The sequence below is a fragment of the Strix aluco genome, chromosome 8, assembly GCF_031877795.1.
Source record: "Strix aluco isolate bStrAlu1 chromosome 8, bStrAlu1.hap1, whole genome shotgun sequence".
Lineage (NCBI taxonomy): Eukaryota > Metazoa > Chordata > Aves > Strigiformes > Strigidae > Strix > Strix aluco.
Window position 1 is genome coordinate 14,311,362 of NC_133938.1, and position 144,179 is coordinate 14,455,540.

The 144,179-nt window shown below is 37.8% G+C and overlaps 1 protein-coding gene across 2 annotated transcripts; it reads right to left on the minus strand.

The window, feature by feature from the left end:
* Positions 1–1,943: 1,943 nt before the first annotated feature.
* Positions 1,944–77,329, minus strand: ADGRL4 (adhesion G protein-coupled receptor L4). 2 transcript variants are annotated; one of them, XM_074832348.1, is made up of 16 exons: positions 77,172–77,328; positions 75,531–75,680; positions 38,226–38,378; positions 31,860–32,015; positions 31,268–31,338; positions 29,372–29,545; positions 29,096–29,279; positions 26,750–26,866; positions 25,442–25,635; positions 23,996–24,166; positions 22,290–22,493; positions 21,034–21,254; positions 20,873–20,939; positions 5,866–5,957; positions 4,117–4,285; positions 1,944–3,588 (listed from the first exon to the last, which is right to left on the minus strand). In XM_074832348.1, the coding sequence occupies exons 1-16, from the start codon at positions 77,191–77,193 to the stop codon at positions 3,526–3,528; spliced, it is 2,208 nt and encodes a 735-aa protein (XP_074688449.1). In that variant the 5' UTR covers positions 77,194–77,328; the 3' UTR covers positions 1,944–3,525. The 2 variants fall into 2 exon arrangements, with proteins under 2 accessions (XP_074688449.1, XP_074688450.1); XM_074832349.1 differs by lacking the exon at positions 31,860–32,015 and having other exon boundaries at positions 77,172–77,329.
* Between the last annotated feature and the right edge of the window lie 66,850 nt (positions 77,330–144,179).

A 144,179-nucleotide genomic window follows, 5' to 3' on the forward strand; every position in this document is an offset into this window, starting at 1 on the left:
AGGCTGGAGCAGGTTGTTGGCCAGCAGCCCTCCTCCCACTAGCTCTTTTCTCAAAGGAAGGAAAGTTTCAACTTTCTTCATGGGTTAAGTTTTGGCTTTTTTACCTCATCTATACAGGTTTCAAAGAAGGAGGTAGGACTTCTGTGACTAACTGGCATCTGGCAAGGGTGTGATTCTAAACTGGGCTTTAAGGGACTATCATGACAAAGATATGAAAAGCGGTATTATTGGTGAGAAAAGTTATGCTGGAGGTGTGCCAACTGGAGGAATCAGCCCCGCAAATATTTGTTTGTTCTGCCTAATGTCACCATGTGCAATGTTGCTTTATATGGCTGGTCAATAAGATGCACAAATTTGCAAATTCCTGGCTTCAGAGTACCACCATGTTCTGAGTTGAAGGACTGTGACAACTACAGAGTAGAGGAAAGTCTGAAATAAATTTGAACAGTATTTATGGTGTTTTCAATGCCTACCTGCTTCATGCCAGTAGGTAAAGAGCACAGGCGATCTGTTCATCGACACAGCTCTAGCAGACTGAACCTCCCAAAGGCTGTGATGATAATTAACTCCTAAATGTTGCAGTTTCTTTGAAATACACTTCCAATTCTTTACGGAAATAATTATTTCAGAATAAACCAGTCTTTCTTAATCCAGACCTTATTTATTATGTTCTGAAGCACACCTTGAAATGCAACGCTGAACACAAATTTCTCTTTGATTGGTTTAATGGAAACAATTTCTCTCTTCAGCAAGCACTTGCTTTCAGAGTGAAACCTTAACATTTTACTTTTTATCTGTCTTGTCAATCATTGATTTTTTTTTTTTTTCCTGTTGGACCCACCTGGAGATGTCATAGACCTCTCAAAAGCATGTAATCTGAAAAGATGCTGAACAAAGTTTTTATTTTTCAAACCAGTCAACTAGTTACTAGTTGATCTGACAAATGTGTCACACATTTATTTTTGGAAAAACAGTTTGTTCAGCTGGTGCATGGCACTTGAGTGCAAGTTTGCTTAACAAAATCATAACTAATGCCCAACTGTTATTTTTCTGATTTGATAGTTCATAGCATAGACTCATAGAACAATTCAGACTGGAAGGGACCTCAGAGGGTCATCTCATCCACCTTCCTGCTCAAAGCAGGGTCAGGTATGAGATCAGGTTGCTGGGGGCATTATCCAGTCTTAAAAACCTCCAAAGATTTTAACACAACTGCACAACCTCTCTGGGCAACTGTTTCCAATGCTTGACTATCCTCACGGTGAAAAGGTTTTTCCTCATATCTTGCTGAAACCTCTCTTTTTTCAGTTTATGTCCATTGTCTCTTCTCCTCTCTCTACTGGGTTGGGGTTTGTGTTACTAAGGGCTGTGACAAATAAACCCTTTTATTTCTTGTCAGTATTTCTGCATTCATTAGGGAGAACAATTACAATATCCTTCAGGCTCTAAGGCAATGAATTTAAAGAAAATTTTTCTGCTCCTTATGTGCAATATTAAAAGATGAAAACTCATCCTTGCATGTAAGGAAAACAGAGTTTCAATGAAGATCTGACCCAGAGACTGGAGAGCACAGTTTTCCTATAAAAGATATTCTTTCATTAAAAAGACTATTGTAACCTAAACACTTTATGATATATTTTCTTTCCAAGGAACTTTTTCAATCTCACTGAGCATGCTGAAGTCATTATGTAGTTACTAGAAATGCTTCTTTGTCCAGACAGACTTACTATAGGTTACATTTCTACAGAAGATTAAAAATGATGTATTAGTAGGTATCCTTTTAAAAATATACTCTTTTAAGTAATATGTATCTGCATCTTCCCAAACCTGGAAGAAGACATACAACAGTAAATAAAATACAGCAAATATTTCTGGGCAAATAATATACAGCCATGAGAACTTTTACCACTGTATTTACTTAAATGAAGGAAAATGTTGAAATGTGAAAGCTAAGCACTTCAGTTTATTCACATATTTTACATTCAAATGATCAACAGAATTATTTTTTTTTTTTAAAAAAAAGACTCCTCTTGTGGTTTCCAAAATTTTAACAGAGACATGGAATATACTTAATGAAGCATGGCACTGCAATGCATACAATGAAAACTTTGTGTATATGGAAAAAAAGATAAAAACCAAACAAATTTGACCATTATCAAAAATGGTTTCCTTTAATATAAATAAAATTCAGAGTAGTGCTTTATTTTAACAGACAACACAACAGTGGGATTTATTAACTACATATTTACAGTGCCTCACTGGTAAAAATACTGAGCTTCACCTGAGATCTTAGACACTTCCTGAGAAGGCAACGTGGACTGAGGATTGCTCAGCACTTCACATAATCTAGGTGCTAAAAGGGTGAAATTAAAGCATACTTTTAAAATGAGTATGATGGCAAAGGTGGAACTACTGATGCATCATGTTTATGCCCTGACCTAGCAAAACTTGCACCTCAAGTACTCCCCTTTGATTTCAGTAGATCTATGTATGCTCCTAAGGTTAAACGCAGGATAAGTGTTTCAAAACCAGGAGCCTCAGAGGAAGACAACTGCTTCACTCAAAGATGCTATGCGTAGAGAAAATGACCTTGAATTTCAATCTGTATTCTTCTGCATGGGTGATTTCTACCACTTACTTTTAATTAGATCCTACAAGGTCTGGATTCCAAATATCTCTATCAAGTGACAAACTTGTGAAAGCATCTTCTTCCCACAGCCTCCAAAATCATAGTGCCAGTTTAGCAGATCTCAGTCTTTTTGGCAATTAAATAAAACAAGAACCAGATCTTTTTCAAAGTATTCACAAAATAATCTTTCACTTATAAAATGGCTGCCCCACCATTCTTGTATCAGATCTGACCTCAGCTCTTTAGATCTAAACAGTTCTTTTAAAGTTATAAAAATAAAGAATTGATTAATATACAAATATATATTTCAGAGTGATAAGAGAATAATATTAAACAAATTCCTTTTTTAATCTACTTTAAATTAAAAGAAATGTTTTCAAAAGTCTGGGCTGAAGCAGATCTTTATCTACTGACTCTTTAATGGAACCCATTCCCTGCAGATGGCCACATACAATTTGTTATAAGAAGCTCATTGCTACAAAAAGACAGTGAACATGTTTCCACTAGCAAAGCAATTAATAAAATCTGCTGTGCCAGTTGGGTTTTGGTATCTTGCTTTCAAGAACTGCAGATATGTCTAATATTAGAAACAAAACCTAAGTCATGAAAAGTCCTAGGCTTCTTTAGAAATTTGCTTTTTTTCCTGGTCTTCATTAATATTTGTTTTACAATAATCCAGTTTGTTTTGTATACTGTTTGTATACAGCATAATATAAATGTTCTGCGTGAGTGCACACGTATGTACAAAACCAGTCAGAAATTCAGTTAAGAGATATGCCTGCTCATTGGGTCATGTCATACTTTCACAATACCATATTTTTCTGTAATGTCCATAACAACATCATCTAGGTCGCTCCCTTCTTCCACTGAGATGCTCATGCATGTTTTCTTTCCATTTATCTCAAGCAGCCGAAACAGCAAGGAACATTTTTGAACAACCTATAGTACTCTTCCTGAATCTGAAATAAAAATATTGAATTCAAATATGAAACAGATTTATTAATAGTTCTATATGGTTTTAAACTCATTTTGTACTGCTCCTGTCCCTAGATGTTTAAAGTGGGGCTGCTTTTGACTTTACAACAGATTACTGAAGAAAGTATCATCTCTGGATAGTGTGGGTGAATCTTGCTGCTAACTGGAATGAGTGGAAGTGAGTCTTATCATACACATTGCATTATTTCATCAGGATAATGGCACTATGACCAATTTTACAATTTAAAAAAACATTTTTCCATGTTTCATACACTCGTTTTAAAACTGGGAGAAAATATGTGGAAGATAAAAATTGGAGTGAGGTTCTGTCTCCACTGAAGGCAATAGCAAAATTTTCCCTCTTCCCTCCTCTCCCCCACCAATAGCACAAGGATTTCCTCCCTTGCTCTGATAAAACATTTACACCACAACTCCACTTCAGGGCTGGGCACCTGCCTGTGTAGGTACCTGAAGCTGCCTGAGTCACTTCCCACAGGGAATGGGACACTTACCTTCCGGGACAACACACAAAGAAATATGAAGATGAACATCCCCTGGAATGCGTTGAAGATTGTAAAAAGATATGCAGTAACCACGGATCCCTGGACAACATGGAGGACCCCAAAGATCCAGGTAGCCCCAAGGAGGAACAGGAGAGCAAGAGCACCTCGGGCACAGGATCTAGAGAGGAAGGAAACATTGCGAACAAGATGTGGGCACATGCTATTTTCCTTCCTTCACCACTTTGGATGGTGAACGCTGCCTAGGAAATTTTTTCACAGCTGCAAAGGCCTGAGAAGTGCAAATGCATGGGCTGCTCTTTAGGGTGTGCTGTAGCACTGTGGCACATATAAGCTCATATATTCACTGCAGAAGAGCAAAGGAGTAAAACTGGAAGGGACTTAAAACACTGGCTTCTTTAATCTTCAGATATGTTTTCTCTGGTGTACTGCAGCACCATATGATTTGATTTAAATCTACTGTTAGTGTAATTCCCCAAGGAAAAACATATGTCTGTTATGAAGCATTCCCCCACTTTTCCTCCTCCCCCTTATCTTCCTCAAAAAATAACCCAGAAAAATATATAGTATGCTCTTGGGTCAGTACATGTGCATGACATCAAAGGGTTCCCAGGCTGCCTCTCAGGTTCACTGCAGAAGATGGTGCCAGTTGTAAAACTAGACTTTCTTTCATTCTTTCTCTTTCAAAAAAAAATATTTTTGTTTTTAGAACACAAATACTCTCAAATAGTTCCTGGGTCAGCATATTGATGCTTTAAAATTATAGGAACTGATTGGCTATGATTTTTTTTTTTCAACATGCTGTAGAGCTCTGCTCACAGACTTGAGCAAATTACAGCATGTTGTCTCAGAAATGAAACCACTGATTACTTTCTTATTCATTCTCAGCCCAGTCATTGCAGGACTTCCTTTGAACAACAGACATTTTTAGCACTGTTCCTCTGAAAATGCATAATTTTCAACTTCATTAAAACCAGCTCACCACATGAAACTATGAAGGGTGAGGAATAAGAGAAAGTAATCAATCAAACAATTGCTAAATCCTAACTATAAATCTAGTGCAATGCATTGAAACTGCAGGAGTGTTCCTAAGCAACACAAACAGTAAGTTGTTTTCAATGTTCCCTGTAGTACACTTCAGCTTTTCCTGCACAAACGGTTTTCAAGGTCCCTATAAATCAGTTTTAAAGAGAGTGAGTTGATGGAAAAATCATAGCAGCATGCAAAGTAAAAATCCTGGAGAGAATCCTCCCCCTTCCCCCCCAATGCCACAGAAGCACAATGTCCTACTGTAGACTTTTTACAAATAACATGAATGGCTTGATTCTCTTATCACTGAATTACTTGTTACTTCAAGGTAAATATTTTGGTCCCAATTCAGGCATAAGTTTTGAAATCTGGTTTGTCTTGCACAGAGGCTGTGGAAAGTACGTAAGAAAAAAGGACAATTACTTCTTTAACCTTGCCATCAGCCTTTACCCTCTAGTTGATATGGGCCACTCGTATTCCTCGTACACCTCTCACACAATCCCTGTGTTACTCTAGGGGGTACTGCTCAGTGGGAATAAAGATTGCACAGTCTGCCTCCAAATCTATGTGAGTGGATAATAGACAAAAAAACCCCTTTCTTTTTCTACAAACTGTCCAGAAGATTAAACTGTTATTTTTGAATACTCACTTTCATCTGTGATTGTATTTAAGCTTACAGAAAGTAGAATTTGTATTAAATGGCAAACTTACCTTATATTTTCATAACAACTAACTTCTGGCTTCAACATTGCAGTGTGTCGAAATACTTTATAAATAATCACTCCAAAAGCCAACAAATTAACCTGGGGGAGTGAAGAAAGGAACTTTTAGTTCAAACCAGGATACATTTGAATTTTAGTAACTGTTACACATTTAAATGAAACAAGTCAGATGATAAAGTTTCTGTGTATTTGAAACGTACAGAATCCAGTGCCAGGAGGGGAAAAAAACCCACCCTTTTCTGATCCACTTCTATTAAAAAAATATGAGCCTGTAATAAATGTTGATCAAACAGAGCTGTAACTCTACCTTATCTCAACAGTATCACTACCAACAGTCTGCAAACGTTTATTGATTTTATTGGTAAATCTCTTTGATTTCCTGCTGAGATATTTTCTCTATGTAGAGATAAAAAGAGAAAAGAGAAAAAAAAAGAGAAAAAAGAGAAAAAAAAGAGAAAAGAGAAAAGAGAAAAGAAGAAAAAGAAAAGAAAAGAAAAAGAGAGAAAAGGAAAAGAAGGGAAATGCAGAAAACTAAAAAAGCTCCTTCCCCCCATGGATTTTCTATTGTATAGTATCGCGTAGATCTTGACAAAATGTATGTCTTTTGTTGCTGAATAACATTAATAATATCATATGTTCTAAGGTTTTGGGGTGTGAAATCTTTCAAGGAGCACAAAAAAACTTTGAGGTTTACACAAAGAATTTTTAAAAAACTAACTTTTGTTGAAAGGCTCCTTGCTGCGTGTTCTCTCTTATATTTTATGTCTGTTTCATAGGTGAATAATTTCAGTATGTTTTTTTTTTCTTGCCTTCTTTATAATGGCATTGCTTTATTTGAGTTTGAAACAAAAAAACAACTAAAAGAAGCAGTTTTGTAAATGATGCTCAATTCTGGTTCTGAACCTCTGCTCGGCTAGGCTTCACTGATCTTTCATTTAAATTTATACTGCATTCCTTTAATAATGTGGATGGGTTTGCTTTCTTGCTTTTTTAAAAAAATCTTATTTTGCTTTGTGGCATTTAACATCAGAATATATTCAAAATGTTAATAAATGAACCAAATTTTAGATGGATGTCATCCAGATATTATTTGTAGATCCTTGGTTGTAATCCCTTGGTTGGTTTCTGTGGACTTCTAGCTGTAGACTGAATAGAATTAATGTCTTCCCCACTTGTTTCTCCAGAAAGACTGTGGTTTTCCTCCCTCCTTTTTCTTAAAAAAAAGAAAAATACTCTGAAATGAAAACAAAAGGCTGCTGTAGGAGCACAGCATCACTTTAAAAAGAATCACTTTCATTTGTTAACACTTGTTATGTATGACCTTAGAACACTTTTGTTGTGTCGGAGGGGAGTATCTGATATTAAATGCAGGCTCTACTTTAATTAGCTGCACGCTCATACTTTAATACAGCATAATGTATTTACAATTTGATATGACAGGAGATAGAGCTGATTAGCAGTTTAGGGAATTAATCCTTCACTGAATACCTTGTACTTGCACTGATCGTGAGAGCTATTCTGAAGCTCCTTATATTTAAAATTGTAATCTATAATATCTCCTAAACCAGCAATTTTTCAAAGTTAATTATAAGTCAGTCAGCAGTTGTGGGTAATTATATGCAGACTTACTTTTTATCTTATATTTGTGGTGAATAATATATCAAATAACTTAGTGCGCACACTGTAATCTGCATAACCCACCTAATGTATTTATTAATCTTTTCTGAAAAAGGTAGGGTAAAATGTGATCAAAGTACCACGAGCATGGAGAATACACACCACTACTTCTTTGGAAACTGCTATCAAGATTGCAGCACAAACCACGCAACCAACCTTCCCCTCTGCCAGCTGTCACCAAGATCACTAGTGTCAACGAGAGCCTTCCTATTGCCATTAATTGGCTCTGTAGGAAGCTCTATGGTCCAAAACCACTTGTGCTTCGGCCACATACACCAGCTGCAGAACAGAAGAAGTTTTGCTGAGCAAGAATGGGGCAGGCAATGGGCAGATGTGGGGCCTCGCGGCAGCAGACTCCATTTCTCTTTGTCCCAGCAGGGCTCCTTTACACAAACACTATTTATACTGTCCGTTGCACAGGATAATAGGATTTGGCCCTCTGCATTAAGGTAATACCCGTTAACTATGATCTTTTCATTCATCAATCCATTCTAATGGGAATAATCTGTACGTATCAGGGGAATGGGAGAGGTTAACACCGGCATGTCGGAGTCAGCTGCCAGAACACAATTATTGTACAATATGTCTCAGGTAGCCTCACAGGAAGTAGTGTTACAGGGTAATGAGGGTGAGCTTAACTTCTGAAATACCCAGTCATTTCCAAGATTTATTAAAGTCTTAAGTCAGTTTTTGCCCCATTTTGAAGCACTCCATTAATAAAAAATAACTAAAGTGCATAGACTGCCTTTACACAATGTTCAGTGTCTCAGAAGAGTAGCTTTTAGGCAACATACTGTTTTTGTTTTTTCTTTTCAACCTAAGTTAGAGGCGTCTGGAACTGCATCTTGTCTTTAGGGTGACAAAATAGGTAACAACAAAGTAGCTGTAACTATCCTGTGACACAGAAATGCAGAAAAGCTTGAGGGAAAACAGTAACATGAGCTCATGAGTAAATCCAGGAGAAAAAAGTAGCTAATGTTAATAGTGTGTCAAGCATGGCCTTTGGAGAAAGCTGGTAATCCAACAGGTATCCTAAATTTGACATATTCTGCTTCTACCTGATACTCTGCATGTTTTTTGCTATGAACATACCAGTAGCCTCAGCTATTTCTGGGAAATGCAAAGTAAAATGTTCATGTTGGACAGTTGGACTGAGTAGGACTAAAGGGAAAATTGCCTTTATATAACTGATAGTCCCAAAGAGCCATACATATTTCAGCAAATGGGGTGGGAAGTCAAATCACCCAAAATGCCTGGCCAAAGATACAACCACTTCAGACATTTGAATTTATATCTAAAACTGAGCTTCGAATAAGCAGAAATGAAAGTAGTAGGCTGTAAAAGTAAACCAAAAAAGGAATCCTGTATCCCCAAATCTTCCAGCTGGGAAGAACTGAGGGACTTCTGTATGAGACACACTGAAACATCTAAAAAGGCTTCAGCTGCTACTTATAGCCAAATATTACTTTGGTTGTAATCGCGTGTTTTCAATTTTGTAATTAAAGCACAATCCTCAGATCTTGTTGAATAAACCTTCGATGGCATTATAATTAAGCCTGCCTTAAGGTGACATGCAAGGTGAATGAAAATGAAATGGCAAACATAAGGCACACTGTCTTTGGAGAGGCAGCAAGCTGGAGTAGATCAAGATGTGCAGGCAACTGTGAAACCAGGCTCAGGACAGGATTTGCACAGGCCTGGAAAGGGCCAGCCTGGAGGCTGCTGCTGCCACACGCCAGCTTTAGGGAGAAGTTACCTGTATAATGAGCAGAGATACTCCCACAGCTTTGGACAAACCCAAAGTGTGAAATGCTGGGACATGGCTGAAGTTTTATCAAGTGAATAACGACATTACAGCGTGACACGGCAAGTTCTTGTGCCTTTGTTTTCAGTGTTATTACGTGGTTGAGCAGTCAGAGAAACAGCTGCATGTCCTGAGAGGGGCTTCTCGGCAAGTCTAATAGGCTAAAGGAGAGTTGCAATGATTCCAAGCCCAAAACAGAATTTTTTTTTTTTAAATTTTTATTTAACAAACCACTTCAAACTGCTATTGGACAAACAGTGCACTCAGTCACTCTGTTTCACAAAGGAAACCCCCGACTTCCTTGCTGCAAGCCCAATTCTGTGAGGTGCTGAGGATACTCAGCCCTCCCTCCCCCCAAGATTGAGTGGGAATCAGGTTTCACTCAGCATGCTCAGGTGCACTACAGGACTAATTTTAATAATTAATCTATTCCTTTTTTTTTTTTTTTTTCTCTAAGTGGTTAATCAAAGACAAGGACTGATATAGGAACAGCCTCTGCTCATAGCATCTTCAGGGAATCACTTCTCCTTAAAGATATTTGTAAAAGTATTTTAGCTTTCTTAAATTCTTGAAATGTGGTATATTTAAGAACAAAGGTAGGAAACTTACATTTATGTGAAATGGACATGAAATAAGGGCAGTTATTAGGATCCCATGGAATCAAGATTCTGTAGATATGAGCAAGTACATTCATGTATCTGTATAACCCAGGATAATCTCCAAGAAACCACAAATCTGTATGAGCTAGGTTTTATTATACACCTGTGACTGAGTTTAAAGGGAGGATGGTAAGTGTTTGGCACATCTCTCTTGGGGAGAGTACCTGCGTGAAGGGTCATGAGAATTTAGGACTTTGGTTTAATGGGGTCAGAAGTCACTCCAATGGCAGAACTCCTGTTGAATGGTAAAACTCCCATTGCCTCCAGCATTGTCAAGGCTTTACCTCTACACATACATCATAGATAGTGCCAGTCTCAAGGCACTCAAGTCTCAAGTCCATGGGCAACTATGGACACTACTGTGGGTTTCACCCTGCTTATTAGCACTTGCATGTATCATGGATGCACACTGTGAAATTTTCCTGCAGCTGTGTTTTGGGGATGTCCATGGTACAGTTCCCATGTTCACAGCTGTGATGCTGGTGGATAAGATATAGCAGGCACACAAGGAAGAGTTCAGAGCTGTCTGGCGTGGTACAACTCCTAGCATCAGATCTGACCCACAGCCACAGATCAGTCTGGATAATTTCCTATTGTAAAGAAATTCACAGGAGAGAAAAAGCAATTGCAAATTCAAAGAAATTTCCTGGTGCTTTCTTAATCATCTTGTCAACAATAAGGTTTTGTCAAAGGAATTTAGCCTAGGGAGCTCTGTTCAATCAATCACACATATTTTAGGACAGGATGGGAAAAACTGTGTGTGGTGTTAACCTACCTCCAACTAGAGCTAGGATGGCTCTGTAAATCTGTTTGCAGATTTGCATCCCTACTTCTGTCTCAATACTACGACGACTAACTGAACAGAGTACTTCTGCACAGTCTTCTGTAATGAAGGAAAACTGCTCAGTGGTGGGCATGGGTAGAGCAAGATACTGCTGCTTTGGCTTCTACTCCTAGCGGTTCTGGGACCATCGCAGAAGAATTTCACCCATCTGCAGTTTGTAGAAGAAAATAATAGTCGTATGCATATCAAGACATAATATTATTTTCCTAAGATGAGGATCCAGAAGAGCACTGAGAAACAATCTCATCTATTGTCTAAGCAAATTAAAAACTTCTCTGTTGATTGGTAACTGTATTTTGCAAACTAAGTGATAACATAAAAATGAGCACGTAGGTCCTAAAATGCTAAATGTTCCAAGCTGTTGGAGTTCTGCTAATAGCACATTGCTTAGCAACTGCTATATTTAAAATAGGTCCTTAATTCCACTGTTAAATGTACGTATTTTACATACTGGAAGAATAACATAATGTTCTATCCTCAAGTAAATATGATATTAGAGCTTCACACTGCATGAAACACTCTCTGTGTAGGTACAGAATGATAGTTATTTTTAGTTGAGCACTGAATGGTATGAAATACACAAAATTTAATAAAGCATGCAAAACATCTGCCTGCAAATAAAAATATTTGCACTCATGTTGAAGAGTTGTAGTTTCTTTCATAATTAATTACAATTAAATTGTAAGATACCGAGTGAAGTGATATATCATCATTTTGCCCCATCAAGGTAGCTGACAGCTGTCAAATTTGGCAACTAAGAAATCTTTTTTTCCTTCCTCCCCCCTCCCTTTTTTTTAAACAAGACAAAAGAGCACTTGAAAGCTCAGAGGGAAATGGTCCATCTTTCATGGCGGTAGCTCAGTTAGCACCTGGACATCTGGTAAAATGAAACAGATAAGGAGGAGAGGTATTCAGGAAAATTTGAATGTCAGTTCATTAGCACTAAAAGACATTTAGTGTTTTAGACTATACTTTCACCAGGAAAGGCTTCCTGACTAGGATAGCTTTTCTGATTAAAACCAGAAAGGACACCCCTGAACAATGAAAATCCCTGTGGATGGGGCATTTATCCAGGATGTTGGAGACATGGGCACAATTTTCTGTTATATTTAATATTCAGACTAGGCTATGACCCATAGTTTCTCCATCCTCTGTAGCAGCTATTCACTGCTATTGCTCTGTCAGCCCTACTGGATCTATTCCATGCCATATAAATAATTAAATATTCACTGGAGCAGGGAGACCTGGATCTCCCTCATCCCCCAGTTCCTCATCCAGAACTATCTAAAGACAGTTCTTTTTTTAACAGTGGAGTAATTGTTTAATACAAGACTGAGTTTTTGAGGCTATTTCCAATACACATGTATTTATAGAATGAAAAAGGAATTGGTAATTTTATATGATATTCTTGTGTAAAAGATACACTCCAGCCTTTGAAAAGTTATTAAAACACTTCGAATACCAGCCTTTTAAGGCTCTCTAGAGTTACAAAGAAGAGAAGGTATAAGAAAGAGGCAGCTAATTCTAAAGATTCAGACATACTAGTTCTGATTCAGTCTGAGCACTTTACATTCAAACTTCAAAAACGAAACCCCCAAATCATTCCCTTTTCCTTTCTTAGTCTCTGTCTCAATAATTGATGAAACCATCTATATGCTGATGTCAGATCTCACAAAAAAGAATGAGAAAATTTCTCCTGCTGCTCTCTTAGGCATATACTTGAATTTTTTACATATATCATATTGAATTTGGCTCTTTCAAAAAATGTCTGAAGTTCAGAGCAGCTGTATCTGTATCAGTCTTTACAATGACCCTCATTATGAGTGTTTGAATTAATGAGCTTGTGATGGTCTGAAGTCTGCCATAAGAGAGCAATACATTTCTGTCTTTCTGGCTGTATGGTTAATGGCTGGGTAAAATGACAACATTCAGTGGGTCATCGTTATTTTAGTCAGGGGAGAAGAGAAATAAGCTATTAACAATACAACAGTTTAAGCTTCAGAATGAAAATGTATGCTATATTAATTGCATAAAATTGGACACAAGCTGGCAGTCAAACAGTCTGGGTTTGTCTCCTGACTGATTTATCTCATTATCATGTCCCCAGTGAATATACCTTCTCAAATTCTTTAGGTATACAACAGTAGTCTTATCTGGGAGTGGAAAATGTAACAACATTAACAAACCCCCTTTAAGGCTATATTTTGGGGAAATATTTTCAATAATACAGGATTTCGTGATTCTAAGATTTTAATGTTTTCACTTGTTTTAAAAGTTAAACCATAGCTAAATCTTGTCTCAGGAAATACATAATTTTCACATAGGGTTGTTCTTTATATATGAATACTTCAAAGTTGTTCTTTTACATACCTCAGGCTGTAGATTTAGACTCAATTAAATGTTGCCTTTATATTTTTAGAATACTTATATCAAGCTGTAAATAAATATATAAATAAATAAATGGGGTTTCTATATTTTTCATCAGAGTAAACAGCTTTTCCAACTTCTGGATTCGATGTTGTTTCTTATTGGATTGCAAAGCTAATCACATATTAACCTAAATGTTTTTATTTAGCCTCAGTTCTACAGCCAAGGGCAGGAGGGATGAACCAATAGAGCTGTATCTGACCTCAGCTGTAAATGTTAGCCCAACTTGATCTAGTGGTAGGACTAGAGTCTATCTTGCTTGCACTGTAATTAAGTACTAGATTTACTCTTCTCCTCTTCCAAGAAGCTTTTGAGAAGATGTATTTAAGTGGGAGTTGGTAATGACATAAATCAGGCTGTTTAATGAACTGATTCCAGGTGCATCAAAGACTTCAGACTACATGTTACACCTCTCCTATGGTTTCTTTGCATAAATGGAAACCTGTCTTAGGTTGCATCGGGAGCCTTATGCAGGAGACCTGCAGAAGTATTTTTACCTGTCAAAGAGGAGTGAAAAAGTTACATATTATCTTTTAGCACAACTAGCTTGAGTGAACGGATGAGCTACCAGGAGGGAGGCAGCATCAGGAGCATGACTGAGATGTTGAGTCTGACAACAGGCTATATTTGCTATTTTGGACACATGAATAATTGACAGAAAGCTGTCCATGCCTTCCACACTGCCAGATCCTCTAAAGGATTTGACCCTTTGTTTTTTAGAAATGTTCATGTTTCTGCTGTGGATGTGGTCACAAAATCCCATGCTGTGGCTTAGCGGTCTTACTCAAAGCCACAAAAAGCTCTTTCAGTGACCAAGTGAGATTTCCAAACAGAGTATTCACATGCAATTACTACTGGGACTTTAAATTTGTTTTGCTAAATGCCTGTGAGTGATGAATGAGAGGGCAGTAGAATAGCAGAAGAAAGCATGATTTGAGTGACAAAATATGTAGTGTGGATGTAGTCATTATGTAATTACTAAGAAAGTCCAAAAGACATCATCAGTCTATATAACTAAAGCAAACCTATGGTGTCCTTTCAATTAACAATTTAGGGTAGAGATATGTGTTTATAGTAAATGTGCTTATAACAAGGCAATGCAAAGAATCACCAAGACAATAATAAACAATCAGGAAAAAAAAAAAAAAAGAGACTGATTCAGACAGTTGTGTGACTTTCCTGAAAAAAAAAGTTCACTAAGGCTTAACATACATGGATCCATTCAAATAGTGGGCACAGTTTATCTTGTTAGAAAAGAAGGAAGATGCCTGGGACATTAACAGGCACCAAGCTGTGGAATGTTTCAGGAAATCTGCACAGCCAGTTGGCACCTGCGGGTGCTCTTCCTCTTCCCCCTGACATCCACCTGTACTCCCTCACCTGATATTTCTGCTTGCTTCACTCTTGACAACAGAGGACATGCTTGACTTTTCAAGTCTAATGTCTTTTCAGTACATCTGAGGGAGAACTTCACATGCTTTTTTCTTATAACACTCCTAAGTTGAATTTTTAAAAAAACCTTTTATATAAAATATCCTTCAAGGATCTTTGAGCCCTATGTGATGAATTTGTTCCTGTGTAACAACATAGGAGCAAGAAATTTTCATGCTGTAGACTAATGGCCAGCCTCTTTTTCCAAGTATTTCCAGGGATTTTAGAACAGGGGCTTTAATGACAAAGGGAAGGAAGGGAAAACCTTAATTTCACTTGAAAGCCCTGGTCTTGCTGAGAAACTGCATCCATTGGGTATGACAGTATGGAAGCTGTGGCTTGGAGATTAAAGCTGGTCCTGTCCGCTAAACAGGGCAAGCAAGTACTTTCCAACTCAGTGATTATTTAGCACAGCAGGTATTGTTGTTGCTGAATAACATTGCAGTTTGAACTAATCTGTTTCAACCAAAATTGCAGACTCAGTCTTCAGTGCCACAATATAATTAATTATCTCTGCTTTATCCACAATGGCATAAGAAATGCAATGGAGACACCTTTAACTGAAGTCACAGAGGGACTAATGAAAAGGGGACTATTATTCTTTCATAAAGAATAATAAATCCATTGCTAGTCCCTGTAGGAAATTTATTTCCACTAAAAGGGCAGACTGAGGAACAGGAGTAGATATAAAAACATGTTTAAAACAGCTGTTTTCTGAAAAACACACAGTAAACGGTGCAGAGGATAATTTTCTCATCTATCTAAGGAACATAACTAGACATTTATCACAAATAACCCTTTGGAAAACCCAGAATTTTCCAAAGCATAAATATTCACTGAAAATGTGAGATGGTGGTATGGTTTGTTGTGATGGAGGTCAGAGGTCAAACAGCTTTTTCAATAGTAATCCTTAGAATATCAAGAAATATGAGGAGTAACAAACATGAGCTGCTTCACTGGAGAACAGGAATAATAATGTGAAGAAGCTCGAAAAGGCAGTGTACTTGATTATACCAGTGTGATGTGATTGACCTCAGAGGGGCTTTTTTTTTTTTCAAGTGGGAGCAAAGGACTATCAGATCATGCTCAATATTGAAGTCTGGGAAATGTAAAACTTTAAACTCTTTGAATATTTACTTTTCTACAAGAAAGATGTTCCGTTTGAATGGCCTAGATTAAGTACATGAAATTTGTGAGTATATGAGAAAACAGCAGAGTAATGGATTTGCCAGGAAATTTTTCTGCATTGATTGCAGCAGTATTACTAATCCTGAATCAACCTAAATGTACAGAACTGAATAAGTATTAGAGCTGTCCAATAAGATTTGATGAATGCACTATTCCATTAATTTTACCTTTTTTGTTGAATAAATTATTTGACAAATAATGGTAAAATTCATCAAATAAATTATCTGATGAATATATTTTTTAAGTAATCGACTAGCTCTAATGAATATGCAGGCAGTTCCTTAATGAAAAGCATTACTCTACTGTTAGCCTGCTTTCATCACTCATATGTCACTTTTTTGTATTTTGCAACTGCAATCTGTATATTTTATTCATTTACCCATTCATTTATACATGGGAAGTTCAAAACAGTATGGTTAATCAATCACTGCAATTCTTAGAATATTTTTGCTTTACAGTTGATTATTCATTACATTTATTACATACTGGAATGCTTAATAAAAAGAACTTGGCTTTTCTGAGGACACCTCTCCTAAGAACTATTCTTGGCTTGTATGTTCCAAGTCAAGTTTACAGGAATGCTCTGAAAATTGCAGAGTCCATTTATAAGCCATTCTTATAGTTGCAAACACTACAATTACCAATTGTTTCAAGAAACTGGAGCTTGAAGCCAAGCCAGACACACCTTCAAGGTCCCCAAAACACACATTAGAGGAGTAAAACAGGGAAGAGTGTACAGAATCTATCTCCTCGCTGCACAGCACTAGGATGTTTGGATAAAAGCCACAGAGAGGATTATTTGGATGATGTTCAATTTTGGAAATGTTCCAGCCTCAAAGAGCAAGGCTGTATTTTGTTATTACAGAGGTAATCTTGACAAATGATACTGATAGATTTATACAGTTAAATGGCAAATTGCACCTGTTAATGTTACAACATGTCACACTTCTGCATCCTGTTTCCTCACAGAGGTGTGCCAATTTATTGTGGCAGAGACAGTAGGTACAATGGTCAAGCCTGCATGACTGTCAATACTGCAGAGGTGCAAATCATGTTATCATGGGTGACGTTGAACTTGCTGCACGAAGCTCAACAGAACAGATTTAATGGGAGAAGGTGGTTGGAGAGAGCTATATTAGAAGGGTTGCCTATAGCTGCACTTGGAGTAGCAATAATTCTCTTCCAAATTTTCCTTTTAATGGCTTGTAGACTTTCATAAGAACAGCATTAACAGTCTTTGCCCAACCCTTTCAAACAACATCACTTCTACAGCCAGTTAGACAACTAATATATAGCTGTCCCTCACAACAGGTACAAGTGGAGGGTCTTATACTGTGTCTAGAGGTTAAATGATGAAGTTTCCAAAAATGTCAGCAATGCAGAATAAAATGCTTGCACAGGTCTGGTCCCAGTCAACACAGAGTGAGCTGTCCTGCCGGGGGCGGGGGGAACCATATATAAGTCCTCCACAATGGGAAGGAGTTTGTTATTGGCTGACATTATGTGCTCAAAGCTGCAGCCACATTACCCTGAAGATAAATGGTTATTTCCATTCTACACACTTTTTATTACAGGGGGAATATTATTGTAAGAGTGTATTACAAAAGAAAAGAAAATGTTCTAGGGTTGTTTTTTTTTTTTTTCCTCACTTTCATACCTCTTATCTCTGGAGCTTATATTTGTATTTGCCTCAGTCAGGCATGGGTTGTGGTGTATGTGAATGTTTGTCCCTTAAAGCTTGTGATAAACTCACTTCTCTATTAAAAAGTTTAAATACTTGTTATAAATAATTTCTCCATACTTGTATGCTTTGATCTAATCTACCCCATAGTTTTAACTAAAATGATTGTGGTTCTAAAGATTACAAGCATTAGGAGGAAGAAATAAGTTGTAGAAATTATCTTCAGCTTGCAGCTTGCATTAAAGGTTTAAAATGCCCTTTCTTTGCTAACTGCATCTAAAGAGCTTCTGACATACGCTTTCATGTACAGTCACCAATCTAATAATAATAATATTAATTTTTAGATGGGATCAATAAGACCATTACTTTCCACTTAAGAATTCTAAAAGAACCTTAATATTAATAAGCAAACACCTTCAGAAGTAGTGTTTCTGCTTAAGCAGTCGAAAGAGAGAACTTAGTTTGTACTCCAGATAAACACTTGAGCTCCCTATGCTTCATTATTACTGCAGATTTGAAGCCCAAGGATGTGTTTGAAACGGTGTGCCCTGAGACAGAAGAAGATCTCTTGGTACAGAACTGGTTCTGTTGTTCATCATTTACATGCTGTCTCAAAGTCATGTTACAGTATAATCCAAACCACAAATCTCCTGGGTCCCCATTCATAGAAACTGAAAGCACCATGTGGGTACATGGGCATTTGTGCTAAGAATGACTTTAATGTTTTTGTGCAAGAATCAGATTTGTGGTGAACAGCTCTCCAGAGATTTGGTATCCAAACTCTCCAGGCTATCTTGGAAAACCTGCAAACTCAATGCTATTAATAGATGAAGCTCAGGGTTAAAGATAAAGTTGAAGCTGCCAGATTTTGCAGCTTTCTATATGAGGGTTGTGGTGCCCTATCTTGGTTATCCCAGAATAAAAATAACATTTCCTTCTCAGAGTCCTTAATTAGCATTTTTTTTCTTTAATTAGCTGTGGGCAGAACAGAAATCTTGGAAAGAGATTGGCTTTTGAAATTGAAAGAGTGGTACTACTTTGGAAAGAGTTTAATCTTTGTTACGGTGGTGCTCATGCAGTATGCTTGACAGAAAGACTGAACAATGGAAACAGAATTACCACCAGCAACGTACCTGCCACACAGCAGACACCTAACACCAACTTCATCTTCTAGAGTCAGTGCCTATTTTCATAAGGTTTTCCATATTTTCCTTAGACAATAACCTGGATAGAGTGTGAGCAAATTACCTATCTCCCTGCACTCTTTGAAAACATCCCTCTTGCAGTTCAGGCTTCAATTTGCTATCACCCCATCAAAACAAGCTGTCTAAACACTCAAAAAAAAAAAAAATCACACAGCAGATGAAGCAGCTTGCTGAAAGTGGGTTGCCTTTCCTCCCAGGTCTCGTAGTGCATGATTATGAGAGATAATAATAAAGGTATGTGAATACTGTGAAAACAAGTTATCACAAAATACTTCCATAACACACAAAAAATAACAAAACAACCACAGGGCTATTTGCTGTCCAGCTACAGCTCACTTAGGCTTCACTTAGGCAAAGGAGTGGGAGAAGAAAAACCTGTCTGGCTTCTATCCTCATCCATAGGAGGACTGCATTGGTGCATAGGGCCCATATCAACTTCTATCACCTCACCCTTTTCATTTAATTTTCAGGGGTTGCTGGAAGATCTGGAGTGCTCAAAGAATGGCTAGAGGCCTCATCTTGAAGGATTTGCCTCTTTGACCAGCTAGACTTACATCAAAGCTGCTGCAGACCTGCTCTGCCTCTGTACTGTGTACCTAAGATCCCTCATCAGGCACAGCTCACCCAGAGCTGAAAACAAGGTTACAGATGCATAAATTTGGGGCATATTGTATATTTTGATAATGCAGTTTTCCTGTGCTAACAGTGCAGTGATACACTACTGCTCATAAATCTTCACCTGAAGGCAGATGAGGAACAGGAACGAGAGCAAAAACAACAAAAAAGATCCAACCCTGTTGCCTTCATGGAAGAAAGAAAAAACTTAAACCTAAGAAGTGTAAGAATTTCTTAGTAAAGGATGATCTCTCCCCCTGATTTTGTTTTACCATAGTAACCTGTTAGCTGTCAGGACCATCTGACCCCAGAAGCACTGAGCCAAGGGAAGTTATGGTGCTTTGCCTCTCTGGAATTCTGCTGTGCTCACCAGGAGGGTGAGATAGGGAGGTATCAGCCTGCAGTTGCATCTGTCAGGTTACTCCCTGCCTATGCACAATCTGCGGTAGGAATTTGGGGTGGAACTTCACCAGAATTATACCTGATACTTTATTCAAGCTTTGAAATAGCTAATATATTGAAATAAAACTGGTTTACCATCGTGTGTGTTATGTATTGCCACTTCTTTTTACAAATCCTCTCATTTATCACCAAATAGCTTAAAAAGCAACAAAGGGTTATAACTGACTTGACCGTAGATGTCATGAGGCCTCTCTATTGTAGCTTCTCCTCCTGTTAGCTCCAGCTATTGCCAGATCACTGTCAACCCAGTCATACACAATAATGCCCCATTACAGTTGGAATGGTTTGTTAAACTTTATAGCACTTAGAAATGCTCCCGAGGCACCAAAATGCCTCGATTCAGAATTGAACATATAATACCTGCCAAATTTGCAGGTTTGAAACCACTTCCAATAAGAATTAAAAAGGCCCTCTTCACAGCTGAAATAGGGCTATCAATACTTGACTTGTCTGCCCATGTGAAATAGCAGGTTCTTTTCTCTGACGTCGCAATTTAGTTTAAAATAGCTTTGATGATGACAGGGTACACGCGAGTGATAAAACCATAAAGATGACAGTCTAATCTTACAAAGATGACCGATCACTGATAAGAGATTAAGTCACACAACATTTGAAAAACCAGATTATCTGTCTGCTCGGATAGTGTCTGTGTACACCTCCTGCTGAGCTGTGCTGAGATGCCAACAACATACAAAGATGCTACTTCTTAAAAACCAGAAATGTTTCACAGATTTTCTCAAACCACTGGGATAAAAGCAAGCAAGCAAGAAAAGCGTTCTGATCTTATACTGAGTTTTTTTTGTCAAACATTCATTTTTCAGGCTAGTAAAGTATTTAGATGTACAGCATATAAATAATTTAGAGACACTATAAAAAGGTCTAAATTAGCCAATTCTGCCCTATAATTAGCACTCACAGCTATGCTGGCAATGGGTGGGTGATTATTAAACACCTTTTATTATCATTTTTATGTACTACAATAAAAAATGAAAATTATACTTACAAGAATTATTAGACATGCTGGTCCTATAAAACTCCATATAAAGTTATTCTTTGTGCTGAGCCAACATCTGAAATGTAAACAGCAGAAAATGACTTGAAATGTGCTATTGTGACTATTACATCCTTATGTACGTTGATTTGGACACAGAAACAGTGACTTACACTTCTGTGGTGCCATAATACTTGTAGCCCAGTGCAGCAGAGATTCCAACAACCACGGCTGGACTGACGTAGCCAAAGACATAGAAATTCTTGTGCAAGAAACCCTTGTTGTAGATGACTCCCATAACTATAAGGTAGAGGTGAATACCTTCAATGCACATCCATGCAAAAGCAGCTAGAAGGAAATAATGGAGTAATCCAGCAGTAATTGAACAGAAGAGCTAGAAATGCAATCAGAGAAAGCAAGAGTCATAATTCTATTAATATGCCTCTGTTAATATAACAGCATAAGCACAGCAACCTAGTGACTCTAAAGTGGTGGTCCGTCAGCCCAGGTGTAATGCTGATTGACAAAAACTTGGCCTACACCCACGAGCACACTTGTTCATTAGTGTTTTCTGTAGCAACTGGTAAAATAAAGAGACTACATTAAACTTTTAAAATTGGTGCACGAATTCCCAGAAAAACTGTATAAACAAATTGACAAGGTTGATCCCACAGTTATAGCTGAGTAGTCTATACGCTGTTCTGATCTAGACAAAGTTCATTTTTATGATTTTGATAACAGTGTAATTAGGCATCACAAGGAATTATTTCTGAAATAACGTTTGTTGCTACAAAGTGTTTGCAAAATTATATTTCTCAATCACTCAGTACTGGAGTACTACCTCAGGCATAGCAGCTCATATTTTTTCAAGTAATTTAAAATCCTATTCAGCTACTTATAGTAGGAGTATTCTGATAATTTATGCATAATTTATTTCCTAAAACTAACATGAGGTGCAAAAATCAACAGTCAAACTTGTATGAAAAGCAAGAAGGACAGGTCAAGACTTTACATGCAGAAAGGAAAAGGGTCCTCCAGCCAACAGTGCAATATCTTAAATGCCAGCTTGGAACTGCAGCTCTGGCCTGGCTTCTAGGGAAAACTGTCATCCAGAAAGCCACCAATGCAGTTTTGTACAACATCCAAACAGATGTGAAAAGTGAAAATGCTAAACATATTGAGACCACAGCCTCAGTTAAGGTGACAAAGTTTAAATGAAACCCGTAGAGCAAAGTCAATATACACCAGCTCAGACGAAGGCCCTACTTCTTTAAACGTCCATTTTATATTTTCCGTCACTAGACTGGGAAGTCACTGTCACTAGAATATTCATACTGATACTAGGAAATACTGGAAGTAGATGGAAAAAATCACATCTTATACTGTATATTTACAACACAAAATCAAGATACAACTGAAAACTACCCACCTTATTATTGTTCATATTAATTCCAATCAGAAAAATAAGTTCCGCCAGGAAAAGGCTGCAGCAGAGGTTTTTGTGAATTGTTGTTCTAGTGCTTTGAATTTCACTGAAGAACCAGAATGTAAAAATGCACATGGAGAGGCAAATCAACGAAATAATTATTCCTAGCTGAGTGATTCTTGTAAGAATGTTATAATTTGTAACACCCTGGGGGAAAATTATAATATAATATTTAAAAGAATAGCTTTGTACCTTCTCAAGAAAGACCTCATTCTATAATACATTTCTTCTTTTCTACAAAATATTAATCAAAAATGTTTGTAGAGTTTCACTGCAAATGTACACTTTGGATAATCTAAAAAGTATTGTTTTTTTGTGAGACAGATACAATTCTAGGGGAAATCAGTAATGAACTGTATATATTCCTGCTCTTGCATTTTCTGATATTTTTTAGCAAAACTTTTTATTAACATCAGTATCTCCTATTATGATTTTAAAATCAGATCATTTTAGTGAATGACAAATACACTGACAGTAGGACATATATTAATATGACATGAACATTTTCTAATATAAAAGGACTTATCACAGCAGTGACTTAGATAAGCAAAATTGAATAACTGAATTTGCAACATGATCAAAACAAGACTCTGAAATAACAATCACTTCAGACAAATGCTATTCAGATATGTAACATGAACATTCTCCAGAGAAACACAGGCTATTTTAATATGGGATGTGAATATTTTCTGTATAGGAATACAGTTACATTTGCTGCTTGGTATTTGCACAAAGAATCTCTGAAATACATGACTGTGCATCAGCATAAGGATAGTATTCAGTTGACCATAAAATGTATCCAAGTATTTTTTTTTTCTAAATAAAGGACCAGAGATTATTCTCCTCCCAGCCTTCCTTTTCAAAATAACTATATAAGTACCTGCAGAGGTTTTAAATTTGAACTGAAGACTTAGGATGCTATTTAGCAACCAGGAAACAGCCTCTATCAGCATGAAGTTCACAGTGTGAGAGGACTCTCTCAATACAGTATATTCATGCTGATACTCTGCTTGCTGTCAGTTCTGATACCTTATAAAGCTGCCTCCTGAGGCAGGACCTGAGCTCTTGCAGATCCCCATATAGACCCTGGAAATCTATGGGCCCTCTTAATATAAGAGGCACATAAACTGAGTGGTCATTCTCACAATTTTGTGCTGGTCATGAGTGGCCATGTTTAATAGTCATAAACTTCAAATTGATTATGCTGTTATAAACTCTCAGGAGAGAATTTCAAGCAGATTTTATGATGCCAAGGTTAGACAAATGGGTGGCAAAGTTTTGTGAGAGAGGAATTTAGAGCCATATGGTTACTGACCACCAATGTATGCCAGTTAAATCCCATAGCAGTCTTAAAGTGGGATTTAAAATTAAAAGCAATGCACCAAAAATAAGCACAACAGACTGTGTATTTGGAACAAGATACTTTGCTGCATCATTGCTCTGTAATACTGCAGAAAGGACATAAGGAAATTCAAACACATATGGGAGGAATTTTGTTTGCTCTGTGCACAATAAATTGTGTGTTTGCTGAACAAAAACAAGAGACAACCTAAAGGGGGAAAAGTACATAAGTTGCACTGAAATAAAAACATAAGGAATGAAGACAGGAAAAAGTATCAGGTAAAACACTAAATTAAAATAGCACTTACAACAGAGCCACCTGAGGACATCAAAACAGCAAAATGTGTCAGATGATTACATTTGCATGAGATATGAGTGGAGTTGGAATGTGTCAGCTCACAACCTTCTGTAGCCCAGTTGCCATTCATTGTGTCTACCGAGTAGTTCCAAAACGCACATTTAATATCTTTATCTGCAGTCTGGAACAGAAACAAGATGTTTTACTGATGGCAAAAGGCAGGATATTTCCCATCAAGAGACCTTTCTTACGTTAGCCAACACAATTCATTAAAAATTGCTTGTTACCATTGGAAGGTTAGGAAACAAAAAACACGTTCTGCAAGGCCTATTCCAAGCAATTAAAACATGGCTGGGGATGGAAGCATTTTATTCACACAGCTAACACCCCACCAAACATGTTGGCTAATCAGATTACTGAACCCTTCTGGCACTTGCAAAGGTGTTGGAATTTTTACCTACTGAAAACATTGTTATATATACACCTGCACCTGCTGAACATGGACTAAACCCCAAGGTTACAGCCACATTGCTTGTCCTGCTCATAGTCCCTTCCAAACGAGCAGTTCAAAAAACTGAGACTTATTCTGTGCATTTTACAAAGTAATCTGGGATAAAACCAGGGTCATATCACACCTGCTATATCAGGTGCAATGACAGCGATGAATAAGACCATTAGTATTATTTATTACAGTTAGTACTTAGTAACACTAGTCAAAGGTAAGGTCCCCACTGTACTATAGGCTGTATAAACACATGCAAATTTATATAAAGGTGATCTCTAGCTCAAATATTAGAAGGCAAGTAACAAATTTAAAAGCTGCATAACCAAGGTTAACACCTTGTTCCACTGCCCACCTCCCTACAGTGTCTTTCTTGTTATGTTTCTGATAATTCCTTGTGCCATGTAAGGCAATTCTTCACATACAAATGAAGTCAGCAAAATCTATATATACTGGAAGTAAAACTCTCAATTTTAAATAAATGTGTTCAGATTTCAGAAATAACAACTTGCAGTACTATAGATTCTGCTATTACCTCCTAGCTTCAGGTTAACTTTTTGCATTAACTTTAAAATATTTCTTCACTTTTTTTTAGTATGCATGCTTAACCATCTGATAAACTTTCAGAAAGAAACCCACTTAAATACAGAATAGTCAAGATCCTGTAACAATCTCTGGTTCAGGAATCTACATTTTATTTATACTACAACCCAGCAAAGATGGCATTGTTGTCCTTGCGTTAGTCCCGTAGCAATTTTCAACTGTATCATGTTTAGTATCTTGCACTTAGGATGTCACATTTGAGATTAATCTTATTAGAAAAATAAATGACAAACATCAGCAAACAACAGAATTATGTCTCAATATATCATACACTGCAGGTATGGTTACATCACATAAAATAATTAGCTATTGTTTGTTTTATTTGAAGTTGATAATAAAAAAACCCCTTACCTTGGCATACTTTAAGGTAAATGTTATTTTCTCGAGCTCATAGACCGTAGGTGGATTTGAGCTAATTGCAACAGCTATAACTGATGAGCTTACTGTCTGCCTCTGCTCTGAAGTATCTTTCAAGGAGAGGTTTTTAGGCGATGAAAGCAAAGAACCAATATTGCTATACCGCAGAAAGACAACTGCAACGGTGCCTATCAATCAAACAGACCATGTTTAGTAGTTTGTGGGTTTTTTATAGAAGAACAAAATTGAAGACATTAAGGAAACAATAAACAATAGACATTATTACTGCTATTGCATAAAATATGCAAAACAGATGGAATCTTTGTGGAATACTTATAAAAATGTTTTAGAGACAATGAAATATAGCTTTATTTAAAACAATGTAACTGCCATTAGAAATAAAAATGTGTGTTCACATTGGAAATTCTAATTAGATATATGCATATATATTTTTTCTAGAGTAATATATGCTTGCTGCTGTTCTGCAATTGGCTACACATGTGGTGTCAGGTCTCATAAACTAAAATGGCTCAGACCTGAGGTAAATGCTGGGCCTCTCTGAAGTACCTGGCTTGGTTTGACTTCCATTACAGTGGAGCCAGAATGGAAGACACATAGGGAAATAGAAAGGAAAAAGTATTTTAGGATGCAGTGCCGGTCTGAAAAAATGTTGTAATTTTTCTCTCTTGTATGAAGATAAACCACATTTTTAGGTACTAATAGGTGGTGAGATTCAGATTAGCTGGAAGATTAAGATTTAAAAGATTTTTTCTATGTTTATTAGGTTAGGCGCCTTAATTCCAGAGCTGTTTAAACACATTTATTTATTTTTAGTGATGACAGTAGTTGTAAGCTATTTCTATAGCACTCTGAGGTCCAAGCCAAGATCTGGGCGGCCCTGCTGGTTTTTGTACTGAAGAATACATGTTCTTGCTCCACTGAGCTACTCTCTAAATAGAAAAGATGCACCAATTTTTGGAGGAGTAACACAGAGACTTGAAGGGGGTGGTCCAAAGTCACACAACAGATCTATGGCTGAGAAAAGGATAAAGCTCAGGTCTCTGTTAGCAATATCCAGTGTTAAAACTCACTGGATACTCACTGCACCACTGGAAGTGTTAGAAATATCAGTCTTGAGACAATAAAGGAGTAGGAGAGGATGATAAAAATACCTTGACTCCTCTGTAGTTAGCAGGGCTGAAGTTCAGTCTTGGTAAACTGCACATTTGGTTATATATTAGTGGGTAAAAGTCTATCTAAGAGGTTTATTAAGCCACCTACTTGCTAATCTTTGTTTCTTACCATTAGGATGAGATTTCTCTCTTTTCTTTGGAGAGATCTTTATGTAATCTCCCCCCGTGTATACATGAGGGTGAATGTGCTTCATGTGGTGTGAATCAAAAGCAAAAATCTTGAGTGCTGAAAAAGAAGAAAAATACTGTACAAATCACAGCTCCATTATAGTCAACCATAATTTACAGTTGGGTTAATAAATGTGCTATTGGAGTGCATAATTACTGTAAATTTTAAGAATATATCATTGTGCCAAATATTTCAAGAAAAATGCTATTAATATAGCATGTTTGCTTAAACCTCTGTGCTTTGTTATTTTCATGCATACATTTTGCTCTCATACTTTTTACTCTTTCCATGAAAAATATAGTCTTTTATTTACCTTGCATTAAATTAGGCACTGGAAAGAACAATGTAGGTTACTTTAGGAAGAGCTATTGCTTTATTAAAAATGCGTTTCTGAAAGGGTCCACAAATCACAATTATAAAAAGCAAAGCATAAAATTCTCTACTGAATAGTAACATTTGATAAAAGCCAATTTTTGAAAAGTATATATTTTATAGTTATCTATCCATGCTACCAAATGCACATTGCACTGTGAAATAATGATGTGTCTTGTCAAAAAGCAAACAAACAAGCATCACCCCTCAGGACAAAAACTACATTAGAGGACATTGAGCTCTTTACTTGGTTCATTATAGTGCTGACTTTCAATCACCCAGGATGGGAACAAAAAAAACCTCAATCAGGCCTTTTTAAAAAAACAAAACAAAACAACAACAAACAAATCTAAAACTTGACTGATGGAGGAATATCACTAAGCTAGACCATCTGCATTGCTTATAGCACAGCACACAAAAATAATATGAGCTATTCAATAGACCAGCTGTCAGAAAATGTTTGTCAGGACGTAAGAAATAGTTTTCTGAGGCTGGAGTTTTGAAAAGCTTGTAGTTCGAGAGCTTGCACCATAAAAAGCAGTGGAGAAAGAGGGGTAATGTTGTAGGTCTTGTCCCAGAATAGATGTGTGGGGCACATATGAGCCCTGTGGAAAATATATTCATGCTGAAAAACAATAACAAAAAATTTTAGTTTTTGGGGCCAATTTAGAAAAGAGCTCATACAGTTTCCCATTTTAGAACAAAAGCAAGCCAAAATATCATTGACCTTTCAATATGGAAATTCCTCCCCATTCTCTTTATCAGCTTTTTTTCTGTTGTCTTGGTCTGACTGATGTCTACACTGCCACCAGAGGCTGCAACCGAATCCTCTTGTCTTGACCTTTGTGGCCTTGGCTCTGCTGCTACGAGAGCTTCTGCTTTTGGACAGGGTGGTGGGGGAACAGGGGCTTTACAGCCAGCTCCTGGCACCACTCTGGATCTGCTGCAGACCCAGAGGTGTTCTGCACTACGTAAATCTGCTTCTACAGAGTTCATGTCATGGAACAAATCCTTCCTATTTTTTCATCACTCTCTTGCTAATTTAGTTTCAGAAAGGTGAGGGAAGAACAGGTGGTTTGACCTGCCTCAGGACCGAAGGAGGACTCTTTCTCATCAAGTCATCTTATAAAACAGCAAACAAGTAAGAGACTGCACTGAATCTAAAATAAGAAATCAGATCACATACAGTTTGGCTACATTGAGAAAAATAAAGATGAAAGAGTGGTCACTGCCAAAGGAATCAACATTGCTTTATTAGAATTTTGAAAAGTGGCTGGTATTAGCCTTACTCTGCTTCCACTGAAGGACTGGTAAAACTATTATTACCACAGGAAAATCAGCAGGAGTTGGTGTGAAGACACCAGCATGCAAGAAGAAGGTAGAAGAGCAAAATGGTGAAGTTGAGGCTAACCAATTCTCCTCTGAAACTCTTCTTAAAATGAGAAATTGCTCTGAAAATAAAGCCAGTCAAGATCGGACTCACGAAGTATAATCTTTATTCCAAGCTCATTTACAATACCTTCACTGAACCAAAGAGAGTAAAAAATCTGTACAAAGCAAATCCAAATTTCATTCCACTGATTTTTTTATGCATATAAGGTGCATAGGATAATTTTGTGCATATAAGATGAATTCAGATTCACTGTGACAGTATGACTATAATGAGAGATTGAAAGAGAATCTGAAAGGACAACTTTCCACAGCCTCTCAAGTTTTTTCTGGGCTCTGAGCTCAAATGTTCAAACTTTGAAAATTATACCTACACTGAAAATCAGGCATTAGTTATGAAACTCATACAAATTAACACCTGTGTGTTTCACATAACACCATTTCTAATTTTCATAATTGTGCTGAAAAATTCCTCAGAGTAATCCACATCTAAAGTATACCTTAGATTAATGTTCTTTATCTTACCTATGTCACTTGTATTAGCATCTAGCTGTGTTGTCTTTTTGAAGTTCTGCGACATGAGAAGTGTCACTTGTTCTGCAGTGTGCAGCAGCTTAGTCAGGCTCTGTCTTTGGTTATCTACAGGAAGAGCTTCCCAGACTGTAATTTTGTCTTTTTGTAAAAAATTGTTCACAATGTTAACGAAAACCTGTAAATAAAAGAATATTTTTAAGCAGAAGAGTCATATGCCATTTGTAAAATAAGAAAAAAACCCACGACTTTAAGGTTTGATCCACTCACGTTAATGGTTGTATTACGAAGTGTTTCATTGTCAAAACCAGAGTAATGCATGGTATTCAATGATGAATAAGATAGTGCTTCAACATATGAAATCACATCTACAGGTAAAAGTGGTCCCAAAGTATTTTTATTAATTTCTTGCAGCATCTCTAGGGGTGTTTTTAAATGGCTTATCTGAAAAATACAAGAACTTACATCTTAATGACACAAGTAAAGTCACATTTCTGCAAATGAAAGTAAACCCAATGCAAATGACTGATTTCTGTGAATTAACATACTGGCTTTTAAAATGCTTGTACATAAAGGCACTATTTAAATCAGCAGGCTGACCTATAAAGTAACGGTGTTATACGTGTCTGGTATAACCCTAACAAGCAACTACGGTTAAAAATGTCATGTGCTATCATTACTTTTTTTTTTTTTTTTAATTACTGCAGTTTAGTTTTATTTATCCTAATGCTCCAAAATGAACCAAGATATGTTCTACAAAAATAATTAACTATCAGTTATATGGTTACTCTGTTGACTCTTTTCTGTTAAATTTATCTGAAGAGGTGGGAGCAGATGGACAATATTTGTATATTTTGTGTTTTGTTTTTTTTTTTTCAAATGCAGATTATGAAGCACATAGTTTAGTGAAACTTTACTGCCTATTTCACCTTCACTGCTTCAGTTTATGAACTGCTAAATGCATTTACATAAAACAATTAGTTTAAAAAGTAATAGGCTAGAAAGAGTGAGATGAAGATTACAAGTTTCAGTCTCATGGCTGAATAAGAAAACAATTCTTACTTCACAATACTGAAATCTAATAAGATTTTATCCATTACCTCCCCCACCCCCGCAACACCTGATTTGTAAGATCTGTAGTCTCTGCTGCTGAACAGCTTTTATGAGGCTTGCTTTGTCTTTGACTGCAGCTGAGTAGAACTAGAACACAGGCTAAAAACCAGGCTAAAATCTGACACATTGTTATTTACATACAATTGAAGTATTTAATTTAAGTTTAGTTTGACTATGTATTAAAAAAACCCTCACTCCAAGATCCTGCTGTGGCATTTACCATGTCTTTGCATGTAAATGTGGTAAGCATGTATTATATTTAATATAATGTATTATGTTGCAGGTTAACATAGAAAGCATGTTAATACAATGTATATCTTACACTAGGTTAATAAAGCCTTTAAATTAATATCTTTCTGAATCTCGTAACTTCAGCAAACTGCTTAATATAAAATGCAAACATATACAATTGGTTTTAATTTATTTATGCTTATGTTTCATTTATCCTTTTAAATTAGACAATACTGTAGCTGTAGACTAATGAATAGTGAATTCATTAATACTTTTTTAATCTGCTTCAGGAATCTGCTTCTGGTGAAAAAAAAAAATCTTGAGTCCAAAGTATCTGAGTCTATAAATTCTGTACCACTTTACATACTATGCTTTGAGGAGTAAATATACTAGCATACCAGGATGTTATTGCTCCATTTTCTATTTTGTCACTTGTTGACATTACTTTTGTAAGCTATCTTGCTGCCTTTCATTCTGAACAAGCAAATAATTGCACATCAGTAAATGCAGCAGTGTGTAACTTCAGAAATTACAGAAACAGTTGAGTGATTACCAGACTTCTGAATTTTTCATGCATCACGACTCACTTCGCTGGAAACAGAACACACAGATTCCCAGCAAGTTATTATCATGATTTGAACATACAACCCAGTTCAAATAATTTGAAATTATTAAAAAGACTTCTGTAAACATGCTTAAGTTCAATTGTATGCTTCAAGCATTTGTTAAAAGCTCCTTAAGAACTATTATAATTGAAATAACAGTTTTGAACAGAAACAATTAAAGGATTTGGAAATTAATCTATAAACCAATGCTACTTACTCCAGCTAAAGTTCTATTAATATGTTCAGTTATACAGTCTTTGTATAACTCACACTTGGTCTTCGGATTTTCTGTAGAAATTAAAAAGAAACTAATTATATATTGTAGTTTAATCAATGCTCAACATATACTCACTGTAAGAGCTCTTGTCTAAATAATTCCCCAAACCATCAGCATTCTGAATTTATGCACATAAGACACAGCACTCCATTCTGAAACTTCAACTACTAAGACTTTATCTTGGTCAAAGTTACAGCAGTGGATTGGACTCTGAGCTTTTGTTTTACTCAGGTATAGGGTTTGGCCCCTTTCCTTCGGACTTCCACAGGTGAAGTTGAGATGTCTCATTTACAGAGAGGAGTACAGATCTGACAACTATGAGGAGGTAACCATTATTTCAAATGGATTTCATCACACTGTTTAGTAAAAATACATTTACAAAATGATTCTATTCTCAGGAAATGCAGATGCCACTGCCTTGCCTCTTTTTCATGTCTTGCTGATTAATCTAACTGAAGATAAAGAGGCACTGGTGGGTTACTCAGAAGATGTAGCTCTATAATAACACATAAACCTTTATAATATCATGTACCTTGGCAGGAAGTGCCATCATTTGGCTTAAACTGCAATTTTCCTGTGGATGGTTGATAACCTTCCTTACAGGAGCAGTTAAACCCTCCATCCACGTTTTCACATTTTGCATGATCTCCACAGGCAACAGTTCCTTCATTGCTGCACTCATCTACATCTGCAAATATCGTGAGAAATTGAATTTTTTATTAAGTATTTACAGACTAACACCTTGCTGCTTTGTTGATAATAACCCTGCACACTGCAAGCAGTTTCATAATGAAATTTCATGGAATGAAAAAAAGCAAAAACTAAAAAGGCAAACTTAATGGCAAAACACCTGCCAATTATAATACTTAGGGATTAGAAGGACAAATCATAATTGATCATATTTTTATACCACCACTTTTATTACTATATAATACTACATTGTTCATGTTTTAAAACCATGAGTGTAAATATTAATTCTATCATAACAAAATGCTCGGCATGATGCAAATCATCTGAAATCCATTTTCCAGAGATTAGACTAAATAGATTTTCTCAGCCTTATGATTCAGTTAGAAAAGAGAAAGAAAACTGCAGCCTTTTCTTTTAAGTCACGGCTTTAAAAAGATGCTACAAAAGATCACTCTATCCATCTCGTTAATCTAAGATTTAAGATCTGTGCCCTTTAAAGTGCTTGGCATGTCTTTCTTTTTTAATCCACATTTAAATTACATTTGCCTAAAATGGCTTTTGTGCTTCTAAATAATTTGCCATTAGGTAGGCAGGTTCAGTAACTGGGTGGGGCACAGTCCAAGAGTAAAACTGATGAATTCCGGTAAGGGAATCCATGAATTGATCAATTTAGGAGAGCTGGGTACTAACTCCCTGGCTGGAATAGGGATTATTTTGCATTATTTGGTTGGCTGAGGATAAAGATCAAATAACTCAACAGAGAAAGTAAACTGGGAACAATACCAAATAATTCTGAAGAATGAAGTAATGGACTGTGAAGTGCTGTGCTGGAAAGGAGAAAAAAGTGAACAGCTTTGGGAGAGGTATATATCTGATGAAAAGAGTTGAAAAATGAAGAAGTGATACATGAGCAAATTTAAAGGAACAGTCTGAGAACTGAACTGAAGGAAAGTAAAGGTAGAGAGGGTAATGGATGATCCAGAGAGGAAGACAACCTAAGTTAAGAACTGGTGTGACACTGAGTTTGGGAAAGAAATTGCTGAAAAAGAACTGATTAACCCATTAGTAGAGGAGAATAGCTACCTGAATTGATAGGAGGCTTTTGTGCAGACAGAAAGCAAGCAGATATAGGGGGCTGGAAACGCACTATTAGCATTTAGGAATTATTTTTGAACTCTTATTTTGATACAACATTGTTGGTGGTTTTCAAAAAGGAGTAGAACAAAAAGGAGCAATAATGTCTGTGAAATAAGGTTGTTAGAGAAATGGAAATTGTAGAAAAATGGAAAAATGTACTGCATGCCTGTGGTCATATCCAGGGAATGCAGAAAGTTGTCTGAAGGATACCTGGGGGGCATCCGCCTCTTTGGACAGCATTTTTGATAACTTTGTAGACCATTCTTTACTAGTGGCAAGAGAGTCTCCATAAATAATCAGATGAATGCTGCTTTTTTTTTTCCCCTCTTCTGTTTTGTGCTTAATTCCCCAGCTGCCTTTTTTCTGCTTGTAATCCTAGATGTCCTCCTCGTATTCAAGATGGTTGTGGTTCTACCTCACTTTCATATCCCTATTTTCCTCACTGAGCTGTGGTTCTGATTTACATCTGAAATGCTGTGTTTTAAGCCTGGGGTTCAGAAGCTCCCACTGAAAAGCCGCTCAGATTCCCACATGCGCAGACAGGAAGGAGAGGTGGGGCTGGAGGTGCATTTGCCCTCTTCAGCACAACTACCTCTGCTCTTCAGGGAGAGCTGCGAAGGAGGCTCTGTGTTTGAATGAGTTGATGCAAGCACTAACGTTTAAAGTTTGAGGTTAAATTATAATTATCTACATTAGGGCAATAGCTTGTTTCCATATTTAATGGCACAAACTGCAAATGGTTCTCTTTAATGAAGTGAGTTTTGCATTGTCTGTATTAGTATGGTTACTGTGACCTCAGTATTCACAGTCATGGAGCTAACCATGTTATACATCAATGAATCTGGCAAAAGTGAAGAGGAGGAGTAAAAAAAGCATGATATAGTGCTACACACAGGCTACCTCATAATTAAATGTGTCATTTAAAGACATAAGGCTAAAGTTCTTACTCTTGGCATTTAAATAACCTCTCACATCAGTAAATTATAAAGCTCTTTTTGAAACAAGTGGGTGCCTGTCAGTGCCCTGTTGTGTGACTCTGTGTAAGACAGACAACTTCGAATGAATTGAAGTGGCAAGGGTGAAAGCCATGACAATACCAGTTTGTATAACAAGAACACACACCAGCCTTATACCAAAGCTTTCTTTGGCCTTGCCAGCTACACAGAGAAGGACATGTACATCTTAACAAGATATTCAGTATGTAATGCAGTGCTACAACACCAGCAAATGACAACAAGCTTTGCTAAACAATGACTTATTTATAAGGAAATATTTGAATACTTTTCAGACTACCATTCCTAAGTATCAGGTTTCCGTGTGATTTACTGATGCTATTTCAAAATTATTATAATATTTTGCTTTTCATGAACATTTAGTTTGGTAAATCATTTATTATTGGGCAGTCACCCAAATTACCCTTCCTTTTGTAATTATGTCAGGTATTAAGTGTAATGGAGATTTTAATGAGAAGTCAGGATTACCCAAAACAACAGCAGCAACTCAAGCACCAAGGTGCATCTCTGGCAACAGGATGGCTATTTAAAGTCTGATAAAGACACCCTGTTGAGTATATGCAAATAGACTTTCTGCAGTTGAGTTGTCCGTATGGAATGAGTCCATATCACGCCTATGTAATTTACTGATTCCTGGGGAAAAAAAAAAATCTCCTGGATGACAAAATTAAAAAGCAATATGCCTGATCTTGCAAGGTACTAATCAGCTTCGTATCCCTTTTAAATCAATGAGATTGTCAGGGGCAGCCAACAATATGTGACAGTTGCATGAATGCTGCTTTTAAGTTTCTGCTTTGAAATACTGTGTGCAGTAGCTGTAGGTTTTCATTTCTTTATATTTTGTAGTTATGCCTTTTTAACCGAATATGCAATTGGACCACACAGGGACAACAGCTTGTCAGTGCTTTCAGCAATCCAATTTTACTGGAGATTTGGGGCGAGGATCTCAAACCGTCCTCCTTGATCTACTATGGGAGCAGGATTGGGCTGCCAAGGCTTGCGTGAGCAGTCTTCACAGACAACATTCCTGAGCAAAGGTTGAAGAACAGCAGCTTTTTAAACAGAAGAGCATTGCCATAGCTCTGTAAAAAGCCCTGGCCTTTTAGTAAATATTCAAAACAAATCCTGGAGCTGAACTTTGAAGCTTTTATAATAGCTTCGATCAGAAAAATAATATCACCAACACCACTTAGGCTAGTGTGAAAATAGATTTATAACCTTTTATTTTATTTCTGTGCTTTGTCACTCCTCATTTACTGCAGCAGGCAAGGAAATTCCAATTAAATTAAAAGTACTGAGAATAGTTATTATGTTCAGTCTTGCCAATTACTGGATTGTACCTACATCGCTTTGATTCTTCACCAGTCAGTCAAGACAGCTTGATGTCTATATTATGCCTTCTGCTTATTAGTAGCTTGCAAGTGATTGAAAAGTCCAATTGCAAAGGACTAGATGTTCCCTCCCTGTGTCTCCATACTGTGGAAGGCAGCAGCACACACAAAGTGGAAATGAAAAAGCCTACAAATGGCACAGGTAAAAGAAAAGTTAGCAGTGTGGCATAATGCCATATCCCATCCACTCTACAACTCCCCTGTCACAGAAAAGGATGTGATGGAGAATGGTTGCATTCCCAGTATTCTCAGAAATACCTGAAGAAAACTAATAGCGTGTTCCTGGAAAAGGCAGAATGACAAGGATGTCACTTGCATTTTACAGATGGCCATTTTCATGTTTTTACTCTGTTGACCAGGGCGAAAAAAAGTAGGTTTATATTTCACCTTTTTATCTGCAGCCAAACATTCAATAAAATGTGAAGTCTAAGGTAAAAGCATGGCTTTTACACAGTAAATAGATTTTAATAGCTCACATTCAGGACAGGAGAAAAATGTCATTGTCACTGCATTCCTCTTTCTTCTCCATTTCCTTGCTCCTTCTCTTTTTCTGTTTCTCCCTTCCTACCCCCCAGTTCCTCTCCTATCTGCATGTTTCTTTGTCATCTCTTCACCAATTCTGCCTGATAACGTGGATGAAATACGGCTGATCCTCAACTCAAAACTCAACATTCTGGTTGGATTAAGGGTGAACTGACATTTCCCAAAGCCATTGTCCCAAATTTTCTTTTGATCCACTACCTTAAGATTTATAATCACTTTGTATTAGGAAGTTTACTATAGTAGCAAAAGAGGGGAGGAACACACATGTGTATGCACATGGACTTTGAAATGGACTGTCACACACACAGAGTGATGTGCCACACTTGCACCACTGGGAACTCCAGATAGGTTTGACGGCATAAACAAATAGGCTGCGTGATGGCATACCCTCCAAAATTCAACTACTATATTTTTCCAGTTACTGCCATATACATCATACACATATGCTGAAAAGAAAACTTAAGACTTTACAGAATCTGAAAATATTTTGGGGCCTTGTACAATTTAGTAGGATGGATACTTTGTAGCTCTGTCCTCTGATTTGTATCGAATAACTTGCACTGTATTTACAATCACAAATTCAGTGTTTATTTCAGCTACGTGTAGCACACCCTGAATACACTACTGTCAGCTGCTTGTGTGCATCATATCTACTACCTCGAGCAGCAGATCCATTGGGTACAAAATATCCTATTATGGTTTCCCTGACAGATAAAGTAGAAAATTAATTGTGGATCAAAAGGTTGTCTTTAGGACTCACTGCTTAGTAAAGTAATTGGTACACTTGTTTAATGAGAAAAGGTGCCCATAGGTAATTTTTTATTTCAGTGTAAGTTTTGAAAGCTCTCAGCCCCTCTCATATGGATTTGCAAATATGAGAAATGGTAAACTAACCCCCAGTAGAGGATAAAAAATATCAGTCTGCCCAGTGAAGAAAAGTGGGGGGGGGGAAGAAATTAGCAACCTAATGGTAAAAAGCTAAAGTGACACAAGAACAGTCAGAGAAATAACTTTGAAGACAAAACTTCTGAAGCTGAGGAAATGTCATAATGTAAAAATCAAAGCTTGGACCAGAAACAGCAAGAATATTTACAGCTCAATGTGCTAACAGTCTCAATCCCAGCTAATTTAAGAACGATTCATAGCGGCTGGATAAAGCAGAGCTCTTTTAGATGGATGTGAGCAATGGGCAAGAAATGTTGATTAGATCACTTTCTGGCTTAATATGCAGCCATTCTGCTGATATTAAGAGCAGTAAGAAGAGAGGTTGTCAGCACTCACGAGCTCACAGGAGACATATCTAGAATGAGACACAGTCAGCATAAAGGTGTAAAGGGCAATAGATTTATTTCTCATTTTCCCATTCCCTGAGGACTGTTGCAACATACAGAGAAAATTACCAGGAGCTTGAAAAAAGAGAAATAGTTACAGATCTTCCATTCAAAGGAAATCCTAAAGGATTGCATAGCTGTTCAGAAATAACATTTTTCCAGAGAACTTTTCCTCCCCTGTAATCTTGAACATGTTCCATCCAACTATTACAGAAACAGAGGCTGATGGATGGCACAGACTGTGGGATAACTGCTTGATCTTGCTCATTGCTTTTGATCAGACTTGAAAAATGACCAAAAATATTCCAACCAAAGTCCCCAAACAGAAGATATTTGGAGCATAGTAGGTCAAACATATAGGGAATTTTGTTGGTCCAGAGCAACTTGAATGCAGAATACTTTGTCACTCTGCTTTTTTTTTTTTTTTTTTTTTTTTAAGAATATGACCACCTTGCCCACAGATCAGTGAAACAGTGGCATAAATACGTGGATTGGGGATTTCTGTGTTACCTTAACTATATATTAATCATCTAAAACTGTGACATGTGAGTTTAAATTATTGCAGAGTCAAGATAGAAGCATTACTGAAAGCAGTGGCAGCTGCTGTGTTATGGGTGAGAAGTGTGGGCCTGAACTTGAATATTGAGTCTGTACCAGATCAAATTACAGGAATTTTATATCCAGACTCCAAACTTCACAAAGCTGAAAACATTTTGCTAGATTTCTATAATTAACAGAAGCAATAAGAGAAGAGTGACAATGTAAAGCTAGCTGGCAGACATTAATAACTTACCCACACAGGAGGTTCCATCATTAGGTACAAAAGTTTGTTGACCATTGCTGGATTTGAAACCAGGTACACACATGCAGAAATAACTTCCCACAGTGTTTGTGCAATTGGCATGCTCTCCACAAGGCTGCGTAGCATTTTCACATTCATTATCATCTGTCAAGACATAAATTACAGAGAAATATATTTGCATTTGCCAATTGAAGAAAAGAGTAAAGTAAAAGTTTAATTTGCCTCTGGTATTTTATTTATATAAGTTTTGAATGCTGAGCTGACACTCTTGTTGTTTGTCTATATGGTTTTCCCATTGCCAAGGATGTAATCGTGTTCAGCAGCTCTCTTCTACCCTCATCCTGTGTGAGTCAACAAAGGAGAAAACCAGCGGGATACTGAACTGAATGGTTTAATTGAATACTCACTTTGGAATAAAGGATTGAGATAAGTACATGTTCTGCCAGGGTTGTATATGATAACAGTTTTTGCTACCCAGAAATCTACAGGTAGAGGGTAACCTCAAGTTTAGAATAATAGAAAAAAGAGCTCAACAGGGTATCAAGAAGTCACCCACTTCATTCCCTAACACCAAAGCAGGATCATACCTAAACTGAGAGGTTTTTTTCTGGCCTGTTCTTGAAGACCTTCTGTGGTATTTCTCAGCAGTTGCAGACCACAAACTTACAAAATTTGTCCTAATGACTGATTTGAATCTTCAAGTATGTTGTTTTTTCTTAGTTATCCCAAAGATCTTAACAAACAGATAAGCAAGATTTGTGGCTTGATCTTTACCTCTTAGCAATTGCTGTGCAAGCCATCATTTCTGTATCTGCAAATTTACATGATCTATTTTACAGGGTTAATTCCATGCTACCCGAGATACAAGAAAAAGGAATTATATACACACGTTTTAAGACTACTTCACCTCTGCAGAGACTCTGCACGTGCTATCACTATGAGCATGGGGATCCAGCTAGCTTGATCAAAGGTCAAATGAAATCATAAACTCATGCTTTGAACTATATAGTTGATCTTCTGCAATGACTCAATAAAACTGTTTCCTCTCCAGAATATTCCAAGGTCCCTGCTGTCTATTAAATAATTTTCAGACCAAACTTAAGAAAAATTTCAAAAGCTTCCTTATCCAGACACTCTACTTATCGAACTGAGAGTAACACTCACAATAGTGATAATTCCATCTTTCCAAATAGCCCATTTCTCCCAAAGCACTCCAAAACTCTGAAACAAACCAATCAATGAAACTCTCCCAAAGAAGATGACACTGAGTGGAGTTCTCTATTTTCTACATCGTGAGAAAGGAAAAGAGTTAAAGGCTTCCTGAAGTCTACTGGGATTTTGTTCCTGTTCTCAAGCAGAAGGTACTCATAACATGATGAATGACAGGAAAGAATTCCAACAGGGAGAGAAATAACAATTTATTGTAGAAGAGGAATGATTAAGGAGTGTGACAGGGAAAAGAAATATGATTTCAGAAGAGATGCCCAAGGATGAGTTTCAGAAAGGTACTTCTGCTTTCCTGATGGTCAGTGTTCTCATAAGGTGTTTACATAGATAGGGTACAGATAAGTAAAATGTCATGTAATCTAGGGCAGTGGTAAGATTAAATTACACCAAGAGCCGTAAAGCATTGCAGGAATACATTTCTGCAATATAACTTAGTCACAACCTCCAGCATAACCCTAGAACAGGCCATTTTTCAGATTTGAAGTCTGACGTGATTTTGAATGTTACTCAGTTGACTCAGAGATGCAAATATCAATTCAGAACTGCAGCTTTTCTCAGGGGAATTTAGGTCAACAGTATCAAATGGATTATGCTCATTATAACTAAAATTGAATGTAATTTAATGAGAAATCCAAGTATAAGAGCACTTGGCCAACACACATCAACAACATTTATTCTACAGCTTTGGTATTCATGAGACTACAGCAGAGAAGGTGCATGATTTGGATCATAACAATGTCAAAGTAAAACCAAATCATTTTAAGTAGAATTATGATAGGGAGGAAAAAGATGTGGTGTTGGTCCAAGCCCAAAAGCAAAGCCTGAGAATATGAAAAATCCAGTTTGGCACATGACACTGCAGAGACCAGGCCCCAGGACACTTTACAAATCTTAGTAACAAGGTCCACTTCTTCAAATCCAATTTGTGTGTGTCTGTTTGGCTCTTTTGCAAGCCCAGTTTGCTCCCAGATCCTGGTATTTCATGACAAAAGGAAGTGGACTACCCTGTTTTAGCTGCCAAGTAAACTTGGTCTTGGGAAAGTATTCTAGATCCTAGAAAACAATATGTGTTGACTTTGGAAAGCTCATGGGAGTCATGGAAGTCATGGAAGATGAGAAGTAGGACACTGGTGACTGCAGGACTTCATTCAAAGTAGAGGAATAACAGAACTAAGGAGAGAAAAGCTACAGGCTACATGCAAGAACTTTTGGATTTGTTTTCTAGGAGCTCAACTATAGTCCTCAAAATCCAGCTATATTACCTTTTTCAGGTGGTCCAAGGAGTTTATAAGCAATATTAAAAAGACTCATGCAGTGGTCATCAATACATTCTTTACAATTATGCCTAATTAAATTTACTGGATTATTGGTGTTTCTCCTCAATATTTAGAATGTCTGTAAGGGGTTTAATGGTGACTATATAGGCTTAGGAGGCTTGCCTATTGAGTGCACCTTTCGGATAATTTGAGAAACCCTTAGAATATTGAAGAAGAATAACTTATATCAAAAACACAAGAATGAATATTTTAAGAGTTAAATTCATAAGGAGCTTTCTTTTCACTATTCCCATGGTCTAATGTAATACTGAGCAGACCATGCTGAGGGATAATTTACTGGACCACATCCTGCTTCCATTGAAATTAATGGCATAAAAGTCACTGACGTAAGTAGGTCCAGGGTGGTGCTTGCCATGGAAAACTACTGAGTTAATGAGAAAGGCAAGCGAGGAACAAGTTTTCAAGGAAAAAAGGAATTTCATATACAGTTTGACTAGATGTATTTAATCTGCTTACTTTCACACAAAATATTTTACAAGATCAACAATGATGGCAAAAATATCTTCTAGTTCTCTGTATAAACAACTTGATTTTTTTTTTTTTTTCAGACAGCAGTTCAATGTGAAGCCCAGGAGCTTAAGTCATTTTTCAAATTCTACATGATTTATAATATTACTGGATTTGTGATTTAAAGGACATCAGGAAAAAAACAACAGGATTTATACATGGAAAAACGTTTTGCATCTTTGCAGGTTTTTTTTTTTGTTCACTTGTTTTTTAAGAAAATTTTCTGTCTATACAAAGAGGATACTTTAAATGACAGCAAATGTATAATCTACCTGCTTTGTTGTTACTTAATTTAATTATGGTATGTGCATTCACTGCTGGCACAGATACATATTGAACACTGCAGGCAGTATTTCAGGAATGCACAATCCTTTAAAGATTTTTTTTTCTTTTTTCCTCAGCAACTGATGAAAAATTTGGACTTTTAGAGACAAGATTGGCCAAATGACAAGGTTAATTACTGTGGCTAAAAGGTAATGGGGCATTCAAGTATGTTTGATACACAAGACATGTCCTGAATAGCTGAACTGTCCTAAGAAATGACAGTCTGGGGCTGGGGAGCAGTTTTGTTTTGTTTTGATTTTTTTTTGGTTTTTTTTGTTTAGAGCAGGTGTTTTTTGGTTTTGTTGTTTTGTGTTTTTTTTTTTTTTAAGATGGCAGTTCTATGATATTTGTATTGCTCTAAAATCTCATTATTAAAAATCACAATGTAAGGAAGGTTATAAATAGTTTCCTAGGAAATGTGTTAAAGAACCCAAATATGGGAGGATACAGGAATATGTATTTATATGTATCTGAATATTGGTAGAATGTTTACATGATACAGGTGCAAAATAAAACCAATTCTCCATTTTCATCTTAAAAATCCAGCTACCATGTATTTTACTGTACATAAATGTAATTATCATTAGATGGAATCAACTACTAGCTGCATGTAATCATATCTCTACTAGTCTCTTGAAAATATATAAGGATCTTCAAAAGCAGAAAAAAACCTGAAAAGATATACCCCTTTCAAACTCCATTTTGAATTGAGGATGGTAATTCTATACTGAAACTGTTTGTGTTCAATAATATGAGAACACTATTGGTTTAGGATTGAGTAGCTCCATTAAGAAGTTCGGGCATTGATGGAAGTCTTCCCCTGTCACAGAGGGCTATAAATTGGATCTGGTGTTTAAACGATCACTCTTTTACATCAGGTAACTTTGTTCATTAAGGAAAGTGGGTATGAATTTTGTTTAGTATTGATAGAATACATTTTTTGTATAAAGAGCATTCAATTTTTAGAAACTTTAAAACAAAAAGAAAGAATGATTTGTGGATCATAAGGCCATGATGCAGTTGGAAGCTAGTGGGATCTGATAAGATTTTTAGGAAAAAGGATAGAGAAAATTTCTTCTATCATATTCTATATCCTTTCTAAAGGGCAAGTTTTACCCTGTCATATATGCTGTTTTAATACTGGGTGGTTATAAAATCATACAATAAGAAAACACCAGGGCAACTACAGCTACAAAATGACATAATTTGTTATTATTGTGACAAGCATGAGAAAGTGCTTTGAACTATCAGTTTTAGATATAAGTTTTTGTAATACTGTTTACATATTTTACATGAAAAATATCATGAGAGAAAGTATTATGGCAGTGGATTTATCCAAACAGCTTTGAAGAATTTCCATTGCACTGGGTACATCTTCATGGTAGACTTTTTGATGATATGATGACATACAATATGAAGAGTTAGTTTTGGGGTGAAACTTGTCATATTGATTCACAATCACACAGAAGTTTGTCTTTTTTTCCTTTGTAAATTTTCAAGTAAATAGCTTCTCCCTTCACTTCAACAAACAAGGCTGAAATTACCAAAGTTAAACAGAACGATCACTGTATTTTCAGTCCTCACGAATCCATGCAAAATGAGATTTCTACAGAAGTGAATCTGTATAGATATAGAATATATTCTGGGCTCTCTGTCACTGAATTAAATTGATACCAGTCAGGCTGATGTTATTAATTTATTAATCAGTGAGTCAACTGATTGGAAAACTAGCAACGTTGAACTTGGAGTTTGGTCACTGGTGAGAGCCACCTGAGGTGGGACAGCCTATGGCTGCAGGAGTTTACCACCTGGGAGTCTGCCACATGGAAAGCCTGCCATGGAACTGCACAGCCTGGAAGCTCAGCCCTTGACTTCCATGCTTTTGGCTCTTCTGCAGAAGAGCTGGAATTCCCAAAGTCTTGAATCAAAATCTGCCAGTCAGACCTACATCTCCCAAGGCCTTCTACTTGGGTCTTGCTACAGTTAGAACACTTGAGGCTCTTGTTCCTCTGCTTCTTTGTCAGAGCCCGCAGTCCTGGCTCCTCACACAGGGTAATCTGTGCTGTGGCCCGGATCCTTTGTGGGCTCTGACCTGGATAACCAGCCAGGCTGGCCAAAGAGGCAAAAGACTTCCTAGGGCAGCAGAAATCTGGCTGTTGCAGGTGAACTCTTTTGACACCTTGACTTTCCAGACAAGGATTTTAACAAATTAAAAACTCTTGACCACAGCTTGAGTTTGACAACCTGACTTTTCCCAAAGCCACACCTGAACAAGCACAGGCATGATGGTGTGATTTTCATATATTTAATGAATGCTTGATGTTACTAAGGACCATAAGGAGCTCACACTGAGGCCATTATGGTATACTACAATACATTCACAGTCTATTCAGTGCCTTGCCCAGATGACGTAAAAAGAAGCAATTAAAACATCAACAATTAATTTTGCCCCAATCCAGGCCTTTTGAAACCAAGGTTGGAGGCCTCTGGGGCATGCCCTTCTATCAAGAACAGCAGTGGCAGCACAGGGCTGGGGACCAGTATCAGGCACAGTAGTCTGAGAAGTGGACAGCACTGGGTAGGAAGGAAACGCAGCCGGAGCAGCTGGGGAATACATTGATTCATTGCATCCGGCTGTTCTCTTTCGACAGCAGCCTCTGCTGCCAAAGCTGCTATGGAGCCCCTGGGGGAAACTAAAACTACCCTTCCCTAGTGTAACCCTCATGGGAGAACAGTACTTGAAGTGCCTCACTTAACCCCTCAAAAGCAAGTAAATGAAAGGCTTCCTGTAAAATAAATTCCAGTGCTACTCACCCTGCTGTGCTTAGCTTGTCTGGAGGTCTCAGAACAGTGGGTGATCTTACATACATTACTTATGTGCTGCAGGACTGTGCATCTACAGCCATCACAGCCTGAGTTAAGAACAGCAATACCATTAACAACCTTGCCTTTCCTTCCTTGTGATGAGTTTCCATTAATGGTAATTTAACACAATTTGTTTATGATTCTCCAAAGATTCAGCATTCAAGTTTGGTCTAAATCAGCATGAAAGAGCAGATGCTTAGAAAAACCACTTGAGACTGCAGAACTGGGCTGGAAATCTCATTTAAATATGAATTGCTTTCATAATAGGCCCGATTCATCTTTGTCCTACACTGGGGCAGGGGACCATGCAGTTGCTGCATGGGAAATCTTGCCACTGCAAGCTCTGTCTTGCTAAAATTTCATAACTCTCTACCTCCTTGCAAGAGCTTTTCACAATGACTTCTAGGGGTGTTTTTATAGCTTGGCAGGAGTTTTTAACTGGTTTGAACTTGAATGCTCTGCAGTTAGCTGGACTCCTAAAATTCCTTAGTTCAGCAAACAAATATTTTCTCCCACATTCTTCACAGGCTATGTGTATATGCAGAGATGATTTCAGATCAGCAGTTCTTTCTTGTCTGGCTACACTAAAGAGCCTCACAATAAAAAATTCCCTTAGTCCTGGTTTAAGGAGCAGGGCAGAAAATTCTAAAAGAAGGAAAGGCATGTTTCTACATATTCAAAACACACTTAGGTTGAGTTTCAGAGAATGGACAAGGTTTGGAGAGGTTAATATTATCTAAAGTGCTTTCCTCACCTCTTGCTGGTATTTTCAGACATTACAAATTAAACATGAAAAGCATGTATTATTGGGTAAGTGCTAGTGATGAAATTGTCATTTGCTTAGGCACAAAGAACAACCTGCCTCTTCAACAGTTGAAGTATCAAAAAACCAAAATCTATAATTTGTGAACAATCATATGTGAAGAATCAGGGTGGGGGGAATCTTAAAGAGTGCTAGTCCTTGGCTAGAAGCAAACCATTTACCCATACAAACATCTGCAGGAATTTGAGAATAAAAAAAGAACACGGTGGTCAGAGGGAAAGGGGGGAATAGATACTTGTTAAGTGGCCCTGTCCCACCTTTTGCCCAGCACTTCCCCCCACCTCCTCTGTAGACCAAGGGGTCTACATACACTGCAGACAGCAGCAATACATCCCCTCCACTCCCCCCAAGGAGATCTCAGACCTGCACTGACCAGCAGAGACTCAACAAGAAACCTTCAGAGTTATGCAGCTGCAAGTGAGGAGCTTCAGTTTGGATGTCCAAACCCCCAATTAGTTATTTATTGTCTGGCTGACACCCCTTCCCTGAGTGGGTCATGAGAGGAAGACCTGTTCTATGAAGATTCACCCCTTCTATTACAGGCAAAACTCAAAGCTGGTCAGGCATCCCCTGCTGATGTGGTAAGCAAGGTCTCAGGGTACCTGTCAAGGGTGCAGGTGAAGAGCACAACCCACATTACAGCTCAGGCACTGGGGACTGGGAGCTGCCACTCACTCTTCAGGGAAGCAGACCATAACCTCCTTGCACCTAGAACACTCCAGGCTTCCCTTCTGCCTTCCTCCTAGGAAGGTGGCATTAATTCACCAGCTGAGCACCTAGCTTGATGAGCTGTTAAAATGAAAAGCTAAAGAAAGAGAACGACTGTAGCAGAGTAATGTCAGAGACAGCAAAATGAAAAAAATCCAGGATGAAGATGGCCTGCTGGAGTGATCAGAGTGACTTTGGAGGTGAGGAGTGATAACTGGATGAATTCGCAGGAAAACTGGGTTATAGACACTGAATAGGAGGGGATAAAACAATAATTCCATTTTCAGTTCCAGTCATACGCAACTCCTGGTTAGTCATACTGCGAACTCAAACAGCCCGTCTCCCAACTGACAGGATGTGAACGAGTGAGATGTCACCACTCAAATCTAAACATTTTAGTCCCAAGCAAGAGATAAGACAGAAGGAAAACAGCTTAGCAATCAGTTTGATCGAGGGGGAAGAAAAGTTTCCAGGCAGCAGTTTCCCAAATTTCAAAACAAAAAAGATATTTATTCAGAAAACACAGCCAGGAAATGCATCACCACTTTACAGCTTATATATGAAAACCACTATGGCGCCATCATGGTATGGGAAAACAAGATGTGAAAAAAGGGGGTAAGTGAGAGACAACACAGCTTGAATGAGGCAGAGGAACATTAAGCATTATCTGATGAGCTTTATCGGACTTGCTATAAGCATGCATCAAAGACTGTGATAAGAAATAGCTCTGTTCTCTGTCAGGATATGGACTTATCGTTCAGTCACACAAGACCAAATTCTGGGGTCTTGAACACCATGTGGCAGCAGTAGCACGGCATTCCCACTCTGCTGGGGAGCCAGGGCTGGAAGCACCCAGGTGCTCGTGGAGGATTGTCACTGTGCTTGCTGCTCTGGGAGCCCCCCGCAGAGCACAACAGGCTGTTTCAAGTATTTAATGCCAGTGACACGGTGAGGCATGCGAGTTCATCGAACAGATGGCACATGGTGGTGAACACAAATCAGGGAGTACATGGAGCTCTGTAATGATTTATAAAGTAACTAAAATAATCCAGGCACAGAGCTAGTTGTATGTTAAAGGTACTTTTAATTGAAGTTGACCGTCATTTTGTTTGGGGTGGTTCATATTACACATTTGGGAGCCAGAAACGAAGATCCAATTGCTGAATTCCTCTCTAGAGTGGGCAGACAGGTGTGTTTGAACTAAAGAGCAAGCTCAGGTTCATCTCTAATTCTGAAGGCTTTTCCCCAGCTGACCTGCTCCATCACTCCTTCTTGTGGCAGGCTCTGAAATAGCAGAACTGTTTCTCCATTTACTTCTGAGTGAAGAGAACATACTCATGTTTAAGTGTGTGAAAAGTCTGTTTCCATAACAGGGCCTGACCTCAAACTCACTAATGTCCAAGGAGTAACTCCCATTAACCTACATCTTTGCTTTTATAGAAGCAAAGGGGCAAAACCTGCCAAGAGAAGAAGTCAAGAATGAAGACCACATTGCTCTTCCTTTCCCAACCCCACACAGCTCTAATTACAAAGATTCAACCTCAACATCCTGGCAGACACCCTTTGGCAATCTTACTACTCAAGGATTAGACAGAATGTAATTGAGACACATCATGTTTCTTGGTTTGCCTCCTTCAAAAACATGGAATTTAAACAAGGTAAAGTGCAGCTGAATAGGAATATGCCGGATTGGAACTGCCAGCAGTATGTAGGTGTCAATGTTTTTCCTGAATGCTACCAGCAGAAGGGTTTTAGAAACTTCCTTGTTATTAAATAACATCATTCCCAATCCAGCTTTCACTTTTGTTGCTAACTAACTTGTTTTCACGGAAACTCATCCTTTAACTGGAAAGTAAAACACCACATGCACAATTAGAATATTTTTGTTTAAGGGAAAGCAAGCAGCACAGCAGTCCCTTACTGAGAGGGATTTGCCAGTGGATGACTATGCCCCCTGAACAACTGAATGGGCAACCCAAGTAGAAGTTCTGTTTCAGCACTACAAAGAGAACTGTATTTAAAAAAACCCAAAAAACCCCATGAAACCAAACCTTATAGCCAGACAATATCTGCACCATAATTGCTTGCAGACTTCCCATTGCATTTTCCATTTACCATAACATTGGCATAGAATTGGCACCACGAAAATAGATGTATCAGAATGTGAGGCTGAAATCTTGATTACGTTGTTTAACCCTTTCTTCAGTTTATATAAATAAATGTCATTATTTATGCTGTGTACACATATCCCCCCAATACTCCAGTAGCCACTGTATAATAGCATTTAGTAAAATAAGACTCAAAGTTGTTGTTTGATTCCCAGTGCACCTGGTTCTTGTTATTTCCAACACTAATTTCTAAAAACTCTGTTTGCAGAACTTTCTGAACCAAAATACAAAAACTCCATATGGCACATTCTGGTATTTGTCTAAATCCAAACTTTCTTTTGCATATTATATCAGAATCTATAAACCGTCTTCTTATACAGAGAAAGTAGTTCCCCAGTAGCTGCAAAGAGATTGTGTGCTACCATGCACTAAATCTTGGGATCTGTCTGAACTGCATCCAACAGATGTTAAATGCATCTAAAGAAAGGCAGTATAATCATATCAGGATTATTCCATCCGTATCTAATTCCCACCAGCTACTAGATGGGTGTCTCCTACAGCCAGTTACACAAGGGTCATCACTCTCAGGTTGTGATATGTCTGGCTTCTTCAACAATACCCCATCTAATGGCCAGTGAAACACAAGGATGGAAGTCAGTATGAACATGAGTTCCTAGGTCTCATGTTTCCAGACTACCTTCCTGGCCCTGGGGAGATAAACTCTGTCAGTTTACATTTACCACTTTAGCAGCATATTTGGAAGGAAAATGAAAAACTGAACTCTACTGAAAAGGTTTTTGCTAAATCATGATATAACATGATTTAAGAGCTTTAGTAGGAAATCTTTATTTGGGCAACAGGGACAGATCCATATATAGAAGGGACAGCTGGGCTCATCATTGTTTAACTAGAAGTCCCTCTTCATGCTCTTGAATCTGCTACTTAATAGGTGGTACATTATGAAGTGCAGGTGTAGTTGTACTATATTATCTTCAATAAATTTTGTCCTTTGAAAAATAATTTGCTGTAACATATCTGAAACAGTATTAAAAATATTTCTTGCTTTTAGCTTTGAGATCTGCATTATGTTCCATTTTGGATGTAAAAAGCAGAATACAATAAAAGATGTGGTGAAATTGCTTTGAGCGAAGTAATAGCTCAAATAACATGGAAGGCCATATAACAGTGACTACAGAAGTTATTTTTTTCCATTGTGGAACAGTATTCATTGATTTCTGAAACCACAGGCTAATTAAGCTCTGAGTGGACAAAATACTTTAAGGAGTCTACTCTGGGCATCAGAGACGATGAGTTCATGATGTACTTTTGTCAAACCTAAGTTACAGTACTCAAGACAAGAGTAGCTTGATGAAATTTGATTGCCAGTACTATTCAGGAGGTTAGATGAGGTGACCTAATGCTAGTCTATGAGATGCATAGATCTATATTGCTCTAAGTTAATATTAAGGTTAGATCATTAAAAGAAGATAACACCAATAGCAAATAATAGATTTTTTTTTTTTAAATATTTATTTTATTTTTAAAGTCAATACTGTTTCATTCTTGTCAAACATTACATGTGAACTAACCATATTCTATAGTGGCCAACATAGCTTTCCTGTGGCTTAGTGACATTGTGTTTTTTATATTAGCTCTATTTGTAAGTTATCCTATTTGAATGCTCTGGAATTCAATAGCTTCACTACTGGATAATAAACTAATTCACAAAAGGAAATAATTTCAATCTATAACTGGGAAAAGCCATTAATTACTGGAAAACATCCAGTCTCCAAACCTGAAGATATCAAATATGGTCTGGCAAGGAGGAGACAATTAGACTGAGGAATTCTACCCAGAGGGAAAACATGCCAGCATTACTTCAGCTTAGACTAATGACTTCAACAATAACCACTGAAGTATTTCCAGCTACTGTCAATGTTGTAAGTATTTAACTCCATAGTGTAAATATCTTAACTACTGACAGTGATATTCTCAGAGACTGACCCCAGCAGTTAGTTTCTAATAACAAAAGTCACTATAAAAACTTTCAGTGTTTGGTGTTGTCCTGTGTCATTTGCCCCCCACTTTTTTTTTTTCCCTCTGATATGAATTAAAGCTAAATGTAGTGATGCAAGTGGAATTAGAGGTTATAAAACTCAGGAGTTTGGTCTCTGGTACTTCTCAGACTCAGTTAAAGGATTGCAGATTTTTGGGTAATCATAGTCATTTACCATATAATACTCAGATATCATCTTAATGGAATTTACTAATTTGAAAATATATAGCCCTCTTCCTTTCTGGAGCAACATCTTCCAAAACCCAGACTGCTCTAAAGGCCGTATTTCCTGTTTCATCTCCCCCTCCTGAATTCTACAGCTTTGAAGTGATGTAGTCCATGGTCTTCTCATGCCAAATGGTCTTGATAGAAAGAACGGTCCAGAAAGAGCATACAATCTGGCAAACTTTAGCTCCATGACAAGTGGCAGAACAAGTTAACCCACTCAGGTTCCTTAATGGATTTTGAATGTGAGAAGAGCATATAGCATCCTAATTTACTCTAAAGTGACTTCCCTTGCTGACTACACCAACTGCTCTGCTCTTCAATAGTTATTACATACCAGGTTGAAATATTCTGTTCATTCATAATTACTGTTGTCCACAGTAATTTTGTCATTTTGTCACTTTGTCGTTTTCTAGTGAAGGTGTTTATTCTTAGATACAGGGGCTAAGGACTTTATTATCCCAAAGATATGAAACATGCTTAGTAGGCAAAAATATGAAAGTTCCATTAAAAACATATCTACAGTTTGGACAGAAGTAATACTTATAACAGGGAATAATGTTGAAACATGGCACAAGTCAGAACTGAAAACACTTTTAAGTTTGCCTACCATAATACAACCTGCCACAAAAACTGTTATTATGTGCATTTTATCCCTGGGAGTAGTGACAGGCAGGAGGGTGTAGATATGTTGTATAAACACTGTGTATTTTCCAGCAACTGGAGATATGCATGTATGCCTCAATGGAGGGCTGCACCGAGCTCCGAGGCAGGTTGTACTGCAGGCAGTTAGTGCTGCTCAATAGCCAGGCTAATTAGCCTTTTAAACACAGTCTCTATTAGCCTGGACATAGCAGCATGCTGCAGAGCCACACTGCTTGCTATTGCTTGACATGGTTTATTCAGTACTGCACTGTGTCAGCTCAGCAGACACTTGGAGACAAAGTCCCAATTACAAAACACAGAGAAAACACTGTTGCCACTGATTAAAGCGAGGGGTGTAATTTACATACTAAGAGAGCAGAAGCCACAGAAAAGGGAGATTGTCATAAGGTACTGAATAAATGCATGTAAGCAGATTTCCACGGACTGCCATACTGAGGATCTGTCAGAGAGGGAGGCCCTGCAGAAACCTTCACTAGTATTTTTCCAATTATTACTCATCTGCAAAGCTCTCGGTTGGAAATGCTAAAAACTTGTTTCCCAAGCAAATCACTCAAAAAAAGAATGTAGCTGCTTTTCATTTATTGAAATAAACCTCTCAAAGTAAGTGCCTAAATCTAAGTTCAAGCAAACATAATCAAGATAAACATCTTGATTATCAAATAGACTGAACTTGCAGAAGCACTGGGTAGATTTCTACAACACGTTAAGTATCCCTGAAAATTGGGCCATTTATTAGATATGTGGAGAAGCGCTGCAAGCATCATTTTTTAAAGTGTTGGACAAGAAACTGGTTTAGCAAAAAGCAGCAGTAAAGACTGTTACTTTATTTTTAATCCAGGAAAACTATGACATCATGTATCAAATGTTTTATTCATTAAAAAAAGTCATTGCCTTTTGCCCTCTGCACCCATCTCTTGATGTATCAGCACAGGCAGTTCTATAGGATATCCTTAGTTTTGCTCCAGAAGTCCCAGCTCAGTCAAGATACTGAAGATCCCAGAATAGTTTGCTGGGAAAGGTTCTCTGAGCTTGGATTTGTTGCAAACTTTATGTTACAGTAAGTATTAAATATTTATTTTGTTTATTCAGTCAAGTGGAGTAGGTTTACATCTCAAATCTAAATACAGATATGCACAGAGAAAAGTAGTGTTTAAAAAACATTTATTTTAAAATGGCCAAGCTGTTAAATATGAAGATACTGGATTAGAGCTTAAATTCTTACTCTAGCTGCCTTGGCTCCAGGTCAGGCACCATGAAGTCATCTCCAGGATCTCCTTCAGAGACTCATTGAAAGATCTGGAATAGGGGACAGCTGAAGACAGGGAAAAGGGCATGTTGGGGAATGGGACAGCAGCACACACTGTTGGAAAAAGGGTAAAGCCATGCTTTGGAAAGGCTGACTCAGAAATTTGAGTAAGGAGAGGGCATTTCTTTCCTCTTAACTGGCAACATCCATGTTACATCTGTCAGAGGCAAGTTAGAGGCCTTAACTCAACCCTGTGAGTTAAGGCCCAGGAAAGAAGCAAAGATTATTTTCTAAGCAGGTCCAGTTTTAAGCCATTAAACTCCAAGATAATGATGGGTTTCTTGAGGAGCAACAAGTTTCTTTAGAACTTCACTCAGTGCCTGTTTTAGCCAAAGGCTGCACTGTTGTGTTGTTTTATGTTTAAACATACCCTACTCTGACAAGCCACTGAAGCCTTTAAAGTCTTCTCATCTTTATTGCAGACAGTACTTTGATGTCAGTGCCAGAAAAGGTCAACATAAGAACTTCAGAATTAGACTTGTTTACATCCAACATACAATACAAATAAATGAATGTGGCAAGGACATCCCAGGCAGATTAAATAAGGCCATGTTTTTCTAGTTCTACTCAAAGTGGTTTTGTTTTTGCCAACCATTGTTGATTCGATGATGACATTGCTCGCAATGAAATTCACTTATTGAAGCGCTTTCGCCCTCAAAATGTTTCATCAATCATAGCCCAGAAGGGCTCTGTCATAGGGTAATTGCAACTTGGCGTACCAACAAAGAGCATCCAAACATCCTCAGCTTCCTTATCTATACAATGGGCAGGGATGACAGCCATTTTATTAGCTGAGATATTGTTACCCCCATCAGATAAAATAGTGTGTTTTGTTGCTTTGATGTTTTCTGTCACCATAGTAGAGCTGTCGTTTTCAACTGCATGTTTAAAGAACTGCTGTGGTGGCAGCTTATGTTCCTTCACAATAACACTGCCTACAAACATCTTGGAGAGAGGCAAGGGGTATACTAATTGCACTTTATCAGAAAGAGATGGGAAGAGCAAACAGAGTTTCTGCCACAGTTATTTCTAGTCAAGACATAATTGTGGAGTCATCTCTTGTCTACATTTGTTTCCTTGAGGAAGAAAAGATCACTGGAGAGTGAATTCCCTCTGAATAGACAGCCAATTGAGAAGACACCCAAAAACTATTTCAGCCATCTCTCTTCTCCTGCCTCCACATACAGTATTATTAAACCACTAAATATTCTGTGGATTAAAATAAAATTTGGGGTAACTGCTTATATTTAACTCTTCTCCACAATAACAACTATTATAGCACTCAAAAATATGTATCTTACTTCCACATGCTTGGTTAGATCATGCAGACTTTGAAGGCTAACAAAAAAAAATCTGTCATACAGAGCAATATGCAAACCCATTTAATTTTCTATTTAAATCCTTCCTCAGAGTGGACTCCTCCTGAATTTCAAAACAGCGAGCCTGTTAACCAAACTCTGAAGGTAGAAAAGTCTGCTTGTCGACACCAGGCTTATCTCACTGTACTATCACTTGGGCAATAATTATATGAAGTGCTGTAGACACAATTTAATAATTCAACATTTGCCAGCTGCTACCAAAGACTTCCCATCTATACTAAGCACAGGGAAAGGCTGTGGACTCTCCAATAGACTGCATGAAAAATACCGTCCACATCTTTTATGTCAGCAGTGCTTTAGCACACCAATTTTTGCTGAGGGATGTTGTTGGAATGATAATGGGAGCAGCACAATTAGAAGTCATCAGCCCAGCAGGATATCTCATCTTTGGTGGGTACTCAGCAAGACGTTGCCCCTGATAACAAAGGGCAAAGTAGGCAAGTGTAAACTGTTCTGGCAAATACAGGCATCTCTATTGACCTTCATAGTTCTACACATAAAATATGCCTCTAGGGAGTCAAGAGGCATTTTCACTGGCACTGAATCCAACAGCCCTGACATAATGACAACCCAACCCCTCTCCCCCAAGTAATTCCAGGTGAGTTCTGCCACATTTTTTCAGATATATCTTGCTCTTTCTTCTCTTGGAAGGCAGATCCTGCTCCTCCCTTTACACAGTAGTCTCCTGATTTTCCACCTCCGTCTATGTTCCTGAAGCCACCTTCACAACTGGAGGTTGTAAGCTGGATGCACCCTTGAAGATGTGACCTTGAGAGACTTACAGGTTTCATTTTCATTTATTGACTTTGCTATAGACTGTGGGTGGAAGCCTGGGGAATCACTTAACCTGCCTTTGTCTCAGTTCCCCATCTACAAAATCCTTTCTTCTACCTTGTCTGTTTTGATTTAAACAAAACAGACTCACACTCCCAAAGGTGACATGTATTTCGATAGCAATATGAACTCATTTGGCACCTTGATCTTGTTTGGGTAAATGTAAACCAAATAACGAATCCTAAGAAATGAAACAAACTGAAACTTCCTTTCAAGCACTGCTCTCCAGAATGTTTTTGCTTTGAGTGAAGGATGGTGCAAGAGTAAGTTGCATAGTTAGAAGAGTACCTTGTTTCTCCACTAACAAGCGGACCTAAAAAGGATATTCTGTCATGGATTCAGCTAGTTGTGAGATTTAACCTTGAATACCTTTTTTGATATCACAGAGAAGTTCTACATTGCACATTCTTGTTTATAAGCTCAGTGGTCCCATTGCTGAGCACTGGAGATGGCCTGGAGATACGGAGAGGTGGTACTCCAGCCCAGTCAATGGATGCTCTCCTTGCAGTAACTAACACATCTTTCTCAAGCAGACCAAATCCTTCCCTAAAGCAAAGATTCTTCCCCACGGAAAAAAATTTCTAGCATGGAATTCAAGATAAAAATTGTGGCCAAGAAAGAGGGTTGTGATAGTCTATTTTGAGCAGAATTACTTGTTATTTTTAAGCATCAATGGGCACCTCAAGACTACAGTACTCAGTACTTTAGAAATGCCTTCAGTATGTGGAATGAATACTTTCACAATATTCAGTATATTTTTACTTAAAGTTTTAATTCTGAAGTCACATTAACAACTCTGATACTCAAAGGTTACACAAGACAAAACAAAATTCATGTTTCGAACTCCTAGCAACACTATTTTAAATAAAATCACATTTTTATGTTTCCAGTTTGCAGGCTACACATACACCTGAGATCTGATTCACAGTTGTATAACCTGGCAACAAAGCTTCTGCAAATCCAGTGGTCCCACTCATTAAATTCTAGTGGTTCTCTCATTAAATTCTTTAGTATTCCAATTTTGCATACACACCCTGGGTATACCACATATCCAACCTCTTCAAAATTAATAAAATATTAAGAATTACATAATTGTGCTACCTCATTTTATTAACATGTTTTAAAAATCCTCCTCACAAGAATTTGACATGATAAGCTAACAATAAAAAGAATAGAGACTAGCAAATAGTTACTGGGAAAATCAAGGGCAGAGAATTACTCATTTCATTATCCATACGTGTTCCTTCAAACAACACCTACTGCCACACTTCAGACTTACAGCTCTGACTAACACCTATTGACAGACTTAACTCATGACTGCCTACCTGCTTCACAGGGAAAGTAGCTATATAAGGGTCCCACCTTGCTGTCTGCATTTAAAAACATGGAAACACTTACCCTTGCCTTCTTTTTTTCTCCTTCTGCTGCTTATTGCCATGATACCTGCCTATATTCTGAAGTAGACTGTCAGTGGAAATCTCAGTGCTCTTTCCATTTCCTTCCCTTTTAATAGCTAGTTCAAGAAAGAGGTAGTAAATTGGCATCTGGAGTATTGGGGCCCAGGAAACTACTCAGCTGCAATTGAAATCTGGTGTGTGTCAGGTGTGACAAGTTCTGGGAAAAAATCAGAAACTTCCACAAACGAACTGCAACTGCCAGAATCACAGCATGGTGATGAAAGGGGCTCTTCAATGAACAGAGTTCTCCTTGGTCACTTATAAAGGATTATTCAGTTATCTAATAACTAAACCTTTAGATAATAAAATATTTTTTAAAAGGAGGAGGGGAAAAAACAGCAACATGGACTTTGCTTGAGCAGATGTAAAACTGACACATCTGCCTCCCTCGATACTAGTAAATTGGCTCTTTCAATATGTTTCATTTGTTCTCCTGCCAATTGCTGATCTCTTGTCAATTTACTCTCAAACTTGGAAGGAAATTAAATGGTTTGATGACATATTGGTTTCTGTATTTTATCTTTGAAATGCAAAATATATATTTCAATGATCTTAGAAATGTTTCACATCTTTGAAATCTTTGCAGTTGTAAGATGTTGGTCTTGATCCCCATCTGGAACATAAGGGCATAACTCTACCTAACTGAATTAAGTTATGCAGTTTATCACAGCTGGTGATCTTGTCCATAGTTTTTCCACAGATTAACACAGAACATGTCATATACTTATTTAGAAATATGCAGTGTGAAAGGGGGTGACTCCATATACGCTTTAGGCATGCTTGAAAATAGCTATACTAGATGATTGCCTGAAAATGCTTCCTAATAGCCTTAAATACTCAAAATGAAACGACGGAACTGTCATCACAGCAAATCACACAAGGAAAGAAAAATGATAGCAGCATTAACTGCATCAGCCACCTGCTCTATAAAGGTTATTAAAATGATGGAAACAGTATGCTGGCTATGCCATACATTCAGGCTAAAACCCCCAGCAGGTCCAATATTCCATGCTACAAGTTGTAATTTATATGCCTATAATTTATATTATACTATAATTTATACAACATTTATCAGAATGTTGGCTGGAAAAGACTGGCTACTGACTGGGGTACTCTAATTCCTTGCTCTGTGACTACTTACTTCTTTAGTCACAGTTTGACAAGAGGATTTTGGCACCAAAAGCAGGACTTTGACAAATGCCTGTGTTGTGCTCCCTGATATGCTCGGGACTGCCTTGACCCTGCCAGTGATAACCAGCCCAGTCTCTATTTTTTAGCTATGCCTCAATTCAACTGGGAACTCTTTGCCAAGGGGATGGGGCCCTATAAACATAATATGCCTAACACACCTATGGGAACCTGCACTATGCTCAAGGCAGCTGCAGTCACTTTTATTCAAACACAGGAAGAAGAAAAGTAGAAAGAGAAGGAGGTAGTGGCAACGTTCTCTTCATAAACAGTGTTTTAGCGTTCAGGAGTTTAAAGGCAGTCCTAAACAAAGCCACTCTCCCCTGGTCTTGAAAAGCACCCTAATCACCCAGCCGCAGGCAGTACCTCATCAGAAACATCCCCGATCCCTCCTACTGACGCTACTCCAGTTGGCAAAAGCAATTCAATCATCCCGAGCCCATGAGCACCTGTCTCCAGCCAGGCAGATAGTGTCTTCATGCAGGAGTCTTGATTTCAAGTTCCTGCCCTAGGGATGCCTAATGTATTTTACCCAAGAATTGTTTAAAGTAAAATAATCTGTCATATAAATGAATGGAAAGGGGCTCATTTTCAGAGCCACTGCCACTATGGATGGCCAATATAGATGAAAGCGCTTACATTTAGGCATTCTTGACTGAAAACAATGGCTTCCTTCTCTTTATGCTAAATTTATCCATCTGTAAAGCAGACACATTACAGTTTACCTAACTCAGAGAAATGGGATAATACAACTTTGGCAAAAGAAAGGCTCCATCACATTGCTTTACTAGACATAAAAAGGTAATATGAATATATGATTTTAAATCAACATTAAGATAGTGTAGACTCTGGGACATTTCTGATATTGCTTTGTCTGGGTAATGTAATTCATTTTCTAACAGGTCTCTTGCTGTGCTTGATATTCTACAGAGCCAGCCTGTGTTACAAGATGTACATAGCTAATCTGCTGAGAAAAGAAATCATAAACACCACTTTATCCTGCATTATTTTATTCATGAGAGCATTATTCCAATCTGTGAAATCTTGAAGTATGGCTTAGATCCTGGGATCATATAGCCATGCTGACATTCCCCAAGTTACTCTACTTTAAACATTCTTTAATTCCAGAGGAGAAAAGTGGTGCAAAATCTTTAAGGTTCACATATCTGTTTTAAAACTTCCTTGTCATTTTCCCCCCTTTTTTTCTTTCTTTTGTTTCATAGTTATATAAGGAAAAAATCTCATTATACTATTCCACATGCTTTCCTAAGTGGATAGTCTTAGGAGCTGCTGGACTAAAATTTCTGTAATATGTACAAAGTGTCCACACATTCCTTATAAGTCAGCCATCACATATTTTCGGTAGCATTGTTTTCACAGGATAATCCTTAATGATATACAAAATGAAACCTGTTATCTCTTTAATGAATGTGTTTTAAAGTCCAAGGATAAGCATAGGTAAGTGACACATAGAAGATAGTAAAGATTTGCAGAGCAGTAACAAGAGCTGGCAGAAAGGAAAACTAGTTTCTTTAGAAGTGGCTTCTCCAGGGTCATCTCACAATATAATTTAACTGTATGAATCCACATTTGTGTGGTATATATAAATTAGTACTAAAACTTCATTAGACACCATCCCTAGAAATTATTTAAAGAGCTGGATCCCAAGGTCATGCAGACATTGACCAGAAGATCTTGCTAGATCAGATGCTAAGAGCTGTCTCCCATGACAGTCCTGGGTACTAAGCCACAGTTAAATGTCTGTCTTGTCACAGATTTATTCTGTATGTGCTTGAAACTGAACCATGTCACATATTTGGCAGGAAATGTAATCCCTCCACAAAGACGATTTGATCCTTGGTGTGATCCTGCTGTTCTCAGGCAAGAATAGCTCTTGGTAAAGCCAGTGCAAGGTCTGTCCATGTATTTCTATTTTGAGTAAGGGACCAGCCCCGACCATGGGGTTACAAGAGCAGAAGCTCCTGTCCCCAATAATCCACATGGCCCAGATGGCATGAGAAGAGATGGGCTACAGACACAAACTGCACAGTGCACAAACATGATGCCTACATCTGAATTCATACAGAGAGACTGGATTATTTTTTAAATTGTTTTCCAAAGCCCCAAGTGGCATGGGATGCAAACAGCAGCACAGGAATTACTATGAAAGATAGCAAGGCATGACTCCTGGTTTATACAACACCGGATAAAATCACTGAATGAATGACATTTTAAGGATCCTCCCCTAGAGCAGACAGCTCCAGAATTCCCCTGTCAAATTGACTCCCAGTGTTGACACTCTCTTTGACTTCCCCTGCTCCTTTCTTCTGTTCAGACCATCATGACAGTCCTCTGCCTCCTAACAGCCATGTCATACCTTTCTGTCCTTTCTCTCTGACTGTATTGCCTATTCCTTGTGCTCTGGTGGTACTCCTCACATGCAATGCCTCATTGCTGAAGGGTGTGCACTTGGGATATACTGCCCACTTTGCCTTAAAACCCTAGGTGTGAATCTCAGCAACTGCTCAAAGTCTTCCAAGAGAAAGGAGAAGAGAGGGAGAGTGAACCTGCAGTTATCTTCTGGTATGACTGCTCTCAATCTCTTCTAAAATAATGGAATAAATATTATGAGTGTAAACATCATCTGGAACAACAGGGGAAGCATGACCAATAGTTTGTATTTTCAAAGAACAGATCATGCCAGACAAATGTAATTGTTTCTTCATCACTTTCTGGGTTAGTGTACAGAAGGAACAGAGTGGCTGCAGTATATCTGGGCTGTAGTATAGCATTTGATACAGTGGCTCACAAATTCTTATTAGAAAAATAATTTATAATGTCTTGGATAAAAATGCTGTCATGTGGATTGAAAACTGGCTGAAGGAATGTAAACAAAGGATAATGAGTCATGACAAACAGCACTGCGCTGAGCTGTGAAGAGGTATCCAGTTGGGTTGCCACAGGAGTTGGTGTTAAGCCCAGTTTTATTTTACATATTTATTAATACCCTGGAAAAAGAGATGTACAGCCTGAGAATTAAATTCACAGACGATACTAAATTACTAGATGTTGTTAACACCAATCAGGACAGAGATATTATAGAGAGGGAAAGCAGAGAGGATGGGAATAGGAAGAGTCAGTGACCAGATCTACCTATACAAATATGTGAGAGAGGGTTTTATGTCCCACCTGATAATAACGGGAGCCCACTGACATATCAGCCAAAAGCAGCTTACATCTGGTTTGTCAAAGGCTGGAGCAGAGAAATAGCAACAAAACCAGCTAGGAGATAATTATTAATTATGACATTTCCCCAAAAGATCCCAGAAAAGGCTTCACTCTCATTTTCTAATTCAATGTTTGGGATTTTCTAAGATTTTGTCTGGTTACATGCAATGGAGTAGCATATAGCAATGTAATACAAAGTCATCTGTCTTCACATCACTATATTATGTCACTTTTCTGAGGAGAAATCAGTGGTAAAAATCTTGCTGTTTTCTTTGTATACCTTGTTTACTTACACTATTAACCTGAAGAGAACAGAAGTAGTAAAAACTGACACAGAGGTAATAAACTCTTTCAAGAATTTCACTCTCCACAAGCAACTCAACTCCCCCAAATTGAATCTGCTTAGAGGTGTAAAAACAAAATAAATTCTCTAGCTATTTGCAGCAGCTGCCTAATAGATCCCACATTACAGAATGAAAAAAGATTTTTTTTTCAAGCACTAGGCTCTGTGTGCTATGGAAAAACCTGTGAAAGTATTCCATTGTCCTAATCTATTTTAGTGAAACTATTGTAGAGTGTTTAACTACAGCATATTTTTATTTATTTCTTTTCCATTTGCAGGACACATTTGCATGATGAATTGGATATGGATCTAAATTTGGTGAATTAAGGTTTTGGACCTTTTATATAGATTAAAGGAATTCAGATAGTTTCAATGCCTTTTAAATGTACATAGACACTATGATCTATGTACGCATGTTCTTTTATAAAGAATCTTTCCCTACTAATGTATAGCCCAAGGAGTAGAAAAATCTAAATAGACTGTAGGTCTAACCAGACTCTTCAGTTCAAATAAAATTTTGCCTCTTAAGATAACATTATGTTGTTCAAAATGAAGCCAAGCAAAATAGATAGGAACATCTCACATAAAAATGCTTTGGAATACTTGCAGTAAAAAAACCATTCCACAAGACCTGTAACTGTAGAGATCTGACTTCCTACCATTTTACATCTCGAGTTTGCTTGACTTTGATGGCTAGGGAAATGCAAACTCAAGGTCAAATTATTTTCATGGCCCAATCCAAAGTAAAATTACCCTTCCATGTGGATTCTTCAGTATATGTGAATTTACAGTATAACTTTTCACATCAAGTTATATAGGCAAAACGTTCAACTTTTTAAAAAACTTTTTTTTTTTAATTTAGTGGAAGACAACTGAGTTCAAAAGGTACACTTCAATGTCACTCCCACAGAAAACCTTAACTCATCAGGTAAAATAAAGCCCCCCATTAAAGATTTCATTATTCCCTACTTTCCTTCCTGGCTGGTAAAGACTGATATGGAAAACTGGAGAAAAATCAACCTGAGAGGGCATAAGTAATGCACATGGAGATGCCTTCAGGTTGCTTCAAGTCATGACAGAGGACAACTTCAGCAAACAAGTGAAAAATGTGTCTGGCTCCAAGTACAAATGCTGAATGCTTGAGGATCTGATTTCAGACATGGCATGGCACAGAGCAGAGTCCGTCAATGACTGCTGTAAGAGATTAAATGAATCAGCTTTTTAAAATATCTATCATTGCCACTTGCTACTATTTTTTCATATAAGTATTCCAAAAGAGACTACTAAGGGAGCAAGGTTAAAAATTTCCAGGAGGACTTTAGTTGTAGTAGTATCCAAGTAAATATAAATTTTGGTTTTGTACAATGCTATTACTTGCATGACATAAAACAGTTGTGTGTGGATGCTTTATTTTTTTAAGGGAATGTTACATCACATAAAATTCTTAGGACTGGCAAGGGAAAAATCCCCGGGTCTGAGTCTCATTTGATGAAAATTGCTGTAGTTAATTTGAATTTAGAGAATGCATTTTAAAGATTATTAAAAGTCATTTAAATGGGTTCTATTATATTATAATTTTCTCTTCTGTCTCAATAATTGAACACATCTTTTCTGTGGAATATTTGGAGATACTTTTCCTTCCTCCAAAATTTGTACAGAAGTTAAACCCAAATTTGCCTAGAAAAGTTATGTTGAGCTTGTTTCTGGCAGTGATCCAGCAGCACCTTTATATCTACATGACATTGTGATTATCTCACAAATTCACAATACTTTATTTCTGAACCATATTATTTTCCATAGAGGCAACATCCTCAGTGCTAGTCTGAATGCTCTGAATGTTAAGTGTCTGGCTCTGGCTGGATTCTCTACATTTTCTGTCTGTGAACACGTAGCACATGGCCCTTGATTACTGCTTTTAAATTGATCTGTGTCTGCTATGAAAATATATTGCTTCATAAAAGTCTTTCAGAGTATCAGCTTCCAAATTAATGATTTTTCTCTCAAGCTCTGACTTTGAGAGCTTACAGTACAGAATTGTGCAGTCCAGCTACTTGAATCAAATTGAAATCCATCCATCTGCAATTCAGATCCAAATTCTTTCAGTGCTGTTGGCTCATCTCTAGGTAAAGAGCAGCTGTTGTCCTGTTAAAGTGACTGTAAATAATTCTAACTTCAAGCTTCAAGAGTGAAATTCCCCCTGCTTCACTGGGGACCACTTAATCCCCAGGATGTTCCTGGATTTGGTCTTCACCTGGTGGGAGCTGCATAACTCTGCTGTAATCGGTAGAGCTGTGCTGCTTTACACCAGGTAAAGATCTCGCCCCGGCAGAGCCAGCGCAGAGGAGCGCAGTGCTGCGTGCCAGCTCTGCAGCCAACAGGGCAGCATGCAGGGATGTGGGGTCCTTATGCTGGGCCAGAACCCCTGACTTCTTATGTTAATTGAACAGGGCACTTGCACCTATATACTCCAGGTGACTAGGTGGAACAGGCTAGGGTTTCTTTCTTGTGCTGTGATGATCTTTCATTTTTCATCCCCCATAAGCCTCTTACTGTGTTTTTTTGAGGGTTACATGCGTTCTGTAACACAAGCAGTACCACACCAGAGACAGACTTGTTTACAGCAGAGATTCAATAAAGTGTCTGAAGGAAGAATTTTCCAATGAAAAGAGATGGGCCCTAACCAAGAAGGAAGGTACTTGTGTTAAAGCAACTATATCAGAATAGCAGATGAATCATGATGCAATAGCACTATTTGAAAGGATGTTTTGAATGGAGCTGTCAGCAAGTATTTTAATAGCAAGTCTTCAATTTCTTCTTTATGGGGTTTTTAACCACCGAGAAGAAAACATAAGTAACAAGGAGGGATTTAGGAATTGTTCAGTGTTTGGCTGTTCAAAGAAAGGAAAAGAGCCCTCCACATGCATTGCAGCTAATGAAAATTGCCATTATGGGGTTTTTTCCTCCATTTGCGGATGTTAAACACTGTAATAATGCAAAGTCCTTATGATTTTCTAAATCTTCTCAATAAGGAGGATATTATCTACTTATTTAATTACCGAATCTCTGACGGCAAGGAGCTGCTACCACCAGCAGCTCCAGCTCATTCACATAGTTCCCCTCCCTAATTAAAGGGTCTTTGCAGTTAAAAATAAAGTAATAAATCAATCAAAAGCCCAAACTGCCAACAGATGATAGAAAAAAAAAAAAGCACTTCAGGGACAGATTTTCAATTGCTCAGCACCCACAACTGGGATTATTCTTTTGAAACAACTCAGTCCTCCTTCAGGCACCTAGGATAAAGCCAGACAGTTCAAAAGTGCTCAACATATATTTCTTTGGAAAATCCACCCCCAACTGTGGCTTTATGTCCTACAGCCATTGTGGCTTGCAAGAGTCAATCGTAAGTCACCTCCCTGTTGGAGGAAAGTCATCAGCATCACCCCTTCTGCAGGAAACTATAATAAAATACATTACTGTACTCATCCATGCTCTTGCCGTTGCTTACTGCAACAAGAACAGAGGCAGCAGGTGTATCAAGAGACTATTTTTACCACATTGCCAGTGAAAGCAGCAATAGTCCTGCACTTGGTTTTCTGTTGCAGCACTCAAAACCAGATGTTTATATTGCAGCACAGACCCCTTACTAGTTTGAATATCAAGCTCAAATTTGAATGCTGCTGTCTGCCTGCCATTCCTTGAGGTTAATGTGCCATTGTCAGGTTAAAAGTTTTCTGAATGTTCATCAGTCTAAGGCCAAAACCAGAGTAATAATTCAAGAGCACTTTACAGCTAATAAAAGCTGCAATAGCTTTCTCTGAGAACAGAGAATACAGCCCAGAGGCCTTTTAGCACATCTTTCCCCTCCAACAAGAAGCATTTGGGGGGATTAGCATACTACCTGTTTATTCAAGAGGTTGTACAAAAAGTTCAGTTAACAGTTCTTTTCTTTGCAGCCCACAGCTGTGTAAATATTATCCCAGCCTCTCCTTTGACATCCATCTAAGCTTCAGACCTCAAGTGCAAAATGATACAAATGAAGCTCAACACTTCTGTAGCCCACCACTGTGTCCTGACACACCTAGGACTGAATATATAGCTTCTGCTGTGAGAGCAGTGATGCTGTATGATGCACCCCTGAAGTGACCTCATTTTCTAAAGACAGCTTTCCTAAGAATTTCCTAGATTTTAACCATGGAACTGAGTGTGATGAAAGCTTTGTGAAATCAATGTACCAAGAATTGCGTGACAACCCTAAAAAAGCAGCCAAATCACAGTTCTGCATCATTTACAACTGTTACCCCGCATAGTTTCTATTTTGATTGGCGCAGATGAAAAGCTGTGTTAAGTTTTAGAAACTTCTCCTCATCTCTGCTTTCAAGTCAATACACTTTTGAAGGCTATTTGCCTTTCCCATTTTCTCTGTGGTAGTTAAGGAGATGAAATTCTTTCTGTATGCACCAGATATCCCTTACACAATGGGACAGAAATATTGATATTTTTATACTGCACAGTGGGTCATATTTATGAATTGATGCATGCTTCATCATATCTCTAAATAATGAAACGTTTTGGATAGGTACAAAGGGCCCGAACATGTTCATCTGAGTACCTCCAGTTTCCACTGATCTCCCTTCTGAATTTCTTACAGGCTGATTTTGAAAAGGTAGAGCTTCCTTGGTATCAATGCTACCCACCAAAATGATTTATTCAAGACAAAAAAGTAAGGCAAAGCCTCCACTCTAATACAATTTTCCACCTACTCCTTTCCTATCACCACAAAGAACTAATGCAAGGCTCAGAGCTCCTATTTAGGCCCACAGAGCTTAGCCGAATGTCTCTTTCAGTTCATGCCAACATCCTGAAGAGTTTCTCTGGCGTTTTTTTAGAGCCTCTGATGTTACAGAGATCAGTGATGAAGACCTTAATGCAATGCAGAGATCACTGCTACAATAACTCCCTACCCCCATGACACTCCTGACTCAAACTGTGAGCCAGGGCTATGCTGCCCTCAGCTCATTTGAAGTTTGGGGATACCCAAAAACCATTACAACATTAGGAGGGCAGTGAGGATCACTGGACTGTCTCCCAACCTGGGACTGAGCATGAGAAGATAGGGCAACGGTCATGGGAATGGACCTGCAGCTCCTCTGTGCAGATGGGGCAGGAGAGAGGCAGTCATCTCCTGGTGCAGGATGAATTCACCTTTTCTCTTAGTCTTCCTCTGGTAAATTTCTGGGAATGAAAACTGCAATACCTCAGCCTAATTTCACATTCTTTAAAACTGAGATTCAGACACTTTGCCACAAATAAATATTAAATATATAAACATGCAAGTCACCATCTATGCTTATGTTCTCTTTCAGTGTAACTTATGTAGATTGCTGCCTATGTGCATAGCTTTTATTACAAATAAAACATAAAAGCCAATGCACATCCTGAAGAGCTATTTTTCTTTATTGCAACACCATTACATGAAGTCTACTAACATAAACAAAGATTGGACTCGGCTGGTTTTGAACAAATAACCATTTATTGTCAAGGCTTTTCAGGAGCTTTCATTTTCCTTTTTGAAAAAACATGATCCTGTGCCAACCAAACAAATGTGTAACATTAAGTAATAAGGAAAATAATGGGACACCCTGCCACACTATTTTATAGACAACTTTAGACTGTCACAGTTGTACAAGTCTAAACTAAGACAGAAACCCAGTTAAATAAAGCAGACATATTAAATCAAAACCCCACCAGCAGAGTCCCTTGTGGCATAGCTGCTGTTCCTAAATGTTACAACTGGCCTTTCAAGCAGGAGGATGCACAGGAATAACAGTCCAAGGGCAGAGGAGCCCATGTGCTGCTCTCTCCTCCCTGCCACTGGAACAGCATGCAGAAGAGCACAACTAGAGACCCTTTTCCTGTATCATCTCCTGGCACAGCAGCAAAGAGCACAGGACAGAGCTGTCTCGGCCCGAAATGAGCAGCCACACTTGCAGTGGGCAGATCAAAGGAGAATCCCCCGCACCTCTGCTGTGCAGACCTGCCTGCTCGCTCCGTCTGCTGCATGGCAGCAGGTGAAGCTCTGGTCCCTGGTGCTCAATGAATGTTAATTCCACCAGAAGTCTCCATTTTGAAGTTATCATGAATCTCTTAAATTTAGCCCAAAGTAATCACACAACAACCTATCCATTAGACAATGAACAGAGGTTATTCAGCTTCCTTGTACCACAGCAAAACAGCAGCTTCCTTCCTGCCAGTGATTGTGATTGTGATTAACTGCGCAGTTCAAGGTGAAAGAAGAATGCGGTTCCAGGCGTGTGTGGCTTCCTTTAACCTCAGCAAAACACAGTGCCAGATATTTCAATTAGTGTGTACCAAGGTCACAAAATCAATTTCTTATCACCGAAAAACACACATACTGTAAATTTCATTTTCAAGCCATAATCTCTAAATTAAATCTGTGTACCTAAAAAATATACAGTGCAAAACTGCAGTCCTTTAGCCCCCTCCTCCTCCTGCAGCCAAGCAGCATTTTCACAAACATCACCTGGCTTTGTGCTCTATATTTAGAGCACAATGTTTGGTTAGATTCTAATCTTCTTGGAGGACGTCATTATCTCTTTCTTTGGCAAATAGAGGCCCAAAGTGTCAATTACCTTCTTAAACTCTTTCATACACACAGGAATGAGTGGGGTTTGATATTCAGTCTGCCAACAGCTCAGTCGGCAATTTTTCACAGTCATACACAGAAAAATTGTGCACCAGCATATCATCCTAGATAAATTACACATTTCATATGAGGTTACAGACAACTTCACCACTCCTAGCCAGTTTATTCTGGAAGAGGTAAACAAACAAACAAAATAAAAGGAAAAACAATCCTAAAGAGAACACTTCTCTGTTATTGAACTCTATGAGTTATTGAACAGAGACAAAAGTAAAATGAGTATGCCATATTGGTGGGATATTGTATGTAAATAAATGTAGCTGTGCAGAAGTGACATCATCATCTCTTATGTGTGTAATTCCTTATGATACTTTCATTGTTAGGTGAGGAACACTAACTTCATAGCCCCAAAGGCAGCTGCGGAATCTGATGGCTGTAGCAGGCTCTGCCCTGTGCAAATCTAGGTACAGAAGATGTTTCAAGGAGGTGGAAATTATGGAAGCAATTTCTTTCCAATAAATCCCAGTCTTTCCTTAACAAAGCCTAATTTCAACTATACAACCACAGAACGAATAAACCTGACAATTTTGAGATTGTGTTACATTTTTTCATAGAAAAGGTTGCTTTTTATTCACATACCTGCTTACATAAAGGTCCCTGTGTATGCAATTGTGTACATTTAATATACATGTATGAGGATACGTGTTCTGGAAATATCTTCCATCCATTTACTTCAAACCAGCAGGTGAGAAGAATGTGTTGTTACTGTTGGACCTTTTGGGACTGCTTCAGATGCTAGAGATACAGGAAGTGAATCATATCTCTGGTAAACATGAAGTAAGCAGACTCTGAAATAATAAGTTGAAAGCTCCTTACATGAATTTTCCCACATCCTCTAAACATGTAACATATTGATTGATTCTTAGTACCATAAAGCAGGATGAAAAGAATATCTTCTCAAGAAAGGAAATTAGCTTTATTTGGCAAGGGTTAAAGCACATTTTGAATTAAACAAATAAGAAACCAGCCATGTGCAGCTGATCAGCTTGAAAGTGTGGGTACATTTTTGAGAGAGACAAATAACTATTTTCTACCACATCATCGACACACATTTTTAAAACTCTTTTTAGATGCAAACAGGATTAATTTAAAAGAGGATATGATTACAGATGTAACAAGAGGAAGTTTTGTTTCTTCCTGGCCCATTCAAAATATGCATTACTGTATTATAGTCATTCTCAAAGTACCATTTCAAGAAAATGCAAACAAAAACTATGGAAAAAAAGATAGAGCTGCTTTTATTTGCTTTTTTTTTTTGGCTCAGATGTGTGAATGTAATGAGTCTATCAGGGGCTTGGTCCAAGGCTTATTAAAGTCAGGGTCAATCTTACAAATGGTTATAGTGGACTATATCTCTGGCCCAGGCAAACTGTGTTTTCTGGCAGTAGGAAAGAGAGCTAACTCTCTGAAGATTTCTCTCTATCTCATTCAAGTAAGAAACTGGGAGGGATTTTTTCATATGAGTGAGAAAACTGGATTTGGCACTTTGAATGAATAAAATGCTCTGAGTCAAAATTTTATGGACTCGGACATTTACAGAGGTAAGGAAATTGGAGTAAGACAGCCTCCACTGTGTCTTATTCAGCAGGATCCTATTGTTACTTCAAACATCCTGCACTGCTTTCCATCTGACTAATGTTCTCATGGATGCATGCACTGTTGTAACACACTCTCCCCTTTCAAATTCCCAATCTACTCTTAAAAGCTTCAACTAAAATATACTTTCAATAGTAGCTAGTCACAAAGAGCAATTTAAGTTATAAAAAGTAAAGTAAACTCTACAAAAACTGTTTTGACTAACAGTGTTAGCCAAAGGTATGGCTATTTTCAAGAACATAAACATATTTCTGTCCTTTGTGATTGGAAGGCAACCATGTAAGAGCTGGTTAGTCCCCAGCAGTCTACGTACATCATAACCATCAAACCCTTCCCAAATTCACAGAAAAGTGTAACATCTTGCACATGAAGAAACCAAAGCCATAGATAAAACCATAGGTCCCCAAATGGCCAGGAACCTGCTACATTAACCTGTACATTAACATCCACACTTTCCCAGGCAAGTGGACTGTCATGCACCAGAATATCAAATCCTCTTTGATAATTTGTCCAGGTTTTTCAATTCCATGATCTGCCTACAGGTTTACTCTGGAATGTGGGATCAAGATACCTCAGCTGCATAACTTTGCACAGCTCAGTGGTCAGTCTTCACTTCAAGAAAAGGTGAAAACATTCAGCTACATTATGACCAATGAAGATATAGAAAAGAATAAAACTTTCTGTTCCCTGGAGAGGAACACTGAAGGCATGGGCTTAATTAAATATAACACCTACATATGCAACAAACAGTATGGTGCCTCCTAACACTTCCTGAGATCACCAAAAAGCCACACACCTAATCCTGGAGTAGGAATTCTGAATTCAAAGATGACTTCTACACTTTCACACAGCCCATACTCTTGTTTTACCATGTTCCATCCTGAAACCGTGTAAAAGATCCAGCAGAATTTGGAGGCAAAGCAGCAGAGATTGGGAGACACAGGAGGAGGGGCAAAAAGGAAAAAGAGTAAGGAAGAGTGAGAGACAAGCCCAGAGGCTATGAGGAGCAAGTCAAAATGGCTGAAAATCGGTGATCTGCTTTGGCCTCCTGAGTAGCACATCCCAAGTTTTCCAAGCTGTGACCCCCTGTGTTGAGCCCTGTTATTTGTGTTTGGCTAAGGCATATCTTTCTCCTTCTGTGCTATGCTAGAGCAGCTGCAATTTGCCTTTTTATAGCTTGTGGTAACTGATAGCAGTGAAATGAATTTAGGAAGTGTGTGGATTGGATCTTTCATATCAGTGATTTCAGACTATTTGGTAAACACAGACGTGACATCCAGTGATGTATGCCTGCTGGTAACAAAAAAAAAGTTCTCTGGTAAACCAGCATTTGGCTTAGATTGTTTTCTGTTGAAGAACACTTCTGGGTAGAATTAAATGATTATACACGAATGTTTTACAGGGTCATGTTAATTTGAAAGGTAAAATTTCCCTCAAAACTATACACTGATTGGGTGCTGCAGAATAGCAACGGTGACAACAGTGAATCAAAACAAATTCAGTGACTGCAATAAAAGTTGACGGTGGGGCACAGCGACATCACCTTAGAGGAAGGAGCTGATGTTTTATAGAAAAGCTTCTTTTTACAACTGGCAAAAGCCAGAGAGTTGGTCGTATGGCCCTCAGAAAACCAAGCAAATATGTTTGTGTTCAGATATTGAGTAGGCATTTAGCTTGATTCAGCTGAGTTTACACAAATTGCCCTGTGTTCTAACAGGGATTCTGTATTTTGATATAAAATACCACTTTGCACTAATGTATTTTCTGCCTCTGGAAAATGATAAATCCTCCTACGCTGCACTTCAGAAAGAGAGTCAGTGTCTTGCTTCAGTACAAAGTTTCCCTGATAGCCTAATCCCTGCTCACTATTTCTGGAAGAGCTGTAACTATTTTACAGGTAAGTCTGATTAATTTTGCAGTATAATTTGCAAGTGACATTTACAAGGGAATATTGTGCGGGGATATCTGGAAGGGATATTGTGTTCAGACTTTTCCTGCTTGCTTGCCTACCCTCCTGGAACAAACAGCACCGCTTCATTTTCCTTCCGTATTTTACAAAGTTAAAGTAAACACTGTGATCACACTGTTTACTTTAATTTCCTGCAGTGTGCCAGCAAAGCAGCAAATTGGCAGTGAGCAATCAAGAAGCAGCCAGTATTGGAACAGCAGAGCTGCTTAGGAAAGCATCAATGATGCCAACTCATTTTTTCCTGTTTTAAAAATAAAATATTGGCTTCTATGAAGTTTTACTTCCAGTCCAATCTTCTCTAAAGGATCTGAAATTTTGTTTGTTTTCTTTAATTTTGTTTTGGAAGAAAGCTGGGATTTTGAGCAACACCTAATTTATATGGCCGACTCTTTCTGTATAAAGAAATGGATTTAAAAAAGTGGCAAATATACACTATTTATCTGTAAAAAATCCATGGCATTTTTGCACAAGAGGAAGTTAACTTGTCTATAAATCAGTGTTATCTGGATATATTTTTATGCCAAGAGCTCTAGCTGTGCTACTTTGATAGGGTGTATGATAATGTGAAGCTAAAGCCTCATGCATTACATGCAGAATACACAGCTGCCCGAGAATGGAGTCCTAAAAGGCAAATAGTTATATTTTCAGAGGCTGTTCTCTCTCATCTAATACTACATAAAGCAAGGAATATAAATACAAAAGAAGAGTAAGAAGAATGGGATAGTATTTTGAACCTCAGAGGTGTAAAGCTTGACAAGGTGACTCATTTATGGCTTTCTGAAAGATACCGTACAGAAGGAATTTATTGCTATGGAAGTTATAACTCCAATATATAAAAGAGGCCAGATCCTACAATCAGCTACTCTCCTGAATATGTGCATTCCTACACATATTCTTACTGAAGACAATGAGATTATGGAGACGATTAGCTTTTTGTTAGACTGTCCAAAGTATGCCTTCGGAAAGCCCAAAACATGACCTAATTTAAAGTGGTTGATATCTTGTGGGAAAGATTGTAAGAGGATAATTATTTTAAAAGCCATGACTTTGACACCAGGAAATTAAATTCATATCTATATGTCTTTATCTATACACAGCAAATCCAATAATCTTGAGCTCTCTGCAGTCACTTAGCCAGCTGGCAAAGGGAGCAAAGTAAAAACTAACAAACTCCATTCCTAAGGTATGCTGACATCAGTGATTCATGATTCATCAATAATGGTGTTAGGAAATAAATGTAACAGGGCATTATTGCCTTTTGCAGCACAGTAAACTCAAGGGAAAATGTCTAAGTGTATCACATTGAAAAGACAGAGCTAGCAGAGAAATAATTTTTACAAGTATTTAAGAGGTGTTACAAGCAAGTGAAAGTAGAGAAACAAATGTAAGCCTTTTAAAAACAGTGAGAATGTTACTATAAATAAAAAAGGACAGTTTTCCAGCTATACAAGCTTAAGAGGACTGACCTGAAAACTAAAATTTTTTGGTTTTCAACATTTTTACAGGAGAAAGAATTTGAATTGCTTGTTCCAGAATAAACCCTCAAAACAACGACTGTTCTGCTTTAATTGTCAGGATAAGCACAATGAAGAAGCTATGTGAAATTACTAATGATGTTGACAGTAATTACGACTCTCACAACCTATCTAAATAACTAAAAGGGCAAATATGTAAACACAATGTACCATATATACTCTCTAGAAAATGCCTATATTAGCACATAATTGATGATATCCTTTGAAGGTGACTGGACTATCATTGTAAAAGGCTAAGATTAATAACTGAAGAAAAATGGGTAGCTATCTCTAGAACAGCAGATACACCTGCCGCTTTCACCGTACAGAACAGCAAGATCTAATACATCATTGAGCAACTGAGGCTTTGCTTTATGTTTTCATAGCTTTAAACTATTTATGATAGGGTTTAGTCTATATTTCTAATTCTTTTTAGAGCCTACCCAATTAAAATTCAGGTTACTTGTTTATGCTATTAGAGGACTACTGCACAATATTAATAATGCGCCATCTAATATGATGCCCTAGAGAAACGTCATCTCTCTTTCAGGGGCAACAGCCACATAGTTCTGATACAAGCTTTGCTTCTTAGCTGGAGGGTAAGTGACTTTGGTGGTTGTTGAGGTATTTTACCAGAGAAAACGGTCTCCCAACATGAGGCTTGCTTCAAACTATTGCCACTTAACTGCAGAGCAACACAAATAGGTCTAGTAGCTGGTTTACCTGGACTGACATTGGAAATTTTATTTTAAAGATTGAGTTTTCGAAAACTTAGTATAATTCTTAATAAACAATTAATTGATTCACAAGGTTTGTGAATGTATATTTCACTGTACTGAATGTTCTTTAAATGATTAATAAATTTTTTAAAATGAATTTTGAATGTAGATTTCCCTAAGAAAACACAGGCAAAAGAGAAAGTAAGAAAAAGATGCTGTATGAGAAAAAAGAATATGGAAGGTAAGATAAATCCATCATCACACAAATGGATTTAATAATGCCATAATGGGTACATATATAATGTATAAAGTATAATGGACTTAAGAATATCAGTAATGTCAGTGAAGAACAACAGGTATCTTTACTGTAAATTTAATTGATGACTCGTAATCACAACTTTCTAGAAAAGTACAGACAATGTAGTGGATACCAGATCATGCTAGATAAGTAAATGCTGGTTTGATTTGTTCCAGGTAGTATTGCTAAAAATTGGCTTGTTTTTCTTCTTTCTCTGCATTATTCACAAGCGTAAGCCCTTGACTCTGCAAACATAACATGCACTTAACTTTCAAATCAACCAGCTTACTCATAGTAGTAAAATTGAATTAGTGCAAATACAATACTAGTGTGGTGAAGGCCATTTCTTCTTATTTTCTTTTGACCAGCTCGATAGACAAATAATGATTGACCTATATTTAGGGCAAGGTTATCATTAAAATCAAGAAATATGTTTAGTGACTACATGACACAGGATGAAAAGTAAAGGCTGAGAGAACAGTGTTTGTACAGGCTTGAGAAGAGAAGGCAAAGGGGAAATCATATTGCCGTGTAGAGCTACCTCATGGGGGGTCACAGGGGTTTATAGAGGAGATGAAGCTAAACTATTATTAGAAATGTAGAGCGGTAAGTGCACATGAGAGGCAAAAGCTAAAAGTTGCAACAAGAGAAACTGCAACTAGATATCAGAAAATAGTTCTCATATTTATAGTAGTCAGACACTAGAACAGGGGCCCAGAGAGGTGTGTGGTCTTCATCCTTGGAGATACTCAAAACTTGGCTGGACAAGGCCCTGAGCAACCTTCTCTAAGTTGGACCTGCTCTGAGTGGGGAGATGGACCTGCTCTGAGTGGGGAGCTGGACCAGATGACGTCAAGAGGTCTCTTCCAATCTAAATTATTGTATGATTTTTGTGATTCCTTAATTTTTACTATTTTAGCCAGCAATATTTCTCTCTAAGCATTCCCAGCTTATAAAAGTGTAGACAGCTTTCTTAGGAAAAAGGTCTTTGTGTTCTACATTTTCCTAAAACAATCACACTTCCAAGTACACCATGGCAAATGAGCTATAAAAATCCAAACTAAAGATGGGATGCATACCTGTGCTCATACGAAAACCGAAGTGCCTTTGTTACTGCTAAATAGCCCAAGATACATGAAACACAAAAACTGACCAAACAGATGGTTAATATTCATAACTACTTTTCAGGACACTGACAAATGACAAGATTCATATGAATTTCAGTCTACTTGCAGCTGGGCATTGCTATATCTAACAGTGGAAATAAGTACTAGAGCTATTCGTAGTGTGGGATAATTCAAAAATGAAGGCAGGGAAAATATCTTTTTCTTTGGATGGAAGATAGAGGCATCTAGAGGCAGATCCCTCTGTAGAATTTCTGGCATATTTCCCTTGCAAGCAGCTGTAGTGGAAAAATTAACAATGGCCTTACATGCGGGCATGTGTCTGTGGCACACACACCTCCTCAGTCTAGAGTAGCCCAGGAGTTGTATTAGTTGATTATGATCAGTTGCTAGGAAGAGTGACCTGGTGCTGTGTGTGTGTGTGGATGAGGTGTGAGGGCTGTAAAAGTAACAGTCATGACAACTCCAAGCTTCAGAAGTCCTGAGTCACAAGGGAAGTTTCTGAAGCTAAATCAGAGAAGATACATCAGCATCTCTCATGGCAAAGGAAAACTGAAAAAGAGCTTATACAGGTCATACTCAACTGAGATGCACGGTATGCTATATTAACATACTAGACTGAGAGTAAGTTGTAGAATTTCTCAGAAACTGCTAAAGTTTTTTGCTTTGAGAACATGTCAGTGTAAGGTGTTTTGACACCTTGAGTTAATGAGCTCTTGAGTAAGTTTTTCAAGCAAACACATACCAGAAATGCATATAGATAAAATTTTTTACCGTTACAGAACGTTATGCCATTTCCCGTATATCCTTGGGAGCAATAGCAGCCTGTTGTCCCACCCTGAACTTCACACCTGGCGTCTTTGTGGCATGTCCTGTTGCAGTTTGCAGAAGTGCAGCCATAGTCCAGCAGACTGGAAATCAGAACTGGAACAAAAGAAAATCAGACTTGTTTCTTTATCTAAAAACTACATTCTGAGCTCTAAAACCAGGACAAAAAGTATCCACAAAATTGGTGTATTCCAGTAAAATTAACATTATCACAGACTCAGCTATATCGCAGGATGGGGCAAGGGTCACCAACTACTGGGACTTCTTTGTTAAAACTATCCAGGGGCTAGGAACAGCAGACACTGTAGATTAAGAATTTGTGTATATGTTCAGCCAGCATAAAATTGGTAAACAACATAGAAGTTACTCAGTGATCTGGGGAAAAGATTTGAAAGGCTTTCAAAGCTCTGTAGTACTTTCCAGTAAAGCACATTTATTTGCACTCTGAATTATGTATTGAGTGTAATCTAAACTGCCCTACACATACCAAGTGAAAAATACCGAAGAAGGTTCTCCTGATCATAGCTTTTATTTTTATAAACACTTCCATACTTCTGTAGCTAACGTATTGCATGGTCTGAGAGATTGAAATGACATGTCACAGTATTTACAGCATTATGACATTAGGTTTTAAGAATTTACCCAAATTATTTAAAGTTAATCTCTTAAAATACCATTTCCATGTTATGAAAGTATTGTCTTATTTTTTTCATCCACTGGATAATTCCTAAATGGTAAACTACTTTCCCACTGTATGAATGCATATGGTTTTCAACACAAAGGAAAAAGGACTCTCTCCCTTTGAGAAAACTAACAACTCGCTGAATAATTATACACACCCTGTAATAGGTTAGAAATGAGGCAGTTAGCTCAGAAGGGAAAGTAAGTTTTTTACTTTGTACTTTATAAATTGCTAGTAGGACATAATGAAAGTTGCAGAACACAAAGACCCTTTTGGATGCTGTCTTTCCCTGCAGTTCTGCTTTTCCCTACCCAAATATTATTCTGAATATTTGCTAGCCTAATGTTATAATTACAGGTTTCATTGCTTCAGGGAATCTCACTGAAGCATTGTTTTCTTGGACAAATTAAAATTTCATGCAAGATTCAAAAGACTAAAAATTACACACATTTTTTTAACAATTATATATAACCCAAATCAATTTAGGTATCACCAAGTTTCATCTTTTCCCTCTTGTTTCTGAGAGGAGACACCATTTTCCAGAGATTAAAACAGAAACTCGTAGGATTCTGTTGTCATTTTATTGTTCATAACATGTTAAATCTAAAAATCTCCCAAGCAGACAGAGAGGGAAAAAAACAAACCCATGGAAACCCACAATGTTTCTGCTTTTTACAGAATAAAACCCTCAGTGAAATAAAGACTGACATTTGGGGGATTTGGTTTTGGGATGATCCTAACCCTGCAATTATTGAATCTGGTAACAGCACTGACCAAAGCTACGGGAACTTTCAGTCCTGTGTACCCAGCAGCTTTCCACCATCTCCAACACACTCATTTCTCCTTGCCACACCCCACTCCCTTCTCACCTCCACTCCCTCCCCAGGGAAGGAGATTTCACCTACCTAGGAATGGAAGCAGTTTCATTGGTGATGCTGTTGCTGCGCGGTGCCTGGTGCAGAGCCCCTGTGTTGCAGAAAAAAACGCCCTGCCTTAAAATGTATGACCATGTGCAAAATATACACACGTGCCTATCAAGAGTGACGTCCTGGTGCAGGCGCAGCCCTGACACTGCCCTTTGTCCCAAGTTTCACGTTCCCAAAAGCTCCTGAGACTCACAGGCAGGACAGGAAGGGTCAGGAGGGGCGAGGACCTGGTCTTCTGGCAAGCAGGGAGTAAATGAGAAGGGAATAAACAACAAAGTAAAAGAGAAGCAAGAGACTGGGTCTTACAGGGGATATCAGACAAGATTCAGGAGCAAGTGGGTTAGAGGAGCATGGGCTAAAGGAGCTGCTTGGTAGAGTGCCTGGGGCAGTGGGAGGATGAAGATGGAAGGGGTGCAGCCTGCTGTCAGAAGGAGTAAAGGAGCAGCAGAAGAATGGTGGAGCAGATCAGAGAAGGTGAGGAAGAGGTGGGGGAGATTAGTAACTAACTCAGGGCTTATGAGCTTGAAGGTAATGGTCTACATGCTTCCTTCCACCTTTTTCTGGTGAGCTGAATATATGTGAGCCCCAAGACCCATTTTTTTGGAGACAATCTTGTCTGACTGCAGTCGTTCTTCCTACTGCTTTCTTTGGTTTTGAGACAGATGCTTACTGCAGCCAAGCAATGTTGCTTTAAGAGTAATGGCCTGTGAGGAAGTACAGGAAATCCACTGAACTCTGCTTTGTGAGGAAAACAAAGAGGTATAATCAGGGAGGAAAGAGGCAGGAAGGCAATTGTATGGCCAGGAATCTCAGGAACTGAAGGAACCAAAGTTTCTGTGAGTTCGTGGGGCTGAACAGGGTGTGTGTAATAGGACATATTCAATATAGGTGATGTAGTAACGCATTTGGCATGTCTTTGTGTAAAATGTGAGAGCAGTTCTATCCTCATTATAGCATCCTAATCAACAAGACGTCAGCATGTACTTATATTATGCATGTACATGGCAATATTTTCTCTAATCTTGTTATGAATGATGTATATACCATCATTTCCCAGCTTCCTGGAGATGGCAACTCACATATTGAAACATTGTAAAACTGAAGCATTGGTGTATGCCTGTCTTTATAGATGGAAGCAGAGGGACATGCTAGAAGAGTGGACAATCTCTCTAAACTATATAAAACAGACATGAGGCTGTGGAATGTCATTGTGACAAAATATCTCATATCTGGCCAGAAAGTTTTGAGGTTGTGAATTTCATATGGAACTGATAAGAAAGCATCAGCTTGCTCTTAGGAATTATCTGCAGATATGGCAACATTTTTTCTAAACTTGTTAGGAACTATTTGCTCACCATCATTTTTCAGCTTCATGTTCGCTGCTGGCTGGAGTTCAATGGGTTAAACTCTACTCAGTCCAGGGAGGTGTGAGGCACGTAGAAATAGCACGTAGGTGTCTGGTTGGCACAAAGTACTTCCGTAGCACCTTGGCAGAGAGAGAGGAAGCTCCAGTAAGCGGATGTTAATTTTTGATGAACCACAGAATAATGAACAAAAGGTCCAGGTGTAGGAAGAGTGTTTTTCTCCTGTTTGCTTTTGTGAGGGGTGGAGGACTTAAAGGGGAAGAGAGGAAGGGACTAGGAGTTAGTTTGTTTTGTTAAGTTTTCCCATAATCTAATGCACAGAGACACAGAAGAACAGAAAGTCAGATGAACTGAGAGGAGCTTTGATCTGCATGTCCTGTCCTTCATGCTGACATGAACTGTATTCTAAGCTTGGCTTGTCTGAACTAACTTACAGATCCTGCTGCTAAATTTCAGTGGACTAATAAGGGCTGGGTTTGGAAAGCCTATAATGCAGAAATTCTATCTTATTGCCCTGTGCCTTTGTACTGCCCCAAATCAGCTAGCAGATGTTTAATAGTAAGCAAGTGGAGAGAGCAAAAAGTTACACCCTAAAATTCAGGTCTTAAGAGCTGGAAACATATTTTTGAGAAGCCAGAGTTGTATATTTCAACAACATCTAGACATCGGCTTTTGGCAAGGAGTGTTCAGACTGGTTGGAGAGCAATTTCATGAATCATAGTGATAGTAAACTTACAGTAAAAAGTTTAATTCCTTTTCCGATTCAAGGCCTAAGGACACAGGAGGAATTGTGGATGACTCAGAAAAAAACAGAATCTCACTATAAGAAGACAGATGCTTCCTTCCATTTTTGCTAGAAAAGTACGTGATAACTTACTTTTAGTAGTCAGTGGTTCAAACTCATCAAGGGGACTATGCCAAACACATCAGGATACTTTCCATCTGGAAGAGTATTGCTGAACTACTTACCCCACTCACAGGTATAGTGGACAACATCAAAGGCGGTGCATAGGTCTAACTGGCAAATGGTTTACATTGTGACTGGCAATGGGTGAGGAGGAGCACATAAAGAAGAAAGATGTGGAAGAACAGAGCAAGGACAGAAGAAGGAAGGTTAGGTCAAGAGGAGCTCTGGATGATAAAAGGAGCTTCGATCAGATTTAGAAGGCAATAGGGAGACAGTGAAGAAGAGGGATTTAGGAATATCTTAATGAGATCTCAATACTGGGAGCAGTGGATTACTTTTGCATTAGACTACTTTAAAAACTGGCTAATGTGAGTGTCATTTAGAGGCTGAAGACAGCAAGGTCGCAATAGGCATGGATGTGGAGAAGGATGGACTTGACAAAGATTTTCTGGGGAGAATGAAGAGGAAAGGGAAGATTTCTGAGACATTTTGGAGATTAAACCAGGAGGATTTACTGATAATATCTATTGGCATATAGGGATAAGGCATTAAACAAGTGGAGATGAGCAGGTGAACACATGAGAAAGCAGACACTTTCAAATTTGTGCTGTCAAAATTTTCAACATATGCTGAGAAAAAATTATTGAGGTGTCATAAAACTGAAGTATTGATGGGTGCCTTTATAGACAGGGAGGAGGGACATGCACAAACATGCATATTCCTGGAAGACTGGAGGATACGTCTAAATGAAACAAAAAGGTTACAAGAATGTGGAATGTCAGTACTGCAGAATCCATGCCTGCTTGTCTTGAAATAAAGAAGCATTAAAAATAGATGGTTTGTGGAAACACTCCAAAAGACAGCTTTTCCATTCTTACAGATGGGAAGCAAAACCCCAATTCTATACTTAAATATGTTGTTCGTTTTGTAAATGGGCTCATTCATCTTTGCAAGACTGAGTTAGGAGGGCATAAGTAAATGAATATACCCAGGTTAACATGCTTGACTTCAAACCACACGTTTTTGATTACTGATCACTGTGATTACAATATCTTATGTGTGGCTGTAGAATTCTTAAGTTGTTTTTTTTGCTGGTGAACTGATAGGAAGACATCAGCCTCCTCTTAGAAATTACTGGCTATTTTCCAAGCTTTGCATCATGAAGAAATGTATTTATTCACAGTGGTTTTAAAGGTAATTGGGATGCTGATTATGCAGACAATGCTATGAAACTAACACCCACTGCTGATGAGGGAGGGAAGTTAACACTTCCTAACACTCAGGTAGCTTTCAAAAGATAAATATAGATAAGTATAGAGCAACTGCTTTCATTCCAGAAACTGCCTATAGTACCAACAAAGGAGCAAAAACTGAACAGAGCTAGTATTAGGTGGGTTTCTTTTCGATGAACATAAGCATGATCTACTGTATTAAAGATATTTATTCCTTTGGTGTGATCAAATCTGGATGCTAGCTGGTTTCAGACCACCATGGATCATCCTGAAAGGGGATGGTGAGAGTGTGTATCAGACTGAGAGATCCTGAATGCTCCAGGTAGTGTTCATACATCTTCAGCCTCCTTGCTCTTGAGTTCCATATATATTCAGCACACTCAGACTCCAGTATCTAACCCATCAACAGTGTGCTCCAATATAATCCCCTCTGTATGTGCAGAACAGTCACATGCATGTGCATGCACACACTCATACATTTATCTCTATCACATAAACACAGATATGTATCTGTTACTGAATTGGGCTGATAAATATTTAATGCCAATAATAAAAAGATGATCATGATCTTTCCTTTCAGCCTTTGTTTTTTTGTGATAAATGACTGTTCACTTGAATCACCAGGTTTGCTGCCAAAAGGAAAATGGGATGTAAACCAGACTGAGGATGCACAAATGCCTTGAATAAAGCTTTTTTTCTCTGATGCTTGCTGTTTTTTTAAAACTTCAAATTAATTTATTGGTTTTGAACCAAATCCTATCACTTCAAGAATTTAGATGGTCTTTATACTACTTCAGAAATGTTTCATTTATCCTAGTCACTAGAGCAATTACAGTTTTTTTTCTAGTCAATAAAATCTGGATACAATTGAAAAGGTACTTAAATGTCAGATCAAAATAATGAATTTCTATGGTTGGTTAAAACTATTTCCAAAGAAAAAATCCAGGGAAAACATTTTTCGAACACAGACTAGTGTATCATAGAGCAGCCTACCTCAAAGGACTCTAGCCCAAAAGTAGTGTTATCATCTGTTTTATAGCTGCCTCACCTCACCTTCCTGTCTGAGTGCCTCACGAATCCTTATTATTTTATGTGCAAACATCATATTCCATCTGAGACTACAGGGCTGAATATATCTCTCGGGATGATGTAACTCTAGGCAATTCTAAAGCAATAAACACACAGACACACATAAGCATATGCATGTACACATCCTACTAAATCTGCGTAGCTATGTCCATCTGAAAGAAATTGCACATTTCAGTGTTTAGAGCCATTTTCTTTCTGCTCTTTACTTTACCTTGGATGAAGTCATGAAATGAGAGAATTTAAAGTGAATGCAATGTTTCTGAAAGCCAGATTAACTGCCCTGAAATTTGGCTCTGTTTCTGCGTCTACTGGAATACAGAAGAGATATACTGACTGAGTATGAAGATCCTCATAGCTAAAAGGGATAAAGTAATTCAGTTTCCATGTCTGTTTATGTTGTCCTGGGACTGGTCATGCTATGGTAGTTGTAATGATAGTCACATCTCTGCAGGAGGAATAGACTGAACCCCATGAATAATTACACCAATGAGATGCCAGATTACCAGTTGCTTTTAATCTACAATCTTTTTATACCAGAGCATTAGAAGTGAAGGGCTCTTACAGTGCAGTGCTAATATATTAACCGCTAGATAAACAGACTAGCTCCTAGAAGACAATTACCTTGTTTTACTTACATGGGAGAAATGTTCTGAACTTCTTGTTCATCTATCATACAGTCTTAGACTTGAAGTAGTGGCAGTCATTGTCCTAACCTGCCCAGGTGTTTATCCTCTATATATTCCAGCAGGCCAATATCCCACAAAGCCACCCTGGATTTCTTCTCCTCAGATAACAGGCTGAAAAATGGTTAAATTATGACATAGGTTTAGGTCTTTGTAGAATTAACTTCCATGTCTGTTGAGGGATGACTAGATACTGAGCGAGAATTTTGGAATTTGGTCTTACGCTTCCCAGGAACCTCCAGCTGCTGTGGAGTTGTACCTTGCAGAGATGCAGGCCCAAAGGGAGCAGAGGAGGTCTGACCAGCTAGATGTGGCCACAGGGATGAAGAGTGTGGTCAGATGAAGTATACAGAATGCTGGAATAGAAGATGCTCTTTTCCATCCTCTCAGTCCCTCACAATTACAAATGTTCTGGTTAACAGCTTCTAGAAGTGCTGGCTCTCTGCTGCTTTTGTGTTCTGCCCCCCTTTTCACTGTCCTGCCATGGCCAGAGCTCTCTTCCCCCTGTCCCCATTCTTTTCTCACCACCTCTCCTCAGCTGCATTCCTTCCTCCTCAGGAATTTGTGCATTTCCTATCTGAGAACTCTTGCAGAAGGAAAAATGCCTGAGGACTCTGGCAGGGAACAAAATAATACTCAGAAGAGGAAAATATTGGATGATTATTTAGGACTTAGAGTGGAAAGTTCATCCTATGAACTGCCAAGGGTGCTATAAGTCAAAAAACCCACCTGCATTAAGAACAACAATTGTATCATCACTGACTTTTTTGCATTATCCCTTCATAGGCAGAAGGTTCTCTGTGACACATGGGCCAAGAAACCAATTATTCTGTAATATTCTTTTTCTGTGATATTATCTCCTTCATTCAAGGTTTTGGGAACATGGTAGTTCACTGGGAAGTTGTAAAGTTTGTAGAAAAGTTGGCAGTAGCCCACAGAGCACAAGTGAAGTCCCTCCACTCAATGACAGCATGGACAAAGCCTTGACAGAGAGAAGAGCAGAAGGAATGGGAGGGACAGGTCTTCAGGCACCCCCGCTATTATCTGATTGCTTTTCTAACATCCCAATCATTTGGCAAACCATGTTGCTCATGTGGACTGACTCCAGAAAGAGCTTCCTCTGGACCCCAGTACTACACAGCAGAGAGTTTGTAGCAGCTACATAAAAGTTCAGGCTTTGTTGCTGCCTGGGACAGTGACTTAGAGCTGTATTCTCACTCACTTCTTCATGCTAGAGGGTCATGTTAGTGTGGTGTTAAGGCACTGATGGCTGGTTGAGCTCTGGCAAGTTCTGTTGAAGCAGTTTAAAATTAAAGCTTGTAGTATGCTGGTTTGATCTTCTGCTAGAGGCCACAGCTACAACAATATAACTCAGTTGCCTCAATGAAAAGCTTAACATCTTAATTTAAACCTAATTACTCGTTGCTAAACCTTTCTGTTTGTTCTCTAATGCTAGCTGCTGGATTGTAACATGTCTTGAAGAAACTCAAAATATGCCCATCACAGTTTTGTATTATTTTCTATGATGCTGATTCTCTTTTGACTCTGAAAGTAAACTGTTTAACTTGTATCCTTCAGACCACTTTTCATATGTCTGCCCTTTCCTCTGGAATTATTTTGACTATGTCCTTTCACAGTTGCCTTTTAGCTTAAATTGGTGTAATTCCATCCCTGATATGAAAAATTAATTATAAAGAAATAAATCTAATGATTTTTTCCCCAGCTTGGACTCCTGCACAGAGGTCTAAAGATCACTATTTCCGTCTTACATTAGCCTTGCTTATGGCTGAAGTAGGACTGAAGAGATTTTTCTGATCTCTTCGGGAGTGATTCCCCAGGAGTGGATTGCAGCCTTTTTTCCTTCCTCACTGCTGCTGGACAGTGTGTCCATCCTAACCCAGAGAGGTTAGAACTAATTCATGCCCTATCAATACGTACAAGTAGTTCAAATGATTTATTCCAATGTTCATTATCTTATACTTGTCTTCACTGAACTTCATCTGGTATCTTGTTATTCAGTCACTCAGGTTTTATTAGCTCCTCCTGAAATTCATTGCTTTACTCCTTGGTTTATATTAACTTAAATAATTGTGTATTGTCAGCAAATTTCAGCACCTTGTTATTCATCCCATTTCCCATATCATTAAATATGAGTGGTGAGCAAATAGGGGAAGAAATTATTCATGAATATTCATTTGAAGTTAAAAGCAAATTCCATTTTGACAGCATTCGTGACTAGTCCTTGTTCACTTTCTGCAAACAATAGAGTGCTAAAGATTTGCTAGTGCAAATGCATGCAGGAAATTCACATTTTACTCCCATATACAAATAATCCCTCCAAATAAAATTCAACCTGCATATTTCTAGGCAAATCTCACATTTCAGAGGTAGAGGGGATATCTCTAGAGAGGGAAGAGAGCCCCAGAAGCTAGAAGTATGTTTCAGAAGACCTCCCTCTTTCTCATGCAGAGACAATCTGACACAATACAAGTAAGGAGAGAACTGTATTTCTGACACATCCCATTCGCCGTCTGTATCAGTGCCCACCCAATGCCAAGCAAAGACTTGCAGTCCTGACCAGCCCTCCATTACCATCTGCACTGGCTCCTGACCAATCCCATATTTCCAATTGTTTTGGCTTATGGATTGGCTGTTCCATGCATCCTGGAATTCTGGTTTAGTCCCATCTGGTAGGGGATTATGGACTCCCAGCAGGTTTTGTTGTATAGGTGCTACCTGGTATTGGTCAGCTGAGCCATGCACAGCTCCTGCTAAGAGGCTGCTGGCTCCGACATCTCTGCTCTCCTCTGCAGCTACATACCCAGACGAAACCCCAGATGAAAACCTGGATTTGGCAGGACCCTGCCGACCTTCACCATTTTAAGAAGTAACAGTCTGCCTCACCCATACAAGTAGAGATTGCACTGCTTACGTGAGACACAGCTTCCTTTTAAACATTACCCTGTGTGTTTCTAAAACAACATCATGAGATATGTCATAAATCAAGATCATAAAAAAATGAGATATTTTATAATAGCAGTTAAGAACCCATCCAGTCTGTTACCACTTCTGTTTTGCATTGCACAGCAGCACTAATCTAGATCAAGGTTATCTTTGAAATCCACGTAGATGCTAGAAAGGGAAAACAGAGAAGCAAAGCCTGTGAATGAGACAGGGAATTTGCAATACTGTGACATAATGCATGAGAAACATTGCTGTAGCAGAGAGATGAGATTGATTTGATTTCCGTATGCCAAGAAGAGGTTGAATGGAGGTAGCTGGTGAGCAGTTTAATTTGATTCTCCCCATCCTTTTTTCCTTATTATTCTTAAGTAGCATTGATACTATGTTAAGTATGCATATAAGACAAGAGCCTCTTCAGTCACTTCAGTAAATTCAGATCTATGCTCCACATTAAGCTTCACGTGAACACAATGTTGAAGTTCTCATACACACACTCACAGAGGACCATTTGGTCTTTTGGGTGATCAGGCTAAATTGTTTTAAGGTCTGTTCTGCACATTAGTATAATGATGAAAACAGAATGGAATATAGTCTGCAATGCTCAAAAAGCAGCAAGAAATATGTATTTGCCTCAGTCATATATGGTTCAGTATGTGAACGCCCAGGTATGGCAAGCAGTTCCTGAATGAATTCCTGCCTGCAAGCTAAAGTCAGTGGAAATTTTGCTTATGCATGGCTATAGGACTTGTTCTTTAAACAAACTGAAATACAGTGAGTCTATTCATATACTGCTTGAACTGGTACACTGAGGTCTTCACTTACTAATTCAGATGTTTTCAGATTAACTATTTTAAATGTTTTCAAAATACACTGCTGCTATATATATGTGGCATAGTCAGTGCTGATTATACCATATGACACAGCTTTTTTCATAAGATTGCAGGAAAGGAGACGTGCAGATAGTCATATGCAACTTCCTTCACAAAAATGCCTGTATTTAAAGTGAAAGGAAATTAAAATGAGAGTCCATTGTTTAGATGAGAAAGTGCAAAGGTTCATGACTAAATTAATATAATTCTGATTTTGACCTTCAGACAAAGCATTTAAGAGCTTTCCAATAATGACATCATATTTACTTGGCGCCTATGCCTTAGTTTGCATTGTTTTAATTACTTAAAGTATAAAACAATTATATATTTAGTATATTTATAACGTACTATATATGTTATAATCCTAACACTCATCACAGCTGCTTTAATTCAAATGATGATATGCTGGACTTCAGATCACAAGCCCCTTCACTGCAGCCGTACAGCCATGATCCTGGAAACTTTTGGGCACACAAATGGATGTGTGTGAGAAGTTCCAGTGTGTTTCAGGGAACTACAGGGATGTGAAAGGTGCACATGTACATTTGCTATTCTATATTTCACATTGTTTGCAATCTCCATTCTTTAGAATTCTCCCCTAGGTATCTTGAATTATCTTTTATTCCAGTATTTTCAAAGCCTCCCTATCAAGAAAAGGGTTTCCTTGGAGATTTTGAGAAGATTTTGAGCTCACTGAAGTCAAGGGAACTATGCTGCTTTATGCAAGCTGAGGATCTAGTTTGATAGTCTCATCTTTGTGAATACAGAGCAGAATGAATTTATTCAAACTTATGAAAGCCACATGAATAACTTTGTTTGAACAATTCTGTTGTATCCCCTCTGCATTTACAGTGTAATTTAGCAGTCTGAAATTAATTTTTCTTCCCTGATTATGTTTTCTACAGACACTGGAAAGGTTGATGAGTACAATATAGTTTTAAATGATGTGCCTTGTTTATGTTTTTTCTTTATGGTCCATTACTGTAGGATTTGAGTGGAACCATATGATTATAGTCTTAGGTTGTCATGCAAATGGACTCATTTTGTTCCATTTCCCATTCCCCTTACCGTCTTTGTCAATGCGATGGATAAATCTTGCTCTGTGTTCTGTTCCTCATAGACTTGCAAGGCTGTCATCAGAGTGGATTAATCTTCTGCCTGTGTTATCACAAAATTCTCTGTCCTAACAATGACTTATCACTGAATTTAAAGCCTGATATACTTTATACTCAATCTGTAGACTTAGTCTTGCAACAAAAATTGTAATGAGAGCTAAAAATGGTACAAAACTAATCCATTCTTATCACAGTCTTTGAATTGTAATTTCATGCATTTCCTTGACTACAACATTTTACAGAACAATACCAAGAGAGAACGTAGTAGAATAACGTACATGGAATTTCAGTTTTAAATGTCACCTAAAGTAAACTTCAAATTGTTTAATTAAGTGACCATAACTGTATTAGAGATTATTGCCAGCATAACTTCTGCACAAGCAGTTCCTTCAATAAAAGCCAGGATGTGGACAAACTATTACTCAACAGCATATAAAAACACCATTAAAAATAATGATAATGGTGGGACTTAAACCTAGAATAATACAAATTTTAGAGGTACTGCTTCCACATGTAATCCTTTAACTCTCCCCTTCATGTTTAGCTATTGCATCACTTTTAAACTGATGTGTGGTTATTATGCATGCTTGTAATTTATTCTTTTCTCAGGGTTCTCACACTGGTCTACATTATAAGAAAAAGAAGTTTTAAGCATTTCTTTAAAATATATATTTATGTATGTGCTCAAGATGCTAGATGAAATAAGAAATGTTTAATATTTCTTACTCTCTGATGTAAGGTATAAAAGGCTAAAAGAACCTGATATAAGCTATTCTGGATAAAAATAAAGTCTCCTAAACTTTAAGCTATCTTGATATTTTATTAGTATATTAGGCTTGTCTACATGGGGATTTTAAAATGAGGAAAAGAAGTCAGTGCTAGACTATGTTAAACGGAAGCAAGGGCTTCCACACCACTTCCTAAAGCTGATTTACAGAAATTCCCGTGTTAACCATTTAATTTACAGATTCTGCTTGTTTGACTTCATAGTTGGCAATTTTGGCAAGGAACTCAGTGCAAACTTTTGCATGTCAGCTCTGTGATTTTTCTCACCATCTTTATGAGATGCCTCCTAGAACTGGCAGGAGGCCTGAGCCTTGCTATGTTAAACTGCCATGATGAACTCCCATAACTCAGCTGTGTTTTGCCAGCTCCATTTCTAAACTGCCATGCGAGCAGCCTGGAAGACACACTGCTCACTTACAGCAGTCTTTAATATAAACAGAATAATGTCTTGTATTGGCACTCACACAGTCAGATGATTTGACTTTGCAGCTTTAGAGAAGGAGCATTTTGGTTTCAGGAGAAGGAAATCTGGAGGATGAAGTAAAAAGCAGTGCGTGGTTTTGTTTTGTTTTGGGTTGTGTTTTGGTGGTTTTTTTTTGTTTTTTTTTGTTTTGTTTTTTTTTTTTTTGTTTGTTTGTTTTGTTTTGTTTTTTTTTTTCTTCCTTGGAGGCATTTCTCTGCAAATGCTTTCACAATGTGCAACATTGTTGCTTTACTTGTCTATAGATGTGAATGCCTGGTAGGACACAATCCTGGGAGTAAAGACAGTACTGAAGAATTTTATGCTGGAGAAGGTGATGATCCTACTAAGCTGTTAGGTGCTCATTTGAAGTGACAGAATATCCAAGCAAAAACCCTTTTTTCCCCCAAAATTTAAAGCAGTGGCATACTCTTGTTGCCTACAATACCAAAGAAGGAAAAACTTGAAGGGCAGCAGCAACAAGCTGGGAATATACTGGGTAGTTTGGATGTTCCCTACAAGCATTAAGCAAATTCAGCCAGGCCTGTGATATACAGTGCTGCCACTGGGTAAGAAATGACTGCCTCAGAAATGAAAGAAGACTTGGTGAGAAGAACCATCCTAAGGATAAAACCTATCTTGAAATGAGCATGCTAAAACAAACCATCTGCTTTGCCATGAGCTGTCCTTTATAACACCCCCACCCACATCTCACTTTGCACCCACAGTACAAAGAATGTTTCAGAAATTATTAAAGTTTCTTAAGAAGTGTTTCTAGTTCAAACATTAGCCCATCAATGCCCACATCTCTACATTCTGATCTGTGGACACCACACAGCGTTTCAGCCCCAATGCTCTCTGTGCACTATAGCACTGACATGTTACAGCTCAGTCCCAGGACCCAGCTTCCGTTCCTGGCTTCTACAAGCTCCACAGCACAGCTCAGAAATGACTGTGCACAAAGAGCTCTTGCTTGTCTGCCAGATCATATAATTTATGATCACTGTTAAAAGTCTACTCCTGTTCAGACCTCAGAATCTATGTAGAAAGGATGGTTTTCTTCCCTTTATTTATCTTGGGAGCCTGTCACCTTTTTTTGGGTGCCCGTTTGGTTACAGCAATTTGTGAGAAGCTTTCCAGTGTGTTGGTAAACACACTGTATATGTGCATTGGTAGAATGGCTTGCCAAAGTACTCTCTGTTTCCCAAGAAAACGGGCAGGTGTTGGGAGCACTGACTGAGGCTTGGTCCTGTCCTGTCTTCAGTCACTGTCACAGAACATTATTCCTTTGACTTGGCACTGGGAGTAGAAACAAGAATTACCATCTCAGTTTTATTTACTCCAACAACATCTTGTAGATGTTTGCTTTTGTGACACTCCTCCAGATGGGACTAAGCATGCAGCTCTTTGAGTCCCAGAGCTCTACAGATGTCCAGATGGAAGACTAGGGAGCGCAGCAATCAGTGTGTAATTGGGTAAGTGATAGACCTGCTGCAAAGCAGCATTACCTCAGCCTTAAGGAGGATTAATTACAAAAGACCTATGATGCCAATTAATTCTCTTTAAAAAGTTGTGTGTGAATTCAAGGCACTTTAAGTCAAAGAAGCTGTAGTTAATTCAACATAATGTGCCTACATAAATAAGCAAGTGCTGCAAGATATTAAGCACTTTATATATCAGACAAATAGAAGTATCTGAGTTATTTTTTTGTAAATGTAGTCTGTAAACAGTAAGAAACTGATCCCCCCTGCCACCAGAGATGTCTTCCTAAAGCAGACTGTAACCTCTAGTTTTGTCTCACATACAGCACCCAGTGCTGAATACTGAATGTGAAGTTTGATCCCAAAGTGCTGATAAAATACAGCTGATTTCTCAGCTTAGGCTGACAAGATTTGTTCATGCTTAAAAAAATAACACCTCAAGTGACAAGCCCTCAAGATTTCAAAGGAAACCTAAGAGAGTTTTGTTCAATCAGAAGGTAACAGAGATGCTCTTCCTGACACATCGCTGCAGTCTCAACGGAGTTAGACAGGCACTGAGGAGGGGGAAATACTACTGATCAGGTTAACATGAAAACTTTCTTTGCGAGCACTAATTGGAATGCAAATCTTTGTACCATAAAAAACCTGAGTTATGAATAGAGCATTACAGTTTAATTGATTAAATCAGTCAGTTTCTAGAAAAGCAGGAGATACATGCTCTAATATACTTGACTCTCAACAGTTTTATTAATAGGTATATGGTGCTTCAGCTTCCTTAGACATGCTGGTATAATACACTGTATATTTTTACACTTAAGTGGATTTCCTGTGAGAGGCACACAAGAAAGAATCTGATTCATAAGGTGAGCTGGAATGTGCCTGGCAATGCGGTGCTGGCACTGCTGTCACCAGCTGAACTGTTGAGGCAGCAGAGGTGTACAACAGCAAGAGGTGGGGCTGGCAGCGATTGAATATCATTGAAGTACGAAGGTTTGCCATTGTTCCATGAAAGAAAGTAAAATGAAACATATTACACGTAAGCTTATGAAATACCAGGAAATCAAAGAGAAAGAAAAAAAAAAGGCTTTACCTTAGGCTAATTGTTGTTTTAATTTCATTGCCAAGTAAGTTTTAACACTAATATGATGATATTTTTTTCAAATTTTCTGCTCTAAGAATCTAACAAATTTATGAATCATGTACTGAGTGATGTTTTCACCTTTGGATGGGTATGACAGAGTGTATAGGTGTATGAGTGCAAGGAGAATGTTGGCCCGTCTGCACAATGCTTATTGGTATGCAACATGACAACTTTACCCACAGCTGCTTTCTCATTATAACTCAGGTGGGTTAGTTTCAAAAATCATATATTGAGTAAGTCACTCCACAGATGTTCGCTTTCACCCTATGAATCCTCTCCTTTATTTCCTCAAAGTGAATTATATTTTTCTCAAATCCTGGACCAACATTTATCAGAGCATGCATCGGAACTTTTCAAAATTACTGTAATTAATGGAAAGCCTGCAAAATCCTTACCTATCCAAGGGCAAGTATAAAATCCTGTAATGAAGTGTCATTAAAAATTGTAGTATAAATTAAAGCTGAACTAGAATGCATTTGTTAATCTTCCCTCTGCTCCCCACCTAAAAAAAAAAAAAAAAGACTTCGTGATCCTGTAATCCAAAATAACAAAACTCAGGTATCTCAGGTATATAGCATGATGTATGGTATAATGCTGTTTCATTAATATGACTGTTATATGACTTGTGTTTTATTACTGGAATAATATTTAATAGATTATGCTTGCATTTGGTGTTGCATACCTGGTCTCACATCATAGCTTAGAGATTTATTCTTTAAAGAGGAGAATATGAAAAGAGGAAATAAAAAAGGTAAATCAATAGGCTTATGTTTCTACTCTGTGTATAACCACATGAAGTTTTTCTGATTTTCCAGCAATTCCAAAAAGCCTGAAACAGTTCCAAAAAAACTGAGTCAAAATGAGAAAGCATGAGCTGCCTGAAAACATAACACATCATTTTAAAAATTAAAATAGTAAAGAAAAAAATCTTCAAATAGAAAAATCCTTTCAATTTGAAATACTGAAATATCAAGATATTGCATCAGAGCAAAGCATTTTGACTTCTGTTTCAGTTTTTATTTAAATTTCCATCCATCTCTTCTTGATATAAAAACTTCAGAGAAATTGAAATAGAACCAAGGAAAAATTCATTGCCACCCAATCAGTGTTTACCAACAGAATTTGACCTACCTTTCTCCTTGACCCTTCTCCTGAAGCTTGGCAAGGACATGAATTTATTTATGAATTTTTCAAGTTTATTTTTTATGTTTTTCTAGAAAAAAACCCCATGACTGGAGAAGAAGTGCCAGCATAAATATATTTGACAGCTCATGGAGAGATAGCTTGCTGCCATTAATCCTGCTGGCTAATAACAACATAAATTTACCCTGCACAGAGTCCTCCCCTTCTAAGTGTAGGAACAGTTAGGTTTGGAGAGATTAAGTAAAAAGCAACTGACTTGTTACCATGCAGGTGCACTGAGGCTTTGTGAGCGTGGGGAAGGTGTGGGCAATGCCTTGGGGACCAAAGTCCAAAACCATGGTGGGGTTGTGGCACCCAAAGTTGTGTGATGAGGGGCTGGCCCCAGCCAGCATTTCATGGCCAAAGCAACTGCAGCAACATGAAATTTATGAATGGCCACACACCCACCAGCCCATCACTGACCTCACCCACAGGTAAAATGAGTCCCGCGGAGAGGTGGTGGGCAGCAAACCTGTCTGTCTACCCATCCTCGCAGGGCAACCAACACATGCTTGGTTGGGACAGACAAACCAGAAATGTAAACCATCCCTCCCTGCTTAGGGTAATCTGGGCCTGAAACTTGTATAGTGTGACTTTGTTCAAAATGTCATATCATAGCAGCCAGTTTCAGGGCTCAGTAGAGGAGCAGTAGGGGAGCAGAGGGTATAAATATTGCCATTTAATTAACATTATACAATATGTTTCCTATACAAGCTGACGTAACTCTCTATATTTCAAGTGGTAGGTTTATACAGCAATGGTTGGAAATGAGCAGATTTACTGCAAATACTACCATAAATAAACTTTCCCAAACCAACATTGGTAACACAAACAAATGATTATGTCTCTTGTCTGAAATGCAGCAAAAAGCAAAATTGTGGCAGGTGTGACACCTGATAGCTAAATTGAAATTTATAGAATGCATATGACAGAATTTCATTTTTCTTTTTCACTTAGTGATCAAAAACTAGATGACAGATAGTGTAAAATGAAAACAGATGAAATGAATTTCTGCATGGATCCTGCCAAGTTTCATTTTCTCCACAAGTTCTTGGAAAGCCCAGAACCTATTCCCACGTGCATGTCCAGAATTTGCAGATTCTGCTCTTTACCTCTTCATCCTGCCATCTGACAGTTTGCCAAGTCCTGTGTGCTGCAGAGTGATTGCGAAGACAAGTCTGTTTATTATGGTACCAAGATCTTTCTGTCAGACTTGATAGCCTAATTTTTATATGGAGTATAAATAATGTATAATAAAATATAAATATATATATACACACACGCACACATTAGTTATAAAACTTTTCAAAGTCACAGTCATTATACTGCTTTCTCTGATGAAAGCAGAGAGACTGGATATTAAATGAAGTGCAATGGAAATTTGATATGAGTTTTTAAATGTGTGCCGAGGTAAAAGGTGAACCTAGTTAACTAAGCAACAGATCCTTTTACTTGTCCGATATGAAACAAGATTCTCTGTGGAATAAGTTTCAGACAGGCATGGAGAATTTATTTTTAATCAGCTTTAAAATACAGTCTATAATAAGCATGCCCTTAGGCAGTTATACTGTGCATGCCATCATAAAAGAAAAGAAAAAAAAAAAGCCTACAATGAGGCTTAAGAAAAATGGTCAACTGGATGCTAGTTTTTTTTTTTAACCTGTGGTTGTCTTTGTCCCTGCTGAGGATTTCTATATCATCTTTTCATCACGAGAGTTTGGCAAAGCCACTCAGTGGGTACTGTACGTTGGGACCCACAAAAATCAATATAGGGAATATGAAGGCAATTTTTAAAAGCTAATGTGTGAAACATTAATAATCCATGCAGTATAAACCATGTATAATTTTACCAACTCCATAGCTCAGATGGATCAAACACAGCAGAAATTGTGGTATACTGCACACTAAAGTGAAATAACCTTTAAGGCTGAAGATTGATTCTTTTGGGAAAGTTTTTACAATATGGTATATTAAGCACTTCAGATAAAAATATCATGTCCTCTCATAACAGGGAAATACACTTTTGGAAGAAAACAAATGGGCTAAATGAAAGGAATTAAGCTTACGAGGGGAAAAGTTCAAAATCTATGCCTTTAGTACAAAGTATAAGAAAATTATCAGATAGTTTTCTTTTCAGAGCACAATGTCATTCAATTCCAGCTTTGTAATGAGGATGTACTAGTTAGAAAAATGTTTAGTGTTTTCTTGAAGACCACATAATTCATATAGCATTAAAATTATTATGGTTAAAGCTTTATCTACCTCTTCAACAGCTGGTGAGCTCTAGTTCTAGAAAAAAAATTGTCTTTGACAGATTTTTCATGCACTGAAGTTATCCCACTAAAATCAAGGTGACTGTTCAGGGGAAAAATCAAGAAAAACACATAAGCATGCTACAATCTGCCCCACAAAAGATGAAAGATGGGGAGTATTTTTGTCTTGGCTGGGTAGCTGGAAAGCTGAAGAGCAGAGAGGTGATGGGACACGCCAAGGTTATGTAGGAAGTCTCTGTCAAAGCAGGATCTAAATATACATCTTGGGAGTCCTAGAGGGCACAATATCATCTCATTTTGGATCTAAGTACTCTGTCTAATTCAGTGCAATCTTCCAAAACAATTATAGCCTACAGCATATGCACAATATCCTTGAAAAAAATTAACATGTATTTTGTATACAATTGCTAGCACAATTATCCTCCTAGTACACTAACACAAAATCAATAATAAATAAAGAGATAGGTAAAAGGAATCAGCAATATTCAGGAAACATTAAAAATGGAAAATCTTCACCAAACCCCAATCAGAGAATTAAAACAGCCATTCGTGCACTCAACCCTACCAACTTGTCCCTGTACTGGCTGACTGGATTGATGGGGCAAAGTAATGAAAATATAAGCCTACTTGGAAATGATCTTGGTTCCTGTACAAATGCATACACAATGCCTTAAAAAATATGTACTTTGTAATTTTGCCATAGGAATAATATATTTCACAGTTCCTTTCTTAATTATTTCATTGAGACCTATGGAAGTCCCCTGTTAAAACTTTTTCTCCAATGTGAAGTCACATTTTTCATTATTTAACACTTTAGTATTGTGGATTTTGTATTTGAAGAATTTCAACTAAAACATTAAAACCATTCTCCTTCAGAACAGAAGTGTATTAACTGCAGAGCAGATTTGCATAAGACTTGAGAGAGAGAGAGAGAGTGAGTGCGATTAAAAATGCCCCTAACACACCTGAAATACATGCTAGCAGTCAAGAACTGAAGGACAAAAATGAGATGCTTAAAAATATAATGAACTCCTGTGTGTTGTAGAATAAAAAAAAAAAAGAAAAAGAACAGAATTTTCAAAAATGTCCAGGGGAAAGAAAAACAAAAGACTAAGTCATATTTCTGAATAACAGAGAAGGGGAAACAACCACCAAGGACTTAGGCATGGCAAAATTCCTGTGTAAATACTTCTCTTCATACTTTTAATAGCAAAGAATCAGAAGCAGATATGTGTTGGGTGCAAAATCCAAGAAACCAGAGGGAAAATGTAAAACTGATCTTCTGTAAAGGGAACACAAACATATACTTAAGAGAAGTTAACAAAAAAAGACTTCAGGATCCGAAGGACTTTGCTCCTTGGGGACAAGGAACTAGCAGAGACATTAGCAGGGGGCATCTGACAGATTTTGCAGACCAGGCTCCACTACCCAAATGTTGAACAAAATGTAATGCTCAAGTTTGAAGAGATTGGGAAGGATGAGTGACCAGGACATGTAAACTTTTAACCTGGCTTTTGTTCCAGGTGAAGAACTTGAAAGGATCACAGAGGAATTAATTTATGAGAGCTGATGGAGTGGAAAGCATGTCAGTGGAGTCAGCCTGAGTTTGCTGAACTCAGGCTAACATTACCGATTGACTTTTTCCACATACTAAATTGGGCAAAAAAGGATGAGGTAAAATTAATCTGGACTTCAGCAAGAAGTTTTGATCTAGTTGCAATCAGAAGAACCACTGAGATAATGGAGATGAATTGCTGGCTCAAGATGATGATATGGAGGATGGTGATTAGTTTTCAGATAGAGTACTGTTGGGCTGAGTCATGGTTCAGCTCAGCCAGCACTGTACTACATAATCTCTAATGATTTTAAGGCAGTGATTAATTTGGTCTTGATCAAATCTGTTGTTGGAATTGGGAGCAGCAATAAATAATTATTTTCTTAGAGTTGATGTTATATACATTAAATAAGTCTGAGGAGGATTCTGGGTCTTGATGGAACAGCAGTTATGAGCTCTTATGTCAAGGAATGGAAGAGGTGTTGAGTCACGATTTATAAATCCATTTTTAAAGTGTTATTTAGAAAATGAATACAAAGATAGTGATGGGGGAAAAGCAGTGCATAAAATAGGGGAAGTAGGGAAGAATACACATAAAAAGGTCATTGAAAAGCCAGTTTTCTCCTGGGATGAATACATGGGGACATAAGCTATACTTATTGCATAGTAATATGTACCTGCATGAGCTGAGTACAGAACACTAACAAGCAGGAGTTTCTGCAGTTTCTCACCACTTTCAGGAGCGTGACAGACTGCTTGCAATGCTGAGTGGGAGAATTCAGGTCAGTAATGTTCCTGATCCAGAGAGAAGCTTCAAAGCAATTCTAAATTGCCTCAATTATATTTAGAATACCACAAACTATGCTTTTTATGTCCAAGTGGATTTTTTTTCCTCTGTGTAAATGACATCACAGAGGGAGAAGCAGTTCATGAAATGGAAATTTAACATGAAATGCAATTTCCCTAGTCAAGATGGTATTGAGCCTTCCTTCTCCACAACAGACCTACAAAAGCTCTACTTTGCCTGCCAATAATACCATTCCACATAACCCCATCCTTTATCCTCTACTGTAATGTCCAGGTTGGGAGAAGAACAAAGTGTATTACTACTTGGAGAATGAAATAATTAATTGCACTTGTGTAGGGGGAAGGTTCAACAGTGCTTCTTGCAACATCCTGACGTGGTTACTGCTGCAGTGGGCTTCAGATGCTTCTCCCCAGGTAAGCAGCAGCCTTCTGGGCTGTTGGTCTTATTGTTTCCCACACTGGTCGCCTTTCTGGAGTGCAGGGTATCCCCAGAAGAGCAGATAACAACTCATAGGAGACTGATCACCGTATGAATACTCTGAACCAGCCCTGCTTTCTTATAGTTGGATCAGTTTGATGGGGGGAAAAAACTGTTCAAAACCAGAAATGCTGGCAGTAGCAAAGTTATATTCATTTCCTCATTCAGAAATCAGTCATTCTCGTTCAAGTCCAGATCTGCTGGAACTGGAATACTCATTTTTGTTGTCCGATGTTGTCTTGATTTCTCCTTTGTATATACAAAATTCTGTACTCCTATCCATCTAACAGGATGTGGTTTTACTTGTTCCAGACTCCTCTGCCTGGCAGGAAACCACATTAACCTCTCTGTATTTAATGTAAAAAGAGATTAAAGAGTAAAGACTGTGGCTTTAGCCAATATTTTGCCATGACTTATATTCTCAGAGGTTGCTACTCAACAGTAGGTACCATTTCCAGAGTATTTCTCCCTGCTTTTTTAGAGTCTTTTCTCCAGGAAAATGAAGAATAACAACATTTTCTTTCAGAGTGTCTGCCATCCTGACAACAAAAGAGAAAGAAGCACCAAGCTGGCTTTATTTTAGCAGATTAACCATATGCCTGACATCTGTGGGACATGTACCCTATTGAGAGAAAAGAATAGCCCCTGATTTTATGGAGATCTTTGCCAGGCTATGGGCTTGGCATCTGATCTGCTCACAGAACTATTATCCATACAGGTTTGTCAGAACTTTTCCTCTATGTTTATACTGATAAATACCAAAGCAGATGAGAAAAAAAAAGAAACATTGCTTTAGCCTTACCTCCATAGAAGGGACCTATAACATAAATGGAATAACATAATATAAACATAATATTGCAAAATGGTCCAAAACATAGTGATGTTCCACATTTCTTGATAGAGTTGAAAGACAGAAACATTTCCTTTTCTTATCCATTAGAACAGACAATCCAAAGATTCTGACCCCCGAAACATTTGTGCACATTTAACTTCTACTAATAACAGTAATCAATCCTTTTCACTGGACTCATCACATATTTAAAGTTGAGTATAAGACCAAAGAATTCCCAAGGCCAGAAATATGAGTCAGGGTTTACATGGAGAGAACTGAGGTCCAGAGGGATTAAGTGAGTTGCCAGGAAGTGACTATATATCAGAGACAAAACTGAATTCAGACCTCTGAGACCCAGTCATCCACCTAAATCACAAGAGCACATTTCTTCTATTTAATCATTAGATAAAAAGTGAGATTGAAGAACAACTTAACTTCAGTTTGGTTGGAAACATTTTTGCCTCCATTTTTGGGCCAGATTTCAAAAGTAGTATCATTTTTCTATACATAGATCTATCAAATTCAGAAGGGTAAATGCCCATGGAAGACTGTGATTTTCTTCTTGCTTGTTTTTTTTTTTTTGTTTTTTTATTGTCCCCTAAAAATAATTCCTAAAATAATCTAAAATGTCTGTTGTTTATATCTCAAGTAGACAACAGTTTGAAATATGCATACCTGTTTCTGGTGAGTTGGAATCACAATGTAACTATGATTTTATTACCATATCTTTTGTTCTCTGGGTTTCTATTTCAAGGGGTTGATCAAAATTAATGTGGTCTCTCTACCCAATGGCATTTATTTTGGTTATAAGATTAGAAATGTAAATTTGCAATAAAAGAAGAAAATAGGAAGCTGTTTTTAATGAATATTTTACACATGACTAATTAACAGAATCCCCTACAGGAATTTGGAAGTAATAAGGAATTGACTGAAAATAAATTAAAAATTAATAAAGGGGTCTCCAAACAACTTTGTTTATGAGCATTACCAGTTGCATTCTTAGTTATGAATATTTCAAGCTGCTTTGCTATTCAGGATGTTTTATTCTTGGAGTGTTCATAATTTTAGAGGTGATTAGACAAAAAAAAAAGAACAACACAAAACAAAATGTCTTGAAATGATAAAACCTACCTGGGGAAAACTTGCTAATGTACAAATAATGGCTTAATATCCATTGTTTTTGTCTAATAATACCTGCAGTATGATGTTCCTCTTAATCTTCAGCTTCTAAATGGAGTGAACAGAAATGTTCAGTAATTCATTGAGAAAAATGAAAAACTTTTCCAAGATATTATCTTAAGACAAGAACTATAGACATGCAGCTGAACATAGTCATTAATAACTATTAGCTGAGCCTGGAGAGGGGCTTTGCGCAGACTGTTGCAGCAGTCAGAGCTGGTCCAGCAGCGTTTGTGGATGGCGGTGCAACATCACAGCTGGGATACCAGGCAGCCATCGACAAAACCTGCACAAATATACTTTTCTAATGGTAGAAAATATGGCTACAACTTAGTTATTCTTTTCTCATTTTCTCTATGAAATCTATACATCAAAATGCATTGCAAGACAATGGGATGAAAAAATATCTTCCTTTGTTTACAGTATACCTTATATCTGTAATATTTTAGCTTGTTAAAAATCTCTGAAATAAAAATGAAGTGATTTGAATTCTCTGGTGTTGCCTCTGATACAAAAACTGATATAAAAACTTCCTCAGAGAACTTAAGATAAACCATCCAGCACCTTTAGTTGTGGAAGGTCAGAACATAAACCTGAAAAATGGAAAGAAAAGGAAATAAATGACCACTGCAAAATAAATAAATGGATCCACTTCACTGTTAGAGGATCTGAGATGATCCAACAGATATAGGTATCCTAATACCAAAGACAAATTACATCAAAACTAGGATAAAATAGTAAGTATGGAGTGAAGTGGGGTTTTTTTGTTTTGGGTTTTGTTTGTTTGTTTGTTTGTTTGTTTTTTTAATTCAAACCAAAATGAAAGCATGGCAGATTTTGCACAGCTGGTCACTTCTTCCTTTCTGAATTTTAAGGACTGAAACCTATTCTTGTGTCATATGATATCACTGGCAAAGGAGTTCCAAAAAAACAACACAGAGGATTTTTTTTAAAATAATGGTGTTTCCTGAAGATATCAAATGTTCATAGAAAAAATACTTGGGGACATATCTTAAGAAGTAAATAACCGACACATTTAGTGTAATCTGTGAAGACTGCATGAAATTCCCTTAATCAGAGCTTGAAGATCACCACCCAGAATAAAATGATTGGCCTAGTACTTTTGTGAACTTATCCCTTCAGAGTAAATGTTAGTAAAAAATGTCTTTGTTGTCATTGTAGTAGTAGGAAAAATAATAATAAAAATAAAAAATAGATTTGGTTGCATACAAAAAAAGAAAAGTCACACACCTTAATGTGGGAAATTCTAACTCTTCACATCAGTAGCACAGTTGGTCTGTAAAACAGAGCTAAAAGATCTTTCCCAGCTAAGTCTCTGTGAAGTGTTTGGGCATGTATCAGTCCCATTTTACTTCAGATTCCAGGCAACAACATCTGCCAGAGGGTGCATGTCACTAGTGTTTGATGGCTCTCTTCAAAGGCAGTATCAGACAAGATGTAAATGTCATCTCAGCTTTTCCTCCCCGCCCAGGTAGACAGATGAGCAGCAAGAAGATGCTGCTACCTCCCATGACAAAATTACCTTGACAGAAAACAAGATTAAAAAAAAATTATGAAAAAGCAATTTCACCTTCTTTCGGTTCACTAATTGCTTTTAGACTTTCGCTGCCATCTGAGAAGTCTAAGGTAGCTTAAATCATGAATTAACATATAGGGTGTGAGCCCCTTCCTTGAAAAAAATCCGCAGATATCTTGAGAATAAAGAAAATGAATCCATTACATTTCAGACATGGCCGTTCTCATCATAAAATTACAAATTTCTTCTCCAATGCATGAAGGCACTAGAACTTCTGCATCACATAGAGGAAGACCATATATTTCCCTGATCAACAGCACAGACTGATTAGTTTTGTTTAAGCTTTCTAAGATAGAAGAACTTCCTTGTGTCTTTCATGATGAAGTATACAAAAATCATGGAAAATTTGAAATAAGATTTGGCCTTAGACACACTCAGATGAAACCTGGGAAAGCTCCTAATCTTCTGAATTCCTGTCTGAGCATCACAATCTTCAGCTGTCATGTGTTAGTAGTTTAAAATAACACTATGTGCTCTTGAAAACCCAAGGAATTTTCTCCAAGTGTGAAGACACTGGTTAGCCTCTAATTTCTTTTTCCAGCACCCTCATCTAAAAAAGAACCAACTAAATAAAAGTTCAAAGAGTTTTTACCAATCTGTAAATGTGATGTGTTTCTTAAAAATAAGTAACTGATTGCAAAGATTTAGCTATCACTAAAAGCTTTTAAATGAAACCTAAAATATATCTACATTGTAAAAAATAAATTACAGTTTCAGAGGTTTATTGATAAGGACATTTATTAAGGACTTGTGAGCTGATTTGCTCTTTCGAAGATAAGCTCTGAACATTTGTTGGATATTCATGATATCCTCCACAGCCTCTACTTTATTTTTCCCTTTCCTAACGGAAATACTTTTTATTTTTTTCTCTTTTTTTTAAGGTAGAAAATCACCTTTAGTGTTCCTGACAGGTTTACAAAGATGAGACCAAAAAATTGTTGAAATTTAAATATCAATAGCTGCCAGTAAACATTGGCAAGGACTCCAACCATTGGCAAGAACTTTTTATTGAAAGAAATAACACTCGTCTTCTTGTTGGGAATTAACGCCTGTAGCTGCAGTAAGAGCGGAGCTGTGAGGCAGGAGCTCACCAGGAGTACAGTGTAACCATCAGCATTAATAGGGCTGTGGTGCTGGAGGAGTCGACAGGTAGTGAATGAACAGCTGGGGAACAGTTTGATTCACAGATGCTTCAATATTGCTAGAAAGGCCTGTGGTGAAATTCATGGATGTTTTACAAATAACAAACCCATAGCTATTCCAGCTGTGAATAGTCGAGTTGCAAATAATAGTTTGAGGGTGCAGGCCAATTTTCCCCAGAGCTACAACATATTGTAGAGGATCCCTATGTGGCTCTGCAATACATTTTCCCTACAGGAGTGATGGAAGGAAGGAGGTGCAGCCTCTCCTTCCCTCCCTTTAGCACCCCAGACTATGCACAGTTCCCATCACATGGCAGGGAAGCGCCAAATTCAGCTGTATCTATACACCAGCTGCCAGACTGTAAAAATATTGAACATCAAGCCTTTCAAACCATTCTACCAAAGAAGTAAACTTTTTCTTTAGGGAAATGAAAAGATCAAATATGGTTCCTGATTTGCAAGAGCCCTTTTTTAAAAAATAAAAAAAGCAATTTGTATATATTTTCTAAGGTTTTGATGTACAAATTCATGAGAAAACTCTAGCAAAACTTTCTCACAAGACACATAACAGGGAAATAAACAATAAGCCAGATTCTCAGGTCATATTGTTTCGTGCAAGAAAACTGTAAACAAACAGATTAAACAGTGAAAAGTAAATGAAATTTTGAAGTCTCTCAGGTATAACTTCCTCAGGTTCTCATCTTACAATGAGTCTGTGTAGCAGATATTACAGTGTCCAACACTACAGTTTGCATTTATAAAACAGGAGCAAGTAGGTGATCAGTAGAGGTAGCAATAGTTTGCACTAGCTGTTGTGGAAAAACAAATTATAATTGTAATGTTCTCTTATTATTAAGAGAAATCATTAAATGCTGGAAAATGGCATACAAACCAGGTTTATAAGAACATACTAACCATATATATGCTGAGTCATGCTCTATGGAAGCAACATAATTTCTTTCCTACAAAAACAAAAATAAGACGAGTAATGATTTGAAAAGCAGAAATCTGTCTGTGTATAAAGAGCTAGAGATTATAAAAAACAGATTGAAAAATGTGTTTAATTGACATTTCTAGCATCTGTTATATTTTCATCTTCAATTAAGAGCCAAATCCAAAGAAAAGAAGTGTTTTGGCTCTGAGTCAAGTTAGATTTTTCTGGCTTTAGTTAATTTTTATCAAGTGCAATTTTACTGACTTCTACTTATTTATTTATTTTTATGGCCCAGTGTTTTTGTAGCACATTTTTATCTTGCATATGTGGGTGAATTTTATATAAGTCATATGCATTAATTTATCTACTAAAAGGTATAGAAATGCCATGAAATTCCGACATGCCTTCCTCCCCTTCCCCCCCAGTAGTAATTTATGGAAATTATTTGGATCCATTGTCTCTCCAATGCAGAAAGAGTCTTGAGCCATGGCACAAGCAACGATCAGAAATAATTTAGTCTTTTACTTCAGTCTCCCAGCAGAACTCTGCCTACAACAAAATGAGCACAATTTCCTTCCCTGTCATGAATCTAACCCCTAATATGTTTACCTCTGTAGACACTACCCTATCTTCTGTTCTTTCCCCAGATTTCCTACTTGCACGCTGTCAAGCCCAACAACTCAGGCTATTTTTGACCTTCCTTCCTCTGGCTGGTTTTCTGAAGCCTAGTCCAATCACAACCATCCCCCATGAAACTTCTGGCAGTGCAGGTAGTGAACTGCCACTGCCCACAGTGATGGCTGCGGTGGATTGGTTATCCCATTAGAAATATTCTCTAAAGATCAAAATTCACATCCTAAATCAATTCAGGGGCCCATAAGAAACCAGTACCTATTATCTACCACATGGAAGCCTTGCTAAATGGGTAGCCCCCTGCATACAACACTCTAAACATAATTTAGCTAAAATATAGCTGTGTGTTGGTTTCTTGCAGAAACTAAAGTTGGGATCAGAGAAACAGAATCTTTATTTGAAAAGAAAAGGTCATAAGATGTAAGCAGGTGTCAAGCAATTTTTGTCTTTAATGACAGTACAGTGACAAGGACAGAGCTTTTTAAAACAAAACCAACAAAAACAGTAGCAGTGAGTTCAAATAAGGTGTATTTTATTGCTTATTTTCCTTGTTGTGTTACCCAGGGACTGTAATGTAATTTGCCAGTGCCACCTGCCCTATTCAAATACATTAAAATAAGGATTCTTTGCTATTTTTCCAAAGAACATAGCCACTTTTGTCCTTTGATCTCAAACTTGTATTAAAAATCATGTTTGGATGTTTGATTTGTTTTTACAATGAGTAGGCAGGCAGTGTTTTGCAGTGAGTTTCCATAATCAGATATTCACTTCTATCGTTCACTTTTACATAAAGTGCTGGCTGGCACGGGGGGAAAGTACAAAGCTATTTTAAAATGAAGCACACTGATTAAAAATGAATAAATATGTTCAAATAATGAATCTGACTGTAAAAGAAGCCAAAATCTACATTCCAGTGCAGGCAACATACAAGGAACAGAAACATTTACCTTAAGTTTCTATTTAGCTCTGCTGACAGCTATTCTCAGTAAAACTGAAATAATGATACACCCCTTTCATTCTCTTTCCCTTATATATGTGTGTGTATATATATATATGTGTGTATCATATGACAGATAGATACTAATACTGGTCTTTCTTCTGAAAACTTTGATTCAGACCTCAACCCACCAGCCTTGGAGACTGAATTACCTCATCTCAGAGTTTTCAATGAGTGGTATTTCTGTGCGCACAAGAGCTGAATCCCAGGAATTACACTGAGAGTGAAGTTAAGTGCTTACACCTGTCTTGCCTGGGACCATCTCGCTTTGATAGCATATCTAGTTCCTTATGAGAGATAATTAAGCCCTAAAAGTACTTTCATGGAAGACCTTTGAGCATTCATGTACATCAGATCAGGCCTGGACTGTGTAGCTTGCTGATCAAGTCCCTTTCTCTCCTAACATTAAAGTATTTCTTTTTTATTTCATAGGCAGTCCTTGAAACTGCTCCTATATCCACTAAAAACTATAGCAGAGTCCATTAGACTGTCATATGAAATTGATTGGGCATTAAACTGAAAAATCTATGTTTAAAGTCTTGCCTTCATGCAAGCTGACTTTACACCTGGACTGACCTATAGCAAATAGTCAAGACCCTCAGAAATGCTATGATGGACCATTGTATAAATGGAAACCTGCAATCAATCTGAAGAGTTTGCACTTCATTGATTAGCTAAGATAAGGAAAAAGATCTGTAAGTGCAATTCTGAAAGGGAATTCTTATACATCTTGTTTACCTGGAGCAGAAACTAAAATGCCTGGATTCCTCAACACTGTGGAGCTGAATTTAAATATTCAGCAAACCATTGAAATACTGCCCTAAAACGATCTGTAGCCAAAACCTCAGACAAAAGAGAGAGCTAAGCATCTGTCTGTCATGAGCATTTCTGAACTGTTAACATGTTGTAGCAAAACCAGCTTGCATTTCACACAAAGAACTGTATTACTTTTTGCTTAAATATTGGCAGTTCTAAAGGTACACAGTAGGTATAAATGCTACGTACTTGCCAGCATGAATTATGCTATCAGACATATATAGCAGTTAAAAGATATCTATCAGAAGAAATGGGAGAATTTCACATAAAACCTGTATAAATGATATGATTGGATTTTGGCCAGTAGCATCTTTTATCTGGTGCCTTGTCAAGTAGAAAGCTCTCCTTTCTGGTGAATGGTATACTGAGGGAGGAAGGATGGCAGGAAAACTGAGCACTGTATATACTGAATGGTTTCTTTTATAATGGTTGTTGCTAATGACTCCCGAGTTAAGACTGGGTTGAGACTTGCATTTAAATCAAGGCTGAAATCCCCTTGTTTCACACTTTAATGGTTGAGTAGTCTCTAAATTTGGCACAGTAAACTTCAAAGGAGAATTTTCCTCGTTATTTTATTTAGTAAATATTTACTACATAGTTATTAAATATTTGCAAAGGAAAGTTGGAAAGGAAACAACTTTTCTTTTGTGTTTGATTTTCTTGGGTTTTACAGTCCTCAAGCCCAGCAAACTTCACAAATCATAAATGCATATATGCGTATGTACACACCTTACATCCTTTCACATATCTTTTACCTGGCAACTTACTGTCAACATAGACTATTCTAGAAATTCTGAATTAAGCACAAACTGCTATTTTGCTAAACCAACCAGCCTACTAGATCTGTACATAGAGGAGACCCTTCATCCAGGCTCATGTTCTGATGAAGACAAGTACCTCGTCCCTTGGGTTCACTAGTCTTTTTTCTGTATGGAGCCAGGCAGCTCATCACATACATAATATTATTATTTTTGTATCAAAACTTGCTGTTACAATCATGGTTTTCTTATGATTGCATACATTGATCCATAAAAATGTTGCAATCATAACAGTTACAGGAAAGTAGCACTTGGTTTTGTTCTAAAGATGCATAGGAAGGTGACAGAATTAGAGAACTGACCCACAGCTAATAAAAGCTGGAAAAGCGGATTGTGAAATTGGATAGAATCTGAGTCAATTATGTAGTTCATTCCTGCTCTGAAGTTTTTCTTTGCAGAACTGCTGTTAGTCTCATAACTCCTTCACTTAGTCCCCTTTTTTATTCCAATAGCCAAACTCCCCACTGCAGGACACCCCTTATGAAGCAGGCTTCATCACTCTGATGTGAGTTGTTTCCTTGGTACTAAATCAGAAGAGATTTGAGATCAGACTCAAGATCAGACTCAAGATCAGACTCAAGCCAGGCAAGAGGTGAGGATTTGCATTAAACTACGTTAACAAAATCTAAGGTTTAAGGTGGGGAGGGTTAAGGATGAGGCCAAAGAGAGAAATAATAAATCAAATGCCATCAGAATATTGGGTAATTTCAGAGTTTATTTGCCTTTCACAGCTTGCAGTACTGGGATGTACAATCTAATAACCCCATCCACAGAAAAGAAAACAAACAACAAACCTGTATGGACTTCATACAGTATAGCAAATATTTGGCTTAATATATATTACGATTGGATTATGAATGAAGGATGGAATTTCCCTTTGATTAAGTAGAGCTGGATTAGTAAAGGAGTAGACTGAGATCAAACAGCCTGTGGAATTAACACAGTTTTGAGAAGTGTAACAACTAGCAAAAAATGAGAGAACATTTAAAGAGCACAACAAATAGTTCCCGACTTCAGAGGAAGAGGGAGACAGCCAGCCTCCAAAGAGCAGTGAAGCTAGGGTGCAAGTGAGAGGTTGCTGCATCCTGCCCCATGAGAAGCAGTACTGAAAAGCCATGTGCCAGAGGGATTTTCTCCTGTGTCCATCATGTTTCCTTCAGTTCCTTCACTGTTCTTCTGTGTGAAAGACCCTTTTTTCAATTACATAAAAGGACAAGAAGAAATAAAAGCTGGGTTCAGGAAGTTATGCTGCCCAGATAATGACCCTTTCTTTGTTAAAATTCCTAAATGTGAAATCCCAAAGAGAACAAATTCAGCCTCTCATCTTCTATTTCCCTTCCTCCTTTTGTTCATGCTGCTGTCAGCCTCTTTGACACATTCTTCTTCAAACACTCCCTATCAACTCTAGTATTTCCCAAGAAGGAGACTCTTTTATGTTCTTCATCATCATGAAGACACCATACATTTCTTCAGGTCAATGAACAACTTTCGTTCTGACCATTCAACCTGACAAATAAATTACATTCAGACTTCAGAAGAAAATAACACATCTATGACCAAGATCAGACAAGAACCATACTAACAGTGTATTATTCACCATGGGCCCTTTCCTCATTTCAGTGTTACTGGAAATACAGCTTATCAATGTTAACTAACCTAAATATTTTTGTGCATTTAAAATCAAATAGAAATTTAAAGATATCAGTTATCTCTAATCTAGAAAGCCTTTGATTATTCATCCTAGCTTCCACTGATAGAACAGCATCTAAAGAAAAAAGCTGCCAGGCCAGTCATAGACCAAATGAATAACACGTGTAAATTATCCATCTGGGAGCCCTAGCTGGCTGCAAAAGAGACACCACTGGTGCATTTTACATGAGTGCAAGTGACAAAAAAGTGCTGCAGGTCATGGAAGGGAAAGCAAGTGACTGACATCATCAGCCTGATGACATAGTATAGGCAAAGTAGTAGACAACTGAAGCAGTAAATATTTAGACCCAGAACTGTAAACAAATACTTCCATGGTAAGTTAAATTTTTTTGATGGAAATATTTGAAAATTATTATGGCTGCAACAAAAATTGTATTATAGGTTTGTCTTGAAGCCTTCATTTAGGTAAGGGCTCACAATTTAATTCCTGTCCTGCATCATATACCAAAGAGACAGCTAAAATGAATAAATGTTGCATGGCTGACTTAATATTTGAAGGATTAGGGCCATAAAGGGTGTGGCATACACAAGTAGGTAAACAATATGAATTTAAGAGACCAAGGTGAGTTATATGTGGGATTTTACAGCCTGAAGAACATTTCACTGAGATGTGCATTGCTTACCCAGCTATTGCATAGTATGTACAGAAAAGTAGAAGTTGGAAGGAGATAAGACATTACCTATGAAAAACAGGACAGTCGGTGTCTCTTCTAAAGTACCTAAAAACTAAACAAGTTTTTAGATATAATTTTTCTTAGTCTTATACAATATTACTGATAAATAAACATTTTGTTTGTTTTACAAGAACAATTGTGTTAACCTGTAACCTGAAAAAGTTACTATTAAAAAGTCAATATTATACAATCCATGAGCTGACCAGAAGAACTGTCAGTTAAATACAGGCATTTCACATAGCTAAAACCAGGTAAACTGAACTCCACAAATACTAGAAAGGATTTAGCATCAGATATTGCATCTTCCCTCAATAGGAACAACAATAACAAAATAATACTAGTGGTTCACAATCATGCAGAAAGATGCTCAGCTGCTGAAACATGCTTTACTGCTATAAAGATTTTGAAGATGTAAATCTTCATGAAACTTTTTCACTCCAAGGGATCTTTGAGACATTTTTACTTTAAGCATTTTTTTTTAATTATTTTTTCTAATGTTTCCCAAATTCTGGAATTTCTGTTTTTCTTTTGTGCACAGAAGCATTAGCATGTTACAGAATCTGTGGGGTAGAAATATTGTACAGAATATACATACCTTTTGTGGGCAAATTTTGAACTACTGAGAGATGGAAATTCAAACTTGTCACAAAGTTAGTTGCCTGGCAGTATATGTAAGATGGTTTCTGCTCATACTTTAATAGTCAAATCATTCCATTAGCCCATTTCACCTATTGTCTTTTTCAGATCAAGCTTTCTACCTTGTGATAGCATATTTTTGCCTTGTTAGGTAAAATAATATTTTCCACACCAAAAGCCACACACATAGAATCAAATCTGGAGTTGAAAAAAGGCATTGAATAATAAATTTCCTAAAAAAACAACCAACCCAAAAGCCCTTCTTGAGTAGGAGGAGAGAACCTATTAGCAAAGTCAGGCTGACTTACACAAATAGTTTCAGCCAAAAAATGAAACATTTTGTTTGACATCTTTTGAAACTAATATGTTCCATTTTGGAAATGCCAAAAGCTTTCACTTTGACATTTTCTAAGTGAACCTTTCAGAATTTTTATTTTGAAATTAATTTTTCATTTGAAACAGACTCAAATGAAAATGGATTAAATAAACTGGAATTGGGGCAGAATATTTTGCTTGGTGTAAAAGAAAAGCCATTTTTTGCTGATCTTAAAGAAAACAAAAGGAATAGTTTTAAGTTTTCAGCATTCCTGGACCTATAATTTTTCTGTAACTTTTAGTTTGCTGTTAAATCTGTGGCATACTCAGTTATAGTCAGAACCTAAAATAAATACTGCAGTCCATTCACTTTTATTGGGATCTATCACTGTACTTCAGCTGGACCACAGTGTTTATTGAATGAGTAAAACGTAGGATCCTCTATATTCTCTGTTAAAAACGAGAAGACTGTAGGGAGAGAAAGGGAATACTATCATCAGCAGTGCATGTGTGTGCATCTCTGACTGTCCATCCATCCCTCCCTCATAGCTGATTCCCCATTTTCCATCTGTTTAATTTGCTTAAGCAGTTAATTAATTTATAGGCAACTTCTGTCAATACGTTTAAGTTAGCAAGTAGCTGTCACAGGAGTATCCCATCTTACTAAAGAAGCCAAGGCAACCAGGGACTAGGGGGAATATGGTTTTTAGTTGTCAGATGAGATGAGAATTTAACAATGTAAATGTTGGTATTTTGTCAGAAATCCTGCTTTATATCATAGGAATAAACACAGGACATTGTATCTACCTTTTGTTTATAGTGAAAGGATAGACAGTCACGTCCTCATGGGTGCTGCCCACCAGAGAGAGGAAGGGCAATTTACTCCAGCATTTGCAAGGCCTGCTCAAAAAAGGCATACCTGGTCAGGTTTTTTGCTGTTTATATTTTCTAGAGAAAAGTTCTAGAAACTGTCAATGTTCCTATAAACTATGAGTTGTTTTCTTTATGTTTTTACAACAAAAGAGAAATTCCCTCATTGATTCTCTTAAGACCTTTTCTCCCACTGAACTCTGGTCCCATTTGATATTCCATAGTTTCCTATTTCATAGGTACTTTTGGTTCTCTCACTAGAGTGGGCCATTCATGCATGGAGACATTTATTGCCAAATCAGGCTTGAAATGCCACTGCACTTTTGCTTTTATTAACTGCCTTTACATGATGATCATCTTGCTCACTGTGATTCAGCACTGAACATTAGTGATCTATGTGCAGCAGATCACTGCAGTTGGTGAAAGATTTAGGCTTTTTCGTCTCCTCCCTGATAATTGAAGCTTCACTTAGATGGAGAGAGAGAAAATATTAACACCTGGAAACGAGGGGAAAACAAACAGAGCATTGTTGAGCTTCATTATAACTAAGAGCTTTAGTAAAGGGAACACCAGTGCAATTAGGGTGTAATCCAAAGCCCATTAAAGTCATTGGGAATCAGTCCACTGACTTAAATAGGCTTTGGATCAGGCCCATATTGCATATCAGAAGGCAGTGCTATCTGAGGGAGATTGCATTTCAAAGTGTGAATAACACTGCTGCACACAGCTTTGCTGTTAGAAATTCCAGCTCTGTCACATTTTCTGTTGCTGGCATCCTCTTTTCATCAACATTTGTCTTGTAGCAGATTGTCGTTATTATTCTAAATCCAAAGTACTTTTTGAAAAAGCATCATCATCATCCAGGCAGATCTACTGAACAGTTCTATAACATGGTGGGCATGGCCACAACCAGCACATCACAGTAATAAAAAGACACCCTGCAAACACGTCATTTTAATGTCCTAGCAATTTTATAGACTTTTTAAATGCTTTGTAGGTCTGACCAAAACAGGCCCCGTAAGCAGAAAAGAAGGATGACTGGGGTCAGTTGCTCAGAATACCAGCATGTTTTGTAGAAGCCCAGTGTCAAAAGGCCTTGAAATAACCATACATTTCTCCCCATGATGCTGCCAAGAGGGGGAAGGTGGCAGAAAGCATTCTAATCAATAGTAACAACTTTGTCCTTAAATTAATTACTGGTATCGATTGCTGGCCCAGCTAATTATGGTGAGTCAGGACAGAATGTTGCATTTGCTGAATTTAGGATGAAAGCAAAGGGAGCGTGCTAAGGGAGCTGGTGGTAAACACAATCCCTTCACCAACTTCTAGCACACACCAGAGCAATGGCTTTCTTCTTCCTGTTTCCAGGTGGATAAACTTGTAGGAATTATGTCCTCTATCTGCCAGCTACTCTTACTATCACCTGAGTATGGGACTTGTGCAGAACCATCATGCTTAGGAGATGCTCAAGGCACCCCTGTCCAGTTGTGCTGGGGAACATTGCTTTCTCCTATTTACCTCTATGGCTAATTCTACTTTGGACATTGGAGTCATTGTGGGAAAGAAAATACAAGTCTAGATGGACCAGAAGGAAGGGATTGTCTGAATTCTTTCTATGTTCCCACCTGAGTCACAGGACAGTTGTTTCCTGATTTCCCCTTACTAGGCACATTTGCAGGACATTTCCAGAAGCTGTGTGTGTAGGAGAGGTAACTTAAAGGTAAAAGAGTGATGCTTATTGTATGCCTAACCAGGGACTAGAGGATGAATGAAAAAACATATATGAAAGAGAAGCAAAAGAGCAAGCAAGGCAGCTACTTAGCTTGACGTAGAAGGCTGAGAATATACACTTTGCTCTGTATCGCTCTATCTAACAGGCAAGAAAAGGTGGTGGCTCTCTGGGATTGAAGAAGGCAGTGAGTGGACAAGCCTATCAGCCTAACCCAAAAGATATTGATGCAGCTCACAAGGAAAAAAGTTCTGTGGTGAGGGAGGTTGTACAAAGCCTTGAACAAATTAACCTTGATATTTCAGGCCAAATGAGGTGATGTTAATATTGCCAACTAATTTTCATTGTTGTCTTTTTTCATTAGTATCTTTCAAAGAGATTTACAAAGGAGGTCTGTATCAGTATCTGACATACAGACAAAGCAAAAAAAAGTACATGAACTACACTTAAAGAGCCTGGACATTCTTTGAACAAGCCAGGAAGAACAGATAGAAATAATGGAGAACAGAAGACACATTTCTTTTTCACCTATTTATGACACAATTCAAGTAACGATTAAATTAATTTATAAAAGCAGGAGAATATTCCTTTATCAAATTCTGTGACTGGACTATTAACTCTTTTATATGAGAGTTTAAAAAAAACCAAAAAACCCCTCTAGAAATGCTGTTGCTGAGAGCATGAAGTTTTGCTACTGGTAACAAGTAATAAAATATGGGAAGCCTGGATGCAGAGAGTTTGCTATTCATGTTATAAATATGCATCCTCCTTCACCCGGCAGAGAAGATAAATTTAAATTCTCAGTTCTTCAATCCAGCTGCATCATTTGGAATTAATTTCCCTGAAGAAAAAGCAAGGGATCAAACAAGGTTGATCTCTGTTACAGTCACTGAATAAAATTGAACTTGATGCCAAATATTAATAATCCTTGGGCATAACCAATGGTAGCAACAGCAAATTTCTTACTCAAGGCAAAATATCTTAGCTCTTATAAAAAGGGTTGGATTAAGTTTATGATCTGATTTGCAGATGAAACATCTAACACAATTATATTCTGATGAACTCACATGTCAGAAACAGACCATCTTTTCTTTTACTAGATTTTTTGGTCATGACACCCAGTGTGCATCTTGGAAGAAGATAAATAAGAGTTTACAATTCTGTAGCTACTTTCTTCTGAAGACACCAAAATACTCACAAATATTACTTCACTTATTCATACAAATGAAGAATGGATATTTACAAACAAATAAAGCTGTCCGTGGTGTGAAACTCAGAAACAACCCACTAAAATGTAATCAGACAGGAAGATTATTCTCCAGTGGAAACAGCAAAGCAGTTAGGAGATATAGTCTGGACGTACTTACATTTATGCAAAGTGGTCAAGACCTCAATTTCACATTTTGCATTAAGATTCATATTCAATAGCTTATTACCCCAAATACTTTCCTGTATCTTTTTAATTTAATGATAACCAAATACTGAAAGATGATCATTGAGTAACCAGTACCACTTCCTATAGCATATTTCTTTGTCCATTTAGAAGGTCTGATAGGATTACCATAGAAAGTGGCATAACAAAGTGTTATCATATTATGAAGGAAATCAAATCAAATGAACACCAATTTAATTTTGAATACAAATGCCCACAATAAGTTCTTAAAGTGATTTAGTTCCACTATTTTAACAGCTAATTCAGATTAATTTACTGGTAATCATGTAGATAAGCTCTTACCCAATAGCAGTTGATTGATAGTCTTCTCACTTTTGGGAAAAAGTTTCAACTACAATTTAGAAACAGGGAAAAGTGTTCATTACAAATGTGACCTGTGAAGAAAGTTTGTTTATGTTTATGGTAAAACTTTGGAAAGAACTGGTTTCTGTTACTGATAACAAAAAAAAAAAACCCCAAACCCAGAAATTCTTATTTTACTGGCCAAGCCCATATATTTACAAGCAAAAAAGCCAAAAAAATCACTAGAGAGTGAACAAGGCATTTTGTTTCTATTGAAATTCTATAATTTCTAATGAAGTTCTATTTCTTATTCTGAATTGTCTTTTTTTAACAAAGATTTTTTTCCCTAGAGAACACTGACATATTTTACAAGACAAAGTGAAACAATACAGCTTAGAATTCTCCTCTTCTCTGAATGCAGAAAATTAGTTTGCCAAATATTTGGGTTGAATCTGCAACTTTGGAAGAAAAAGTTCTAGCCAAAAAAAAAAAGTGTGTAGCTCCAAGTTGTGAAAGAAGTGCCCGTAAAAATGAACAAGCCTTATACCAGTTACCTGGTTTATCTATTAACTGGATAATTTAACTGGGTAATTTGCCTAGGAAGTGGCAAGAAGAGGATTACATCCAGATTACTTTAAACCAATACTAAATTCAACAGTCATGGGCAATATAGGAGGAAGTGGATGAATTATCACAGGCTTCTTGAACTTTGAATAAAAATAAAGGCAGGAACTAAATGTATCAACATGCAAAGCTTTGAAGTATGGTCAAGTCAGAGAGTGATCATTTTGCAATTTTAAACAATTTTGATTTCCATTAAGGGCAACTTTCATCTTCTATGTTTTCTGCTCTGAAACAAGCTGTTTGTATCACAGTGTCAGGCATTGCCCTTTTAGAAATGAAATTTTATCCGTCAGATATTAGTAGAGTATTAGTATGTAGCCACATTCTCAGACCTCTGTCAGATATTAGTAGAATAATAGTACGTAGTCACATTCTCACACCACATACATACTGGCATTCTCAAAATGATTTTGTGAAGAAAATATTTTAAACTATGCTTAAACAGAACAAAATAAAATCAGCTCGTATCTATTCTGTGTATAACAGAAATTTATTTTAATGTTATTTCAAAGCACATACATCACTTCCACACACTGCTTCCTTTGGGTTTTCTGCAAACTTCATCTACCCTCTAGCAAAACCAACTAATACAGAACATCGCTACCCAAAAGCACATGGATCAGAAAATGTTGTGTCAGATAGGCATAGGTATCATGTGTTGCACGAATTGGCATACTTCCATAAACTGGTTTGGGTAAATCCTTTCATTCATTGTGCTTTGCTATTAACACCTGAGTTTTCTGTCCTCCCAGCATTTCGTTTTTAATATTAAGAGACCTCAAGTAATTTACCTACACTTACCTCCAAAAAGACATGATAAATGGACTAAGATGGAGGTGGAGGAAAAAACCAAATCAGGCACCTTTCATTTGCTATTCACCATAATTTCTACTGAATAGGTCTTTACTGTATTACAAAAAGGCAGTACTCTCTCAAGAATGCATAAAAAGACAACTTCACCTTCCTGCTTTCTTAAAATGTTTTCCCAAGGCAGCTGAAGGAAACCAGTAAAGATAGAAATATTATTGTTTTGATTTCAATAAAAGTAACCAATTTCACCTCTCAGGTCAGGTGTTATGGTGTGATAATGCCATTTAGATGCAGAGTCATTTGTAAAACAACAAGCATTTTTATAGCCTAAGGAACAGTGGTCCACCTCGTTAGCTGGCATAAATCAGCACAGTTTAACTGAAGCAAATGGAGCAACTCTGATTTACATAAGCTGAAAACATGGTCCTTTATTTCCTCAGAACCACATTTTGTAATATCCCGAGGATACATTTCAAAATAAATAAATAATTCAGGGCTGTGTTATTCACCTGGCAAACTTGGCTTGCTTTGTTGAGCTAACACTTGAGCATACCCCTTATTGTAGGCAGGCGCTGTTAGCTCACAGTTTCACAGTAATATCAACAAATCCTCAGTTTGACTCAAGAATATTATGGAAACCATTTTCCCACCCCAGTTCTCTATCATGGAAGAAAATCAAATTGATATTTAACACAAGAGTTTATTCTGAAGAAATTGGCCATTAGATGAACATCTCATGCTTACAGAGAACATGAGACTCAAAATCCTACTGTAATTAGCATTTGATGAAGATGGAACACTCAAAACAGGGCAAAAGCAAAGGAAAATAGAAAAGCAGCATTATAAATAAAATTGGTTTACGCTTGTTATCAAGTGCAATAATTTAACAATATGGAATTTTCTATAATAAACACCAGGAAGTATGTGGGAGCCCTTGGTAATTCCCCTCAGGCCCACCTGTATCCCATACTTTAAATTAAGGAGAGAGAAAAATACATTGGTTTAAATTTTACAACAATTTTGGCCTGAAGCAAACCACACATTTTCCCCAACACAAATCAGCTGCATTTAATTCCCCAGACAGCTGGCATGAACACAGCCTCTCCACAGGACACCTGAATTACAAAATTAGCACATTCAGAACTCTAAATCACATTCCATTACACTAAGCCCTAAGGTCCAACATTATGGAGAACGAGAATAAATTGCAGAACTTCTCCTGAATTAACCCTCTTAGCACACTCTCAAAGTTAAATTGCCCTTTCCTCCCCTTTAAAGAGACATGGAAACTTAAACACTCCCTCCTGCCCTTTCTCATCTATTTCTCTTCTTGCAAAGTGACACAGTTTATGGGACATAAATTGAATGTCTTGTCAGAAACTCACATTTGTAAATGAGCCCATCACAAGCTGTTTTGACTCACTTAGGAAATTCGCAGGTTAAGGTTTATGCGTGGCCCTTCAGACAATACTGACCCATCTACTTCTCTTTAGCAGCAAACTTCATTGCAGTGCGATGTCACGCCTGGCTAAAACAAACATTTATGGATTGTTTTTTCTTGTGTGCAAGCTGCTGCCAACGAAGTAGTAATTCCTCTGAGAAGGGATACAAGTTTGTGAGTTTTCTTACAGCTATACGGCACTGACCTGATCTGATTAATGCAAATTTGACAGTTCTTTTTATGTTACTGTTGCAATTAATATGAATTTTGATGTTAGATATTGTACACTTAAAGACCAGTGTTTTACAAGCTCAGCTTTTAAGCCAATAGATGCAGATGATTAAAAAGGTAATGAAACAGTAACAGCAGGTCTTCAAGGAGGAAGAATAACATCAGAAAAGATGACAGTCATGTGTTTTTGAACAAGCAAAGTGTTACATTTGAAAATTAACTGTTTCCAAACTTTAGAGATTCTTCTTAACATTAATTACTGAATATCAAAGCGATGCTAAGAGATCTCAAACAGTTATAAAAAATGTATATATTTACTCTATATATGTATTAACAAAATGCTGATATGTGGAATTTGATGCTTTCCCCCTGTACACCTCACAGCAGTAACTGGGCAGTTCTGTGCGTGTCCGTGGCAGCCAATCTGCCTTCAAGGACTCAGCACATCCACAAGTTTGAATGTGCCTCGAGCTGAAAGTATAATCAAGATTCACTGGTATTTGCAGGGAAGTTCTGTCATTTGTCCCTTCCTGGCTTCCAATGACCTAATTTTGTAGTGTGATAAGAAAAGGACTGACCTGAATCATTACTGGCACACCCAGTACTTGTTGCTTGAAATTACCTCACATCAAAACATTAGCAGTATCTGCACGGAAATGCCCCTCTGCTCTTTAATCTGCTCTCTTCCATTTTTATTACACTGAATTTCCATTCATACTTTGTTGACTGTCACACAGAAGATAATTTTTTAATGGTGACATTCATTATTTATCTACCTGAGATGACTTGTGCTGTGCTAACCCCAGCCCGTCAATACTGTCTCTGCTTCAAAGCAAGATAAAGCTATGCATTGCAATTGCAGTCTTTCAATGTCTTTAATCACTTAAACCAATTATTTCCGAGGAGTTTTTGACTACATATACATACAGTACATCTTTTCCTCTTATTTCATGTTGCAGATATTAAATTACTATTATATGGGATGTCAGAAATCCATGACAACTATTGCAATGGGTGCTGTACCTCGTGGAAAGTTTCAGTGCTTGGAGAATAAGAATAAGCAATGACCTGGTATTTACCATGTGTTGTCTCACCACGTGATACAGGGGAGTCTCTGCTCTGGCACACCTCCCCACCTTCCTCCTCCATTCTTCCACTGACCTCGGTGTCCTCACAACTCCAACTCTTCTTCCTGGGTTCCCCTCCTTAAATATGTTATCACAGAGGCGCAGCTAATTGGCCCAGCCTTGATGCAAAAGCAGGTCTGACTTGGATCTGGGGGAGCTTCGAGAAGCTTCTTACAGGGCCTCACTGCTGTAGCCCCCTCCCCTGTTACCAAAAACCCCACCACTCACTCAAACCAGGACATCCCTAAAGCCTTCCTGGATCCATCTTTGCAAAATGCATTTTATAAACATGTAACCTGCATAGTTTAAATTCTGTTTTAAATAGTAGACGTAAACCTTGTGATAAACAGACTGAAACAAATAATTTATGCCAAGAAAAAACCCTGGCAGCTAAGATGGGAATTTTGATCTTTTATAAGATTGGCAAGGGAGTTGCAATAGTTAGTGGAGTAATTTGTTTATAGATGTCTGATTTGAGGAACCAACTCTTGTGTGAATGCAGCCTGCTGTGGAGGGATTCCTGCTTAGGCTGTGAGTTACAGATACATTTTACAATGCAGGGGGACTGCCAGGACCCTTGCTCGCACTAGTTCAAGAAGGTGAGACATCAAACTCGAGAAATCAAATTTTGCTGAGACAGAGACTTTTGTAGGTAAGCAGCAGGTGCATAGAGGCCCACTGTACTTCAAAAGCAGATGGAACAGGCTGTATAGATAGACACAGCAACTTAGCTACCAGCACTCAGAAAACAGTCACATAAAGTAGAGGACAGCCCCAGGCAGCCACAAAGGTTTATGTATCTCACAGACCTGGGGAAAAGTAGAAGATCCATGGCTGTTTCTACACTGTTGGGCATGCCATGTGGTGGGCTCAGAGGGGATACTGCTTTGCTTGGGGGTCTTCTGTTGCCTTTTGGAGCAGGTTTATGGCTGAGCGCCACATCTGCTTTTCCCTGCTAAGGGAGCCAGATTAATTTCTTTGGGCTCATGCCACATTGTAAGCAAGAGGTAGGTAATGCAAATGTAAACTGTGCATGAGGAAGTTAAAAAAGAAGGCATCATCTCTATTATTGAGAAATCATTTTGTAGCAGAGGAGTTATAAAAAAAGATGGTGGAACAGTTGCATGAGGAAGGTAGGCAACTCCCTTTCCACCAGTGATGTTTAAGGAAAACAGCTTCTGGGTATTAGTTTCCAGAATAGAAGAATTAAACCATGTTGTCATTTGGGCTGTGTTTTTTGCAGTGAAAACTAAATGAATAGTATAACTAGTGAAAACAGACTTAGTTTAAATATATGCATTGCTGGGTATTCCAAGAAAGGATTCATAGAATTCAAAGAACTTAATAACAACCAGAGAGAACAATTTGCAATAAGTGGAACAAATAGAAAATAATGAAAGCAAACTGGATTCAGTCTAATCCACTGAAACTAAATTCTTAGCTGAGTACATGATAATGGAAATAATTAAAATTGCTGATTGTTTGGGGGACAAGAAAATAGCAATGAAGAATACTGATCTGAAGGATGGGAGAAACAGATGTTTTTGCAAATATTGTGTGTGTTAGGCTTTGTGAGAGTACAGAAGTGGCACCATATTTGAATATAAATAAAATATCTATCATAAGCAGTGTTTCAAGGTTTTTCCATGGCTTTTGCTGTCCTGTTAGTCAATTTAGTGATAAATTTATCCTTGGGCGTACTTTTTGCCTTCTCTGTCACAGTGCATCAATTATACTTCACACTGTACAGTGACACTGGCCTGCGACATTGTTTTATGCCTTATTCTGTTATTATTTATCAATAAAATCCTCTAAAACACATTTTAGAGAAAAAACAACTTTAATACATTTAACCATGAGTTCTCATTCATGGTGACTTTTAATGTCCTATATTAGTCACTGCTAAGGACAATGTTAGGTTGTAGAACTCCAATGTCTTTTCCCTCCATTCTGCACAGATTCAGTCATTGTATCTTCAAAATCCACAGTGTGTGTCAGCTCATGCTCAAGAAGGCAGCAGTGACAGAGAATTGAGATGCACTGCCTTTTTACATTCTTTATCAGCCTTGCCTGGGAGAAAGAATATTCTTTACTGCAGTCCAGTAGCTGTAAAAGCACAATTGAGTATTCAGTAAGCATCTAACTAACATTATTTATGAAAAAATAATTCAAAGAATGCCTACAAGAGGACAGTGTTCAGCAGGAAGGCTAAGGGTCAGAAAGCTTGGGTCATGTAAGTGATTCTGCCATCTACTGTTCTACTGATACCTTCTATTTCTGTGTTAGGTTCCTGACATCTGGATGAGTATGAGGGAAATTACTCTGAAGATATATGTTGTGACAGATCATTATTGCCATCAGTATATGACTTAGATAGGAACACTGCAAACCAGCTCTTTTGTCAGCTGAAACATATTTTATCCCTGCAAGCTGACTTCTCAATCCATCTCTTATTCTTCTACTGTTTGGATGGAGAAGTGTTTTCTTACTTGTAAAATACAATCAAATAAGGTATTGGTAAAAATATTACCTGATCTGTTCCTCTTTACTCCAGGGGAAGCATGGGTGAATTCATTTATCAGAGTATAGATCATGGTTTTCTGAAAACAACATTTACATGGAAATTGTTAGGAGAAAAACCTTCCCCATTCCAATGTAGAAATTCCATCCTCTGTAATCTAAAGATCTCCAAGGATGTCCTTCTCTCTCCAGAGAAAGAAACGCCTGGGAAGTGATCTTAACTGGTCTCTATTTTGGTAACATATAGATCCCTAACATTAATAAATATCAGTGAAGAGCCATGAAAATGATTGATGGACTGGGACATCTGATATATGAAGAGACACTGAGAGCTGGGTCTGCTCACTCTGGAGAAGAGATGGCTCAGGGGGATCTAACCAATATGTATAAATACCTGATGGGAGGGAGTAAAGAATTTGTGGCCAGACTCTTCTTAGCAGTGCCAAATGACAGGACAAAAGGTGATGGGCATGAATTGAAATACTGGAAATTCTATTCAAACATAAGAAAAATCCTTTTTTTCCTGTGCAGGAACAAGTTCCCCAGAAAGGGTTAGGAGTCTCCATCCTTGCACATATTCAAAATCCAACTGACCATGCCCTGAGCAACCTGCTCTAGCTTTGGGCAGGTATTTGCACTAGGTGATCTCCCTGCCCACTTCAACTATCCAGAGGCCAGAGTTTACCATGCATTTTTTAAAGCCTCCCAGAATTTTCCTAGGTGAAAAAAATTAGATTTGTTGCAGCAGTAGATTTTTTCTGGATGCTTGATGATCTTTACCCTAATCAGGTCCTCAAATTCATCATGATAGACAAAGATAGCACATTAATATCCTTTTCTTAGACATAATAGCATCTCCTAAAAGAACATATTTATCAAATACTATTTGGGGATACCAACTCTCTTCAGTGAAAAGACACACAAAATCTGGTAGAAGATGATGAATTTTGCTTATGATACATAAATAGATGTATTGCCTTTTTAATATTAAAACAGGAAAAAAAACATTCTTCCTTTGCCAGAGAACGCATGAGCTGTCTTGAGGGAACCACTCAGAGACCTGCTGTGACCTACTCAGAGACAAAGGATGGTAAGTTTCTTCTTCATTCCCACAAGGCAAGAAAGGATGAGAGTGAGACTGAAAGACAAGGTGTCAAAATTTGCTATCACAAGAACAGGAGATAACTGAACAGTCTGAAACCTGATACCCTAATGTGTCAGCTTCTATGGGATGTGTTACAGACTCAGCTTGCAGAAAGCTGTTTATCCTTTTATTTTAAATACTGCAACAGTAGCAGCAAGGCTAATTCATCACATTTACATACGGCAACAAAAGAGACCAATGGTGCTGGGAAAATGATATTGGTCTAGAGCATTCAGAAAACAACTGGTGATTGGCACAGTGGCCATACTGTGTGCAAGACCATACAGATTCCCTGGCAAGAACATACATAAGAGATCCCTTCTTTGGAACTTGACCTTGGGCAGCACCTATCTGCATCAGATGGAGTCAAGATCTGTAAATAAAAGTTTGTTTTGCTCTGTTTTTGCAAAATAATCTAAGGTCCATGGATAAGGCTGCTATACTTGCATAAACTGAGCATCACTGTGAGAATATTCTTCAACACAGTATTGAAGTTTGACCCTGACTGTCTCCTTTGTACTGTGCCATCAGTGCCAAGAGAATGAAGAGCTATTTTAACAGGACAGCTGGAGATTTCTTTGATGTAGACAGTGATATGCCGCCCACAGTCATTGGGAACATTACAGGGTGGGCCCAAAAGAAAGGCTTTGGGTAGGCACAGAGTGAACTATGCTGGTATAGCACAGCAGGCTCATAAGGATCTCTGCCATGCAGCATACTTTAAAAGATCCCTTACCTTCCCTATGTGTTTTAGGGATCATCTTCATCTGAAGCAAGGATTTTGGGGAAAGTCAGCACGAAGCCCACTTTTTTTCCTTCTTTGACCATGCACTTAATACATTATGGTTAGATCATTATCATCCATTCACATGAGTTTTCTATGCAGGTACTGTACAAGATAATTAATGGACAATACTAATTCTGTTAGAAAACCTAGAGTACCCCAGTTGTCTGAAGAGGTCATATATGTCATTTTATAACATGTTCAGATGAAGTAATATTTTTTCTTATTTTATAGAGGTAAAACAATAAATCCTTCATGATTGTTGTTTAACACAATGTATAACTGTATCTTAGTGACAGGAAACAGTGGAAACAGCTAGTGGTAAAAATCTCCTCCTCCAAGCTTTTTTATTTCTGTTAAATTTTAAGACGGGATCCCTGCTCTGTCTTTTTCAACAAATGAGTCCCATAAGACTACTGGGTAAAGCAGTTCAAACAGAATGATGTAATATGCAGGATGTTTGCAGACATAGGTTCAATATGACTACATTGTTCCTTATTTATAAACATGTCACTTTTTACTGGCAGAGCTTCACACATTTTTGATGATGAGAGCTGCTCTTTCCTTGGCAAAGCAACACAAATTCATTACACCAGCGTCACAAGATTTCAGTGAATAGAACCATCTTTACATGACTCAAAGATAGGGGAGATTGAAGAGAGAAAGCAAGGAAAACTTCTCTGAAATAGAGGAAACTAACTGTGAAAGACATGGATTTAGGAGGAAATGGGAAATGTATATTTTCTGTGCTGTATTGTCTGATTTTGGAAAGAGTCAGAATTCTCTTGTGGGTTTGTCTCTGATCCCTTCAAATTATTTTGATGTATACTTGTATGCTTAAAATTATTTCTCCTCCCTTTTATTGTGCTGTCACGTTAGTGGATTCATGTGTCACTTTCTATTTTCATTACAATTTCTGTCAGGAACATGAAAAACCCAAATGTCTTAGTAATTTGTAAACTACCACAACGTACTCTCTTTGGCTTGACCTTGTCATTATTGTATAACTTAATTGGCCAGCTATTCCACTTCTTTTCCTTTTCATAGCCTTATTATAGTGGAAAATGAGAAGAGACTTGTCATTGACCAGTCAATCAAAAATACACACCATTTAGAGATGAAAATAACAACCTCTCAATTAATTTCATAGAATTAACACTCATTATGATAAAAGTCTCCTGAGATAAAGATTGAGATCAGGACTAATAAGCAGACATTTAGCCATTCCTTTGACAAAGCCTATAATAAAATTAGGAAATAGAACAGTTTAATTCAATCACAAAATTGCAGTCCCATAGTTTCCCCTCAGACTAGAAGATATTTAAGAGACCTGCATTTTTCTCTGTAAAAAGAGTCAGAGTACATCACATTTTGCCAGTTCTGTTGGTTGAAGTGTAGATCTGGCTGTAATTTCAAAAAATGTCTTTCCCAAGATACTTGATGACATTTTCACATTTTGGACTACCTCTCTGATGGGAAGCATAATCATTTCACTATTACACTGTTATTTCTTGCAATGGTTTTAGTTCTTCTCACACAGTTTCTATCTTTGGATAGAGTAATTTTAAACTTGTCAAGGAAAGGACAGTCTTTTCTTTTTTTAACTAGTGCCCATAGGGTTCACAACAAGATACTCCATGCTCTATCACAACAATAGCAATAATACAAAAGAAATAAAATAAGGAATAGACATGACAGAAACCTCTGCTCCAGAACTGGCCATAAATCAGTGAGATCTGGAGAGGAGGAAGACACTGGGGAAGGCTGCTTTATTATTACTATGGGAAAATCAGACACTACTCATTTAGTACCTGATTTAAGGTAACACAGGCTTCAAAATGAAAAACTATTCAAGACAAGCTTTTTATTTCAGTGAAAAGGAGCACTGTTATCACAGAATCAGTGGTTATGACAAAAAAGCATAGTCACATATAGTTATGAATATTTGTTGGTCCAGTATCCTGGACAAATGTTTAAGATGAAGTATTTTAGCTCATTGTATAAAGACTGCATCTCTAAGATTAATAGTTAAAATCAATTATACATTACTATTATTCAGTTAACTTTTTCCCTAGTAACTTAAATTGAGACAGCTTTCTCTCCTGCCTTGTAAAAAAAAACTCTATCCACAGATCCTTCCCAAGATAATCACCAACACTTCACCTACTTTTCTCTGGTCTTCAGAGGCTACCTCTGCAGAAATCCATGAGCAAGAAAGAGGAAATGGATGCAGTTTTGAAAGAAGTCAGCTGACCATGCCAGTTGCCTGATGGACAACAGACTAGAGGACCCAGGATAGGGAAACTCTGATCAGGTAGAAATTACCTTTCTTTCCCCTTCTTTTTATTTCAGGTCAAAGAACACAGATTTGAAATGAGAGCGTGGCCTTTGGAAAATAAGCACCTAAACCTTTCTGTCATATACTACAGTAGTTCAAGATTATTAGGTTGCACATTATTCTCTTTCTCACTTGAACAAATCAACTTACTGCTTGACAAATAAGCACATAATGCAAAATGCCAACTTACAGATTGGTATCATTAAGAGAGAGCATGGTTTTATTGGCGAGGGACCATATTTTGCCTACATTGCAGATCTCAGGGCAAAAAGCTTTGTTTATACAGGATATGTGATCCATTACATCTGGTACAGTACAAAGAAACTACAGATATGGTCAAATAGGACTGAAATGAAAGTGTAAGTATTTGGATTGTCATGCCCATACCACAAACAAAACTGTCTGATTCTTCACAGGCATGTCAGAATTGGAAATTGATTTGTTATAATAGATGTATAACAGAGAAAATTTAAAACCATTTTAAACAGAAAAGGTTTTTAATATCTTGAAATGCAAAAGTCTCCAGTGCTCTGCATCTAGAAGTTTTAAATAATTAGCCAGTTTTCTTTATGGTGCTGAGGACACATACAAAAATTAAAATCTCATTGATTAAACTTATTAAGGTTGCATTCCAGAAATCTAACAATAATTTAATGGAAATATAAGGAAAATCTGCCTTTAATATAGAGGTTCTATAGCTGTTTTGAAGATTGCAATCAAAGGCTGCGAGGAGGAGGATTAAGTTAAGCTGCATCTTGAGTGTTGTCTCTTCCACTGTATTGGTATAGTATGGTTCTAATATAGAACATGGGGTCTACATTTAAATTATTCAGGATCTTTCTCATTAGAAAACCAAAAAGTCCATTTAAAAACTTGGTAAAATTTTTATGAAAGCCAGAGACCTACAATAACTTTGTGTTCCAAGGTAACAATCTTTTCCTCATCGTTCTTTTTCTCAATAGAAGCAAATTTAAAAATTTACATCTTTCAGCAGTGATGAGGCCCTGTAAGCAAACATAAGTATGCATAGCCCTGTTCCAGGTTGGACATCTGTCACTCAAATCACTGTCATGCCGCAAGCTACCCTGATACAATCAGAGGGAAAATGGAGTTAGTTAGATGGGTTTACAGGATGATGTCTGCATGAGTGACAGATGTTTGTGCTCTAGCAACATTATGTTTTATTATAGAACAATTGCTTCTAATAGCTTTTACATTTATGTTCAATGTGTTGCAAATTCACCTCCATATCTTTAAAAAAAAAGAAAAAGAAAAGAACAGAGAAATATTACAAATTTGTTCTTCCCCTCCCCCAGATAAACGCATTTTTTTCAATAGAAAGTAATTTGGGCAGCTGGTGAACTGTGGAGCTCACCAAGCTATGAGTTCTCAAACACACACAAACTGTGTCTTCATGGTTCAAGGAAGAACTGACATTACGCCCGAAAGGATTATCAATCACCGACTGCACAATATCATCTGTTGTAAATTGAGAGTCTGATTAATAACAGTGATTCAAGCATGGTCCTTGAAAATTGTGATCTTTATTGACTAACTGGACTGGTGACTTTCTCTTTTCATGTTGTTTGCACTCAATTTGTGCTGCTTTCAGTTACTGATACTGTATTACTATTTCTGTTATGATTGTTTTCCACATTATATAAAGTCAATAGTGAAGTGTCAGGTGAAGCAGGTAGATTTTTCATCAATTGTGTATAAGACTTGTTGCCCTACTTTTGATTTTCTTTCTCATTCATCAGCAATTGTACTGCACCTCTGTATTCTTCTCTTGTCATTGTGGGAATATCTAGAAAACAAGGGGAATATCTAACCCCGCTGGTAAAAACAGCCTTTGAAGTTGTTTACCTTTTTTACATTTCCATGTTTTTCCTAAAGTATAGAATCAATATTTTTGGAGGAGTTTTATTTTTAAAAAAGAACAGTTTCAGAAAGCTTGCTTTCCATATTAACATACAGTGTTGGTTTGAACTGGGATAGGGTTAATTTTCTTCATAGTAGCTAGTATGGCGCTGTGGTTTGGATTTGTGCTGAAAACAGTGTTCATAATTCAGGGATGTTTTTGTTATTGCTGAGCAGTGCTGACACAAAGTCAAGGCCTTTTCTGCTTCTCACACTACCCCACTGGTAAGTGAGCTGGGGATGCACAAGAAGTTGGGAGGGGACACAGCCGGGACAGCTGACCCCAACTGACCCCAGGTATATCCCACATCGTATGGTGTCATGCTCATCATATAAAGCTGGGGGAAGAAGGAAGCAGGGAATGTTCAGAGTTATGGCATTTTGTCTTCCCAAGTAACTGCTATGTGTGATGGAGTCCTGCTTTTCTGGAGATGGCTGAACACCTGCCTGCTGATGGGAAGTGGGGAATGCATTCCTTGTTTCACTTTGCTTGCATGTGCAGCTTTTGCTTTACCTGTTTTTATTTCAACACATGAGTTTTCTTACTTTTACCCTTCTGATTCTCTCCCCCATCCCAGTGAGGGGGAGTGAGTAAGTGGCTGGGTGGTGCTTAGTTGCCATCTGTGGTTAAGCCACGACACATACACATATCAATTATTTTTAACATGACTCCAATTACATTGAACTTTGTATATTTTTCAAGTAATAAAATCAACCTGTGGCTGAACAAAGGGAATTTGGTTTTCTATCCCTCAATCACCCATTATATTTTAAGAGCTCTTTAAAAAGAAATAGGTCCAACTTAGCCTGTTTGGGGTTTCTGTTGTTGTTTTTAACTTAGTAAGTTCTCTTTTTAACTCATTCATCTTCATGATATGCACCACCAAATTTCTCTCTTGATTGGCATGGATGAACTAGAGCTTGCGTGTTCACAGGTTTCCCAACAATTGTCTTTCACAAAACTGGCAGAACTGACCCTTTGCTCCTGAGGTAATACATTCAAAGTGTTTAACCTGTGAAGGATGTCATACACTCTGCAAAACCCCCTGTAATTATGAAAAGGGCAAGCTCATTTGTTAGATAGTGAGCAACAGTAAATCCATCCTGTAGATACTTTACTCTCTAGATCAGCCTCACAATAGCCCAATTGTGGAAGCTTCATTTTCTGTTGTGCTTCCTATCTTAAAAAGAGGATATCAGCTGAGTCTGTTATCTGACACTATATTCACCACCACATTTTTTAAATTAGTAAACATAGCAGCAAAACCTTGCAGTGCAAATCACCCCCAAACGAACCACTCAAACAAAAAAACCCCCAAACCTCATCTATTTTAGATTCATAATAATAAAATTAGTATTGACACATTCGGCACATTTTGGCAACCAGATGTCATGAATGACAATCAGCACCAGTACCTTGAAATTCTTTAAAAATTATGAGGAAAAGGTATGTTCCTCAAAAGAAATAAAGCAGATAGTGGAGCAGAAGCCAAAAGCCCATGCCATTTTTGCTAGAAGGTTAATAATGAGTGTCCATGAATGGCTTTTATGAACATAAAATTGATTTAGCATAGATCATCTCTGTTATGTTCAATTACTAGATATTTTTTTACTTGTAAGAACTGAAAGTCTCAAACTTCATTACAATTATTTGCAAATGAGACCTGCCTTTTTCTAGTCAGGCAAGTTATTTGATTGCTTAGGTGGTCTGAAAATGAAGACTGCTGGGAAGCAATGTCCTCACAATTGAGACTGCAATGTAATATCCTCAATTTTGCAATTGTTGTTGCTTTCTTGATGGACCGTGGTACTTCAAGGTAGGAGGAGCTGGGGTCTGTGCATGGCATCAGAATCACAAAGCTGTTCTACCCCACCTATTTGGCTGGATAGCCCCAGCACCCATGTCCTGAGGCTCTATCCTGGCATCCTATTTCTGCCCTCCTCCAGCCTTGACAGAGTACATCCCAAAAGCTCCAAGGCTGATGTTATGATGGATTAACTTTGGTCATATGTTTTTTTCTTTATTGAAATAGAAAACAAATACCTAAATCTGTACGATGTCTCTATTACTGTCCTCCTCTGATCTAATCAAAGCAAAGTCACTACACCAAAGCTTTAGAAACAGGGTTCTAGACTAAAATGCCTGTCAGTCTTCAGATGATGTTTTATAGCTTAGTGTTCAACCTCTTCTAGATCCATGGTTAGAAGACAAATGTTGACACTCCACTAACCAAAGTGCAAAGAATTTCACAAGAAAGCCACTACAAAGGCACATGTGGTACAAGACTACATAACAGAAGCCTGTAATTATTTAAGAAATACTGTTAAGGGAACTCTACCCACTGGGGACTCAGTTGTGGGCAGACTCTCCCAATATCTCAAGCTCCTCTGTGAAGCAGTGAAATAAAGAGGAGAGAGTAAAAAAAATGCCGAGTGCCTCATTGATTTGTAGAATCTACTGGGAGAACAGACAGGAGTCAAGTGATGTCTGGAAACTCCAGCAACTCTTTCAAAAGGTCTAACAAAGAATTTTGCTCTTTCAAAAATTCAGATCCATTCCCAGGAGACTAAAAGGAATATGTCTTCCTTGGAAGAGCACTTTCTTCAGGAGCAGGAAACCACCTGCACTGGAAAAACAGCAAAGTGAAATGCAGACCAAGACACTTTATGAGGAAGAACGTTCATCAAGCTGAAATTGTTAAAGATACATTCTCAAGAGTGGTACTTAAAAGAAGAGGACGTGAGGCCTAGAACCAAAATTGTTAAGAAACCTCAATAAGAGAGCAGGGTCATTTCTAGGAGAATATAATTTGCTGGAAACTATTTACAGATGTGTGGTATTTTGAGCAAAGTGTGAAATTCTATGGTGAACCCTGTAGCATCAGTGATTTAGGATTTGATTCAATGTCCCATTGAAGTCAGCAGGAGATTTCTGCTGCATCCAACGGGCTTTGCTTTGCACCCCCATGGAATGGAAAATTCAGAGTGTATTTTGTAGCCTAAGGTATGCAGTCAGGGGAGGAAAAGCACTGCATGCAACAAATCAACCTGCAACCAGGCCAGCTGCCACAGAAGAAAGAAAGGATATAGCCAGAGTGGCAGCAGGCAAAATATCAGGCATCTCTGGACAGACAAGCAGGTGGGCAACATCCAGGCAGAGTTACTGCCAACGGCTGGCCAAGGACCACCAGCCAACATCACAGACTCCAGAAGCAGAGCAGCAGAGGCATGGATAAATGAACAAACTAATGCACTTTAATGCAAGCAGCCACGTACTACCTAGCATGACAAATCAAGAGAGTTGGGGTCTATTCTGGCAAGATAAAGGTTGAGGATGACTGGATCTGTCCTGCTCCAGGTGGCATCCTGCGTAGTACACTCAAGGCCAGAGTATTTTAAGTCCATAGCAGACTGGTTTAACAAAGCCATGTCTTCTATCCCTTTCTGAAATGTTAATGGTTAAGCTGGTATTGCACAAAAGTTCCCAGTCGTGTATTGCCACTTGGGTGCTCACTTTTAACTCAAGGCAGCTGCTCGTATCTGCTGCTCAAGGGGAAATGTAGAGTCCCTGTCACAACCTGGGGGGCTGCAGGGTGGTTTGAAGGGAGGGAAGTGCTGTGGCAGGAGCTCAGCACAGCTCTCTCACTCTCTAGTTTACCCAGGGATGTCTCTCCCTCCCCACTGCTCCTTCATCCCTGCTTGGCTTTCATCTCCTACCAGTCCCACACCACCACTATCATCAAACGGCACCAGTACTGGCTTCAGAGAGGAATAAAAAGCAGAGGGAGCTGTATTTGTCACAGTGAAAGAAATTCACTGCTATGTAGACAATACCAGCAATATCATTAAAAAATACTGATGGGGACATTTACATCTATCCACAGGCCTAGTTCACAGCGACAGGTTTAAATGGGACTGAAGTGACACCCCACCTGAACGTTCAGAGCTTTACTGGAGCACACATGGGCAGCTTTCATTTCCGTTGCTATTTGTGCCATGTGGGGAGCTATCATTGCCCATATTTCTGTGCAGGTCTAATTTATTTAGGTTATGCAGTAGGAAGTATTCATCTTGGCAATTGTAATATGCAGTCCCCTACAGTCCATGCAATTCATTTTTTTCTAACTGGCTGGTGTTGCCCTCCTGCTGTATTAGCCTGATACTGCCCTCCTGCTGCTCTGTCCACCTGCTTCAAATTTATTTCCAAAATGCGTCACTACTGTAGAATCTTCTCCCTGAAGGGGAACAAGTTAATAGGTTTACTCTTCTTGATGTACTCTCAGATTCCTTCTGCACTAAGATTTGACTACTGACTATGTATTTTTTTCATCTTTTTCTAAGCTGAAGATAAAAATTCCCTAGCCAAAGGAAGATACCTTAATGAAAGATACTTTAATCCAAACCCTGCAATGGGCACATATGAACATGAGTCACAGGTTATTACGAGTTATGTTGTAGTACTTGTTTCTTTTCAAAACAAGAAGCAATTGAAAAATATACTATGTAATTTTTTGAAGTAGACTAACATTGAGAACACATAAAATGACTTCTCCTTCTGGAGAAGACCCGTAAATTTAAAAGAGAATGATAACCTCCCTATAAAATATTTAAACTATCCCATAGAATATGAGAGAATAATATCCCTGTTATAGAATTCCACTGAATGATTTAAGCAATTTTTAGACAGGAATTACATCTTTTTTAAACCTTACACAGGAATTTCTATACAATCTTACTGGTTGTTAAATTGTATGCCACTCTTCAATAGGAGACTCTAACAGCTTCAACTATGCAGATCTCCTTTCACAGATTACAGAGGTAAATTTGTTACTACGTTCTCTTTCTTCTAATATAAATTATTATACAGCATTTTACAAAGTCTTATGAATTTGCTGACAAAACAATTCCTCACTGTGTAAAAATGACCATTTTTCCTTGTAACATGTCTGTGTGTACACAGATGATGGAGGGAAAGTTTCTTATTTTCAAATGTAATTGAATAAGCTCTTACTGGAAAATTAAGGATTTCTGGAGAGAATTTGGCAGAACAGATGTATGCTTTCCCCAAATGAAAAACATGCATCTGTTTCCTAGAAATCTAAACAACAACAGCAAAGCAGTCACACAAACAAGTTGTAGGGTGGTTTGTTTTTTTTTTTCCTTCCCTACAGATGGTTCTTATTTTTATACAAATGGGGGGAAAAAAGCCACAATGGAAGTTTCTAAATGAAGCAATGAAGTGCATTCTTATCAATGAAATTTAAATGGTCTCCAGGATGAAATTCTTTTTTGTACAAATCTGCCCAATTGTACCTGAAAACCATACAAAAGCCTTCCTTATTAAAATGCTGCCTTTCAGCCTCCCTGCTTCCATTTAGTCACAGTCTGATCTCCCTATCAATTCATTTTTTCCATTTCTGTTACTTGTAGATCATTTTGCCTTGCTCCTATAATATGGATTTAGAGTTTGCGGTGAGGAACTGATATGATCCAGAGCAAACCCTTTTGATTAGATATTCCTGTTCTATGCTCAGAGCTGACAGGAAGGATATGCTTTTTAATGGCATGAACAGCATTTCCCCCATCTCCATAATCATGCTTTGCAACCACTAAAGAATGAATTGATAGAAAAGAGTTGCCCAGAGTATCAAAAATCCCCCATCCTGAATGGCAAAATATCTTAATGTAATTAAGTATTAGGATTAATTTCCTAATCCTTATATTTTTCCCTTGTCCATTTGAGAGATGGGTCTCTAATTAAATTTCACTTTGGTCACCATAATGAAAACAATATCATCTAGAAGTCCAGCCACAGTCAGCCAGTGTGGATAGCAGTGATAAGGCTGGGTAATTGCAGGATTAATAACTGGCCTTTTATTGTGTCTGAAATCAATGTAACAGTATATAGACTTTCTGAGTAACTTGAAAACATAACTACATTGTACAATATTGCTACCCTGATCACTTTTTCCTTTCACTTTTTTTTTTTCTTTTTTTTTTGCAAGCATGGGAACAATTGGACTACAGAGGTATGATTGTTCCTAGGTCATATTCTCCTCTAGGGTTTCCAAAAAGCAAGCAATGCTGCTCAGGCAGCTCCAGTAGTTCTGTGACAAAGTAGAACAAGTTTCAATAACCACTGTTATTCTTCTTCATTTACAGTGCAGGCCACAGGGTAACTGTTTAATGTGGTAGCCAGTTCCCTGAACCTCTTGTACATTTACTGAAACATGAAGCATTTTCCTAATACTTTGAGCTGCTTGAATGAATACAGGATTTCAAAGTTAAAAAAAAAAAAAAAAATCTAGGGACCAATGCTCTACTGAATAATCTAGCTCTGGAGACAGAGCCTCTGCACAGTAGCATTCCTCCTTTGTGGCTGGGACACTTCACCCTCAATTAGGGAAAGGTACCTTTTAATAGAGCTGTTCCCCTTTATGGCTAGATAGTGATGCTGAGAAAGTCATAGGAACTAGGAGCCAGGCAACCAGCATGCTCAGCTATGCTGCTATGGATCTTAATTAATGTGCAGAACAGGATGTAGCCTTGGACAGTCTACCCATGCCATCTGGATACAGTATGGATGCAAGTGAAACTTGAACTTAATCTAATAGGTATGTAAGTTGCATGAAAGGAGTTGGTAAAAATCTCTGCATAAAACATTCTTGTATTAGATAGCTGGCAGAAGAGGTTGCAAAAGTTGTTCAGGCTGCTGTAGAATCCCCTTGCACCTCCATGGGACCCACAGGGAATTCGGCACTGACTGCAGAACATCCTGCCTGACTGTTGCCCTGCTGCCTACCTCACCTCCTCCTGGGTGCTGTTCCCACAAAAGATTTGTTTGCACACCTCCTGCAGAAACTGTTACTTTCATCCCCACCTTCCTCATGAGATTAGGGCTCTTTTTTCTCTCCTGCATGGGCTTTTCAGTGGCTTTGCCACATATGTTGCCCAACTCAAAGAATTTAATCATAAATATATGCTCAAATACAAAAGCCCAAATACATTTGTTCTGTCAATCCATGCAGAACTACACTGGATGGGATAATGTCAGGATTCGGTTTAACCAACACAGTGAAAAAAAAAAAAATTTACCTAAGGAGTAGTATTTTGGTAGAACAGACCCAATTTACATCAATATAGAAAATTTATCAATCCACAGAAATTCTAAAAAAGTGTGTCCTGTAAAAGCCTAAGTGCACTTAAGATCATTGTTTGGCTTTCTTTTGGATCATGTTTAGCTCATTCACCCTTCCATATCATCTTGAATTTCCTTCTCATCTCCCTGTGCAACCACTCTCTGTTAGGAGACTTTATATATCCTTCTCACAGACCTTTAAGGACAGTCTGAGAGAAATTAACACCATTGCTTTTCATTTAACCTTCAAGCCATATTTTCGCTTGTCTCTTTTTAACAGTACTTTAGTGTATGTATTTCCAAAATGAATATATAACTAACTCTGGCCAGATCCAGAAATTATGTCTCTCATTCAGTATCTTGAGTTCAACTGACCACAGAGACTTAGATCTCTTTAGGACATGATTTCTGTGACATTTTTGATTGGCAAGTGACTATTTCAAAATATTGGCCAACATAAAAGCTACTGAGCCTTTGTATATTATACCATTTTAGATATGGAGAAGCATAGCCAGTTCTTCAATATGCATTAAGCCCTGTACACTTACTGTAGATTACATTGAGTTCAAACAGACTGATATCTTTGTAGGTGGATACTTGTTAAACCCTGAACAGAATTAATTTTAGCATTCAGAGACACAAACTGAGTACTAATATTATGCCTCTTCAATGTGGCTTTTTGTTTAATAAAAGTGAACCTCTTAAATATAAAACTCTGAAAGACATGCCATGAGGGATGGTTTGAGGCAATGTTTAAAATATTTTTTCCATTTTACAAATTTTGTATTTTCATGAAAAAAAGATCAAAAGTACATCCGAATTTTGGCAAATAATTTCCTCATTCAAAACAGAAAATCATAAAAGCCAACTTGTTTGATTTTGAGCATTCTAAGGCATTACTGCTGTTCTGAATGAAAACAGAGAGATGCTGGAGTCTGTTGAAGTGGCATCCAGTAATTTGGGAATGAAAGATTTTAATTATAGACTACATGATGGGTCAGCAAGTGTAAGAGACAGAAGTGTGCATATGAGCTTGTGTGTCTATGCAAGTCCAGACATACAACTAATAAAGAGAAAAAGCAGTCATTTCTGTTCTCAAATAACACGAGATCCAAATGCTTTAGTGAGAGATATTACTTGGAACACACTGCTTATCCTGAAACCTCCTGAAAAAATACAAACTCTAGTAGAGAAATACCACTATGTATCTCCATCACTCAAAACAGTGCAGTTGGGATTGCTCGTCATTGTGCCATGGAAATAACAGCAAAGTACTCTTCTGTTGGAGCACGGAAATGGTTACTTTGTGAGAACACAAAGTTTGACTAATTTCTACTGCTAATCTCTGTCCTGACATCATACACTGTTGTTCCACCCCACACCCATCTGCATTGAAGTAAGACTACAGAAAAGAATCAGAAAAGACATGTGAGCACCAAGGTCTGAAACTGTTTCCTAGCTATGGAACATTTTACCATGCTTATTAATCTTTAAACACTTAAGCAACCTTTTTATTTTTTCCCTTTAAATACTCTGAAGTCAGTCAAGCTGCACAGCAGCAAGGTTGCATGCTAGCAGAAAATACGCCATCTAAAATTCTTTTGTAATCCAAACACAAACACACACACACTGCTGCTCACTGCATTTTTGTAGTTTTACTTTTTTTAGGCTGAAGCTCACAAATACCATATATGACTTGCATGGATTAGAAAAAGTACTGCAGCATCTTGGCTTCTCTACACAGGAAAAGAAGCATCTTTTCGCCATTCTGCAAGAGTGACATGATAGCTTGCTTATGTTTCCTACCTTAGCAGTCCAGCTGTGAAATCCGTAAAGAAACCACTGAATCTCTTGCCTCTTTTTCTTTAAGAGTATCACAATGTGCAGCTTTCTTTGTGTTGCCCATATGCCAGCAGTCTTTTCAAAAGTCACTCTTGCTCTGCTGCTGAACATCTTTGCAACAGACAGTAAATTCATTTCAGGAGAACTGCTCTGATTTGCACTGCTTTCATTGAGAGCAGAAGCAGGTTCCCTCTCCCCACTGTAAAAAGTACTTGGCAGAAGCAACAGTCAACTTTTTGTACTCCTATCAACAGTTCTTGGAACTAATACTAGTGCTGATCAAATTCTCCCAATTAAAAACTGACAGTGTGAAACAGTCTAACATTTTGCTGCAAAGTGATTTGGTAAAAAGGATAGAAGATGAGGAAATGTTAAACAGTGAGTGCAAGATCATCTCCAGTGAGTCTCTCAGAATCACATCATTTGCTTTAGCTGGTGCAGGATTTTTTCTTTGCCCAGTGTTCCTCATAAGATAAGGATCTGTGCCCCAGATCCTTATTTTCTTTCCATAACTGCTATTCAGCGTCAGAGTGTGCATATGTCCTTGACAAGACTTAAATTTAGAATAGTCTCATTTGTTGCCAATAGTTTCACAAGTTATTTCATGGACTCTAATTCATATTCCAGCTACTTAAGTAATCCCGGTCCATCCCACTGCAAGGAAGTCTGGCTCCAAAATAATCAGATGAACTGAATATCCTCCTTCTTTCTGTTCAACATCATTCAAAATACCATGGAATACTATTCCCAGGATGAAATGTTCCAAAGTGTTCCTTTATCCTTGTCCCTCTCTCAACCATTATGTACAGAAGAACCAAAAGATTTCTGCAGTTGTTTTTTTGTGCCCAAAGAGGGAAAGGGTAGGATTTCAGGATACATTAATACCTCCACAAGAAAAATGTGTTACATACTTGGACTGATTCCATTAGCCTCAGTCCAAAGGAGGAGTACTTAGTAAGTAGGAGTTAGTGGAGCTATGTAGGTGAACAAAGTAAAAGGGACTGAGACTGCTACACGAGTCAGATGGATCTAGTTACATCCAGATGCCTCCATGACAATGACTGTAGTAAAAGTTCACTCCAGGCAAGGACTAGTACTCATATCTGAAAGGCCTTTTTGACTGCAATAACATGTAGCTGGCAGGAAGCACTATAGACCAAAGAAATAAACACTGGGGAAAAGAAGAAAAGCTCAGTCACAAGTATCCCAGAAATTCAGAGGTCAGAATGAATTTTCAGGGCAGGACAGCAAGTGAGAGGGGAGGCTGTGACCACCCTGAGTGACAAATGCATTTGTGAGAAGGGGCAGGGTAGAGAGCACTGGTGCCTCACTATCTTCTTGCACCATTATGGGGTAAGTATGTGGGAAGGGAAAGCCTGGTGCTAGAAGGACAAGTACCATTCTTGCTTCTATAACTAGGATCAGACAACAGTTCAGAAGCCAAAGCCCTTCACACTATACCCCTTCTTGCAGATGCATGAGGCTACAGCCCAGCTCAAAGAAGTGAGTGATGTAGAAGTGAGTTTTGAAATGTGGAGGGTCCAGAGAGAATTAATAATAAATAAAGTATACCTCTGAGGAACAACTTTTGAGTTTCTTCTCTGAGTTACATGCAGCTATTTGAAGTTAGTAGGAGCAGTCTGTTTATAGCTGTGAGCCGACAGCAGCCCTGTGTGCCCAAGCATTATCAGTCCTTTATTCAAGAACACAATATCTGCTTGATAATGCATACACTGTTTTGTCATTAGTTGTCAGTGCACCTCCCAAAACAAGTTGTCCCTCTGTGGTTTTATAATCATGGGAATATTCTTGACAGCCCTATCAGATGGGTTTTATTCTGGCTCCAGACATCTCTGGAAAATAGCCTATTGAATCACATCGGAAACCAGGGCAGAGTTGACTTCCTGGTGGACTCCAAACAATCCAAAGGCTCTCCTTGGAAAGCACAGCCTGTGCTCTGCTATTTGTGCAATGCCATGCTGCCCTGCAGCTGGGGCAATTGGCTCTATCTCAGCAACTCCACCCCCACCAAAACGGGTGAGGAAATAGCAATCTATTGTTCCAGGAGCTTATGCAAGAGCTGCCTTTTTTTTTTTTTTTTTTTTTTTTTTTTTTATATATATATCTATCTCTATCTATCTATCTATCTCATTTAATTTAGCTACTACTTGTAAGAGATAGCAGTGGCCTGGGTGCTGAAATGCCACCTCACTTCCCCATTTACCTCCTGTTAGCTAGAGCACTAAATCACTGCTGTGTTTACCTGGCAATCAAAAGTGGAAAAAATGTCTATATGGGACAGTTTCATACTACTGTGAGGTGCTTCCTTGATGTTAAACACCATAAAAAAACAGAAAACACAAAGCAAAAACCAAGAACCCCCCAAAAATCTCCCCTTTTCCTGTTATCATATGAAGAAAAAACATTTCCAACTCTGAGGCAGTGCCAAATGGTTCAGCAGATTTCAGACTTTGAGACACTGACAGACTGCAACTCCTGCTGTTTACCAGAGGGATTTAAGAGGCTCTCTCTCTTAAAACAGCCATATTTTTGTCTTCCTGAGGGTCAAAACTTGCCACTTTCACACTGCTTTCAGTAGACATTTTAACCATGCCATACTCAGTCATGTCAAGGGACTCTGAAGAGGCTCTTGAGATTCTTCTGTCTGAAGCTAAACGGGAAGGATTCGTTGCACTCCTGCAAACATTCCCACCAGAAACACTAAAATGCAGGGGAAAAAACACTTCACATGGGGTATTTCACTGCACAAAAAATCTTCTTCAGCATATTCTAATGGCAATGTTTCAAACTGGATTACATGAGTCATATTTACTTTATGTGATGTGACATCGTGACACATGACAGAATACCTAAGAAATCATTATGCCTCAAGAGCTTATAACCCAAATGGAATTTAAAGGCATATTAGTCAGACATGGCCACCCCCACTCTGCTATTATCTGCAGCAGCAGGGGACTCACTATGATGAATCAGAGCTTAGTGATTCTTTCCATGTGCACAGGAAACACCGATTAATTGGAACAGTGACAAAAAAAAAAGTCTCTTTACCTGGTAAACAGAATTCAGCAGTGGGATTTTACTTAATGAATAGTATACAGTTAAGTACTTCGATCGGTGGAGGTGAGAGGTGTAGAAAGCTGATTAGGTAGCTCATATCCTATTGCTTTTTCATCTGCTGGAAGCTTGATATTTTTAGCAATCTCCTCACACAGTAGTCATCACAACCACCAAACTTTGAGTCATGCGGTAATGCAGAGAGAGACCTCCCCAAATTAAGAGAGAAGCAAGATAGGAATAGAGATTCTCACTCCATCTGGTTTCTCCATGAATATTCCATTTCCTCACACTGGACACCTGCCACGTCCTGGTCGCTCATCAGTTCCTCTGTCCCACCCCAGCAAGCTTCTCATTCAGCCCCTCTCCTCGCATTAGGAGATCCTCATGGGTCTGGCACATCTGGCAGTAAATCAACAAAGGCCCCGACTACTGTTGCATTAAGTATGCTCTGGGTCTTAGTACACAGTGCACTCAGGGGCACAGTTCCACTACAAAACATACTGGATTTAAATTGTTTACCTATCTAAGCCTTAATTTATGATCTCTACAAATTCCTGTAAAATGAAAGAACCTTTCATTTGTACCATCTTTGTTTAAGAAATAAGAAAAGATTCTCAAGGTCACAAACCACTTCTGGCACCGACTATTCCCACTGAAAGCCAGTGGGGCTTGGACATATAAACCCTGTTTATGCCTTTGAAAAATCTCTTCAGTAATCTCATCAAGACTAAAAAACTACAGTATTTGATTTCAGAGTTTATTCTATCATCAATGAAAAAATGGTTTATAGGTTACGTGGTGGCAGAAGGCTAGATTTGACTGTGGGAGCAGCTAGCAGTGCCAGCAGATACTGATTGGCCTGTTTGACCTTGTGTCCTGGTTTCAGCTGGGATAGAGTTAACTTTCCTTGGGCTGAGAGGGAGCACAGCTAGAGGGCCGGGCCAGAAAGATCATTGGAGTATTCCATATCATGTGATGTCATGCTCAGTATATAAGGTGCTCTCCCAGTTTCCATTTCCATTTCGGTTTCCCAGTCGATCGGCAGTGGGATTTCTGGTGTGGTCAGGATCACTGCTGGGGGAGGGCTGTGTGCCAGTCAGTGAGCAACTACTGTGTATTACCTGTTTGGACTTATTATTGTTGCTGTTGTTTTGTTACTATTACTAAATTCTTTTTTAAAATTCAATCTATGAATTTCTTTTTTTTTTTTCCCCTTCCATATTTCACTGGGGGCGGGGCGGGGGGGGGGGCGCAGGAAGTAAACGACTGGCCACGTGGTGATTGCCTACCGGCCAAGTTCAAACCATGACACCTCTCAATGATGTTTAAAACCAAAAAAAAAAAAGATATGACTATAGGCTTGCAAAAGAGAAAAGAGGATGAAAGAGACCTGATGGAGGAGGGCTATCTCAGAGGACACTGGTGGGATTCAGAGAGAAAAATCCATCATTAAGATTTACTCTATGCTTTAAGGAAACAAGGCCACTTCATGTTGTCCCAGGTGGTGATGTAGGAAGATACAGGAGTCAGAGGCAGATTAGTGCCTGAGCGCAGGAAAACAAGAAAGCAAATTCAAAACTCAGCAAATTCACCCTAACCTTTAAGGGTTAAGGAATATCAAAATATAAAACTTATTCAGGAAAACATCCAAAGACAGCTGAGGATAGTGACAACAAACATATGACTGTTATGGAAAAGAAGACTGGTCAATTACTAAATAAAGCTAGAGCGGCTTCCCTGGAATTTCATTCAAATTAAAGAAAACTAACTTTTTCATCAAGGAATTGATGGAATCAGATTTAAAAATAAAACAACAAAAAAACCCAAACACAAACCAACATCATCGTTACTTTTCAGAACTTAAATTTTCATTCTTTCTACAAGAGAACAGTATGTGTGGGTGACTAGTGACAATCCAGCCATCTGGACTTAGCTCAGACAAACTCATGTTAATTCGAACTACACAGGAAAAAAAAAATATATATCTTGCCTGCCTCAGAGCATTTGTGAAAGTGTTATGGTCTGCAGAACTGTCATGCACCGTCAGCAAACAGCAAACTTTAGAGCACCTTTAATGTTACACCACAGTGCTGTTGTAGTTGACAATTAAAATAGTTAATGTGCAAGCTGGCCTATAAGTGTTACGCTAATCAAAATAATGGATTGCTTTTGTATGATGACCCTGTAGCTGTATCTTAGTCAGTGCTCACTGGACAAAAAGAGATTTTTTAATAGTGCCCAGTTGTGGCACTTGTAATTGTGTGTTTCTGTGGTGGTAATGAGGAAGGACGTGACTTACTACCAAGCTCGTTGAGGACCTGAGCATATTGGTGATCTACGCAGATATTATCTGAGTAACTGGCTCCCACAGTATCATATTCAACCTCATGGTCTTCCAAACTGAGAGGCAATATGAGGGATTCAGTCCTTTAGCGTTTCTTCATTGGTCCCATAGGCACACAGTGTTTTCAAGCCCTCTTGCTATTAATATTCCTCGGTTATTTAAAGAAGTTGCCCTCCCTTGTGTCTACCTTTGTGTGGATTTATGTGGCATAAGGAGTCGCAGGGCTGATCTGCTTGGCCAGTTGTTCAAGGGCAAGTGGGAATTCATGTTTTTTGCCCACTTACCTGTGCTCTGTGCTACACATTCAGCAGCACACACAAGTTCAGTGTATTTAGCTTGCCAAGAAAGATTAGTACCTAAGAGTTGAAACCAGGGCAGATTGTATTTCAAGCCATTTTCCCCTTCTGCTATTCTGCCTCTGCCTCCAGCTTTTTTTTTTTTTTTTTAATTATTCAAGTTATAAATGAAATGCAGTGGTTATATTATGCTAATATCAAACTCATTAATGTTAGGCAGAAAAAATATAGGAGGTAGCCTGCCAAAAGCTAAGACTTTGCTTTTGCATTCATCCAGTAAAGTTCATTGAAATGGGAATTTATGCCTTTACTTTGGATTAGAATTAAACTCCTGTCATATTTAAAGAGCTGTATAAGGGATAGTGGCTCAGAAGATGCTCCTGGAAAAGTACTATTCAATATTACTGCTTTATTACAATTTTAGTTCTGTGACCTTACGTAGAAAATGTCTCATTCAAGCTCAGAGAACACCTAACCAGGAGCTTTGTCATGTGTATCATCGGCTGGGTAGGTGTGCTTCTGCTGATACTGCCTAGCACTACAGACCTTAAACTTGTTAAGAAATATGTTATTATCATTAAGAACAACTGCACTAGAAGTACAAAAGCATAGATTTGTTCCTTGTTTCCAATTCCCTTTCCATGACAAATCCCATAGTTTCCTTTGTCTGCATCCAGAATTTTGTTTGAAAATAAGACTCATCCCATTCTAAATCAGCACAAAGGAACCTTTTTTAAATACAGAAAATACAATAACGTTCTAACGGTACTTTTTTCATGCAAGTTTCTGTTTCTAGAGTTTAGGATTAATTTTTGCAGATTTAAAACAACTAGGCAGGATGTGGCTCCCAATTCCAGTATTTAATTACAGGGATAAACACTTCCATAAATTATTAATTCTTCTCTGGGAACAATTTTTGACCCCATAGACGACAATACCATCATTCCAGTTATTTCATTATATCAGTCTATATTATCGCCACATATTATTTCCCTTACAGAATGTTTATATAAAATTTATAATGTGATGAAAAGATCTCCCTAATTTTTATATGCAAATGTAAAATCTTGTCCATTTCCTCACAGTATTTGTTCTGTTTAATTGCATTTTAAATGAACATAAAGTAACTACCCCAAAGACATTAGCATGCTTCTGCCAGGGCTCTGCGGATTCTGTTGGTGCGTCTTGAGAAGTTGCTGCATCTCAGATATGATCTGATCTTCACAGATAGCCTGTCCTGAGGGTGGAAGCAGAGCAGTCCTAGAGAAGGACTTTCAGGGGCTTTCCCCTCCTCCTCTTTTCTGATCTGTTTCCAGTGTTAGAAAATTTAATGCCCGACAATGGCTTGGAGAAAAAGAGGCTTTTTCTACAATCACTGGTTCCTCCTTCATCCAAAACAACTTCAAAGCAAACTGAAGACAGAGTTAGACAGGGCTGGTTGGCTAAAGTGGCTCTAGGCTCCAAGAGACAGTAATAAAGAGAGCACTGGCAGCCATTCAGCTGAAATAAATCTCAGAAAGAAATAGAATAGAAGAGAATACAAGTCCGAATTGATTTTCTGATGTGTTGTGTCTGCAGCAGTGCTACGAGCCCTCATCTCTCAGAAACCACCTGTATTTACCCCTCCAGTATTTGGTCAGACTGTCCTTTGGTGAGCAGCAAGCATCAGCTGTTTCTGAAGTCTGGTTGTAACAAGGAAAGCATATCCCACAGCCTCTTCCCTTTAATGATCGTTATGAAAATCCTTATATTTGCCATTTGCCAGAGCTTTACATTGTGACGTAATTTCAGGAGAATAAGTCAGTTAAGGTCCTTGTTAAGATCCTTACAGAATCTTGAAAAAATTCCTAATTTCCTACACAAATATATAGGGATTATAGGCCTCAGAGAAGGAGGAGAGTTAAAAATAAATCAGCTTGCCATGAGCAGATAGGTCTTTTGAGGTTGAAGGTGAATTTCTTGGCTATATAACCCCTCCTGAATCCATCAAAAACCTAAGAAGTTCTCTGTAATTTTGTAGAAGACTAAACACCTAGAGGGCTCTAATAATTGATGGTAAGAAGAAAGCTCCATACTTTTGAAGTTAGTTTTCTATGTGAAATGTATCTAGTGCTATTTAAATAAAAGATAAATCTCCTTTAGTGAAAGAGAAGAATAAGAAAAGTATTGAGGAGAATTAGAAAAGTATCAGGGAGATTTTTCAGTGACTTCTTATCCTGAAAGGGACATTTCTAGTTCTACTCAAGAAATTAATTTGATCTATAGAGCCTTTAAAAGTAATTTTAATTCATCAGAACTTGCAATATATTCAGTTATTTAAAATATTAATAAGTGCTCACTTTTAACA

Coding starts and splice junctions, on each gene's coding strand:
- ADGRL4 (XM_074832348.1), bottom strand. CDS start 77,193: ATGAAACTGCTTCCATTCCTAG. Junction 24,167..25,441: donor TTACCTTAAAGTATGCCAAG/GTAAGGGGTTTT, acceptor TTTCTGTTCCAG/ACTGCAGATAAAGATATTAA. Junction 3,589..4,116: donor TTTGTGTGTTGTCCCGGAAG/GTAAGTGTCCCA, acceptor TTTTTATTTCAG/ATTCAGGAAGAGTACTATAG.